General features: G+C 38.0%; 1 protein-coding gene across 1 annotated transcript; it reads left to right on the forward strand.

The window, feature by feature from the left end:
* Positions 1–17,436: 17,436 nt before the first annotated feature.
* On the forward strand, positions 17,437–121,062 carry ANO4 (anoctamin 4; the record flags this gene model as incomplete). Its single annotated transcript, XM_081330632.1, has 25 exons — positions 17,437–17,671; positions 54,395–54,531; positions 59,153–59,311; positions 61,838–61,938; positions 66,263–66,307; positions 71,010–71,141; positions 76,737–76,843; positions 78,316–78,371; positions 79,875–79,996; positions 84,579–84,713; positions 86,472–86,568; positions 87,822–87,882; positions 90,027–90,109; positions 91,632–91,772; positions 93,905–94,069; positions 94,501–94,537; positions 101,352–101,463; positions 104,201–104,258; positions 105,935–106,032; positions 108,519–108,661; positions 109,235–109,387; positions 111,141–111,288; positions 113,577–113,696; positions 119,756–119,861; positions 120,871–121,062. The coding sequence occupies 25 exons, from the start codon at positions 17,437–17,439 to the stop codon at positions 121,060–121,062; spliced, it is 2,943 nt and encodes a 980-aa protein (XP_081186758.1).
* Between the last annotated feature and the right edge of the window lie 5,437 nt (positions 121,063–126,499).

Here is a 126,499-nt window from a genome sequence, read left to right on the forward strand (position 1 = left end):
AAGCTATCCATCCTCTCCCTTTGCCTTTCTATGAAGAGGCTGGCACATGTCGGTATTATGTCCCACAGACCAACTTATCTGCTCCTTTGTCCTGCCCAGCTTCACTTTCTGTCACTCCATTGCCTTCTTGCAGTGACAGCAGCAGTCAGGATTCGCTTAATGAAAACCTCACAGGTAAAAGGATTTGGGGAAAGGAATCATAGCTTTTGTGTTGAAATTGGGGTTCATGGTTTAAAGTATATAGAATAAGTATATAATCTGATGCCTCATGTATGAACTTTAAAATTTTGAGCATAGTTTCCTAGGTCTCTCCAAAAAATAGAGAGAATTGTTATATTACAGAAGAAAATTATTAAATAACCAGATATAATTAGTGATATTTAATTGCACTCAGAAGGGACGTGGTGGCTCAGTGGGTTAGGACGCTGAGCTTGTCCATCAGAAGGTCGGCAGTTTGGCGGGTCGAATCCCGAGTGCTGCGTAACAGAGTGAGTGCCTGTTACACATCCCAGCTCCTGCCAACCTAGCAGTTCAAAAGCACGTAAAAATGCAAGTAGAAAAATAGGGACCACTATGATGGGAAGGTAACAGCGTTCCATGCGCCTTCGGCGTCTAGTCATGCCGGCCACATGACCACGGAGACGTTCTCGGACAAGCGCTGGCTCTTCGGCTTTGAAACGGAGATGAGCACCGGCCCCTAGAGTCGGAAACGACTAGCACGCATGTGCGGGGGAACCTTTACCTTTACTAATTGCACTCAATTTGAATTAAATCAAACTTACCTTTTCTCCTATCCCATCCTTTGTTTAGAGTACCATTGCTAACATGCTTCTAAAGGACAAGCAAGGTCCTTGACCCACAAAAGATTGCAGATCATTGATCAGAGCCACTTCCTAAATTGTATCCTGCATGAAAATTGGCCAGTAAATTGTAGGGTAATCATTATTGGAAAATGAGTTTTGCAAGGAATGGACAATGGTTAAGTTCATTTTGAGGCATTGTCAATATCAAAGGGAAAGGAAAAGCAAGGAGAATAATAGAGAATGAAAGTCATCAAGCAGGAAGCGCTTCATGATTTGGATACAAAAGCAAAGCAGGCCAGATTAATCTGTGATCAAGGCAGTGCATAATGGAGAAAAGGGATAAAAATATTTTTCTAGACGCTTTTCTCTCTTGGAATTCTATCAGCATTTAGTTGTTGGGATTTGCAACAAACTTTTTTTTAAGATAATGAAATGAAATTTGTAAGTATTGCAGAGTGCTCTTATACTGGTACATGTGTCTAAAGAAAAAGTATATTATAAAATGTGAAAATACAGCCCACTGAAGTAGAAGAATAACTGATTCTAAACAGACACTTGTTTATACCAAGCTTCTTTTATTCATGAATTTTCATTTAAAGAAACAATTATCCTAAACCAAAAGGAACCAGATGTTGGAAAACTCCCAGCCAGGCAAGCAGGGGAAATTAAGTGGGGAAGTAGCCTTGAGACCTTGTGTGGCCAAAAGAAGCATAAGCCTGACCCCCCTGGTATTTTCTGTCTTTAAGGGCAAAAAGGGATGCAAAACTATGGACAGATTTCATCTTACCAAATAAGTTTTCTGAAGGTGCTAAGATTTGTTGAGTCATGTTCTGAGTTTGATGATTATAGTATTCAATCTGTTAGCTTATTATTTCTTATTAGGACAACTAATGAAAACATGAAATGGCTAGATAACTATAGTAAATGTAAAAATTCCAAAATAAATGTTTTAATTTTGAATAAATGGCTGAACATTTTCTTGTTCCATGCACAAGAATCCAAATTAAAATTTCTAAGACAGAAGACTGTTCACCTACACTTGAATACTTGCTGGAAAGGGGAGGTCATCACCTCTGTGGTCAAACGCCGCTTACTATTAGGTATTCTTTCTGAAATTAAATTAGAATCTACCTTCCTGTAATATATATCCATTACTATATAAAGTCCACTTTGCAATGACAGAAAATCAGCCTTGACCTTCTGGGTGACATCTTTTCAGTTGAAGAGCATTATTGCCAGAGTTATAAGAACATTAAGGTTAATATTCTTTCCTTTTCATATCTCATAGTGTAGGAATGAGTGCATCTTGTCCCTTTCATGTAGCTAGTACTTTTACAAATACTTACAAGTATTTAGTAGAGTTTATTATTCTCAACTGTAAAGGAGCAAAAATAACAGGCTTTCTCCTATTAACTTCATTAGGGAGGAAAAAACAATATTGGAAGGAGGCCTATAATTCAAGGCTCTTTGCAACTTTTTCTCCCTCTTTGCCCAGTCCTAATGAGAAGCTTAACTGCAAAAAGTTTCTGGAATGTACCATCTTTGTTCTTACCAGCTAGTCCTCTTGTAAATCCCCTAGGTAGAAAAATCAATTGCTAGCACCGATCCAGTTTCCTTCAGTTTCAATTTCTTTCTTCTCCCAAACTCCCATTTTTAATTTTCCTCCAATTCTCCCTTTTAGGGATTGTTTTTCAGACCTACTCTTTCTTCCTCCTTTTCAGATCTAGCTGCTAAATCATCAAGGTAATGCTGTAAAAAAAGCAATCATAGATTGCCATTGCTGATTTTCTTTCCTGCATATTGTAGTTATCGTATTTCCCCCATCTCTTTTCAAACTAAATATTTTTCAAGCACTATACCTAGGATATAACTCCTAGACCATTGATCATCTTCATTGCCCTTCCCTGACATTCATTTTTCATGCCATTAATAATAAAGGAAAAGAATCCATTTATTAAAAAAGTACTAGAAATGCTAATTATCTATGCTCAGTCAGGACTTTTTCTATTTGTATTAGTTGCTGCACTGTACTAAAATAGCTTTCAAATGCAATTATTCAGTCTTCACCCAGCCAATATTTGGGCTCATTTTCTATATGTACTTATGGAACAAGCAGTTTTCACTTGATTTCAATAATATGAACAATATTAAGGAGAAAAACCATTAATGGATTCATTGATTTTCCTATTTTAACTTTCCTTTAATAACTTTTATACTGGTTTAGATCCTCAGATGCTTGTAGAATAGTTCTGTACCTGAATTGACCCCAGTAGGCCCGTCCAGTTCCTTATCCTATGATGAAGCTGAAGCAAATCTAGAAAAACTTCATGGATTAAAAGGGATGCCTGTTCTGTTTACAAGCCTTTTGTAGGTTCTGTATAATCCATATAAACCATAAAACTGAGCTATATTATTTTCTTTTCTAATTTACTTCATATACAAATTAATTGATGCAATTTATCACTAAAATAGTATGAAATGATGATGTAGTTTATGACAGAACTATCTGGCCATTACAATGTTAATGCAAGAGAATTTCTAGAAGTCTGGTGTTCTGATAGATCAATCATCAACAGATATATACTTGATTATAAATTATTCAAAAAAAAATCAAGCAAAGGCCAAGACAGAATAAAACATTCTGGGACACATCTTTCCTTTTTACATACCCAGAAAACAATACATATATAAGTGAAACCCAACACAACAGGCAGAAACAGTCTTAGATTAACCAATACAACTAATTGATTCTGGTAGATGAATCATGAACAAGTACCATATACTGCAATCCCTATCAAGATGGGTAGAACAATCTGTCACATAAAAGGCAACAAACCCCATTCTTGCCTATCAGAGCACTGACAATCTTAACTAGTTCTCAAGAAGAAAACCCAAGTTCAGCGAATACCAAGATCTCAATGTTTCAACCCTGAGCTTCTCTTTTCTGTTTTGAATATTTACAGTGTCAGCTACTACCTCCTAGCCCACCCCTACTCCAAACTGTTCCCTTTGCAATATCACAATACATAGCAATTAATGTCTAATCTCTCTCAGTCATCCAGGTCATAGTTATCCCAAAGATGCTTTTTCACAAGGCAACTGGACTTTCTTGTTTTTTCTATGAAGATGTTTCACTTCTCATCCAAAAAGCTTCTTCAGCTTTTTTTCAGCTCAGAGCTGAAGAAGCTTCTTGAATGAGAAGTGAAATGTCTTCAAAGAAAAAGCAAGAAAGTCCAGGTGCCTTGTAAAAAATCACCTTTGGCACAGCAATTGATGTTGTCAAGATTTTTCCCCAGTGCTCTGAAGCTGTTGAATCTGAATGGGTAAGAATATGCTATCACTCATTTCAAGCAAAACTGAATGGCTATGAGTTTTAGTTCCAGGACTGGGAGGGCCTGCCCCTGATCTCTCATTTTTGGTGCACCTCCTAAACAGACCATTGCAATTATTCTATATGAGGTTACCTTTGAAGACCATCTGGAATGGAATGCAGTGATACAAGTCGATAAGACATTTTAACATAGTTTTGGTTACTATCACTCTTACAGGTCTTTTCAAATGCAAAGAATCCCTTAGTGATTAACCTCAGGCACACCAACATTTCTGTGCTTGAGCACTGAACAAAATAATTTTATTTCCAATTTCTTAATTGCCAAATTATCACTAGTCTGAAAAAATCTGCCTCTTGCTTTAAAATGCATTTATGTAATTAAGACTGAGAAGGCAGCACATTTAAAGTAAGCATTGCATTAAACTTGATTATTAGTCTATATAGTCTACTACAAAGGGATGAGTTTATACCATAGAGATAATTACACATACACACACACACACACACACACACACACACACACACACATATATATATTGTATGGGATCTTTCTTAACTTGTTTCTGATCTATACTGCTCAAAAAATAAAGGGAACACTTAAACAACACAATGTACTGAATTTAATAGTAGGATGTCTTATCTTGTGTTCCCTTTATTTTTTTGAGCAGTATATATATGTGCAGATATAACAATCAATTATACATTTGCTCATGATTTGCGTGGCATAAAAATTATTCTAAGATAAGAAACTCCAACATTATTTACAAAATGATATAGTGGCATTGAATCATTTTTTTTCTATCACTGTTTCTATCAAGAGCCTGATAACACCATTTCCAACTAACAAATTTTCTTAAAAGGTACATGCTTTTGCGACATTTGCAATCATGTGCCAGGAATGCTCCTCTGCATTATATATAGAACAAACAGTGCAAACCTTCTATGATATAATTAAGGGAAATAAGTTTGATATCAGGACATAAAACAAGGATAAAGTAATATCACAGCATTTCAACCTCCCAGGACACTTAAAGCAGACCCCAAAGTGACTGTTTGGAAAAGTGGCACTTTAACAGTATCATTAAGTGAGAAACTGTTTATTAGTTTTATTCTTTTATAATATAAAATGTGAAAATACAAAAGCAAATTGTAGGAGGCAACAGTAAAAAAAAAGAGAAAACTAAAAAGGTGTAAAGAAAGGGAGTGAAAGAAACAAAAGGCATTGATTTCCGACTCTCTGTTGCAGTACAGAGATTACAATCAACTTTTTATATTTCTATAGTAGTATCCACTAGCCATTTCTGTATTGGCAAATCAGTCTAATCAGTAAAACTCAAAATCATAATATTTTTTTCCACCTCAAGCACAAAATCCAGAAGCGGTTTCTAAGTAGAAACAAAAGTACTTATATTGTTTTCTTTTATCAGCAGTCAATTTGATCATCTCTGCTAATTCCATCAGCTTTTGTAACAATTCATCCATGGTAGGAATCGAGGCATCCTTCCACTTTTGTGCATAGAGCAATCTTGCTGGCATCACCGTATATAAAATCAGAGTTCAAATTTTTTCTCAGTTCTCTTTCCGTTAGACCCAGAAGGAAAGTTTCTGGTTTAATCTTTATGTACACTTCAAGAATTTTTTGCATTACTATATGAATCCTACTCCAATATTTCTTTGCCAAGTGAGAAACTGTTAAACTCTTTTACTAGCAATCTCAGAAGGTCTCAACAAACACAATAGATTGGAAGAGGTGCATAAATTAGGTTTTATTAGATATTATGATGTTTGCATTCAGTATTTTTTCTAGGAGTGCTAATATGAAAACAAACACAAAACAAACATTGATTATAAATGTGGTTTAGAAAGGATTTATAGTACCAGTGGTGTCCATGCTGCCCATCCTGGTCTGCATTTTTTATTTTGTAAACTACTACTTATAAAAGTAAAAACATTGTCCTCATAGATTTGTATTTATGAAAGTTTCTGTAAGTTTTCAACGCTGAAATAGGACTTCTACATTATGGGCATCTAAGAGAGCTAGCACACTATTAATCTAAATCAATGTATTTCAAATTTTTACCCTGAAATCTTGCAGTAATGCATATAAGTGATTTTTAAAAGTAGGATTATTACTTAAAGGCCAACACAAACAGCTAAATTGATTCTAGCAAAGGCCAAGAATATGTTTTTATATTTGCAGAATACAAACAGAATGTGCATGCACATTCATGTGTATTATGAATATTGATCTATCTTAGCTTTTCCTGCATGCATTTATTTATAAATTCTGCATATTTTAATTACTTTTGTATGTGAATGTGATGGAATATACACCTGAAGGAGCAGAGAGGGAGACTTTTGGCAACACAAGAGCTTTTCCTAGAGAGAGGTCCAAATTTAGAGATTCTGCAATGCCAGTCTGGAGGTGGGACAGGGGAAGAAGTTCAGTATAGATAAATCTAGAATCTCTCAGGATATATCTAGTAGCTTAGAAAGTTATTGCTTTTATTTGGCAAGATTTTGTCCAGATGTAAGCAAACAATGGACTGAACTGAATTAGATTTTGCTGTGTCGTCTCTAGGCTTCAACCTGACAGTCAGAATAATTTCAGTTTTTTAACTGAAATATTACAAATATATTTTCTTGAGTGTCAGATCTCTGCAAAATTATTCCATTCGTCTTCAAAACTGATGAATCACTATTTTAGAAATTTGCACCTGCAGCAATATGGAAACTATTTTCCATGTGTCAAAACATTGCATTTTGGATTTAAATCCAGGTACTTTTGCTAATATTAAGTTTATTTTTAAGTGAGTGAAACATGCTACTATATTGTAAAAAATTATTTGGAATCTGAAATTTTAATCTTTTACCCAACATTTGAGAAGCAAGATTCTAGTTATAGTTACATATATTTTTGAAAGTATCAGGTAAGAGAACTTTTTTTTTTAAAAAAAAGTTTTTTAATGGTACCAATATATGGTACTTCCATCCCTGAGATTGACACAACACATATACACTTTTCTTATTTCCCCAGTTAAAAAAAATTGCATGCAGATATGTAAGCCGTATTCTCACTTTAGTTTCCATGGCATACAAAATAAGAATGAAACCTAATCGAGGCTTTCTGGAGGAATTCAGTTGGAAATACATGCATACATATCATATCAGTTTGTTATGACCCTGGATCTCTGGTTGTGACGCGATTGCAGAACTTTTATACAGTATTTGCACCGGATAAAAGAAAATTCCTAATGTCCGTACTGTAAGACGTGTATTTATTTTCTGTAAGATATATAAGCCTGGTCATTCTGCTTTTCTTCCTGTAACACTTTTGTCCTCTCCGTGGCTTTGGGATGACTGAGGCGTGGGGGAGAAATAGTGCGGTTGACTCCAATTCATTCGAACCTTGGGGACTTCGGATCCCCTCCTCAAATACCAGGGTCAGCGGGCAGCTCGTAGCGAAACGCTTCCGGGAGCCCGGGAAAGCGGCGCCTCAGCAGTCTTCCGATCCCAGCCTGGGGAAAGGGTGCGCGGGGCTTGCTCGCCTCAGTGCCCGGCTGCCAGGGCTCCAATTTAACTCTCCTGCTAGTTCTTGGCAACGGCTGACCGAGCAAGAAGCCTGAGGCTGGCGGGGTCGCTCCCGCCACTTTTTTCCCGCTCCTCTCCCCCTCCACAGAGGGGCGCGCCCCCCCCCCACCCCCACATAGAGAAACGCACGCGCGCGCAAATAGGAAGGCAGCGGGGCAAAGCGAAGAATCCCCGCTGCGGAGCTTCCGTGTGTGTGTGTGTGTGTGTGTTTTTCCCGGCGAGGGAGGACCCAATTGCCTGCATTTAGCTGCAGTGCTCCAGGGGCTGCCCTGCGCCCCACGTTTGGCTGCTGCGGCACAGCGAATCGCCGCTTACAGGTTTGGTAGATCGTGGAAAGACTTCCCTGTTGCCGTGCGGTGTTTGTGTGCGCGCGCGTGTGTGTGTGTGCTGAGTCTCGCGTCTTGCCTCCTTCCCTTTGCCTACGTCCTCCAGATGACTATTTGCCGGAGCTTTGCTTGAATCGCGTCCCGTTTAGGATCGCCTTTCTAAAGGACGCCTCCCTTTCCTAAGCTGCTTTTCCTCAGCGGTTCCGAATCGTGTGGTAAGTGGCGGGTGTGCATAGATGGTGGTGTATTTGCTGCAGTGCTGTCTCTGGCTCTGCCTCCCCTTCCTCCTCCTCGCTGCCACCCCTCCGGATCACTTAAGCCTCGCGCCCTGGCCCATTTAATTCGGGTGCTTGGTGAAGTCAATGCAGTTTCCTTCTGATTTTGTTCCTCGGAAACCCCGCCGAAGTCCCTCGCCCGAAATCCCTTTTTGCCCTTGACTGCGGAGACATGGAACAAGCTCCGGTTTGCTGTGCTAGAACAATACAGAGAAATCCCGTGGAAATAAAATGGTGTGTTTGGGGGTTACTGCTGGTTCCTCTATGCCAGATTAGAGTCTATTTCACAGAGCAAAATAGCCTCGAGCTGCAAAGAACAGGGAAGGAAAGCAACTCGCGTAATTCCAGGACATTAAGAAGCGGGGAGGGTGGGACAAATATGCACACACAGACAGACACACGCAAATACAAGTGTTCTCCTCGGCACTTGGTCTCTGCCATTAAAGATAGATCCTTAACGCGGTTGCAGTACTAAGTGCAAATATCTGAGAAAATTATCAGACGTTCTGTAATCGTGTGTGTGTGTGTGTGTGTGTGTGTGTGTGTGTGTCAAAGTCAGTGTTAGGAAGCAAAGGTATTTGATCCAATAGATTTTGTAGATTTTTAATCCCGTGGTTGTTTTGTTTTTAATCTGAAAAGTTGAAAATTGTTGCAGCTCTTCATGAAGAAAGAAAACGGTTACATAATGTAATTGTAATGGAGATTGTAATTGCTTTGACCCTACTTTGTCAGTTAGTACAACTTTAACTTGACTATGAGGGGTGCTTAGTAAAAAGCAGAACTGAATTATACAGGACAAAACAGCAGCTTTCTAGAATATTAAGTCCTTGCATTTTCCTTCTTACTTCCTGTTTAAAAAATAAAAACTTGTACAAATTTTAATGTGAAATAATATATCAAAATATTTTTTCACTATATTAAAACTTTCAGTGAGATCATTTTATCATAAACAATAATAAATCCTCAAAGTGCCACAAAATAAAAACCAGGACTTTTATTTCAGATATTATGAGTTTAATGTTCAGTACTTGGATCAAAGATATGTTGATAGGAATCCATGTGCTTCCTATCAAAAATGTTTGCTTTTTTCATATCAATCATTTTTCCACCAGCATAATTGGCTCCAGGGCAATTGAGGGTCACATTGTACTAGCTGCTCAACAGAAGACCACAGCTGCCAGCTTGGATAGCATGCATCACATCTTAGGAAATGAAATGCTTGCCCATATTTTATCTATATTTGATTCCCTTTCTTCTCTGGAGGCTTGAAGGCAGAGTTGCAAGGTTTGGGTTGCAGACATTCCAGACAATCACTAAATGGCATCAAAGGGACAGAAAACACCAACCTTTTGCTGCCATTTAGTGATCTCTTGGATCTGTGCTGTGGAGACTCAGTAACTACACTCTACTATATGGTAAAAGTAAATATTTCCCCTACTCAGCATCAGTTCGTGATTACCATACTCATACTCCAGGTCATGTTCTTGGCTAAACTATAAAATGGGTTTGCTTTTGCCTTCTTCCAGACTTTTTTGTTGTTCACACAGCCATGGGAAGTCTTCATGATCTCCTATCAAAATAATAAATAATAAATCTGATTCTGTTTTGTGGGTTCAAGCAAGATTAGCTAGGTGCTGCCGTCAGCTATAGACTGCAGTCCTTTGCATTTGTGATTTGGTATCTATTAGTGGATTATGATGCAACAGCAGTGAGATAATGCATTTTACAATCATATGTGCTCCTGCTTGAGAGTAAACCTCCTTCAGCTTAATGGTACTTTGAGTAAATGAACATGGAAAATCAAAGGAACAAAACAGACATCTCTGGAGACTTTTTAAGTACTGTGCAGAAATGTAATGCAGGTGATGTTGTTTGCGGAATAATGTTTGTTTTCCTGCATATAATAGAAGTCCCTAATTCTGATGACTGTCACATGTAGGCCATTTTATCTGCCTAGAGAAATTACTGTGGTAATTATTATAGCTGTTTACATTTCGCCTGATGCCAATGTCAGTGCGGCACTTTCCAAGCTATATGACGTCATCTCCAGGCAGCAACAAACTCATCCAAAGGGTGCTCTTGTCATGGCTGGGGACCTCAATCAAGCCTGTCTTAAGACAGTTCTCCCCAAGTTTGTGCAGTATGTGCAATTTTCCACCAGAGGGAAGAACACTAGACCGTTTGTACTCTAATCTGAAACAGGCATACAGAACACTCCCGCTCCCCCACCTGGGTACATCCGACCATCTCTCACTCCTGTTGTGCCCAAAGTATGTCCCTCTCAGGAAAAGAACTCAGTCACAAAAAGGGTTAAAATCTGGCCAGCGGGCGCTCTCAGTCAGTTGCAGGACTGCTTTGAAACCACTGACGAGTGAATTTGAAGATCAAGACCTGAATGTATATACGGATGCCATACTCTTATATCAAAGCATACACCGACAGCATGACAACAGAAAAGTGCATTAGAGTTTACGGGAATTGGAAACCCTGGATGACTGCAGAGGTACGAACACTCCTGAGAACCCAGGATTCTGCCTTTAAGGCAGGAGACAGGGACACATATAGAGGGGCCAGGGCAAATCTCAGAAGAGGCATTAGGATGGCGAAACAACAGTATAAACATAAGGTGGAAAAGCACCTAGCAGAAAACAACCTGAAGCAAGTGTGGCAGGGACTGCAGCACCTAACCAACCATAAGGGCAACACAAGGAACACGGTCAATACTGATTCCTCGTTGGCAGAGGAGTTAAATATCTTCTTTGCTCACTACGAGGTGAAAAAAACAGACCCCGTAGCCTCTGCTGGCCGGCCTTCTGATTCTCAGCCACTCACCTTGTATGAACATCAAGTGAAAGCTGTATTGAATGCTGTGAATCCCTGCAAAGCTGCAGGCCCAGATGGGGTGCTGAGGATAGTGGTTAAGAATTATCAGGGGTAATTATCAGGGGTCCTGGCAAGGATTTTTAACATCTCCTTGCAATCGGCCTGTGTACCATCATGCTTGAAAGCAGCTACCATTGTCCCAGTCCCGAAGAAAACAGCAATTGAGTGCCTGAATGACTACAGACCTGCTGCATTAATGTCTGTAGTGATGAAATGCTTCGAAAGACTGGTTCTCCAACATCTTAGGACATGCCTCCCACCGGACTTCGACAAACATCAGTTTGCCTACAGGGGGACAGGTCAACAGACAATGCCATAGCTACTGCTCTATATTTTGTAGCAAGCCACCTGGAGAAACCTGGAAGCTATGTCAGGATGCTTTTCATTGATTATAGCTCAGCTTTCAACACTATTCTGCCAAGCATCCTTATTGAAAAGCTGACTGACTTGAATTTTCCCCCCTCCATCTGCGATTGGATTAAAGACTTTCTAAGGGACCGGCTACAAAAAGTGAGGGTCGGGTCTGTTTCATCCCCCCCTGAAGCTTTGCACGGGCTCGCCACAGGGCTGCATGCTTACTCCCTATCTGTACTCACTGTACACATACAATTGTGTATCGTCTGACCCATCCACTGCGATCATTAAGTTCGCAGATGATACCACCATAGTGAGTCTTATTACAGGTGGAGATGAAACAGCGTACAGGGGGGAGGTACAAAAACTATTCCTATGGTGTTTAGAGCAGGACTTTTCAACCAGTGGTACGGGTACCACCTGTGGTACATTGGCACCTGGCAGGTGGTACGCAATCATCCAAGAAAGGTAGCGGGGGAGGGGAATGAGCTGAACCGGTGGCAGCACCAGACAAGCCTGAGTGAGAGACAGCTGGAGCTGCAGGGCTGTCAGGGCTCAGCGGAAGTGCCAGGATCAGCGCCTGGCTCCAGCTGGAGCTCGGCACTGATCCTGGTGCTTCTGAGTCCAAAAGAAGCGCCGATCAGCTAGAATGTTGCAGCATTTCCAGGGTCTTGTGATTTACATTCAGATGCTTGGCAACTGATTCATATTTATGACGGTCACAGTCTCCCAGGGTCATGTGAAGTGACCAAAACCTGCTGCAACCACCCAGCAGGGGGGGAATAAAACCCAAACACCCCCACCCCACCCCCGCTGCCAATCCTCAACAGAAATGCTCACAACAATGAAAACCTCGGACAGGAGGAAGAGCGCTTCATCACTTTTTTCCTTTTTTTTTTGATCATCAAGTTTTTGACACTTTGCTAGGCGAGTGGTGGTACTCGGATGTTGCCATATCCTAAAAGTGGTACAATGGGTGAAAAGTTTGAAAAGCCCTGGTTTAGAGAACAACTTGCACCTGAACATCGGCAAGACGAAGGAGATGGTGCTAGACTTCCGGAGGAAAAGAGAGGAACCTGCCCCACTTTACATCGGAGGGAGCTGTGTGGAGAGAGTTTCCTCCTTTAAATTCCTGGGAGTCTACCTCTGTGAAGATCTTACCTGGAAAGGCAATACAACCCAGGTGGCCAGAAAGGCCCAACAGAGACTCCACTTCCTCAGGGTCTTGCAGAAGAACAAGGTACAACAATGGCTAATGACCTTCTTTTACCGGTCTACTATAGAGAGCGTCCTCTCATACTGTATTGCGGTTTGGTATGCTGGCCTGACAGCCGCAGATAGGAAGATATTACAGAGGGTGGTGAGCACAGCACAAAACATCGTGGGCTGTCCCCTGACACCACTGGATGACATCGCTAGGGCTCGCTGCCTTGGAAGAGTGAGGAAAATTCTCAGGGACGACTCACACCTTGGTCGGTACCTCTTTACTCTCCTACCATTGGGTAGGAGATACAGGAGTATAGCCAGCCGTACCAACAGGCTGCAGCTTCTATCCATAGGCTGTCAGACTCTTGAACGGGAAATAACTTTATGTATGATTGACTTGTGAGGCCAGTGTGTTGTGTCCTGCAGTGGTATTGTAGCTTTATTTTTATGTTGGAAATGTAAAAAGCAAAAAGACAATATCCTTTACAGAGTTTAATGTTGTCTTTGACAATGGCAGCCAAACACTTAGTCCAGTCCCTAAACTCAGGAAGACGACCATTCATGCTGATAACAGATACCAGATCTGTAGCAGAGCTCACTGAGAGATAAGCCTTCATAAAATATGAAAGCAAAAGCAAAAAATGGGGGTTACTATAATAGTATTATTTAAATATTTATTGGTATCAGGGACTTTAATTGACAGATAGCTTCAGAGGAACCTACAGTAGGTTTTAGCTCTCGCAGCATGTAAGGTAGTACTTGGCTGCACAGCATGGTGTTAATTCTTTCTGCAAGTTGCCTAAAGACTGCACAGATTGCTGCTACAGAAATAATGAAAAGCAAATGTTTTACATTCAGTGAGCAAATTGAAGTCACTAAATAAATAGCATGATGTCAAGTTTTACTTTAAAAATCAATTTATATTGGTTCATAGTTTGGAATCAGAATTCTAAAGACTCTTATTCTGAGGAACAATCAATTGATCCTTGTGGGACTTGCTTTTAAGTGAACACGCTTAAAATGCCCTTGTAATAATTGTGGGATTTGTGTTGATGTTGTCTTCATAGATAGCTTTAGTTGTATTTTAGTATAAGCATTTTTGTGCACTTTAACAGCATTATGCATTTTCAAACTAAAATGTTTGCTTTTTTTAACTGACATGACATTATAAATAATCAGACTTCATGTCCTAAGGCTCTGTCAGATCAGTCCAATTCAGCTTGACTCAACCATACATCCAAAGTAAGATTTGGAAATGAAAGTTTTCATCTCCTGTTGACCATAATAATACATTCATTAAAGACTGGTGTTTATTTGAACCTAATGACATTTGATGCATGGGTATTTGGGTGACAGGCTTTTCCACATCTGGACTTATTTTTAAGAGAAAAAAATTCTAACTTGTGTCCAACTCTATAATTTTTGTATATTATATATTTCTTAATTGGGTCTTGTTTTCAGAGACTGCCCTGCAGTTTTCTTGGCAAGGTTTTTAAAAGTGGTTTGCCATTGGCTCCTTCCAAGGGCTAAGAAAAAGTGATTGGCCCAAGGTCATCCAGCTGGCTTTGTGCCTTGGGTGTGATTAGACCTTCTTAGCTGTTCTGAATTGTATCCTGAAGTCTTGACCACTACACCAAACTGGCTTCTTTTATATTATGTTATGTTACATTTGTTATTTTACATTACACTACGTGCACAATTCTTAGGCTAGTGAGTATTTTGACCATATCATCATTTTTAATGTATATTTTCCACCTCCAAGCTGTATAAACTTGAATGTTTAGTGGACGTAAGCATATCAGGTGATGTGTATTTGTGTAATGAGGGAGGGTGTGGCTTAAGGAGATCAACAACCTATATGAAGGTATGCAAAATTATTAGGCAGTTTCTTTTCCTCAGGCAAAATAGGCCAAAAAAGAGATTTAACTGACTCTGAAAAGTCAAACATTATAAAAAGTCTTTCAGAGGGATGCAGCACTCTTGAAATTGCTAAGGTATTATACTTATTAATCACAGAACTATCAAATACTTTGTTGCAAATAGTCAACAGGGTTGCAAGAAACGTGTTGAGAAATAAAGACGCACATTAACCGCCAAAGATTTGAGAAGAATCCAAAGTGAAGCTACAGGAACCCATTGTCACCCATTGCTGTCATATTCCAAAACTGCAACCTACCTGGAGTGCCCAGAAGTACAAGGTGTTTAGCGCTCAGAGACATGGCCAAGGTAAGGAAGGCTGAAATGCGACCAATAAGACACATAAGTTGAAACGGCAAGACTGGGCCAAGAAATATCTCAAGACAGATTTTTCAAAGGTTTTATGGACTGATGAGAGTGATTCTTGATGGACCAGAGGGATGGACCTGTGGCTGGATCAGTAATGGGCACAGAGCATCACTTCGACTCAGAGGCCAGCAAGGTGGAGGTGGGGTACTAGTATGGGCTGGTATTATTAAAGATGAGCTAGTTGGACCTTTTGGGGTTGAAGATGGATTAGAAAATCAACTTCTAGACCTACTGCCAGTTTTTAGAAGACACTTTCTTCAAGCAGTGGTACAGGAAGAAGTCTGCATCTTTCAGGAAGACTATGATTTTTATCCAGGACAATGCTCCATCACATGCATCAAAGTACTCCATTTAAAGATGGATTTAAAAATGAAAGAATAATGAAATGGCCCCCTTCTTCACCTGACCTAAACCCTACTGAGAACTTGTGGATCCTTCTTAAATGGGAGATTTACGTTGAAGGAAAACAGTACACCTCTCTGAACAATATCTGGGAGGCTGTGGTTACTGCTTCACAAAATGTTGATCATCAACAGATAAAGAAAATGAGAGACTCCATGAATGGAAGGCTTATGACTGTTATTGAAAAGAAGGGTGGCTATATTGGCCAAAACATCACTTTTACTTTCTTAAATATTCAGGTTTGAGGTTTATTTTGGATTCACTGAGAGCACTTTAGTTGTTCAATAAGAAAATTAATCCTCCAAAATACAACTTGATTAATAATTGTGCCCACAGTGTATATTATGATGTGATATGATATATTATCAATACTAATGCTATAGTATACTATGCTATACTATATTATTTTCCCTTTTTTGGAAGATACAGTAAAATTTAGCAAAGACTTTGCAGAAAATATTGCAATCCTGGTATTTCTTACATTAAAGAGCATATATTGTGAGCTGACAAATTATAGAAGGAAATGTGGATATTTTTATACTAGGTGATTCAAAGCTGATCTTGGATGTGGAAAATAGAATTAACTCTAAGAGCACTTAATACTGAGTGCTATTATTTATATTAGTAGTGAAGACCAGCATGCTTAAATTAGTTGCAACTGAACACAAATGTAAAGCCAACTTTTAGATTGTAGACAAATAATTTTTTAAAACAGGAAGACTGGAATCCGAAATCTAATTGAACTTGTGATAAGTTTATGAAATAATCTTTTTACAATTAAGTGGCATGACTGATACAGCTGTTGTTGTTCACAAAAGATATCAGCATGAAAAACTCCTTTTTGAATTCACAAAGAGTGCTGGATTTTTCAAAGCAATAAATTTATAAGGAAAAGTGCAGCAAAATACAATATTTATTTTCTTGGTTAGTATTGCAACAGTATTTAGGATGAAAAATAGACGAGAAACTTAAGCCCATGCCTATGAAATAAGAAAAAGATAGCAGTTATAAGAGGATTTTTTCACCCTAGGCCAGGGGTAGGCAACCTCGGCTTTTAATGACTCATGGACTTTAACTCTCAGAATTCCTGAGTCAGCTATGCTGACTCAAGAATTCTGGAAGTTGAAGTCTGTGAGTCATAAAAGAGCCGAGGTTGCCTACCCCTGCCCCAGGCTATGTATATTTTGAACCATTCTACAAAGATCTTTTTGAGGACAAGTTGAGTGCATGATCTCACTTAAGGAGTGGAAAATATAACCCAAAAAGATAGCTAATCAAAACAAGAAACCATCTTGCCAATTTTAGGCGTACATTTTTTTTGCATTATTAGGACACAGCATTGTGACTTGTGGAAAAATACTATAGACGTGGGAGTATCAGGATCCTTCTGTTCATCCTGAAAAGCTTGCTCCATTTTATCTCATTCACAGTACACGTGATTCCCTACATCAGAATTACAGCTCTGTCTCTGGAATTATCAAATGTTTTCGTCAGTTCTGATAGAGTCCAGTATGCCGAAAAGATATATCGATATACTAAATGAACAACAAAATACTAAAAATGTTATTTTCTAGCAGAAGAAATTCATCTGCAGAATTTGATGCTTTTGTCAAAGTATTGATATCAGTATTTGTATAACACAAACGCCATTCCTTTCATACATTTTTATGAAGCCGCATATACACAATATATGTGTAGACCATGTATTTTAACAGATCAATGCAGCTTCTGTGATATACTTCCCCCAAGTGCAAACACCTCTCCTTACTAACAAGGACCATATTCCTCAGTATTGGCCTAGAGCAGGGCTTTTCGACCGATGGTACGTGTACCACTGGTGGTATGTCAGCACTTGGCAGGTGGTATGAGTACGACGGGTTGAAAAGCACTGTAAAAAAAGTGTTAAAGTATAAAAGTGGATGAGGTGAAGCAGCAGCAGCGCTGCACAGGCTTGTGGGAAAGTCAGATGAAGCTGCACGATGGGTTGCCTGGGTCCTGCTGAGAGCCCAGGATCAGCACACGAAGCTCCAATTGATTGGGGGTGGCAGACAGCCCCATGGAGTCTTCAGACAGAGATTCAGCTGGAGCTGTGCGAAACATTGCCTGCTGAGAGCTCAGGATCAGCGGGCGCAGTTATAGCTGATCGGCACTTCCAGTGCACCCAGAAGATAAAAGGAGATGGGGAAGAAAGAGGAGAGGCTGTAAAAGGAGCAGGTTTTGGCGGGAGAGAGAGACAACAGGCAAGGGGGAAGAGAAGGGGATGGCGAAAGAGAGATGGAGAAGCATAGTCTTGAGGAGAGCAGTCAGCTGGAGATGCACCGAAGAGAAATGGGGGGGGGGGAGAGGAGAGGATATAAAAGAAGGGAGGAAAGAAGAGAGGATACAAAGAAGGAGGGGTAGAGAAGAGAGGATATAAAAGTGGGGAGACGAGGGGATATAAAGGGGAAGAGGAGGATATAAAGGAGAGAAGAGAGGATATAAAAGGGAGAGAAGAGGATATAAAAGAAGGGAGGAGAGAAGATAGAAGGGGAGAGAAGAGACGATATAGGGGGAGAGAAGAGGATGTTAGATGTTTTGTGCCAGCCATGGCAGTTACCCAAAAAGGTCATCAGATGGGAGCAAAGAGGCTTCTTTGCTTCCACTGATGAGTCAGGGGTCCCAGGCCCCTGCAGCCCCATTGGCGAGAGAGTTTTATGGTTAGGGAGGGGCTGAGACCCCCCCATAAATACCTCTGCTCAAGGGGCTGCTCTTTGTTCTTGTTCAGCTTCTGCTTCTGCTTCTTGTTCTCTTCCAGTTATGCTATGCTAGCTTTCTATCTAATCTATCGTTAAATAAAGCTTCATATGATTGCATCTCTGCGTGATGCGTTTTCACTTGGAAGCACCTTAACGATCCATCGACCTCGTGAGACCATCTCACAGAGGATATAAAGGGGAGAGGAGAGGATATAAAAGGGGGAGAGAAAAGATATAAAGGGGAGAGAAGAGGATATAAAGGGGAAGAGGATATAAAAGGAGGGGAGAGAAGAGGATATAAGGGGGACAGAAGGATATAAAAAGGGGAGGAGGATATAAAGAGGAGAGGAGAAGATGTAAAGGAGAGAGGACATAAAGGGAAAGAAGAGGATATAAAGGGGGGAGAGAAGAGATATAAAGGGGGAGAGAAGAGGATAGAAAAGAGAGAGTAGAGGATAGAAAAGGAGGGGGTGAGAAATTTGTTAAATGAGTTTTGCCTCATTTTATGACTTCTTGCCGCATTTGTTAAGTGAATTACTGCAGCTGTTAAATTAGTAACGTGGTTGTTCAGTGAATCTGGTTTTTCCGCTGACTTTGTCAGAAGGTTGCAAAAAGGGATCACATGACCCTGGGACAATGTGACCATCATAAATATGAATCGGTTGCCAGGCATCTGAATGTAAACCACATGACCCTAGGGCTGCTGCAACGGTCATAAGTGTGAAAAATGGTCATAAGTCACTTTTTCAGTGCCATTGCAACTTTGAACAGTCAATAAGCGAACTGTTGTAAGTCAAGGACTACCTGTTCTTTATCACTTTTTCCCATTTTTTTTCTTTGGGTATCAAGTTTTTGACACCTTGCTAGGCGACTGGTGGTAATCCAATATTGCCATATTCTAAAAGTGGTACAATCGGTGAAAAGGTTGAAAAGCCCTGGCCTGGAGGATATAGTTTTGTATTTTAAAGACAACAAATTTACAAAGTTATTATTTTGATACTGCAGTTAGCAGATTTTTGTTTATATTCTATAATATGTTGTCCTCTGAAATTGTCCACAAAAATGTACAAAACCTGGAAGATAGTTAAATTCTGACCTGCTGTTTTGTTTTGGAAATGTAGATTGGATAAAATTATAGCTGAAAATACTAGCATTGAATTTCTCAGTTCAATAGTTCCATAAGAAACTAGTAATAATTTAAAGGTTGGAAGTGCAAATTTCTAAACAAATCTCAAAATATAAGTTTGCCTTTGCAGAAAGAAATGTTTAGGCCTTTGAGGATATGGTCAGTCATTTTCTGCCCTAGAGTTTAAAAACAACAACTTACTCTTCATGTTCTCAGTTGTTCAGTAATTATATGTGGCGTGGCTGATGGCTCACATTTTTACCGTATATACTTGAGTATAAGCCGACTCGAGTATAAGCCGAGACCCCTAATTTTACCCCAAAAAACTGGAAAAAGTTATTGACTCGAGTATAAGCCGAGTATAAGTATAAGCTTGGCCCCTTCTTAGCAACATATCTATATTCTGTGCCACGACGAGCCGCTCGTTGACTCTGGCAGCATCCCGGAGCTGGCTCGGGCCGCGGTTCGCAGGGTCCGCTCATCAGGCTGCCAGGCTTCCTGGCAGCACATCCCGCAGGGAAGGTCTGCTAGGGAGGCGGCAGTCAAGCGTTGTTTCCCTCCTCGTGCGTGTGTGTGTGTGTGTGTGTGTGTGTGAGACCTGTGGGAACGGCTGGTAGAGGTGGCGGCAGTCCGGCGTTTCCCCCCCTCATGCATGCGTGCGTGTGTCAGACCCGCGGGAATGGCTGGTAAGGAAGCGGCGTCCCCCCTCCTCCTGTGTGTCGGGCCCACGGGGCTTGACACACAGAGAAACGCAAATGCCGGACTGCCGCCACCTTTACTAGCCATTCCTGCGGGTCTGACACACACACACACACACTCACACGCACGAGGGGGAGAAACAACGCTGGACTGCCGCCACCTCTGCCAGCTCTGCAAGCCTCTGCCGCCCCTTCTCTCCGCTGCCTGTTCCGAACGAAGGGGCGTCCCTTCGTTCGGGCCAGGCTGCTGAGAGAAGGGAGCGGCAGCGCCTTGCAGAGCTGCTCCCTTCGGCTCCTCTTTGTTCAGGCCAGGCAGCGGAGAGAAGGGGCAGCAAAGGCTTGCAGAGCTGGCAGAGGTGGCGGCAGTCCAGCGTTGTTTCTCCCCCTCGTGCGTGTGTGTGTGTGTCAGACCCGCAGGAATGGCTAGTAAAGGTGGCCCCGTGGGCCCGACACACAGGAAGGGGGGGAATGCCGGAATGCCGCTTCCCTACCAGCCATTCCCGTGGGTCTGACACACACACGCACGCACGAGGGGGAGAAACAACGCTGGACTGCCGCCACCTCTGCCAGCTCTGCAAGCCTTTGCTGCCCCTTCTCTCCGCTGCCTGGCCTGAACAAAGAGGAGCCGAAGGGAGCAGCTCTGCAAGGCTCTGCCGCTCCCTTCTCTCAGCAGCCTGGCCCGAACGAAGGGACGCCCCTTCGTTTGGAACAGGCAGCGGAGAGAAGGGGCGGCAGAGGCTTGCAGGGCTGGCAGAGGTGGCGGCAGTCCAGCGTTGTTTCTCCCCCTCGTGCGTGTGTGTGTGTGTGTGTGTCAGACCCGCAGGAATGGCTAGTAAAGGTGGCGGCAGTCTGGCATTTGCGTTTCTCTGTGTGTCAAGCCCTGTGGGCCCGACACACAGGAAGGGGGGGAATGTCGGAATGCCGCTTCCCTACCAGCCATTCCCGTGGGTCTGACACACACACGCACGCACGAGGGGGAGAAACAACGCTGGACTGCCGCCACCTCTGCCAGCTCTGCAAGCCTTTGCTGCCCCTTCTCTCCGCTGCCTGGCCTGAACAAAGAGGAGCCGAAGGGAGCAGCTCTGCAAGGCTCTGCCGCTCCCTTCTCTCAGCAGCCTGGCCCAAACGAAGGGACAGTTCTTTTTTTTGTTCACTGGAGTATAAGCCGAAGTGGATTTTTTCAGCCCAAAAAGTGGGCTGAAAAATTCGGCTTATACTCAAGTATATACGGTATTTTAAACGTTCATTTACACATACACATAGTAAAATGATAGAATGTCAGAAGAAAGTAATCCATCTGTAATAAAATCTTATTTGGTTGAGATCTCAAGTTAGCCGTAGCCTCAAATTAATTCCCTCCAGAGTTTGACTTGAGGTAATTTGAAAGCTTATATTCAAGTCCAATATAATTATTTAAATCTCTGTGTCAGACAGTTTAAAGCAGGGGTGTCAAACTGCCGGCCCGTGGGCTGGATGCATCATGCCAAAAGCGTGCCCATCCCATTGCCGCAGTGGGGGAAAAGTCGTGATACGTCACGACACGTTCCATGACGTTGTGAGTTTGACACCCCTGGTTTAAAGCATTCATTCTTCAGTGTAGAATTTTGGTTCCTATAATGCAGTTTAATTTCTAATATACCTCCAAGAAATTTATCTAAATATTTATGAAATAATTTTGAGTTTGGGATAGTTGGTAAATGGATTCTTTGGATTCACAATTCCCATTAAATCATAATCTGCCTTTCTGTTTATAAATTATGATAGTACATAGCACATTTTATGGCTAAACATGAGCCCATCTAAACATACCTTGACCCAAGCAAATGTTTGAACTCCATTTCACTAATCGAGCCCTGCCTGATCTGCTCGACACCCTCTCAGGGTTGGCGGTGGAGTTCCCCAGGCTTATAGTTCTGGGGGACTTCAATTTTCCTTCACTGGGAGGGTCGTCTGAGTTAGCTCGGGAGTTCATGGCTTCCATGACAGCCATGGGCCTGATTCAAGTGATTCAGGGCCCGACTCATGTGGGGTCACACTCTCAACCTGGTCTTCCTGTATGGACAGTGGTTGGATGATCTGGGAGGGGGTTCACCAACCATTGTTCCCCTGTCATGGTCCGATCACTATCTCCTGCGGCTGGTCTTCCGTTATGCCACCCCCCACCGCTGGGCTACGGAACCGACCAGGTGGTTCCGCCCCAGGCGCCTAATGGACCCTGAACGGTTCCAGATGGCGCTTGGGTCTATACCCATTGCCCTCACCCACAGCCCAGTCGATGCCTTGGTGGATGCCTGGGAAAGGGCGGCTGCCGGGGCACTTGACTGTGTTGTACCCTTGCGACCTCTGACCCGTCGCAGATCCCATTGGGCTCCATGGTTCTCTGCGGAGCTCCGGGAGATGAAGCGTCGGAGACGGGGTCTAGAGAGCGGTTGGAGGTCCAGCCGATCCGAATCTGACCAATTGCAGTTAAGAACCTTTATAAGGTCTTATCTTGCGGCGATGAGGACGGCAAAGTCTAATTACTTCGCTGCCCTCATCGCGTCTGCAGATAATCGCCCGGCCGCCCTGTTTAGGGTGACTCGCTCCCTCCTTAACCAGGAGGTGAGGGAGGATCCCTTGCAGGGACGAGCCGAGGAGTTTAGTCATCATCTGGTGGACAAAATCGCTCAGATCCGGGCCGGTCTGGACTCTGACTGGTCAGAGTCTGACGTGGAGGAATCGGACGGTGTTGAGCATGTTATCTGGACTGAGTTCAATCCTGTTTCCCCTGATGATGTGGACAGGATCATGGGGAGGCTGAGCACCACCACCTGTTTGTTGGATCCGTGTCTCTCCTGGCTGGTTTATGCGGCCCGGGAGGAGACACGAGACTGGTTCCAGGCAGTAATAACTGCTTCTTTGAAGGAGGGTGTCTTTCCTGCCGCCTTGAAGGAGGCGGTGGTGAGACCCCTCCTCAAAAAGCCTGCCCTGGACCCGGCTGTTTTAAATAACTATCGTCCAGTCTCCAACCTTCGCTTTTTGGCAAAGGTTGTTGAGAGTGTGGTGGCGCATCAGCTTCCTCTGTTCCTGGAGGAAACTGATTATCTGGACCCGTACCAATCGGGTTTCAGGCCCGGATACAGCACGGAGACGGCATTGGTCGCGCTGGTGAATGATCTCTGGCGGGCTCGGGACAGGGGTTGTTCCTCTGTCCTGGTCCTATTAGATCTCTCAGCGGCTTTTGATACCATCGACCATGGTATCCTACTGCGTCTCAGGGGGTTGGGAGTGGGAGGCACCGTTTTACGGTGGTTCTCCTCCTATCTCCTGGGCCGTTCGCAGTCGGTGTTGACGGGAGGGCAGAGATCTGCCCCGAGGCCTCTCGTTTGTGGAGTTCCTCAGGGGTCGGTTCTCTCGCCCCTCCTGTTCAACATCTATATGAAGCCGCTGGGTGAGATCATTCGTGGTTTTGGGGTGGGATATAATCAGTACGCTGATGATACCCAACTTTTTCTTTCCACCCCGAACCAACCCAGCGATGCCCTCGCCGTGATGTCCCGTTGCCTGGAGGCGGTCCAGGTCTGGATGGGGAGAAACAGGCTTCGTCTCAATCCTGCCAAGACTGAGTGGCTGTGCATATCGGCATCTCGGGCTAACCAGACTATTCCACCTCTAACGATGGGGGGTGAGGTGTTACCCCCCGTTGATAGGGCTCGCAACTTGGGCATCCTCCTGGATTCACGACTCAATTTTGCAGACCATATAGGAGCCGTGACCAGGGGGGCTTTTGCCCAGGTTCGCCTGGTGCGCCAGTTGCGACCCTATCTGGACCGAGATGCCCTACGCACAGTCACTCATGCGCTCGTGACCTCACGTTTAGACTACTGCAACGCTCTATACATGGGGCTGCCCTTGAGGACCACTCGGAGGCTTCAGCTGGTGCAGAATGCGGTCGCGCGAGTTGTGATGGGGGTTTCCCGATACTCCCATGTAACACCTCTACTCCGCGAGCTGCATTGGCTCCCGGTTGCCCTCTGGGTGAGATTCAAGGTGCTGGTGATGACCTATAAAGCCCTAAATGGCTTGGGTCCGGGTTATCTGAGGGAACACCTGCTGCCGGCATCAATCTCCCTTCGTCCAGTGCGCTCCCACAGGGAGGGTCTTCTCAGGGTACCGCCGGTAAGAGACTGCCGGTGGACAACACCCAGGGATAGGGCCTTCTCAGTGGGTGCGCCTGCCCTTTGGAACCAGCTGCCAGTGGAGCTTAGGACCGCCCCCGACCTCCGCTCGTTCCGCCGGGACCTGAAGACCTGGCTCTTCGAGCTCTCTGGCCCAGGCTGAGAATTTTAATTTTAATTTTAATGTTAACTGGGGTTTTATTTGTTCAGGGACGGATATTTTTTTTTAAAATCTGTTTTTAACTTTTGTATTTTTTGTTTTAACCACCCTGTAAACCGCCCTGAGTCCTTCGGGAAAGGGCGGTATATAAATATAATAAATAAATAAATAAAAATAAAAATAAAATTCAAAAATGTTTTCCAGTAGTGCGCCTTTGTCTACAAAGGAATGAACAGCGTGACTTTACATAAAATGAATATTCTTTATTCCAGGGCCAGTGTGCATTTTACCCATCAAGAATATTATAAAACCTTTATTTCAATGATGTTTCATTAAAATGATGGGCCATCTGGAAATTATGGACAACAAAGGAGAAAATGTTTTAAAAGTATTGTTATTATAGAGCAGCAATGATAACTCTTTTGGGGTCTTGGGAATCAAACTACAAATTCTGCCATGCCTGAAGGATGCAAAAATCAAGGCTTGTGATACTTTGACAACATTTGGGAAATATGGTGATAGATTTTCAGTCACTTTGGGGGTGTGCTTTCTATTGGTTCAGATTTTGGTTTTGCCTTCCCAGAAGAAAAAAAAATGGGCCCAAAGATTTTGGCCCAAGTCATTCTGGGATTCTCTGTGGAGAGTTTGTGACTGCAGAAATTGATTCTGGTGGCCACATGCATCCCATTAGCTGTGTGTTGTTCATTCCTGCAATAGAGTTTTGAGAAAATATGTAATTATGCCATTTCTTTTCATTTGCAGGGATTGAAATACTGCCGGTCCATAATTATCTGAAGCCAATCAGCTCAAGTAATAATATTGGGGCTTCATCTAAGAAAGATGAAAAACAAAGCTTTGTTAAGGTTTTAGTTTAGATCATAGATGTAAGTTTTTATAATGCTAATTGAGATATACAATGAGAGGGAAGGATGCTATTTATTATCCAAATAATGAAACATAACAACTACTAAAAGACTGAATGGGCTTTCTCAATATGCATCAACAAGAAGAGTAGTCATCAGCAGAAAGAGAAAGTGAAGCTTTGTTCCCAGCAAGTGTGTGGATTCCAGACAGTTGGCTTAAATTTCTTTGTGGAAGAAAAAAAATTGTTGGATGCCCAAGAGGAACTTAGTTTGGTATTGGGGATTGCAATTAAGATTTAGCATTCATTAAAGCATAGAGAATTAAGGTTTTGCAAATAGCCACTCTTCTTTGGCTGTATTCCCAAAGATTAAATCCATGCAAATGTATTCAGCCCGATGTGACACAGATGCAGTATGGAAATTAAGGGTGTAGCCAGCAATTCTAGCCTACCTCTTCAGTGAACATAGGTATTTTTCTGGGAAAAGAAATATTGTAGTATCAAAGTAATCAGGCCCTTACCATGTGCAGCAGCAGCAGCAATGTGGTTTTCTTTTGGTGGCCGGGGGGGGGGGGGTTGGAGACAGAAAGTCAGGAGATCAGCTCAAATATTTCTTATTATAGGCTTAGTGCTAAAAATTTTAAATAAGAGTACTTGTTTTGTAAAATATTGCTAGCAGCAAATATGTGCATTTTAATGTTTATTATTTGTGATCAGTATTGGCTCTTTTAATAGATTCTTTTGTCTCCCTGAATATTTTAAAGTATTTAAATTAAGGAAGATTGTAAATTTTATAGAAATGCAAATCTCTTTTAGTTTAAGGTGAAATTTTACCTCTGTATTGATAAAAAAGACACATGAAAATTTATTGCACTCAGAGTGAAAAAGTAGATTGTAGAGACCAGCAAGTTTAATGATATTTTTTTTTGTCAATCCACTAAATTGCTTTAAATTATGAATTCAGTGGAATCTATTACAGCTTCAAAGATGAACATGTATAAATCTAGGAAAACTGAAAGGTTTAAGTTTTGCAAAGTATTAATGTGATTATTTAATTGCCTCACTCTTTTTTATTATTGAAAGACCTGACAGACCAGGTAAGAGACTGTTCATCATGAAGAAAACCTCTATGGTCATTAAGAGCCAACATCAACTTGAATTATAGGCAGTTTTCATTATTTGCACATTTTTATTCACAGTTTCCTATATCTGTGTTTGTAAAGGATATCTTTGTAATGCCTGGCAAAAATGGCAGATAGGCTTTTGTAGACGTGTAAAATATATTTTTAATATATCTTTATTTACACTCTTATTATTTGTAATTTTTCAGCTGAAATAAAACCCTGCAATTAGTGAGGGCTACTTTCTCAGTTCATAGACTGATAAAAACAACTGATAAAAAAAGCTGAATTTTAGTTCTTTTTAACACAATATATTTTCTCCTGTTGATAAATTTGAACGTTTACTGCAACATGTTTTGACGTTAAAGAATTAACTTTTAATATTTATTATCAGATACTTTCTATTTGGACAGACTGTTATATCACTTACTAGATTTCACAAATCTGTCAGTGAAATGACACTGAAGTATTGTTAGACACAAAAATAGTCACAAATTGAAATTCACTCTGTTTGTGTTACAAATAGAAAAGAAGTTTATTAGACTTCACAACAAAGTCTAAAAAGTAACGGTTTGCAAAGCATGGTGGATTCAGGAAGGCAAACAATGTAGCCAAACACTGAACCACACCCCCAAATTCCAAAATCACATATTATTATACATCCTGTTGCGACGCCCCATTCCCTCCCCCATGGCCCCATTGGCTTAGGCTTTGGAGGTTACAATCTATCAGAAGCGCTTAAACAGAATACATTATCTCTGCCCCTGTTTGCTTACATTATACTAATAAGATCCCTCCCCTACTATCCTGTTTCTAGAGGAGAGATGTCTCCCAGGTTCTACACCTGCCAGGGGTACCAGGCACCAGAAGGTACTTAAAAACAATTCCTAGATAGTGACTCACATTTGGGCCCCATAGTAACTCCTGTTCTCCCCCTCCCTCCACTTGAGGCCTGTATTTTTCCCCATATTCTCAAAGCATCTACTCAAGCGATTATAAAATGATTATTATAAAATATAAAATATGATTACATGATAATACTAAAAGCATATATATATTTATTTTTAAACTTCCTCACTACTTCCAGTTATTTTCCACAGTATTAAGACTTTAGTACTGTGGAAATGACCTCTCAGTAGATACTACACCTTTTCCTTTTTAAGTATGTTTATATCATAGAATCTGACTTATATTATCTGAAAACTTAATTATCGTATACTGTTTTTGCATCCTGAGGGTAAGGCGGACAAAATTTGAATTCTTTTTAAGAAATCAAATCATAGAAGATCTATTGCATAGATTTAGTGTAGCCCATTAGCATCCTAAATACTTACTAATTTTAGTCCTTTGTACTGGTCTCTGTACAAAAAATTCCTTGAGGTTCTACTGTAATGTTAACTTATAATGTCACTTTTTCTTCTTTCTTCGTCTCTAGTGTAATTGGGGAAACAGTAAGCAATATTGCTTATGCAGTATCATTTCCAAATAATTACACAGCTGTTTTGATTAAGTGGATGATCATATAAGTTTGGCATAATACAAAATGACTTATTTTGCATTCTTGGGTATAATTTCAGCTAATTCTAACTTTTGCTTACAATGTTAAGTGATTTTGGGAAAAAAATATTTTACAATTGGAGTACAAAAATAATACGTGTAGCACTTCAATCCTGTTCAAGATTATTTGTAATTCCCACTAAACATATGAGACTTACTTGTGACCAAAAAGCACACAGAAGAGCTCTTTCAATAATAGTACGAGTTGACAGTTGCTTATATGCATGTTATGGAAACTAAACTGTTTACTTATTTCATAAATGCAGATTCCCCCCCTCCTCCCAAATATCTGATTGGAAATGCTTCAACTGAAATAAATCCTTAGAGGATGTATATTGCATATATTGCAATATAATAAAAATTAATGATACCAACTCTTGAATAAATTATGAAGAAAATCAACTGCTGATATAGAATGTTGGCATCATCCTGTACAATGACAATTTTGCAAATAGCATCTGTTTTTTACCTTTATGATTTATGGATCCAAGGTTCTTTTGCTTAATTGGCTGAATTTTAGCCAAAATCTAATTAGTTTCAAAGGTCTTAAGCTGAAATGCTATATACTGTATTGCTAATGAGATTACTGTTTTAATTTGTTGGCATTTACTATGAAGCAAATATAAAACCTTATTTCTGATATTCCAGTTTGCTTTTGATTTTGTTAAATTTTTAGTAGCTGAACATAAACAGTTCTATATTTAATACTGAAGGTTAATTCAGTAGCTTTTCATTCTAAGTACTGTAAAAATATTGGGGAAAGTGTATATGCGTTTATATGTCTACTTTCTTCTTGCTTAATCAGAGATGAAACATTTCTGGACAGTATCTAGATTCTAGAAACTAGGCTCCTTTACAGTGATTTCTGGAGGCATAGAGGCCAGATTTTCAATTATAGCCCCCACTCACACCCCAACATCTAACATTTAAACTGTTGTACACTCATTTCTTTCAGCAAAAGTTGACATGGGTCCCAAATACCTGTTCAGCTGGGAAAGTTTGACCATACCAAAAAATACATGCAACTTATTACTGCTAGTGAAGGTTTCTAGACGGGAGCTGAAAAAGCAACTTCGAAACAGCTGCCACTGAATATTTCAGACAAAGGCATTTCCTATAATTTCCCATCCTTTTCTTTTGTGTTTCTTTTTCCCAAAGCCTATTAATATTATTCAGAAGTCCTCAGTGCTAAATGCTGGATCTAGAGATAAAAGACTGACAAAATTATTTGTGTGGGAGGAGCTAAAAAACTTGATTTGGACACCAAATAAAAGGCAAAGTATTTCTTTTTAGGAAAGGTTACTTCTTAGCTTTGCTTTTATGTAGCAAAACTATTCTAGAGCTTACACTACAATTTCCATGAATTTTTCTCCTCAGAATAGCTATCATGATTATTATGATGATATGATTCTGTTGCACAACTGAAATTTGGTGGTGTGCTCAAACAGGACTCTACGGGCTACAAAACTAAACATAATTTAAGTAATATTTACATTTTAAGACATTTTTAGAAACTCTTACCTGAGTATAATTTTGACAAGATTTCAATATGTAAAAGAGGCAAAATCACAACATTTATGGACAACATTGCTGTGAGTGTAACATTTAGGCAGAATGGACAACTTCTATAAAATATAACAATATTCCCTGGGGATAGAAAAATAGAAAATCCTAGATTTATATACAAATTAGTTTATTAGTAGACTAAATAAGTGTACAGGAAAATAATAGTGCTTATAAGTTAACATAAATTAGAAAATATAAGTTGGAAATGCTGACAAATGCAAATTCAGATAATAAAACTTGGTTGTTGAAAATGGGGAAAAATGAGAAATTCTTTGAATGTATTTTGATTTAAAAATTCAGAGTATAACTGAGGTTGAATGCTCTCTACTCAGCCTCTAGAAACCTATGGTATATATTCATTTCCCTACTTTTTCAATCAATTTTATTTTTCAAGGCAGCTAACAATAAATGAATAGAGTCATGGGCTAATCCTGAGAGAGAATAAAGATCTCTGGAATGGTAATGGAGTTTCCTGAGAAAGAAATCAAGTTATGGGTTTAAAGGTGGCTTGGTTGATAGCATACAAAATCCTTTCTTGGAAGAGGCTGTTCTTAAACTTTGAATTCATCTTAGATTCTTACCCATATAGAATCCCTATTTAATGTAAAAAAGACAAACTGTAATTTCTGATTAATTATTTTACACAAATACAGAATTATTAATTAAATTTAAGTCAGGTAAATGGCAATATAGCAGTAATAAGAGAAACAATACGTACCCCTGAATATACTTTTAAGGACAATAAACTTGGTTACTATATAGCTCAGTTTTCCTAGTCAGTAACTGAACCTGTTTTTGTCTATACAAATTGCATGTAGTTAAACCATTTGTTTTTGTTTCAAAAAAGGAAAGCTCCTTGGGCTTACAAAGATTTTTTTTCATGTTTAGAAGATGATAAAATAGCATGGCATTTAAAAATCTACACAGATGTTAAAGTTAGTATAGAAAAGCAAGATTTTAAGAATGTAAAGGGTGTCCTGTTGGATCAGGCCATAGGCCCGTATCCCTATCTGGTCCAGCATTTTGTGTTACACAAAGGACATTTGGATGCATTGGGAAGCCTGGACTAAAGGACACTAAATTTCTTCCAATGTCAATCAGTATTTAAGACAGGTTATGTATAATGGCATGGGTCCGGATTACTTACCGGAGCACCTGCTGCCGGCGTCAACTTCCCTTCGTCCTGTGCGCTCCCACAGAGAGGGCCTCCTCAGGGTGCCGTCGGTCAGAGAGTGTCGGCTGGCGGCCCCCAGGGGGAGAGCATTCTCTGTGGGCGCGCTAGCCCTTTGGAATCAATTGCCGGTTGAGCTCCGGATGGCTCCCGACCTTCGCTCTTTCCGCCGTGATCTGAAAACTTACTTATTTGAACAAGCCGGCCTGGACTAATGGGTTTGGGGTATTTTTAATTTTTAATTTTAAATTTTTTATTGTTAGGGCTAGATTAATTTAATTTTATTTTTAATTTTTGTATGTTGTATTTTTATTGCCCTGTACACCACCCTGAGTCCTTCGGGAGAAGGGCGGTATAGAAATAAATAAATAAATTTAGAAGGTAGTAAACAGCTACGACCATTACTAGATATTTAATCTGGCCAGTATTCAGGTTTCTGCAGAGACCTGTCCAGGCAGTCTCCCAAGAATTCAACACAATTGAATGGGAAAAAAAAATATATTCATGTTTTATATATCTCTACCATATCTCCTATTACCCTTCTTTGTTTCAAACAAAAGAGCCTTGATTGCTATAATCTTTCTTCATAAGAGAACTGTTTCAGTTCTTTAAAAAAAGTTTGTTGGTAATTTTTGAATCTTTCTTTTTAGGTCTGTATATCTCTGTTGGTTACCATTCATCCCTAAAACAAGATCATCCGTGTAGAAATTTAAAAAACACTAACCCTTCCCCTGCATCTCCTTTATTCGTTGCCCATTTATTTCTCTTTTCTATCCTGTTTTCTTATTGATTGCCTGTTCACAGAAACACAAATCCTTTTATTCCATTACAGTTCAATTTGTTTAGGAGCCTTAAGAAGTCTTTGTTCAAGTTTTTTTTAAATGCCAAGGAGCATCTATCGGCTGGTCCTTATCTCAAAGACAAGCACTTGGATGCTACGTTTCTGATTCCTCTATGGACCAAATGAGCCCAGGCCAAATATATGAAGCCAGCTGTTCTTTATTTATTCCATAGTAGTAGACAGCAATGTGAAGCTGTTTCTTTTTAAAGAAGTGACATTTTGTCATTGGCAATTGAAATATTTTTTTTTAAATACATATGTGTGTATGAAGATAAATAGAATATATAAATAGAATAAATATAAATTTCTAATAGTATCAATAAATTAGAATTTAATTTTATTCAGGAAGACATTTTCAAATGATTGAGAGGAAGAAACACACACACACACACACACACACACACACACACAGTGGCGTAGCGTGGGTTGTCAGCACCCGGGGCAATTTGCGCCCCCTAACCCGGTGACGTCATGCAACCGCCGAAAAGACGCGCCCCGCAGCGGCGTAGACTTTCCAAGAAGAGTCGCGTGCATGCGGGATGCTTCCGGGTCCCTCTCGAGGGCGGCTGGGCGGGGCTCCGACCTGCAAGAGCCGCTGCATTCAAGCTCGCACGTGAGCCCCGCTAAATAAAGCCACGCATGCGCACGAAGCTAGGCCAGCCGGCCGGCGGGTCCATCTTCACTCGGCCAAGCCTGCCGGGGCGCCTGCGGGGCGCTTGCGGTTGGCCTGAGCCTGGGCGGAGAGTTGGGCGCTTCTATTTATTTTATTCAGTTTATGTGGCCGCCCATCTCACCTGCCGGACTCGTTTCGCTTTGCAAGAAAGAGCAGCTCGAGAGCGGAGCCAAGCCGACTCTGTGCAGCCCTTGGGGCTCCCTGAGCAGCTCAGTGCGAGTGCGCCCCCCCCAGATGTTGCGCCCGGTGCGGCCCGCCCCCCCTGCACCCCCCACGCTACGCCACTGCACACACAGAGTAAATTTGATTTGATAACTATGGTCATAAATAGGGAGAGTGAATACACTGACACTATGATTTAGCTTTGAAGGTAAAAAGTTACAGAAAGTTATTAATGAAGTCCTTCTGCTCCTTTTCAGGATCTTTCCTCCAATGTAGATAAATTATTCCTCTACCATCTTTTAAAAGCACTAAGAGTGTAATCATAAGATATAAAATGATTTGCCTGTTATGATTCCCACAAGCTCTACAAAAGTGCCAGGTTCTTGTATCTTTAATATTTGCATAGATGTGAGAATTTTATAAGCTGCAAATAAACTCTATTATTGTGCCAGTTTCCCATCCCCCTTTTTTTCATACTGAAGAGAGCACATTACTTGGTAGTATTAGGAACTATTCATCTGGAAGTACCTTAAGAGCCTTCAGAAAGAGATGATACTTTAGTACAGTATATCTACTTAATATATTGCAATAATAATTCTTAAAACTGGGAAACATTCAGATTTAAATTATGAATCCAAATTAATATAAAATTTACACATTTCTTTGAAACTTTTCATTTTAGATTCTACACCCAAATTTGTAATAGTTATTCAAAGTTTGCCTCCTATAAACTTTTATCTTTTCCTTTTTGGTAGGTAAAAGCTTATGTATTCATGGGGCTGAAAATTGTACGCAGGTCTACCACAGGAAAAGTACAGCAAGTAATTGGCTATTACAACATCCATCTGTGGTTAGGCATTCTTCATTTCCACAAGTCAGAAGGTCAATAAACATGGAAGCTTCCTCTTCTGGATTTATTACATCACCAATTTCTCATCACCCAGGTATTTAGTTCTGTTGTTTTTCCTAAGTGCTTTACAAAAATTATCCCTGCTATGAAATACTGTATTTAGAATATCTATCAACTTCCATAGAATTTATCTCTAGATCAGTTAATAGACTTATGTTCTTTTTTAAAAAATATCTACAGTTATTTCCAATTGTCATAGTGATTGATAATGAGGGCAGGAACAGAGATGGTTGGAAGATCTTGGAGAAACTGAGATATTTCATTTTGTTTCTATGATACTCTATTATCACCGTCCAGTATTGTTATGCCCACTTTTTGTATTTAAAAAACCCATGCTAAAATAGCTATATTTCTTCTCTGAGTACAAACAAATTAGATAATTGTTACTTTATCTGTATATTATATGTGTAATATATAGATAAATTCACATTAATTTATGGATATAATTCCTTATTTCTTAGGCAACACATACTTCAAACATGCATCAAAAGGATTTTCACACCAGTGAGGACAACAGTAGCTGCTGGGAATCTTTTAAAAAATATTTCTGGTCTTTCTGGCCAGTCTGAATTTTTGAGCAGCAGAATAATTTATTTTTATTTTTTCTTTCAAGATCGCTTTCAAATTACTGATACTCAAAATATTCATAGGCATCCATTGTGCAGTTGTTAGAGAGTCTCCTCAATCTAATATTTTAAATCTATGTAGGAATAACTTAAATTATGCCCTCATAATTGCTATTGCTAAGCACATTTAATTTGTGCTTAGATTGTAAGCCGCCCTGAGTCTTCGGAGAAGGGCGGGATATAAATGGGATTAAAATAAATAAATAAATAAATAAATAAATATAGGTTCAAATACCGTATATACTTGAGTATAAGCCGACTCGAGTATAAGCCGAGACCCCCAATTTCACCCCCAAAAACTGGGAAAAGTTGTTGACTCGAGTATAAGCCGATCCGCCGTTCTGCATGCCTCGGAGGCTGGATCCGCGCTCTGCAAGCCTCTGCCGCCAGGCAGGTCTCCGTTTTGTTCTGGGACTAGTTCCCTAGCCTTTTGGAGCTTTTGGTGTTCACCCATCAGCTGTCTACGGGGAGGCAACAAAGCTGCCTCTCTAGGCTTTGAGAAAAGGCCCCTTGCACAAAAGGCAGCTTCAGGACGAGCTTCCAAAAACCCTTTCCTTCCTTAACGCCCTCCCCACCTTCCCCCAGAAAGCCATATTTCTTTTTTTTTATTGAAAATTTTTATTGAAGTTACAATATTATCCCCTCCCCAACCCACCCCAGAACCCCTCCCCCTCCCCCATATTTCTTCAATAACAAAAACATAAAAAGCTGGTTGGGATGTACTCGCTGATTCCCCCCCCCCTTTTTTTAGATGCTAAAACTAAACTCTCCCTCTGCCTTCCAACCAATATCCCTTTTTAAAATCTTACCTTGGCTCCAGATGGAAGAGTAGAGGAACTAAGCTAGTAAGGAGAGAATTTTTTTCTGCAACTTTTTACTCCTGAAGTAGTAGTAGTAGTAATAGTAGTAGTAGGAATAATAATAATAAATCCCTAAAAGTTGTGCCAGAAAATGGAGGACGCTGGGTCTTTGCAAGTTTTAGCTGTCTGTCAGACTGCCTGAAAAGGGCGGCCTTCAGGCAGCCAGGCGGACAGCTAAAGCTTGCAAAGACCTAAAAGTTGTGCCAGAAAATGGAGGACGCTGGGTCTTTGCAAGTTTTAGCTGTCTGTCAGACTGCCTGAAAAGGGCGGCCTTCAGGCAGCCAGGCGGACAGCTAAAGCTTGCAAAGACCCAGCGTCCTCCATTTTCTGGCATAACCTTCGGAGATTACTTTAAAAAAAAAAAAAACTTCAGAGGAAAAACAGCTGCAGAAACATTTTGTCTCCTTGCTGGCTTGGTTCATCTACTCTTCAGCCAGGAGGGAGTCCAAGGCCTAGAGAAGGAGAGCTTTGCAGCATCCCTATGGACAGCTGATGGGCAGACAGCTGATTAGCGGAGAAGGCTCTGAAAGTAGCACCAAAGCCTCGGCCGCGCACAAGTCCTCGGTAAGTTTTTTTGTTGACTGGAGTATAAGCCGAAGTGGAATTTTTCAGCCCAAAAAGTGGGCTGAAAAATTCGGCTTATACTCAAGTATATACGGTAAGTAAAGAACATTGTCTTTCTTATATTACTTTGCTCTGTTATTATTGTCCAATTGACTGATGACTACCAAGTATGCAGAGCCAATCGAAGATGTAGCCAAGAGGCATAAAAACATTAACAGTATTTATAAGTTGCCATTTGGCCCAGAAAGGGCTCATATTGTGATTTCATCTAAAGTTCCAAAATGATTAAAGACATTTAAGGACATGAATCCATCACAGAGGGCAATGAATTAGAACTATAAACTAGAATTAGAACTATAAATTTTAAAACTAAGTTTTAAAAATGGTTTTTAAGGATTAAAAGTATAGTTCTGGTATTTCAAAATAATTTTTTGAAGAGGACAGTGGTTCTAGCTACCTTTGCTTATGAAGCATGCAGTATTTTCTAGAAGTATATTTTGCAATCATCCAACAAATATCTGAATCAAAATGATCTTTGTCCAAAATCAATTAAATCTAAATCTGAAACTTCCTGAAATCTCATTAGTAAACCTGTTTCCAATAACGGGTACATACTGTACATATATTTCTAAAAATTCCATTTATCAGCAGTTCCAAACCGGGAAGAGGAGGCTAGACATAAGAAAGTTTTGTTTCATAAAAAGTAGTTTCTAGTCATAATTATATGAAATGATAATCATTTCTTTCTTCCTGAAGTTTTTCCTGATATTTGTATGGAAATGCTGAATGTTTAGTTCTTTTACGACTGTTTACTCCCTATACATTACCTACTTAATCTTTGTATTATATTTTCTGTGATTTTGGCGCCAGTGGAGGAAATAAATGAACACCTCATAAATGCCATCACCCTTATCATTCTGACATGTTCTAAGTTATCTGTTAAATAGTGGCCTATGATTTGACCTTTTTCATGCATATAGTCTCACTCTCATCCCATCCTAAAATTTATAAGGGTTAGGGGGGAAATACTCCCTTTATGCCAAATTTGAATTTCCCATTACCCTTTTATACTGATTCTTTTGGCATTTTAACCAAATATATATTTGCCATGTTCAGTTTTTTTCTGACTCATAATAACTTGATAGACATAATTTCAGAAGGATTGTCTATCAGTAACTGCTTCTTTGAGCTCTTGTACATTCATGCTTGCGTCATCATTGATAATATTCTATCAATCTCTTTTTCAACTGCCTTGGATTTTTTCAAGAATCTTCTCCAATGACTCTCACTTCCCAGCACATTAGGCTCCCTAAATGTATAAGTTTTAGCTTTATAATTAGTATTTCCATTGATTGGCCTGGTTTTACTTCATGTAATATTCAGTTATTCATTCTTCTTGGCCAACGTATTCTCAACTGTTTTCTACAGTATCACAATCCAAAAGTATTTTTTTTTAAAAATCAGCCTTTGGACAGTCCAGCATTCAGAGCTATACGTTACAACTGGAAAAACTGGGCTTCCTTTATTTTGTATGACATTTTCATAGCAGTGCCTATAACATAAGGGATAAGGAGAGGAGGGAAGCTCTCAAGCTCAATAGGTTTATTGAAAAGATCTTGAACATACTTAAACCTGAAGACACTAAAAGAAGGATCAACTTTGCCTGCTGATTTCATCCAACATTGACATATTTATGACACATTATTATGAGGGAGGAGTTTTTGGTGCCTAGTTTGGATAATGCCTAGTTTTATTGCCTAGTTTGGATAATGAAACATCTACAAGAAAAAAACCAAACTCAGAAAGTACCAAGAATCCCTCATTTCAACACTGGGGTACAAATATTCTTGTCTATCCCAATTATGATTTGAAACATCAAATTTGAAAGATATTTAGCTTAAAAATGTAGGCAGCATTCCCATTGCCCGAATCTTGCATATAAGTATTGGGAACTAAAGCCCTGAGGGAAACCCACCTCTTCAATTGCTAGGGGATATGCTGCTAGTATGAAGTGAAAACGCAAGAAACAGAAATGTTGCCATATTTAGCAAATGTGGCAATATGTGCATTTTCAACTGTGTTGAAAGTTTGGCTGGGAATAAACATTGCTGTAAGAATGCTGGAAAGTCAAGTATGCCGTTATCAGAAAGCATATTTTAGTCGAACACCTAAATATGGAAAATATGTTAGTTTCAAAACATTTGGATTCAGCATTTGGACTGTTCTAAATCTTGCTATAGTTTATGTCACTGAAAAAAGTACATTTCTTTCTTTGTAGCAATTAACTATTCCTCATCCTATGTCTACACCATATGCAAAACAGTAATAATACTATAGTATAACATTTCTAGGGACACGGTGGCTCAGTGGGTTAGGACGCTGAGCTTGTAGATCAGATGGTCAGTAGTTTGGCAGGTCGAATCCTGAGTGCCGCTTAACAGAGTGAGCACCTGTTACTCGTCCCAGCTTCTGTCAACCTAGCAGTTTGAAAGCACGTAAAAATGCAAGTAGAAAAATAGGGACCACTACAGTGGGAAGGTAACAGCGTTCCGTGCGCCTTTGGCATCTAGTCATGCCGGCCACATGACCACGGAGACATCCTCGGACAAGCGCTGGCTCTTTGGCTTTGAAACGGTGGAGCAGTGGGCTAATGCCTCCTTAAGTAACACCAGCTGCCTGCAATTAGTGCAGGTTCGCATCCCACCAGGCTCAAGGTTGACTCGGCCTTCCATCCTTCCGAGGTAGGTAAAATGAGGACCCAGATTGTTGGGGGCAATTAAGCTGACTTTGTAATAATGCCGCTAGGGGTGTGTGTGAAAGCCCTAATAAGCAGGCATATACATAGAATGAAGGCTATTGCTAAGCTTGTAAGCCGCCCTGAGTCTTCGGAGAAAGGCGGGATATAAATGGAATTAAAATAAATAAATAAATAAATAAAAATGGAGATGAGCTGGAAACGAGTTGGAAACGACTAGCATGCATGTGCGGGGGAACCTTTACCTTTACCTTTATAACATTTCTAAGCAAATAAGAATTATTAAAGGACAGCATGTTTTGAACACTCCCAACAAATAGAACTGCTCATAACAACTGCTAATAGCTAATAATAAAATATGAATATGACTGAATTACATCATTTTCTAAATGAGTCATATCAAAAGTTCTTTATTCATTTAAATTTTTCAGTAGCAACTAAATTGTTATCAAAAACTGTTTATGAATAATGAACAATATTTATTCCTTGCAGTGGAAATTATGGAAATATAATTTTCTTTATTATTTTTCAATATAAATTAATAGAACATAATTTATTTAGCAACTGCATTACAATTTTCTATAGAATTTTCCTTATCCATTTCTTTAGAAAGCCCTAATGTCTTAGGAAGATAACAAGCGTAGTAACAATGAAAGTAATAGCTGTATCTCCACATATGTATCTGCTTGCACTTAATACTTAAAGATTAAATTTCAAGCAGCCAACATTGCCATAGCAGTTGATGTACATCTCTTTTATAATTTTACTGTAATCTGAGCTAATGGCTATTAGTGAATCTAGTATCAATAAGTTCAATATATCAGTTATGCAGTCTGTGAAATAATACTTCCTTTTGTTTCTTTTGAACCTCCTACCAATCAATTTAATTGAATAAAATGATTTCTAGCATGATGAAGAATAAATATACATACTTTCTCTGTGTTTTTAATTTATAGAGGTCCAATATTTCTTTTGGTAAAATGAGACAGTTTTTGTTTTCTTCATTGTTATAAATTATAATTTATTATACTTGAATGCTGGGGCCACATTTTGCTGCTATCCCTGGTAGCTGTGCATATTTTTGCAACCGTAATCTGATAGACCTTATGTTTTTGGCTTGGCATTGTACTTCTAAGTACTGCTAGTGGAAGGGGATGATGCTCCACTTTTGACTATATTAGTTTGTCTTAATTTCCCAGTGCACTTGTATATTTTATGCAAGTATTAGTACATTAGTATAAATTGTATTTGGGGTACAGTTTATAAACCTAAGGGACGCGGTGGCTCAGTGGGTTAGGACGCTGAGCTTGTCGATCAGAAGGTCGGCAGTTTGGCGGGTCGAATCCCGAGTGCCGCATAGCAGAGTGAGCGCCTGTTACTCGTCCCAGCTTCTGCCCACCTAGCAGTTCGAAAGCATGTAAAAATGCAAGTAGAAAAATAGGGACCACTACGGTGGGAGGGTAACAGCGTTCCGTGCGCCTTTGGCGTCTAGTCATGCCGGCCACATGTCCATGGAGACGTCCTCGGACAAGTGCTGGCTCTTCGGCTTTGAAACGGAGATGAGCACCGGCCCCTAGAGTCGGAGACAACTAGCACGCATGTGCAGGGGAACCTTTACCTTTACCTTATAAACCTAATTATACAGAATTTTACAATCGCAAAATGAATTCTCATAATACTTCATGGAACGTGGATCACTTAATGGGGAGAATATAAAATGCCAGTGCTAAAACGTTATTATGATTTATGTTTAAAATCGGGATTCTAAGCTTCTGAAAAGCTTCTCTGAATCTGGAGCCCTTAGACCTCCAGTTTCACTCCCCTAGTCTCAGTCTAAAGGCAGAAAGATAGAAGATCCAGGTGACTGCAAGTGAACTCTTGACTCTTAAATGAGTGGCCTATCAGAATATGAAGAGTCTTACATCATAATTCTAAGCTTCTGACCTCCTTCAATAAGAGAGAGAGTGGAACTGGGAGGGAGAAGTTTTTTGTCATCAGGACGTCTTGGTTTAAAGTTCTCATAGAAACAAGGAGAACAAAATTCAGATTTTGTCTGATTAAGCCTAAGATTCAGGCTCTGTGCCAAAAAAAAATCAGAAAACTAGAATCAGATAGATAGCATTGGCAAGGAAAGCAGAGAGCAGTTATGCCAGGGTAGTTTACATATTTGCAGCGTTGCCTTTACAACTATGTGTTCCCATTTTTTATCCTGTTATCTTTGTTTGATCAAACAAGTGCCAGTTTTGTATGTGGACCTCAGCCTCATGTAATATTGCAACTCACCTTTCTTTGTTGTCTTTCTTCTTTTGCTTGTTATTACTTCAATGTTAAATTGGGACTAGAGTTATACAACTTCTAGTAGTGTGTGGAGATCAAGGGATGAATTTGGCAAGCTTAATAGTATGGTGATGGCCAAGGCACCTCATTTTTTTGCCAGCAGTATCCATGAATCTAAAGAGGCCAAAATGATCAGAGGCATATAATGTTGTCATCACAACATTAATCATTATGACACACTTGCAAAGTATTCATAGCAGCATTTGTGTGATGACATCATTATGCTTGTGTCATCATATATCACCCTCCCACTCACGCCTTTGTCCAGCTCTTCTCTGCTACAAATATTTATGTCATGACTTAATTTCACATGTTGTTTTGATTCATATATGTGTGTTTTGAAACATAAATGTGTGATGTTTGAGGGGGAAAATACATCTAATGAGTCAGACCTTTACCAGAACCAATGCCTGAAAAATCAGAACTTTATTAGCTTCTGAAAGACAGGCGGGCTGTCTCAGAACCAGACAGATCTCAGAGGAATGCATGTCTCCTGGTTCACACAGATGGCATTGCGTAAGGAATGGAACATGCCAACCCTGTCCATTCTTATTGGATGGATAGAAATAATTGGAAGTAGATGGTCCTGTGAGTAGCTTGGCTCTGCTTCATGAAGCAGTTAACCAGCATCTAGAATTGGATGCAGAAAGTGGACTGGTAATCACTGCAACTCACAAAGTAGAAGTATCATATGGATCTATTGAATTATGCCCTTAATTATCCTGCTCATCAAGGGCAGCTCCATATATTGCAGTGATCCAATTGTGAGGTGACAAAGGCATGAATGATTGTCAGCAGGGTGTCACAATCTGGGAGTGGGCTCAGCTGGCACATCACATCCATCCAAGTCCCTTCACAGGTCATCAACAAATACAACCTATGTTGTGCCTAGGTCTAAAACCCGAAAGGAATCCATCTAACTTCATCCAGGCCTTTTGAAGCTATAGCACAATGATCTTCTCCATAGTAAGTAGAGGTTGGGAACAGGCTTCAAGAGATCCTATCCACTTCCATAGTGCCAGCAACTTAGTTTCAATTAGCCAACATCTTTATAACTGTTGATAGATAATCTTTTTCATGATGTTATTGCTATCCAAGCTAGTAGCCATTACTGATTCTGATATCAGTGGATTCAATTTATCAGTTATACATTCTTTTAAACGATAGTTCATTTTGTTTCTTCTGAACTTGCTGCCAATGAATCTGAGTAAACTGACTTCAAGCATAATGAAGGAAAATAGTATATACTTTGTTTCAATATATTTGAGACAATATATTAAACGGAGACATTTTTGCTTTCTTTCATAAGGTAAAGATTGTAGAAATTCTTTTATTGCTGTCTTTAAATCCTAATAGGGACGAGATTTTTATGCCATAGGCTGCTGTTATTAAAACTTTTTTTAGTAGACAAGAAACAAATAATGTTTATTTTGTTAATGCTTTTTTATTAGAGCTATAGAGCCCATTAGACATTGATGAAGGTGAAAAGACCTTTAGTCTTCAGTACACTCTTCAGTATACACTACTTCTGCTATTATAAAACAATATAGCTTTTTATTATACTTAATTGTTGGGAGACCTCAGCTTAATGAAAAACGCATTAAATATATATCTCTGCCTATTCTGCATTCCTCAAGATAAAGCCAGTATTGGCTTCCGGTTTGCGCACGGGGCGCTTTCGGACGTGCAGGAACAGTCTACTTCCTGCCGTCCGTTTCTTTCTTTTTTGGAGGACCCTGAAAAGGGTCAAAAATCGCCCTGGAGGGGCAATTACCGAGAGGAGGACTTCCCTGCGATTGTGGAAAGGGTGGCAGCCCTCTGCTGGAATCCAGGATCATCTCCTTTGGCCCGAAGAAGAAGAGACGGGCCATAAAGATAGCCGATCACTAAGCCGCTCCCTGCCGAAAGCCAAAAGCACTACCTAGCACTAAGAAGCAATCTGGAGGACCTGGATGAGCGTTTACCTTTCCTATTCCCTTAACCATCTTCCTGTGGGACTTTTCTGAAAATCTCCTTCCCCATTTTTGAGAAAACGGCTAATATCTACTTTGGGAACAAATCTTAAAGCCTCAAAGCTACAAAAGAAACTCAGTTAATTCAGCAAAGAAATTAAGCAATTTTATCTGTATTTACTAAGCTTCTATTTGTTGCTGGGGATCCACTATCCTATCTTCTCTCTAAGCTGTGAATTAAGGAAAAAAGTTGGACTAATCCTACAAAAGTTCTATATTAATTTGGAAAAGAAAAGAAAAGAAAATTCTTACATTGGATGTTATATGTTATTGATGACACCTTGTGGCGAAACCTGGTACAGCAAATAAATTTCCTTTTTCTGTTGTGAGAGCTGACTGAATAACAAAGCTGTCCTTGACACTATGCTTGGTACAGCAAATAAATTTCCTTTTTCTGTTGTGAGAGCTGACTGAATAACAAAGCTGTCCTTGACACTATGCTTAAAGATAAGTGTGGGAACACTTGGCACTGAATACAACTCTTCAGGAGGTGGAAAATCTTTGACTATTATTAAAATAGCCTCCATGGAAGAGTTAACTGCAAACAACAACGAAATGGATGAATACATCCCACCACTTGATTATAAACTGATACTGGACACAATTTTGGCAATGACAGAGCAAATTAAAGCCAAACTGCAAGAAAAATCTGACAACTTAAAGCCACCAAATCAAAATTTGACTTTAAATGAGGAAAAGATAATCCAAAACCAAATAGAAGAAGTAGAAACTAATACTAAAATAGGAGATTTCAAAGAACCTACAGAAACCTTTCAAAAGCAACGTACAGAAAATCTTAAAGTCCAAACTTTAATGGCAACTATAAAACTTACAAGCCAAAAAGCAACAGCACTTGAAGAAAGCAACACCAAGAGTGAAGACACTAAAGGCCTTCAAATATACTATATTGAGAATGCAGTTAATCAAATGACAACCATAATTTCAGCTACTACTTTCTACCTAACCCAGAGAGAATTGGAAGAACAAAAAGATTTGATTGATTTAATGACAACTATATTATCAAAAAACTATATATCAAAAAGGTATGCAGTGGCTCAGTGGGTTAGGACGCTGAGCTTGTCGATCAGAAGGTTGGTAGTTTGGCGGGTCGAATCCCGAGTGCCGCGTAACAGAGTGAGCACCTGTTACTCGTCCCAGGTTTTGCCAACCTAGCAGTTCGAAAGCAAGTAAAAATGCAAGTAGAAAAATAGGGACCACTACGGTGGGAAGGTAACAGCGTTCCGTGCACCTTTGGCATCTAGTCATGCCGGCCACATGACCACAGAGATGTCCTCGGACAAGCGCTGGCTCTTCGGCTTTGAAACGGAGATGAGCACCGGCCCCTAGAGTTGGAAACAACTAGCACGCATGTGCGGGGGAACCTTTACCTTTACCTTTTATATTATATCAACTATCAAAAACTGAATTATCAAAGCAAAAATACAATGGTTACAAAGGGGACATCTTTCTTGCAAAACTGACATTTGGATATGCTCCCTGGATACAAATAAGGGGTATAGGAAGAAACGAAGATACATTTGAGAATTTAAAGATGCATGATTGGCACAAAAGGAAGGCAAGAGTTAGATTTTAAAAACTGAACTTGTTTCTCTTTTGGGATTCCTGAAGATAGACTATAAAAATATCTTTCTATAGATTAAGGGGAATCTCTAAAAAATATAACTGATTTTACATTTAGCTTTTAGATCTGTAAAGGAAAACAAAAGTAAGCTTTTAGAATATAACTCCGAACTATATTATAGAACTTGGAATGACATATCAAAAGATAGTATTTTAATAATTGATGTATGGTCTAGATGACTTATAGAATATTCAGTGGTTACTTTTGAACTATAGTATAGAATCTAGAATTTTATATGTAAAAGATAGTATTTTAATAATTGTTAAGACAAAAAATATATTTCAAATATATTTGAATTTATTAAGATGAAAACGAGACTTTAATGGTAAAACATAAGAATGTTTTGTAATGAACAATGTAAGTTTTGTAGACAAAAGAATTATTCTTTATTGAAATAGGGAATTATGGGTTACCCAAAAATTAAGCTTTTTCCTATATACTACAGGCTATTCTAGAATATCCTATTGCAATTAGATAAAATTTAAAAACAGGATATTGATATGTATTAGTGAAAATATATTTTAAACTTTATTAATTGACTAGGTTACAACTAGAAGTATACTAACTTGCGTATTTTGACTATGTAATAACTAAGGGAATTAGAGAGGGCATCTCTGTTGATGTAACCTGAACTATTTACAACTGGTTATTTCTTATTTTAACTACCCAACCACCATATTGTTTCACAAATACATGTATATGTAAATATTAAAAAATCAATAAAACTTGTTTTAAAAAAAGATAAAGGCATTATTATCGGGTGTGTTTATGTATCATACTAAGTCATAATGTAGTTTGTTTGAATATGATTAAGTATTATATCTGAATTCAGCTTGTCTAATTTATCTAAAAAAACCTCATACCCTGGTTGTACCTCTTTACTCTCCTACCATCGGGTAGGAGATACAGGACTATAGCCAGCCGCACCAACAGGCTGAAGAACAGCTTCTATCCATGGGCTGTCAGGTTCCTGAATGGGAAATAACTCTATGTATGATTGACTTGCGAGGGCGGTGTGTTGTGCAATTAGCTCACATGGTTTAATAAGATGATGGATTTGTTGCCACTGTGACTTGTGGGGGGGGCACGAAGAGAGGCTCAGCCAATCTCACTGTATACATGTTGTACTTTCATAATAAAGGTTCATTCATTCATCATAGTTGAAACAAACCATTACCTATGGATCAAACTCTTCCCAGGTAGCCATGCTAGACCATACCTCAGGCAACTTCATAGAATCTGTACAACCAGAATCCAGCTCCAACTCAGCAGTTTTATATGACAGATGCTGTAAAAATATCCTCATAGCAGTCTTGAAGGAGATCTTCCAACCAGGCACTCCCTAGCAAGGACCAAGTCATCTTTAAAAGGGTTGCTAGATAAGAATCTGTGGACAGAATAAAAACAAGTAATTCTGTCTGGATGCTCTTTTTTACATAACATTTTATTGGATTGTAAAATAAAATACAAAAATACAAAACATATAATAGGACCCAGTGGGGAAGGAAAAAGGAAAAAGAAGTGAGGGGGAGAAGGGAAAAAAGAGAGCATTGAGTTCCTCTGTTGCAGTAGAATAAAGCATTAACATTGAACCTACACTGTTTACTTTTCCCAAGATCAAACTTTCATTTTTTTCCACCTCAAGCACAAAATCCAGAAGCCGTCTCCATGTGGGAAAAAAAAGTACTTGTGTAATTTCTTGTATGAGAAAAGTTTTATAACAAGCTGATCTGGCATTAAGAGCAGTAGCTTGGGTCCAGGACCATGAAGGATATAATTGGTTTTTAGGATTTCAAATGGAATCCTAGAAGGAGCCAGAAGCCAGAATGGTACAAAACACCAAGAATGCCTTCCCTGAGAATGGCCCATATATTTTTGCCTGTCACAAGTATTTATTTATTTATTTTAATCCCATTTATATCCCGCCCTTCTCCGAAGACTCAGGGCGGCTTACAAGCTTAGCAGTAGCCTTCATTCTATGTATATGCCTGCTTATTAGGGCTTTCACACACACCCCAAGCGGCATTATTACAAAGTCAGCTTAATTGCCCCCAACAATCTGGGTCCTCATTTTACCTACCTCGGAAGGATGGAAGGCTGAGTCAACCTTGAGCCTGGTGGGATGTGAACCTGCAATAATTGCAAGCAGCTGGTGTTACTTAAGGAGGCATTAGCCCACTGCTCCACCAAGGCTCTTGGTGGAATGTTAGTAGCCATACTCTTCCCCCACAGCAAACCACTCTCCCCAGAATCCTGCCAGCTCTCACCCATTTTTCACCCAGATATTGCCAACTATCTCAGCACAGACTGCCTAGCAAGATCCTGTCTCATTTCTACATAGATACTCAGTGGGACAGTAATACTAATTGAATCAGAACATTCCTACCATCACTACAACATCCAAGTGTCCCTAAATCCAGTATTCTCACCAGGCTGTATATGGTCTAAAAGAATCATTCAAAATCCCTAATCACTGGAGGGAAGTGACCAGGAGAGGCATATCTATTCTCCTCTGTCTCCCATGCGGTAAAGACACAAAATCCTCTCCTTAGCCCTCCCAAGAAAGTAGCTATTCACTTCCATCCATCCAACAACAACAATAAAAAAAATCTTGCATTCCCAATATCCAGTTTCCCGGTAAATGCATAAAGGACAAGAGTAGTAAAATACAAAAAAGTGCTGACAGTTCAGTCAGAGTATAGAACTTTCACTGCCCTGCAGTTGTAGTCCCTGAAGGAAAAGACAAGACTGTGGCCACCCAAGATGGCACTTCACAGCAGCCACAGGATTCAGAGCAGCATTCACATCAGCAACTGTGTTGATCCCACTCTCATCTCCTTCTATCACCCAAATGCTTCTACTATCATCTTTAAAAGTTGTAATTAAGTTTCTTCTTTACCACCTATCTATACTACCAATCTGTAGATATACTATTTAAACCAATATATTTCCTAAACCAAAAAGCGTCTTAGATCAGGGGTCCCGAACCCCAGGTCCATGGACTGCCACAGAGCTGCAGCATGCCAGAAACTGGGCTGCACAAACAAGCAAAGCCCCATCCGCAGGATGCAGGCAGCACACAAAACCATGTTCCCTCTGGTCCATGGGGAAACCTCTCCACTGAAGCGGTCCCTGGTGCCCAAAAGGTTAAGGGCTGCTGTCTTAGATGGCTTTAGTTTAGTGTGGTTTGTAAAATCCATTTCCAAACAATGTTTAAAGATGGACCAGAAGAAAAAACCTTTGATTTCTTTGAATTGGGATAGTGGAGAAAATTATTGAAAATATTTTTAGAAGAACTCATTTAAGACGAGATAATATAAAAGTAGATTGCTCACTAGAAGCTCTTATAATAAAGCTAAACCTTAAATATTTTGAGCACAAAATGTGAAAGGAAGGGTCCCAGATGCCTGAAAAACACACACAAATACTATTGGGGGGAAAGCTGACAGATAAGGTGATTATCATTGATGATGCAAATCGGGTTTATAACAATTTAGAAACAGTGAGAGATAATCCTTGTGAGATTATTTCTATTGGCTCATGAAAGATTGGAAGAGACTGAACAGCTAAACAATAGTAATTATGATTAACTGTAAGGCAGATTTATCTTTTAAAATACATGTCTTATTTATTCTCAATATTTAAACAATTTTATAAATTAATGAAAAATTTTCTTTAGTGAGATTACTACATAATGTTCAAGTGCCTTTTATAAAATACTAATCTGATTTTCTACAGCTCAGGCTTATCCAAATTTTAAAAATAGTCAAATTCTGACTAGGTGCAGGGTCATGATTCCCATTCTTCCTGAGGTCAAATAGAATAAGCTTGAATACCTTGTTTTTGCAAATATTGGTAAAGTTACAAGATGTTTTAAAAATGGTTAGCAAAATCAAAAAGATCCATACATTATCATAGAAAAATACAGAGTAAGTAATTAAAAATAAGTGAATAAATAAATAAAAATATAGAGCATAATAAGTCATTAGAATAATAAATAATTATAGTTCTCTATATAATTATCTCTTTGTTTTCCTTTTTCTGTTATTTTAAAAGAAATAAAAACTATATTAAAAATGGTGCAAATAGTCTTTTTTTGAAAAAAATTTTATTAGTTTTTATAGAGTTAAAAAGGGGAGTAATGGGATGGGAATTTGGGATAGGGTACAGGAAAGGTTGGGGGGTGGGGTTTGGGGTTTCCCCCAATAACATTCAGTATTTGGCAAACAGCATATTGTCTGGGTAAATATATATAAATAAAAGTAGTAAAGCTAATAATAACAATGGTAGGTATAATAGATTATCATAAACAATACTAAGTTTTCAATGTATAGTATTTTTCTTACTCAAATAAATTCAAAATTGCATATCACATTCCTTTCTCTCTAACTCGCTTATCTAGCCATTGATAAAAATTTGTTCCAAGTTCTATAGTAAACTGAAAGTTCTTTCTCTTTAATCTCTAAAGTTAATCTATCCATTTCTGCACAATCCAATATTTTCTTGATTAATACTTCTTCAGTCGGTAACTTTTCATTTTTCCAATATTGGGCATACATAATTCTCGCTACTGTCAACACATGTAACATTAAGTATCTGCTCTCCTTGTCATAGTTGAGGCCTATCGTTCCTAACAGAAACAATTCTGGTTTAAGTTCTATTTGTTTTTTAATCATCTTCTCCAACCATAGATGTATCTTAAGCCAAACCCTTTTTGCTTTAGGACATGACCACCATATATAATAATAAGTACCTGGTCTTTGATTACATTTCTAACAGACATTTGAAGTATTTTTAAACATTTTAGCTAGTGTCATTGGTGTCATGTGCCATCTATAAAACGTTTTATAGAAATTTTCTTTATATGGTACAACTTTGGTTAATCTAATATTTCTGTCCCATAACTTTTCCCATTCTTCAAGCTCTATAGTATGTCCAACATTTTTGCCCATATTATCATTGTTTCTTTAACTTGTTCCTCCTCCATCTTTAAGTTAAGCAGTAATCTATAAAGTTTTTTTAATCAGATTTTCATCTGTTTTTAGCAATGTAAGATCAAGTTCTATCTGTTCCTTATAGAGCCCCGTCGTTTTCACATCTTTTTCATATCTTGATTGGATTTGTAGGTATGGCCACCATGATAGGTCAATACCTTGCTGTTGTAAGTCTTGTCTAGATTTCAATCTTCCTTCATTGTCCAGTAAGTCTTTATATGTTACAAGTTTATCATAGTTAATTAAGTTTGGGTAAGCAAAGGCTTTCATTGTTGAAAGCCATTCAGGTATCTTAATATAATTTTTTCTTTTATTTTTTCCCATTCTAAGAGAAGTGAGTTTCTTATAGCATGGTTCTGGAAATATCTATGCGCTTTATTCTTACCATACCACAGAAAGGCACGCCAGCCAATCTGCAGGTCATGCCCCTCTAGGTATAGTAATCTTTTTTCTCTAAGTGTTATCCATTCTTTAATCCATGTTAAGATAGCTTCTTGGTAATATAACTTCCAGTCTGGGAGTACAAATCTTCCACTTTCTCTAATGTCCTGTAGCAATTTCACTTTAATTCGTGCTTTTTTCCCCATGCCAAATAAATTTCAATATTATGGTATTCAGTTCATCAAAGAAGGCTTTTTCTAATTTTACCAGAATAGTTTGAAATAAAAAAAGTATTTTCGTTAAGATATTCATTTTAATTGTAGCTATTCTCCCCATTATTGACAATTGGAAATTTTTCCACTTTTCTAAGTCCAGTTTTATTTGTTTTAATAATTTTGTATAGTTGTCCTCTTTTACTGTTATACATCTTGCTGTTAAGTAAATTCCCAAGTACTTAACTTTTTTAACTATTTGAAGATTTGTTTTTCTTGCAAGTTGCGTTTTCTGTTTTTCTGTTAAGTTCTTTGTCAAAACTTTAGTCTTTTCTCTATTTATTATCAGGCCTGCTACCTCACCATATTGTTCTATTGTGGCCAACAATTTTGTGCTTGTTTCCAGAGGTTCTTCCAATATAAAGACCAAGTCATCCGCGAATGCCTGCAATTTATATTTTTTACCCTTTATCTCCAGTCCTTTAATCTCGGAGTCTTGTCTAATATTTCTGTTCAATACTTCCAAGGTTAATATAAATAGCAATGGGGATAAAGGACATCCTTGTCTTGTGCCCTTTTTAATTTTAAAGTTTTCTGTGTAATCTCCATTTACAATTATTCTAGCAGTCTGTTTATCATAAATTGCATGAATTGCATTCATAAAATTTCCCCCAAAATCCATTTCCACAAGTTGCTGAAACATAAATTGCCAAATTAAGTTATCAAATGCCTTTTGTGCATGAAGAAATATCAAAGCCATCTGTTTGTCTGGATGAGCTTCATAGTACTCTAGAACATCCAAGATTGTTCTTAAATTATTTTTAATCTGTCTTTTAGGCAGAAAGCCATTTTGATCTGTGTGTATAAATTCAATCAAGAATTTCTTAATTCTTTCTGCCATTATCGAGGCAAAAATTTTATAGTCTACATTTAGTAATGAAATTGGTCTGTAATTTTTTATATGTGCCAAATCTGTATCTTCTTTAGGTATTAAAGTGATATCAGCTTCAGTCCATGTCTTTGGTATTTAGGTTTTCAGGAGAATTTCATTACAAAGTTCTTTTAGGATCGGAGTAAGCACGTCTTGTAACGCAGTATAGTATTCTGCAGGTAGTCCGTTTGGCCCCAGAGTTCATCTTAAAAAGTATGATGCACCCCTTCTATGATTGCCAAAGAATCTTCGAGTTCTCCATTTATTTGCATCAGTTTTTGGTTTTCATCTTTCAGGTCTTCCAGTTTCTGGTCAACCTCCGTTGACTTATGTTCCATTTTTTGGATTCTTTGTTGATTTTCTCCAATCATCTTTTTGAAGGTTTCCAATTGGGAGTCTAGATTATGAATTTTTTGGTTCATTTTATCTAAACCACTTTTCAACTCTTCATGATTTTTAGTTGCTGTAGCAGACAGGGCAGCGTTAGTGTCATAGATGGCTTGTAGAATTGCTTGGGTGTCCTTCTGTTGGGTATTGCTCTTCTCCTGTTGTAACATTGTAGTAATTGGTTTCTGATAGACTGGGCTTGCAGAGATTGAAGCAGGGGCAGAAGAGCCTTTTTTCCAAGTTTGGATAAGTTAGAGGTACTCGTCTTTGTCTTCCAGTTGTATGGTGTCTCTGCCAAATGGCCCAATTTTTTAATCCAATAGGCTCCTAGTGATTACGAGAGGAGAACCATCAAAGTAGTAAAAAATAGTAGGAAATATAGGAATCCACAAAAATAAAGATCCCCCCCCAAAAATGAAAGGGGAGCTAAAAGAAAAAAAAGAAAAAAAAGAGGAGAGACCAAAAGTAAAAGGAACAAAATAGGAGATATCTGGAAAAATAGTACGGCAAAAGAAAAAAGTTACCCCAAAAAGCATAAAAAATGAGAAAAGAAAAAGAAAAAAAATGAAGGCACACAAAAGAGTAAAAGGAAAAAATAAAAGACAAAAAATCGAGCTAAAAATGATAGAAGTAGGTAGTGGGAGTAAATAAAATGTAATAAAAATAAGTAAAATTGTCAAAATTGCAATCAAGGAAATTATATTCAAAAACCAAATAATAAGAATTCCAAGCTTTTCTATATTTATAATTCAAAGGAGTCAAATATCTTCAAAGACAAAATGTTTAGGCAATAGTCTATCTTAAGAAAAGTAGAAACACACCAGACAGGCCAAAAGGACAACAGGGAGTTTTTTTTTTTTTTTTGAAACAAAGTTTCCGAGGACCTTCAAAGAATGTCTGGGTAAACAGCCAAGTTTCAAGCATAGATAACTCCTTTCAGGGGGGGGGGTAGATGTAGTTTTCAGGTTTTCCCAGTAGATGGCATTAACTATCCATTCCCACCCTTTTTGTCGGGAGAGAAGACAAACAGAAAAAAATATATGTATATAACTTTCGATTTTAAAAGGTTTGGAAAATATAAGTAAAAATAGAAATTAAAAAAAGGTAAAAGAAAGGAAAAATAGAAGTTATAAATGGCTTTCAGCAAAACGCCCAGTTCTATAAAAACAAAAGCTTCCCAAACTTTTATGCCACAGACAGCCTTGTAATGAGGTGATGTTTTCACTTAGCCAGAAGCTTAAACCGCCGCTTGTAATTCAGGAAGGGGGGGATGAAAGGAAAAAATTCCACCACCCCCTCCCTGATAGTAAGGGCTTCGTTTTCAAGGGCTGGAAAAGTGCTCTCCACTAAAGATCTTAGCTTGTAGGGAGAGTAAAAGGAAATTTCTCACCCAGCTAAGCTGATTGCTCTTTCAATTGCCATTCTCTGTCTCCGCCAAACAGCTGTTAATGGCGGAATGCAAAATACGGACCGCCTTTCTTCCTGCCGGTTCCAGGGGCTCTGTTGGGACCAGCGACCTGGCTGCCGCCTAGCCGCAGTCCTCAGACATTCACCCGTTGGGGGCCACCTCTACAGGGCGGCATTCAGTCCATTCGGACCCACCAGCTGGTAAAATTCAGACCCAGAGGGGAGAGAAATAATTCCTTGAGTTATTTGTTCAATTATCTATAGTGTACATTTTCTATTTTCCCTTTTTCCTTTTAATTTTGTGTTTTGCTATATTTGTTTATTCCGCCAACCTAGCAGTTCGAAAGCACGTAAAAATGCAAGTAGAAAAATAGGGACCACTATGGTGGAAAGGTAACAGCGTTCCGTGCGCCTTTGGCGTCTAGTCATGCCGGCCACATGACCACGGAGACGTCCTTTGGCTTTGAAACGGAGATGAGCACCGGCTCCTAGAGTTGGAAACGACTAGCACACATGTGCGGGGGAACCTTTACCTTTACCTTTTTATATTTGTTTATGTTTATTGTTATTTGTTATTTTTATATAATTTCAAAAGAAGTATATGATATTTGATTTTTTCTGTTTATACCATTATTATGTACTTATTGCTACAACTATTGTTTAACAAAGCAAAAAAATCCTTTACATTATAAAACTAGTCATTTTTAAAAGCAGAATAGTCCTCGGGACTAAATATTTACTGAATACTGGCACATCAATTCCAGTAGGTATAACTGTGAATGGGAATAAAAGGAGTAGACTTGACATTTATTTATTAGAATTATATTCCGTGTGTGTGTGTGTGTGTGTGTGTATTTTCTGTATACTGTATGTACATAAGATATATATTTTTATATATCTATTGTATATGTGTGTGACTACAATATATATATCTGTCTCTATACAAGACTAATTTTTCACTTTTCTAAAGTAATGGTGTTTGTACATATACAGTACATATACCCCAAGATAGCATTTTTACTGCAATAATTGCATACATATGAATAAATGTGAAGCAGATTAACTGGAGATGGGAATGAAAAGGTTTACAAATGTAGCAAACTCAATACAAATAATACAAACAAGATATTTATCATTTATTTGCTTACTTTTTGTTACTTTCATGAATGAAAAATAAATTGAAATATATCATTTAAACTGAGTTAATAGAAGGTATTTCTTAGCCAAATATAAAAGTTTGACAATATTTTGGGGAACAGTTTTAAAGCTTTTTTAAGAAAATAGATGTAGGTCTCATAGTACTTGGAAAATAATTAGATTATGTAGAGTGGATATAAAAATGAACAACAGATATTGGAATTCCAGTCAAATGTTAAGAAGCTAAACTAAACAGCTGCTAATATTTATCATGAATTTAAAAGCTGTACCTGTAGGTCAAAACACAGAGCATGTATGTATGAATCACTGCCACTTAGAAGATGCTCTGCTTGTTCATATAACATGATCTGTTATACTCTGGGAAATGGCCGAACCTGCAGTGTGTTTATGGTGCATCAGAACAAAGATAATACATATAGTTTGAGAATGTCACCTTGGGAAATTTCAAGGTACCTCAATGATCTCGTTGCAGCCACACCAAAAGCAGTTTAGATGGTTAGCTTCCTTAGATATTGAATTATAACATCTATCCCACTACAATTATATGGCACCATATTATGGTGATTTTATCTCATATATAGTATTGTATACACAACACACACACACACACACACATACATATAAAGATATTTGGTATAAAAGGTATATTTTTGCTGATTTTTCATTTAAACTTATATCTGTATATCAGTGATTGCATGACCTTTGTAGATACCATACGCTAAATAAATAAAAACTGTTATAAAAGATACACATTACATAATTATTTTACATTATCCAATTATTGCAGAGGCCAGCCTAAACGTGTTCCTTCTAGATGTTCTGAGCTCATCCATGCCGCATCATTCTTTTGCAGTTTTAAAAAGATTTCTAAAAATTTTGACTTTTTATTATTTAAAGCACTAATATTTTAATTCTTTGTCATTGCTTTTTAGTAGCTAAGGATGTCAATATTATCTTTGATGAATTAGAAGAAATAACAAATTCTTCCAAAGATGATGAGTCTTTGCTTTACCATAGAAACTTGACTAGTACTTCAGATGATAATAGCAAATTGGAATTGATTGAAGAGGTAAGACATTTCATACAAATATTTTATGTAAGGGTTATTTCAGTGGCTCTGAGTTGATAATGCTGTACTTCTCAATTTACTTTCCAGATAGAGCTGTATACTCAATATATTATAAATTAACAGTGTTTTCATCATTCTTGTATCTTGCAGATTATGTGCTAAAATACACTTGCAGACTCTCCTAATAGCATATCTAATTCTTATGTTGAAAATAAACATTTGCAGAATGACAGAAAGTCAAACAAGCATATTAAAACAATATATGGGATGACAAATTATTTATTTAAAACTATTTATATGCAGCCTACTAAAAAAATAACAAATATGGAATAATCACCTCCAATCATGAAAACCATAACCTCCAGGAACAAAATAAAAACCAGCATTCATTTTATCTTCCAAAGACATGATTAAAAAATAAACTTTACTTATTTCTGAAACTTAAATATGGAGGGAGCCATTGTATTTTCATGGAAAAAGAATTCCAAGGATTACAGAGGAACTTGCCTCTGTGTTACCATCTCCTAATGTATCTATCCCCTTCATGGATTACTGCCTTGTCGTGGCGAAGGGGCTTGCGTAATTCAATGAAGCTATGAGCTATGCCGTGCAGGGCCACCCAAGACGGACAGGTCATAGCCGAGAGTTCTGACAAAACGTGATCCACTGGAGAAGGAAATGGCAACCCACTCCAGTATCTTTGCCATGAAAACCCTATGGACAGTACCAAAAGGCAAAACGATATGACGCTGGAAGATGAGCCCCTCAGGTCGGAAGGCGTCCAATATGCTACTGGGGAAGAGCAGAGGGCTAGTACTAGTAGCGCCAGAAAGAATGAAGCGACTGGGCCAAAGCCGAAAGGACGCTCAGCTGTGGATGTGTCTGGTGGTGAAAGGAAAGTCCGATGCTGTAAAGATTTTTTCTCCATAGGAACCTGGAATGTAAGATCCATGAATCAAGGAAAGCTGGACGTGGTCAAACAAGAGATGACAAGACTGAACATCGACATCTTAGGTATCAGCGAACTAAAATGGACAGGAATGGGTGAATTTAATTCAGATGACCATCAGGTATACTACTGCGGGCAAGAATCCCTCAGAAGAAATGGAGTAGCCTTCATAGTCAATAAAAGAGTAGGAAAAGCAATACTGGGATACAATCCTCAAAATGACAGAATGATCTCAGTTCGAATCCAAGGCAAACCATTCAATATCACAGTAGTCCAAGTCTATGCCCCAACCACCGGTGCTGAAGAGGATGAAATTGACCGGTTCTATGAAGCCCTACAGCACCTTATAGAACTAACACCCAAAAATGATGTCCTTATCATCATGGGGGATTGGAATGCTAAAGTAGGAAGCCAAAAGATAACTGGAATAACAGGCAAGTTTGGCCTTGGAGTACAAAATGAAGCAGGGCACAGGCTGATAGAATTTTGTCAAGAGAATACGATGGTCATAGCAAACACTCTTTTCCAACAACCCAAGAGACGGCTCTACACATGGACATCTCCAGACGGTCAACACAGAAATCAGATTGACTATATGCTCTGCAGCCAAAGATGGAGAAGCTCTATACAGTCAGTAAAAACAAGACCAGGAGCTGACTGTGGCTCAGACCATGAGCTTCTCCTTGCAAAGTTTAGGCTTAAACTGAAGAAAGTAGGGAAAAGCACTAGGCCACTCAGGTATGAATTAAATCATATCCCTGTCGAATATACAGTAGAGGTGACAAATAGATTTAAGGAATTAGATCTGATAGAGAGAGTGCCTGAAGAACTATGGACAGAGGTTCGCGACATTGTACAACAGGTAGCAACCAAAACCATCCCAAAGAAAAAGAAATGCAAGAAAGCAAAATGGCTGTCTGAGGAAGCTTTGCAAATAGCTGAGGAAAGGAGGGAAGCGAAAGGCAAGGGAGAAAAAGAAAGATATGCCCAACTGAATGCAGAATTCCAGAGAATAGCTAGAAGAGATAAGAATGCCTTCTTAAATGAACAGTGCAAAGAAATAGAAGAAAACAATAGAATAGGGAGGACCAGAGATCTTTTCAAGAAAATTGGAGAGATGAAGGGAACGTTTAATGCAAAAAATGGGCATGATAAAGGACCAAAATGGCAGGGACCTAACAGAGGCAGAAGAGATTAAGAAGAGGTGGCAAAATTACACAGAAGAACTATACAAGAATGAACTTAACGTCCCAGATAAACACAATGAGGTGGTCACTGACCTCGAGCCAGACATCCTAGAATGTGAAGTGAAGTGGGCCTTAGAAAAGCTGAGCAACAACAAAGCTAGTGGAGGTGACAGTATTCCAGCTGAGCTATTCAAAATCTTAAAAGACAATGCAGTAAAAGTGCTACACTCAATTTGCCAGCAAATTTGGAAAACTCAACAGTGGCCACAGGATTGGAAAAGATCAGTTTACATTCCAATTCCAAAGAAAGGCAGTGCCAAAGAATGTTCAAACTATCGCACCATTGCACTCATTTCTCATGCTAGCAAAGTCATGCTTAAAATCCTACAAGCTAGACTTCAGCAGTATGTGGATCGAGAACTACCAGAAGTACAGGCAGGATTTCGAAGAGGCAGAGGAAGTAGAGATCAAATTGCCAACATACGCTGGATCATGGAGAAAGCTAGAGAGTTCCAGAAAAACATCTACTTCTGCTTCATTGACTACGCTAAAGCCTTTGATTGTGTGGATCACAACAAACTGTGGCAAGTTCTTAAAGAGATGGGAGTACCAGACCATCTTATTTGTCTCTTGAGAAATCTATATGCGGGTCAAGAAGCAACAGTGAGAACTGGACATGGAACCACTGATTGGTTCAAAATTGGGAAAGGAGTCCGGCAAGGCTGTATACTGTCGCCCTGCCTATTTAACTTATATGCAGAGCACATCATGAGAAAGGCAGGGCTAGATGAATCAAAAGTTGGAATTAAGATTGCCGGAAGAAATATCAACAACCTAAGATACGCAGATGATACCACTCTAATGGCAGAAAGTGAAGAAGAACTAAAGAGCCTCTTGTTGCGGGTGAAGAAGGAGAGTGCAAAACTTGGGTTGAAACTTAACATTAAGAAAACCAAGATCATGGCATCTGGCCTTCTCAATTCCTGGCAAATAGATGGGGAAGAAATGGAGGTAGTGACAGATTTTATTTTCCTGGGCTCCAAGATCACTGCAGATGGGGACTGTAGCCAAGAAATTAAAAGACGCTTGCTCCTGGGGAGGAAAGCCATGGCAAATCTAGACAGCACACTAAAAAGCAGAGACATCACCCTGTCAACAAAAGTGCGTATAGTCAAGGCTATGGTCTTCCCAGTTGCAATGTATGGCAGTGAAAGTTGGACCATAAGAAAGGCTGAGCGCCAAAGAATTGAGGCCTTTGAACTATGGTGCTGGAGAAGACTCCTGCGAGTCCCTTGGACTGCAAGGCGATCAAACCGGTCAGTCCTAGAGGAGATCAATCCTGACTGCTCTTTAGAAGGCCAGATCCTGAAGCTAAAACTCAAATACTTTGGCCACCTAATGAGAAGGAAGGACTCACTGGAGAAAAGCCTAATGCTGGGAAAGATCGAGGGCAATAGAAGAAGGGGACGACAGAGAATGAGGTGGCTGGATGGAGTCACTGAAGCAGTAGGCGTGAGCTTAAATGGACTCCAGAAGATGGTAGAGGACAGGAAGGCCTGGAGGAATGTTGTCCATAGGGTCGTGATGGGTCGGACACGACTTTGCAGCTAACAACAACAACAAATGTATCTATGAACAATTAATAAATGTTCCTAAATAGAATATACCACTTGGAAGATTCTACTCAGAGGAAGGAATCCCATGCAGATCAATGGCCAAAAACATAAAAAAAGCTTCGTAGGTAATGACTAGCACTTCAAAACGTATCTGGAAGCCTACTTCCAAAGCTAGGCCGTAGTATTTTGGACCAGTTGCAGTTCCCAAATAAGGCAGTCTTTCCTTTCAAAAGCAGCCCCCAGTAAAGCACATTACAAATGTGTGATGATGAGGGTATGAGTGACAGTTACAAGGCCACCTTGTTTCAGATACAGTTGTTTCAAGCATTCCAAGTATTTCCATATAGATCATAGTTTCTGCCTTCGATTGCAGCAAGAGTCATAATTCCAAAAGAATCTATAGATCCTGGATCACCTTCTTTTGGAAGAGTGCAACTCATCAGTAGTTAAATATTGAATTATAATGGATCCAAATTATTTTTTTTAAAAAAGATCTGTCAGAGAAACCACTAGGACAGATAATATGAAATTTTGAAAACATATAAAATGCAGAGTCAGAAAACAGTTGTAATAGAAGAGCAACTATCTGGTGATCATCACTACATATGAATTATAGGGAAAATTCTTATGTGGTTTAATAAATCTTATTTCAGTGTTATGTTTTGTTATGCTATGCTATACTAAGCTAAGCTAAGCTACTTTACATTATGTTACATTACGTTACATTATATTATGTTATGAATATTTATATGTTCTGTAGTAGTTTTCAGATATTTTGTTCTGAAATCCTTTTCTTACCAAAACTGTTAAAGTCGCTAGTTGTGTTGTTGGTTTTTTTTATTTGACAACTGTACTGACTGCCTTTACAGGCTATTCCAGAAAAAAATAAATCCAGTGGACTATACTTCAGAGATGGAAAATGTCACATTGACTATATCTTGGTGTACAGAAAATCTAACTTACAAGCAGAGAAAAGAGAAGTATTTGAAAGAAATATTAGAGCAGAAGGACTTCAGATGGAGAAAGAGGTAGGGGAGCTGGAAGCAAGAGTATTTCATTGCAATTTATAATTTATAGCCGATTTCAAGAGGGTTACTAAAATGTCCATTGACCTACATAGTTGATTAAACACAATCTAGTGATTTAGGCAATGACCTGATTCATCTCAGTCTAATTCAGTGGCTTCCTGATTTGATTTAAAATTTGATCCAAAATGAGGTCAGAAAAGCTACATCTTTGAAACTGAATATAATAACATGACATAAAATCTGATGTGCAACAGAAACAAAGCAAAATAGTTATATTGTATATTATATTGATCAGCCTTTGTAAATTTTCTCAAAATCATACTTTATGTTTTAAGATGAAAGCTGTTGTGAGCTTGGATTAGAGGACCTCTGAGGTCTCTTCCAGCCTTATGATTCTATATTTGTACCACATCTTTTTCTACATCACTTTTATAATCCAGGTTTTTTTAAAATTCCAGATCCACATTGAAATCAGTCTCAATTTCTGCTTATCCAATAAAATCTTTTGTTCTTATATATTCTCTGCTATAATATTAAACAATCTTGAAAGTAACTTCTGAGTGCATTGTTCCCAAAGAGCCTTACTTTTTTTAATAATCTAATAGTGTTTCTCCATTGTAATAAAGGGTCCATCCTCATTCAAGAGTAATCCTTTGCTCTTTGGGTTCCCTATAGCCCGCCTACCATTCTCTTGTTTATTTTCCAGTCAACAAAATTTTCCCATAGAAGGGTTTCTTACAATTAATTTCAAAGACTTATTGTCTTATATATTTTACACACACACCCAGACAAAGTCCATCTAGCCCCTTAATTTTCCAAAATCAATATTTTTGTCCCCCTTTTCCTGTTTTCCAGAAATTAAAACTTCTAATTTTTAAAAAGTCTGAATCTCTCTTTAAAGATTGCTCTGAAACTACAAACCATGCTGTACACCAGACATGTCAAACACAAGGCCCGGGGGCCGGATGCGGCCCGTGAAGTGGTTTCATGTGGCCCGCGAAGCCATCCTGAAAACAGTGAGGGAACGGCCCCCACTGCCTTGGCCCTGGCCCAGAGACCCTCCTTCTGCCAGAGACCCTCAGATCTGTCCCACTCCTGCCCAGGCCCCCATAGGCACCCTTGATGCGAACGATGTAGAGCTGGCCACGCCCACCCAGTAGGCCATACGCACTGTAGCCATGCCCACCCATTAGGCCACGCCCACCCTGGCCACACCCACCCAGCCCCCTGAGGGCAACCGCAATGCTGATGCGGCCCTCAATGAAATTGAGTTTGACACCCCTGCTGTACACAAACAACCTGCCTTAGATTATTGCCTTCTTGGAAAGGGACTAATTCCTCATCTGTATTCCATCAAAACCTCTAAAATATGCTGACCACACTATGTGTGGTCTTCATAAATAGAATATGAATTAAAACACATTAGAAAGAAGTGTAGTTAGTGCTTGATTCTTTTTCTGGCCAGAGCTTGCATGAATTTAATGTATGGTACTATAAAAAGCACATTAACACAAAACTAATACATATGTTGATCAGGTAGGTAATATGCACTTTGTATTGAGTCAATGAACACTAACTTTATGGTTTCATGTTTTGCTTTGTAACAAATTTGTGTAAGGCTTATGGCTATGCACTTAATAAGCCTAAATATTCCTATAACTGCATGATAAATAGATAATTCAATAGTAAATCTGATCAGTTGAAAAGCAACATAATATATGTGATTTAAAGCCAACACATTAGGTTTTACTGTAGTTTCAATCAGTTCTTCTTCTTCCAGTTAAGAGACTTGGAGCAAATGCAAAGGAGGCCAGTGTGCCTAAGAGTTAGTGGACCCGATGCTTTATGAAGCACCTTTGAAAGATGTTTCATACAAACTTCCATCATAGACATTTTAATATGTAATTTCAATAGTGTTCTGCAATCAAGTTAATGAAAGTATTGTGAATTCACAAGTGGGAAATCATAATATTTTTACTATGCTAAAACTGATTTACTAGCATCACAAGCTCTCCAGTATTTTATAACTTGCAACTCTAACCTAGCAGAAAGGCAGTTCTGAATGGGATTTTCATACATTTCATTAATGAGTCTGTGAATGAAACACTTTAAGTAGATTCGTCTTGGGTCTTAAATGATGATTCATATTTTGTGGCCTTCTACACTCTTAACTATTTAACCATTTATGTTAAGAAAATATTTGAGAGTAATTTTTCAAATATTCTGTGATTTTTAAACAATATATAAAAAAATCATTCAGTTTATTTTGAGGGATACTTTCAAAATATCCTGCTTAATTTTTCTAGGGTCATCATATCCCTACTTTCTAAATGGTTTCTGCACGAAAACAGACCTTTTCCTTGTTCACAAGTGCTTCAGAATAATTTATTCTATTAGTAACAGCTAAAATGGTATTACGAGAAAAAAGCACCAGCAGAATTAGGAGATTTCCAAGGTTTGCAGAGATTTTAAAATAAGAAATTACATTTTTTTAAATTTAGGAATTTAACTTATTATCTGTTGCAGTCATCTTTATCAAACAGTGATATCATCTTTGTGAAGTTGCATGCCCCTTGGGAAGTCCTGGGAAAATTTGCAGAACATATGAATGTAAGAATGCCTTTCAGGTAGGTTTAATTACAATTGTGGAGAATTTAACATGAACATGAAGTTGAAGTGATTATGATTCAGTTGAAATAATTATGGTTCAGCTGCAATTTTGATTCAGTTTTGACTTTGACTTAATATGATATATTCTGCAGTGCCGCTAGTTTCATAGGGCATTCTGTCCTTTAGCCCCTTCATTGCTAGAGTCCAAATCACGCCCTGCTGTTTTTTAAAGGGACTTCTTTGCAATCAGTGAAAGGAAACAAACATCCAAGTGCCAGTCTGTCAGAACCATCTGGCATATTTAGTGGCTGTGATCAGCTATGATGTATGTTTATTTTATTTATTTATTTTAATCCCATTACCATTTATATCCTGCCCTTCTCCGAAGACTCAGGGCGGCTTACAATCTAAGCACAAATTAAATGTGCTTAGCAATAGCCTTCATTCTATGTATATGCCTGCTTATTAGGGCTTTCGCCCCCCCCCAGCGGCATTATTACAAAGTCAGCTTATTGCCCCCAACAATCTGGGTCCTCATTTTACCTACCTCGGAAGGATGGAAGGCTGAGTCAACCTTGAGCCTGGTGGGATGCGAACCTGCAATAATTGCAGGCAGCTGGTGTTACTTAAGGAGGCATTAGCCCACTGCTCCACCAAGGCTCTATGTTGCACTATTAGAAACGAAGTTCACCTAAACATTCAAGAATTCAGGTGGAAAAAATTAAATATTCATTGTTATTTTGGAAAATAATTGTTAAAATGTGATAATAATACTCAATTAACTCAATATATCATTATGACCATTTTGGTATATTTAATTATATTTTTTCTAAAATTGAATATGTTACAAGAATTGTAATTGACCAAAATTGATTCCTACATCATATTGTTAAAAGATACATTTGGCATATATTACATTAACATAAAGTGGCTAATAGTAACATAACACATAACTTAATTCATCTGTCACCTCTATAGATTTATATGAGTGTTCTAAAAGAAATTTGATTAATCTAAATTTTATAAAGGATACTCTACATAAATAAAAAATAAATTCTTACAATGTAAAGATTTCGGATCTAATTAGATTCTAAATAGGTATTAATATGCAGAGCTAATTGCAAAGACATGATTTTTAAAATTTAACTCTGTTCTGTAAGCGTATGATGTTGGAATGAAAACTGTAATGATTTCAGCATTGACTGAATTTTCATTGTAAGTTGTAAACTTAATTCTAAAAATGTTTGGGTAATAAAAGTGTGGATGTCTATAAGTTTAATGCTGACCAAAATGCTTTTTGGCTAGCATTCTGTTTGCAGCATTCTTTAACAAAAATGGAAATGATCTGAAAAGAATCCAGAATATGCTTTGGAAAATTTATGAAAAGAATATGAAGGTGATGTCCATTTGTTATTGCTTTTTCTCCTCTGGATACCTAGCAGTACACTTGATACTCACTTGATAATTCAGTTGCTGAATGATGGTGCATATATTCATGAATATGGGCCTATAGGGTCCCTATGGGTCACTTAAGTTCCCTTAGTTCTACCAAGTTCCCCAAATGATAAGATCTTTATCATACAACACTAGATTAAAAAAGCCAATGTGTTGAAACTGAACTGGCCCAACAAATATGAGACCACTCTGCTCAATCTTGTCCTTCATTTGATTTGCTTTTGCATAATGGTTTTTGTGCATAGGATCTACTGAAGTAGCTATCATCTCTGGAATTTTTAAATATATTTTATATTTTATTTTTTCCCATGTTGTTAACAATGCATTTCTTATATAATGATTCTGCAAATATTTATGATCTCTATTTTCCCCATACCATAAGAAAATGTGCCACCATAATTGTAAATCATGGCCCTCCAGATATAACAACCTTTCGTTTTTAAGAATTATCCATTCCTTTACCCATGTTAATACAGATGCTTGATAATATAGAACCCACTCTAGTAGGCCAAATCCTCCATTTTCCTTGGCATCTTGTAGCAATTTCCACCCTTATTATAGCTTTGTTCCCTTTCCAAATAAATTAAATTAATGAGTTCAAATCTTCAAAAACAATTCTCCAATTTTATAGGTATTGTTTCAAATAGAAATAAAATTTTCGGTAGTAAATTCATTTTCACTCTGGCAATTCTTCCTAATATTGACAATTGCAAATTTTTCCATTTTTCCAAATCCAGTTTTATTTGAATCAATAATTTTGTGTAGTTATCTTCTTTTATTGTTGAACTTCTTGTCGTTAACTGTATCCCCAGATATTTAACCTTTTTAACTATCTGCAATTCTGTCTTTTCCGATATTTGGTTTTTTTGCTTATCTGTAAGGTTTTTAACTATTGCTTTAGCTTTTTCTCTATTTATTTTCAGTCCTGCCATCTCTCCATACTCTCTTTCCCAATAGTTTAGGAATCATTTCCAAGGGTTCTTCTAAAATAAACATCAAATCATCTGCAAATGCTTGTAGTTTGTATGTTTCACCTTTTATTTCTAGTCCTTTAATTTCTATATCTTTTCTAATATTTCTATTTAAAACTTTCAAAATGAAAATAAATAACAGTGGAGATAGTAGGCAACCTTGCCCTGTGCCTTTCCTTATCTCAAAATTCTCCATATAGTCTCCATTCACAATCACTTTCGCTGTTTGTTTATTGTATATCATTTTTTATCATAAATATATAAAATTCTGTCCAAAGTCCATTATTTGTAATTGTTGAATCATAAATTGCCAGGAAACATTATCAAATGCCTTTTGGGCATCTAGAAATACTAAAGCCATTTGTTTTCCTGGATGATACCTCCACTCATTTTTTAGTGACTGCATTTTGTTCCAACTACCATGTCCTTAATCAAAATGGAAGCTAAGTGAACATGTGACAGAGAGGGAGAGAGAGACTCCAGCATGTATTGTTCAGATACACAAAATTTAGTTGCAAATGCACACATTGTTGAAAAATGAATTTTGTTATTCTGTTTGTTATCATCATATTTGTGATCACAGTCACATGAATGAGATACTTGTTTAATGAGAAGTGGCTGCGTATATACGGTGTGCATATGTATACATGCATGCATGCTCACACATATGTACAGATAGAATAATCAGCACTGAAATAAAAAAACTATATTGCCACATTGTACATCTCTAACTCCTGTAGTTTCAGAACTATTACTAGTAATAATGCAAGAGACACAACTTGTATGAGATATAGATGGTTGCTGGTTCGTAACAGAAATGTTTTTAAAGACTTTTTTTTCCTGAGTGATTTTTCCAGTGGACTTTATGTTTGTTTTTAATAAATGTACCAGTGCACGGTTTCATCATCTTTCAGCTATAACTCCAGCATGCATCCAAGGCAACAAACATTTACCCACTTGATAGGATGATCCTGTCTCTGCAAGGCAGTTAATCGAAATTAAGTGTTGGCCTAGAATAAATTAAAGCACAATGAGCAAACCAGACAGCAATGTTTGAGTTGAAAGAAGCAGGCAATAAGGCTTTGAAAGGGGAGCAAGAAGACATACCCAGAGGTTGCACTTGGAGGTGGGGGTGGGGAGGGAATATAAAACAATGTCCTTGATTTTTGCCCTCAACATGGTTGCTGGCCATATGGTCACTGGGCAAGGTGACAATATAATAAGCCCCTACTATGTTGCTTTTTGCCCTTGGGTTAACTTCAGCCCATAACATCAGTTGTGTTACTTCGTCTTCAGCACACAAAAAATTACACCTAATGCTAATCTGAATTAGTAGCATGGTCCCATGAATCTCTTACATCACATTCGTAATGGAAGATGCACAAGCCATTCTAATCAACATAATCTCATACTCAGATCACAGATACAGAAAATATAAAAACTGGTAGGGAAAACACGTACTAAATTCCTCAGTATCATACTATTGTGCATGAATATAATCTTTTCAAAACTGCATCCCTAGCATCAATGTCACCTGATCATGTACTGCATGTATAACTGTAACAGTTTTCTTTTGTATTCTCATATTTAAAGCATTTTAATATCAATATAAAAGCTTAGCATTTTATTTCATTTCAGGTTCCCTGATTCATTGAACAAAAAATGCTTCAAGATGCATGACTTAATTGGAAAAAAGAAAATAATGAACATACATGCATGTATACACACATACAGAAAAAGTGTGAGAAAGAGATTAAGGATGCTTTTAATGGTTCTGATTGTTAATCTCTTTTTAGTTTCTTCTTCCACCTCTTACAGGATTCTGTCTTCAATCTCCTTTCCTTCCTTGCTAGTTCATACTGTAACTGACGATGGGTTTTCTTCTCGACTGGCTTCATTTTTGCTGTTCTTCCAGGAGAAAATTCTATTACCTGCATCGGCGCTACAAGATCCTGAACAAGTTAGTGGGTTTTGTTTTATTTATTGGGAGTTCAGTTTAATCAAAAAGTTAAATCACAGAAGAAAAATCTAAACTGTTATGGTTTCTATAAAAGCAGTAATTACAAAGATGCTTTTTTAATTGAGCTCTTCCAGGCATTATCACTTATTCCTCAAATATGATGATAATATATGTATACCACTTGATTAACTTAAAGGTCTATAACAAGGCTATGAAGGCTTCCCAGCTGCTGTATAATCTCAGGTAAGGGATGGATTCTCTATGAAGTGATAGGAAGGAGTTACATATGTTCATGTTCCTGCATGCATTAAAGTGACTTTTTGGTGTCAAATCCAAAGTAACTGCACCAATCAAATGGCAATTCTCCTGGGTATATTCCTTCGAAGAGAAATGGTATATGACCGTGGTGGCGAACCTATGGCACACATGCTACAGGTGGCACGTGGAGCCGTCCCTGTGGGCACACGTGCCATCGCCCCAGAGGGAGGTGGGGCCAGACTGCTCCCCTCTGCCTCTCCACGTGCGCCTGCGCTCTTGCTCTCTCTCTGCACTGGGAGTCAGCTGCAAGAGCTTAGCGGATCCTGGCTGGATGGTGGAAGCAGCTGCCAGCAAGAGTCCAGGAAAGCCTCTGGAGCGATTTTGCCCCCCCCAGAGCTGATCCAGGCAGCAGAAGCATTTTCCAAGCCTCCGAAGCTGAGATCCATGGTTGCGGGGCAATTTTGCGGTGTGCCAGCAGCCCGATCCAGGCTCCAGAGGCCTGGAAAAGGCCTCTTCTGCGTGGATCTAGGGCTGCAGGGTGATTTCGCACTCCCCCCCATGGTTGATATGGGCGGCAGAAGCATTTTTCAGGCCTCTGGAGCCAGGATCAGGCCACTGGCTTGCCGCAAAATTGCCCCGCAACCATGGATCCCGACTCCGGGAGCTTCCCGGCTCCTCTGCCTGAGGACGCGTGCAGGGAGAGGCGCCACCCGGCTTGGTAAGCTGTAGTCTCCCACAGAAGGAGCAGAAGGATGGAGGAGGAGGGCTGGCCGGGGATGGGTGTAGGGCTGCCCATGGGGGGAATCTGACCAGCCCCAGTCTGGAGAGGGGGGAGGCTGAGGGAGCCCAAAGGGAGGCATCCCGGCTGGCCAGTAACAGGCTGGAGAGTGCAGGACAGCAGTAGCTGTCCCAGGACGAGCGGTAGGTGGGATAGGTGCTTCTGATGTCCACGGGGGAAGCTGTGGAGGCTCCATGCCCAGTCCTGAGGCAGCAGCCCTATGTGCGTCCCCGTGTGTGAGCGCGCCCCTGCCCTGCCAGGCAAGTGGAGCCATGACATTTGCAGCAGAAGAGCGCAGGCGGGCAGCAGAAGGCGGAAGGAGTCCCGATCCCAGCACAACCCCTCCACACTCTTGTCTTCCCCCCCTTGGAAGAGCTGTGGTGCTCAGGAGCCTCCCCCATGCCCCCCACCTGCTGAGCAAGACGCCCTCCTTCCCCACCCTCCAGAGCAACATCGAGCTGGCCACGCCCACCCTGGTGATACATAAGTGGGTTTTGGGTTGCAGTTTGGGCGCTCAGTCTCTAAAAGGTTTGCCACCACTGGTATATGACATTCATGAAATTAGCATTTTAATTATTCTTTAGAATAAATAGGGTCTCCAATAGTAATTAAAGCCTGGAAGGGTAAGGGATGGATGGATTGATTGATTGATTGATTGATTGATTGATTGATTGATTGATTGATTGATTGATTATATGCCAGAGGTCAGTGTCAACTCTTAGCAACTTAGATTTTCTCCATGATTAGCTGCCCCTTACATGGTCTTTCAGGTCTTCCAATTGTGCACTCAACACTACTGTAATTGAGTTTATCCACCTTGCCACTCATTAGTCTCTTCTCTTTCCTTCCTCCTCTCCCAAGAGCCTTAGAACCTTCTCCTGGAAGCTAGGTCTCGGCATAATGTATTCAAAGTAGGATAATTTGAACTTGGTCATTTCTGCCTAAAATGAGAACTCTGGGTTCATCTGTTTCATAATCCATTTATTTGTTTTCTTGGCTGTGCATGGTATTCTGAAGTCTTCTCCAATACTAAAGTTCGAAAGAGTCAACACAGGTATTTCTTGACTCACAACCATATCTGGGACAGGAATTTCCATCACAAAGTGATGTGGTCTTTAAGTGAACGTTCATATGACTGCACCTATTTTATGACCTTTTTGCCATGGACATTAAGCAAATCACATGGTTGTTAAGGAATCATGTGGTTGTTAGGCAAATCTATCTTCCCTCATTGCTTGTTGGAACCCAGTTGGGAAAATTGAAAATAGTGAGCACATGACCCCAGGACACTGCAGGTGTTACAAACACATGCTGTTGCCATGCAGCGAAACTGTAATCATGTGACTGCAGGACTGGTCATTAGTCACTTTTCAATGCCATCATAACTCCGAACAGTTGCTAAGTAAATGGTCATAAGGCAAGGAGTATCTGTACTTTTTGTATCCTACTTTTTCAAAGTCCAACTTTCACTTTGATGGCATATCGCTAGGAATACAATTGCTTGCTCTGCTCAGATCTTTGTAGGTAGAGAGTGATTTTAGGAGTACCGGTAATTAACTTTTTCTTCCACTTGGTTCCTAAGATAAAATGCAGCTGTTGTATCTGCTTTTCACTTTTAGCAAAAAAAACCAAAAACCTCCCATTGTGCATCTTAAATTTGTTGTTTTGTTCCTTCCCCTGAGAAGCCAAACTTTTATGATTAAAAGCATAATAGATAAAAGCAGTATAAAATTTTGAAAGAAACAAATAATCCGTTAAAGAATTGTACCTCGGAGAGTCACTGAATATATGATCAGCCCAAACGAGATATAGATTTGTTTGTAAAGTAAATTATGATGGATGTAAATATATTTCAGAGTATTTTCCAAATAATAATATGAAATATCCTACAAAACAATGATAAGTAAGAATATAGATAGGACATTTCAGCTAGGAATAGATTTTCAGACAATCACACAAGTATTTTTTTTGGTTTTGTTTTGCTTTGACCTTTCACTAGACCAGGGGTCGGCAACCTCGGCTCTTTTATGACTCGTGGACTTCAACTCCCAGAATTCCTGAGCCAGCTATGCTGGCTCAGGAATTCTGGGAGTTGAAGTCCACGAGTCATAAAAGAGCCGAGGTTGCCGACCCCTGCACTAGACCATAATGCCACTGATATTAGTGCCATTATTTTTCAGTACAGTGTAACAAGAAAACAAATACTAACAGCAGCTATTTATTTATTTATTTTCTATGGTCATCCTTCTCAACTGAGTAACACTCTGTGTGTGTGTGTGTGTGTGTGTGTGTGTGTGTGTGTGTGTGTGTGTGTGTGTGTATGCTGAGATAATTAATCAGTTAACGGTAAAGCCAAGAAATGAGGCCCTTAACACATTCAGAGCCCGGGTACACAGTCAGGTTTTTAAAACCTTACAGAAGGTCAACAGGGCTGGAGAATATTTGAGTGAGCAAGATCTACCAAAGAAAAGGCCCATCTTCTGATCCCTGACAGCCAACACTCTGGTGGAATCCTCTGGACCAAATTGAATAGGTAGATACTCTTGGAGAAAGATGGTCTTTCGGGTAACCTGATCCCAGGCCACGTAGCTCATGTTGCCTATGGATGCTATTTGTACAGTTGCAAACATTATATAGTAACTGACTAGTCTCCTGATAACTGTTTTGCTTTTATTAAAAAACAAAGTCAGAGTTTTGGGATTGGGAATGGAAGACCAGTGCAGATGCCACATTCTGACAGTTAATACGTTTTGCAGCATACTCAAATAAGCATTAAAGTCTCTTTGAAGTGAATAAAACTCAGCACTTGGTTCCTATATTGATACATCCAGGAAGTTTTCTTGGTAGTGATTTGGGATTGTTTTCTTCCGCATTTTTTTCCTTCCTAGACTAGCCTATTATTCTCAATTACTTATCCAAATATTTACCAGACATTGCCCTGATTAGCTTTTCATAATCTCCTAGCTTGACCAAAACAAGTACTATTGAAACAAACTAAGATAGCAATGTTTTTTAAAAGCTCTCTTTGTGACAAATGAGTAGGTAGAAAATGGTAGCAAAACCATTTCCCTAAAGTTCTCTTGCCAGAATCTTTCATAATGAGTCTAGGAAGTTTTTGTATTTTATGTAGTTTTTTTTAGATAAGATTAAATTTTTAATCAAAGAGTTAAAGCTTTTGAAAATTAAATTGTTAATAAATGGTCTATATTGAAATTTTGTGCTAAAAATTAGTGGAAAAAGTATCCTGAGATTATTGCCAAAGCATCTTTTCCTGTTTGCTACAAACTTTAAAGCTCTTAGCTTTTTGAACTGAGAAACTTAAAAGGAAGAGAAATCTAAATGCTTCATTCCTTTGCTTTTCCGTCTCAAAATCTTTATCAAAGCAAAGATGTGATTATAAGAGATGTATCTTAAGAATCCTCCATGTTATCTATTGTGAAGCAAGCTAGATTGACCGTTATTTTATATATATATTGTGTACACACATAGTTATAGGCTGTTTAGTCATGGCAGAGTTATTTGCCCATAGTTAATTGTGATTAATGTCTGGAAAATTATTGCATTTAATATCCTCTGTATCCATAAAATGTTTATGTATAGAAAATGCTTATTTCCACTGAAATATATTGGTATCGTTAAGTTTGCCTTCCCTTTCATCTCTTGCAGAATTGAGAAAGAATTAAGCAGGTTTCGAGGATGGTTACCTAGAAAGCCAATGAGTTTGGACAAGAAAAGGATGCCAGATTTGGAAGAAAATAACTGCTACACAGCTCCATTTAGTCAACAAAGGATTCATCAGTGAGTTTTATAAAAAGGCAAATGTGAAAAGGGAAATATTTACATTTAAGTGAAAATGGGACCTTGTACTGCTTGATAATTTTTCAAATGCTGAATTCTGAATAATCCTTAACATACTAAAAAAAGTCCACATCCTGTAATATTTGCTGGGTGCATACTAGCTAAATAACAACACCAGGTTAGCAATGTATTTGGTTCTGTTTCTTTCATTACTTGTTGATCCAACTTCTCCATATGAAATATACCCTATGACCTTTGAATAGGTCTGGCTGGGAAGGACTTTTGAGCTGTGTTCAGGGAGGCAGAACATTTTGAACACTTTGAACATTGTGGATTACAACCTTGCCTGATTGACAATTTTTGGATGCCTGAGACAAAGGATCACTATATAATATTGTTTTTGGGACTGGACCTGTACTCTGGAACCTATTGGATTATAAAGGCTACATATAAAGACCAGAAAACTAGAGGAAACTTTGTTCTACTTTTACTGAGACTGGTGATACTAGAGGATCTCCAGGAATGATGCCTCAAGAAAAAACAAACACCTTTCAGAACGAAATATACTCTATGCTACAACTAATTCACCAAACAATTGTTGCATACAAAGAGGACATAAAAAGAAACCATAATGAGACTAAAAATAATTTAGATAATATAAATGAGCAAATCTCCAAATTAAATCTACAACTGTTGTAGAAAGTTCCCAGACAACGACTACAAAGAAATCAGAAATCAGAAATCAGAAGATGAAGCAGAGGAAATGGACCTAGAGATGGAAGAGATAAAAGAAGGGAAATATAAATATCATATACAAATAAAATACTGCAAGACCTACAGATAACAATGAAAATGCAAAAGACCCTTTCCCCTTAAGTCTGCAAATTACACCTTATGACAAGGAAGAAGATTTTTTTAAAAATGGAACATAGAGCTGTCGGGAAATGTTACAACTTGGGAGACAAAAATGAAAAGAGAAATTGAGGGAGAAGAAAAGTGGGAGTTGCTTAAGGAATATAAATGGGTGGAATTCCCCCTCAAAAATACCCTAAATTATCTTCCTCATGCCAAGCAACTTTCACAAAAATAGAAAATTCCTGGGCGATTTAATTTGCCTTGGAAAGCTACTTGGCAAAGAAAGAAAGAAAGAAAGAAAGAAAGAAAGAAAGAAAGAAAGAAAGAAAGAGATTTTAAAAATTGATGATTTGACTTATTAGATGGGGCATTACATGTTTAAATACTTGTTTGAATATGATTAGAAGAACAGATTAGTAAACATGATGAAGATGTTTATATCTAACTTGTACACATCAATAGTACCAAGAATTGTACTGTAATGGAAAAAATATGGGGAAGAAAGGAGGATCAGGGAAAATATATTGGATTGTGCAGTACTGAATAGATTTATACTGAAGAAGTTAATGTTAAATATGTGAACCCAGACATGTTTTTTACTTAGCACTATAGATTGTAATTCTTAAAAATTAATAAAACAATTTTTTTAAAAAAAATAAATAGAATATATCCTATGCAGCATAAAATATAACATTAATACATCAATTATGCAATAAAGACCAAAATATCAAAATAAAAGGCTGAGATAGCTGATCTACTTAAATGCTTACAATCATCTGCATATAGTTCATAATTCTAATCTGTATTTTACAAAGCATCTTATATAAAAAATTAAGCGATAACAAATGCATTTATGGATTTCCATTACAAGTATGAAAGGAACAAATAGCTTTCTGACATAAAGAGGGCCTTAACTAATATATATATATATATGTATGTATGTATGTATGTGTATATATAGATAGATAGATAGATAGATATAGATATAGATATAGATATAGATATAGAGATATAGATATAGATATAGATATAGATATAGATATAGATATATAGATATATAGATATATAGATATATAGATATATGGATCTTTGGTCATTCGGGTTTTTTCCCGTGTAGAACTAAAGGTGTAGGAGCAACGTTTCGACGGAATCCCATCCGTCATCATCAGGCTGGTGGCTTCAGCTTCCTTCTTCTGGGAGAAGCATGTGGCTGTTTGTTCCTCTTTTTTAAACTGCCAGAGGGGGTGTGTACTGTGGGTGGAGGTGTGCTCTGATTGGGTGGGGGATTAAGTGTGTTTTGATTGGGTGGGAGTGTGTTTTGAATGGTGGGTGTGTTCTGATTGGGTGGGGGTGTGTTTTGAGTGGATGGGCTGGTCTCAGCTGCCAGCCTTAGACCTGAGCTGGTGAGTTGTGCTGCTTTTGTTCGGCTTCGTGTTTGTGGTGGTGCCATGTTTTTATAGTGGGTGTCAGTTTGCTTATTGTGTGGTTTGGAGGGGTTTAAAGTGGCTGATGTTGCAGCTGTAGTTAGGTTTCTGTTTTGTGGTTGTGCCTCATTATCATTGTGGGTTCGGATTTGCTTTTTGAATGGTTGTGTGGTGGTGATGTCATGTGGTGTTATCATGAGTTTGGGTCTGGTATCATTCTTGGTGGTTGGGACTCGTCTGTCAATCAAGGTGGGTTTCCAAATGGCTGGTAGGCGAGAGGTATCATCTCGTTTGTTCATGCTGTGGGGGCGTTTTTCTATCTCAATGGCTTCTCTGATTATTCTGTTGTTAAAATGTTCAATTTTGGCGATAGTTTTGGTTTTTTAAAATCAATTTCATGTTCCGTGGCTTCAAAGTGTTGGACCAGGGATGAAGTTTGTTCTCCCTTTCTGAGTGAGTTTTTGTGCTCTTCAATGCGTGCACTTATTCTTCTGTTGGTCTGTCCGATGTATGTGGTGGGGCAGGTGGTGCATGGGATTTCATATACTCCTTGGTTTTCTAAGCCAATTATGTCCTTGGGGTTTCTTAGGATGGTGGATATTTTTCTGTCTGTGTAGAATGCTGTTTTGATGTTGTGTTTTTGGAGGACCTTGCTGATTCTGTCTGTGGTCCCTTTTAAGTATGGGAGGAGGGCTTTGCCATTTTCTTGTTCTCTGTCTTGGGTTTTTGTGGGTGTCTCTCTTTGGATTAAGTTGGTAATCATGTTTCTTTGGAATCCATTGGCTGTTAGTACATTAGTGAGAGTGTGTAGTTCGGTTTTTTGGTGTTGTTCGTCAGCTAGGTGTTTTGTTCTGGAGATGAGTGTCTTGGCTACGGAGTTGATCTGTGCTGGGTGGTGGTGTGAGAGTGCGTTCATATAGCGGTTTGTGTGTGTTTTTTTATGGTAGATAGTGTGTCCTAGGGAGCCGTTGGATTTCTTGTAGACTAAGACATCAAGGAAGGGAAGTTGATTGTTAGCTTCTGTTTCCATGGTGAATTGTATTTTGGGGTGTAGGCTATTGAGGTGTGTGAGGAAGTCATCCAGTTTTTCTTTGCCGTGTGGCCAGATTACGAAGGTGTCATCTTTGTATCTGAGCCAGAGTTTGGGTTTGTGGTTGGATTTTTCTAGAGCGAGGGTTTCAAAGTGTTCCATGTAGAGGTTTGCGATGACAGGTGAAAGGGGTGATCCCATGGGTGCTCCTTCCATTTGTTTGTATCTTTGTCCATTGTAGATGAAGTATGTGTTAGATAGGCAGTGGTTGGTCAGATCTAGGATGTGTTTTGGGGGGTTGTATTTATTTAGGATAGCTGTCAAGGCTTCTTTGATTGGCACTTGGGTGAAGAGGAATATGACATCGAAGCTCACAAGTAGGTCACAGGGCTGTAAGTTTAGTTTACTTATGATCTCTATGAATTGGAATGAATTTTGTACGTGTGAGGTGATGGAATTTGCGTAAGGCTGTAGTTGTTTGGCAAGAAATTTGGCTAGATTTTGTAGAGGTGAGCCTATGGAGCTGACTATGGGTCTGAGTGGGGTTCCTTCTTTGTGTATCTTGGGCAGACCATAGAGCTTAGGACATCTGGATGATTTTTCTCTGGGAATGATTGTTTTCTGGATCTCTTCACTGATGGGGGTGGCTTTTATTTTGGATTTTGTGGTTTTTTCCAGGTAGGTGGTGGGATCTGTCTTGAGGAGTTTGTATGTGGAGTCTCGGAGTAGGTTGGATAATTTGGTATGGTAGTCAGATGAGTTCATTACCACTGTGGCGTTGCCTTTGTCTGCTGGCAGAATGATTATGCTGGTGTCATTTTTTAGGTTAAGTAGTGCTGTCTGTTCCTCTTTGGGTAAGTTGCTTTTGGGTGGTTTGCTGGTGCAGAGGATGTTGGTAACTTCGAATCTGATTTTGTTGGCGTCATCAGGGTTAATTTTGGTCAGGCTAATTTATATATATATATATAAATTAGCGCTTGAATTAATTGTAGCAAATAAATATTATCTGAAAGAAAAAAGATATTTTAATATGAAAATAAATTTTGAAGTCTTATCTTTGGAAATGTCATGTTGAATTCTACAATGACTGTTACCACCACAATAGGAAAAGAAAATGAAAACTTAGTTAAGCATTTTTGGTCCATATAGTTAGTACATGGGTAATATTTTTTAAAGTGGCTATTTTTATTTGATATAATGCCACACATCTTAGTGTTCTGAAAGAATTACTGCAAAGTAAAGCAGGCTCAACCTATTTTTGCATGTCTTCCAATAGATAAAAATTTGTTGCCTAAATTTTATTACAGGCGATCATTACATTTGATCCAAATCTGTGATTTTTAATCTACAATATTTCCGAGCTAGATAAATCAAAATTAATCTGCTGACTTAATTGCCAGCTGCAATCAAAGTTATTCTTTATCTGATAGTGTGCTGCACATCCTATATTCTGCTCTATGTCACATCAAGAGCACTTTCAGATATCTAAACCACTTCTATTGATTTCTTAGTCTACCATATAACAAATGAAAATATAGTATTTCTAGTATTCAATATTTTTAAAAAGGAATGTGTCCAAAAAAGTGAATAAAATGAAATTCTGTAATCCCTAGTTACATTATCCAGTTTGCCTCCCATAATTCTCTGTAGGTTTCACTTATCTTCTGCTAGGCATTTCAGTTGTTTCCACGTCTTGCAGGTGCATTTGGTTATATACTAACTAGCTTGAGGGTTTATTGACTCTGAATGTTTCTAATCAGAGCATTTGGATTTGAAGGCAAAAAGGTATTTGGGTGTGTATAGGATATAATTCCTTAAAGCAACCGCAGCTTTTCCTATATTTTGGAACACCTTTTTGCCTTAGTATTCTAAGCGTTGCATAATCTTAATGTTGACTTGTCATATCTGGTGAGGAATGACATACTTTTTCACTCAAGTTTGGTATTGATTTAAGATTCAGTGGCCAATTTGGTTAACAGAATTGTCAAGGGGACTCATCGTTTGCTTCATCCAGAAATAAATTGGTATGATCCTTTCATTTTATAAAAAATATCACTGAAGCTGATTTACCTCTTTGTAACTATATATCCTACAAACTCTAATAAGCAACAGCTTTTATTTACAATATTTTTTAAAAAAATGCGGTTGATTAGAACTTTTATACAGGACACGTTTATTTACTGTATATTTTTTATATTTTACTGTTGGTATGTCAGAAATATTAGTGAAACCTTTTCAGTTGTCAGAAACAATAATTGCATTTCCTTGCTTGTATTTTCAAAACAGCTTTATCGTTCACAATAAGGACACATTTTTTAACAATGCTACAAGAAGTAGGATTGTTCATCATATTTTACAAAGGATGAAATATGAAGAAGGAAAAAATAAAGTCGGTAAGTGTGGGATTTCTGCAACTCTTACTCCATTTCAACCTTTGCTGTTACACAGAATAGAGCAGGGCTTTTCAACCAGTGGTACGGGTACCACCTGTGGTACACTGGCACCTGGCAGGTGGTACACGACCAGTGGTAGCGGGAGGGGAATGAGCTGAACCGGTGGTAGCACCGCACAAGCCTGAGCGAAAGATGGCTGGAGCTGCAGGGCTGTCAAGGCTCAGCGGAATTGCCAGGATCAATGCCAGGCTCCAGATGGAGCTTGGCACTGATCCTGGCGCTTCTGAGCCCAGAAGAAGCACCAGTCAACTGGAATGTTGCAGCATCTCCAGGGTCTTGTGATTTACATTCAGATGCTTGGCAACTGATTCATATTTATGACAGTCACAGTGTCCCAGGGTCATGTGAAGTGACCAAAACCTGTTGCAACCACCTAGCAGATGGGGGGAATAAAAACCAAACACCCCCACCTCACCCCCACTGCCAATCCTCAACAGAAATGCTCACAACAATGAAAACCTCGGACAGGAGGAAGAGCGCCGCCAGGCAGGCGGGCAGGTGTCTTGCTTGGCTGTGGCTTGGAGGGCACTTTTTTCAGTGCCATTGTAACTTTGAACAGTCACTAAGCAAACTGTTGTAAGTCAAGGGTTACCTGTACTTCATCACTTTTTTCCTCTCTTTTTTTTTTGGTCATCAAGTTTTTGACACCTTGCTAAGCGACTGGTGGTACTTGGATGTTGCCATATCCTAAAAATGGTACAATGGGTGAAAAGGTTGAAAAGCCCTGGAATAGAGTTAAGAGAAGCTGCAGTACAGGTAGTCCTCGACTTACAACAGTTCATTTAGTGACTGTTCAAAGTTAAAACAATACTGAAAAACTTTTGACTTATGACCGTTTTTCACAGTTACAACCTTTTAGCCTCCCCATGATCATGTGATCAAAATCCAGTTCATATTTATGACCATTGCTGTGTCTCAAGGTCATGTGATCTTCTTTTGCAACAATCTGACATACAAAGTCAATGGGGAAGCCAGATTCCTTTAACAACAATTTTACTAATTTATCAACTGCAGTGATTCTCTTAACAACTGTGGCCAGAATGGTCATAAAATTGGGCAAAACTCACTTAACCAATGTCTTAACAACAGAAATTTGGGGTGGGGTCAGTTGTGGTCATGGGTAGAAGACAACCAATACTAATATATTTTTTGATGAAATTATTAGCTACCAAAATTGTTCCTTCTTGTATCTTTTAATTCAATAGTAACTTTCAGAAAAATACTAAAGTGTGTGTAGTATTTGTAACTTGTATCTTCTCATATTTACACCTACTACCCACTCTTTGAATACAATCATATTAGATTGATTGACTGATTCAATTTAAGCACATCTAGATTAACGCTGAATATAATATATTATACTGTATTCATTCCAGCCTTTTCTGTTATATATTAAATATTTCTATTTCTAGGTCTCAATCGGTTGCTTACTAATGGTTCCTATGAAGCTGCATTTCCTCTTCATGAGGTATTCCTTCTATTTTATTTTTCTTAATCCAATTACTTCCCACCATTATTGTTGGTCCATTAATTCTGATTTTCACTATATTAAGGGGAGAATCCATCTAGGTTCTCTCATTTGGACAAATGAAACAAAATGGAATTTCAGATTTTTTTTAGAAAGATAAGCCTTTGAATTCACAACAAATAATGATCAAAAAAGTCAGACTAATTTAAAGGTTTTGATGTATAAATTCATATTTAAGAAAATATGTCTGAAGATGAGGTTCATAAAAGGTGGCTTACAGCTTTTTAAGTCAAAAACAATGAATGATAGAATGAAAGACTATAAATTCAGGACCATCAGTGGAAATTTCAGGGGAGCGTTCCCACAGGAACGCAAACCTTTGTAATCAAATCGTGAATTTACAAATATATATTCTTCAAGTGCTTTTTCTCCTGATGAAATTAAAGACTTCTCAATAAGTTATTCTAATACTTGCCTAACTGACATTACGGAAGAAATAACTCCAGCAAGTACAAGATTTATAATCAATGATAACAACAATCAATAACTCAATATACAACCATTCCCAATCATCGGGCCTTCTACATTTTTGTCTAGAATAAGTGTAACTTTGCATATGCAAGACAGCTGTTCTGTGTGAACCTTGCTTAATTTTGTATACAGGTAGTCCTCGACATACAATAGTTCATTTTGTGACCATGCAAAGTTACAGCAGCACTGAAAAAGTGACTTATGACCATTTTTCACACTTATGACCATTGCAACATCCCCATAGTCATCATCAAAATTCAGAAGCTTGTCAACTGACTCATTTGTGACAGTTGCAGTGTCCCAGGTGATGTGATCACCCTTTGTGATTTTCTGACAAGCAAAGTCAGTGAAATTCAGATTCATTTAACAACCATGTTAATAACAACTGCAGTGATTCACTTAACATCTGTGGCAAGAAATGTCAAAATGGGGCAAAATTCACTTAACAAATGACTCGCTTAGAAACATAATTTTTGGGCTCAATTATGATCATAAGTCAAAGACTACCTGTAATTGTTGGACAAAATTACATATTTTAAGACAAATGAAAGTTTGGAAGAAGGTTTCTACACATAGGTAATAACTAGTATTTTTTCTTTTTGATTAACTTTATATGTATAGCTTTACTACAAAATATCAAATTCAGTCTTTCATTTTTAACACTGCACTTATTTTTACACTGAATTAAGACCTCTATTCTTACAAAGTAATCTTCAAAAATTGTGGTTGCTTCTTTGAAATATGGGGTCTACTCAGATATATGAGCCATTGTGTTCAGTAAGACTTATTCTCAGAAAATTTTATATAGATTTATAGCTTCCTTCTTAATTTTCTAAGATAGAATAGAGCACCAGCTAATCATAATTTGAATGATAACAGAATTTTGGTGATAAATAATGCTAAATCTATATTTATGAATCATTGATATTTATGAATATCTATTAACTAATTATTTATTTACTTGTATTTTAGGGTAGTTACAAAAGTAAAAATTCCATAAAAAGTCATGGGGCAGAAAACCACAGGCATCTACTTTATGAATGCTGGGCCTCATGGAGAGCTTGGTATAAATACCAACCTTTGGATCTTATACGGTAAATTTTCTTTAAAAAGTCATTTGTATTGGAAATGTATAGGTAACCTAAAATACTGAAATATATTTTGTGGTTTCATTTGAGGCAATTGATTTGTTGCCTCATTTGAGTTTTTGATATTCACACATGTATTTGAAATTTTCAAGAACTCTTGTGAGTTCCAGGAGACTAATCTGCCCTGTTACCTTTTCATTGATGAGGTTTACCAGATCATACTTAAGTTGCATTGTTGGTGAACTGAAAAATATGTCTATTGCTGCTTTCTCTGGGAAAGAAACAAGTGTTATATCTGCATATTGACATCATATCAAAGATGATGTAACATATCATTACACATTTTTCTGATTTTTTTTATTATTTTAATCCCGTTTATATCCCGCCCTTCTCCGAAGACTCAGGGCGGCTTACAATTTAAAGCACAAATCAATGTGCTTAGCAATTTATCAAAGTTAACATGGTAAACTCCCTTTTGAAAGGCCTCCTCTGACAGATGTTGTTCTTGTGAGAACCGTGGCATTCAGAGAGGAATATGAGAACTGATTACTGAAAGCCTTTAGCACATACTATATTAGTGGAATGAAGAATTTCAAACAGTTTAAAGTGGGTGTACAGCAGAAGCACAGGAACCGATGCATGTTCAATTAAATATACAGAATGTATATTTATATGGAATGGATATCTTTTTCCAGCCATTTAGAGGAAGTTTTACTTCCTTCCCTTTGTACACTTATTTGCTAAATGGTTAAAGTGATCTTTGTACTGCTAGATAATTCTACCAGGGCTAACCAGGTAAAAAAACAACCTAAGATGACTTTGCCCATGTCCACTGCATCCAGCTCTGCAGAGGCTTATTTTGAGATTCTCAAGGTTCCTACCTCTGGGATCTAGTTAAGTTTCTTTCTGAAATCACAGTCATAAAACTGGCAAATTCTGACAATGGCAAGTAGTAGGGTGCAATAACACTATAAAATCAATCTGGAGCAATACTGAGATTCAAAGGGGCCTCTGTACCCATAGAAACCTTGTGTTATAATCATAATAGTAAAGTTGGAAGGGACCTTGGAGGTCATCCAGTCCAACCCCCTGCTCAGGCAGGAAACCCTATACAATTTCAGACAAATGGCTGTCCAGTCTCTTCTTAAAAACTTCCAGTGTTGGAGCATTCACAGCTTCTGGAGGCAGGTTGTTCCACTGGTTAATTGTTCTAACTGTCAGGAAGTTCTGTGTTGCTTCTCTCCTTGATTAGTTTCCATTTGTTGCTTCTAGCGCTGCCTTCGGGCGCTTTGGAAAATAGCTTGACTCCCTCTTCTTTGTGGCAGCCCCTGAGATATTGGAACACTGCTATCATGTCACCCCTAATCTTTCTCTTCATTAAACTAGACATACCCAATTTCAGCAGCCGTTCCTTATATGTTTTAGCCTCCAGTCCCCTAATCATCTTTGTTGCTCTTCTCTGTACTCTTTCCAGAGTCTCAACATCTTTTTTACATCGTGGTGACCAAAACTGGATGCAGTATTCCAAGTGTGCCCTTACCAAGGCATGGTAAAGTGGTATTAATACTTCACGTGATCTTGATTCTATCCCTTTGTTAATGCAGCCTAGCACTGTGTTGGCTTTTTTGGCAGCTGCAGCACACTGCTGGCTCATATTTAAGTGATTGTCCACTAGGACTCTGAGATCCCACTCACAGGTACTACTACTGAGCAAGGTACCCCCTATATATTTTTTCCCTTTGTGTAAAGAAAGATGCAAAAAACGAATTAAATAGTTCTGTTTTCTCCCTGTTGCTTGTCACCTTCTTGCCACTTTCACTCACTAATGGACCAATGATTTCCTTTACTTTTTTTGTTTTTTACATGTTGAAAGAAGCTTTTTTGTTATTTTTGACTTTGGTCACAAGCCTTAGTTCATTTTGAGCCTTAGCTTTCCTCACTTCGTCTTTGCAGGCTCGGGCTATTTGCTGATATCCTGACTTAGTTATGTGCCCCTCTTTCCATTTTCTATACTTGTCCTTTCTATACTTGTCCTTTTTATCTTTCAATTTATCAGAGAGTTCTTTATGCAGCCATGCTGGTTTCTTTTGAGAGCTGTTATTTTTCCTCTTTGTTGGCATTGTGGTAGGCTGGGCTTTTATTATCTCACTTTTCAAAATTTCCCAAGCTTTTTGAGTTCTTTTCCACTTGAGGATTCTCATCCATGGAATCCGTCCCAAGCTCTCTCTTAAGTTTATTGAAATTAGCTCTCTTAAAGTCCAAGACTCTAGTTGGGCTGTATTCTATTGCTTGTGCTTCCATAATGTTGAATTCCAATATTGCATGATCGCTTCCTCCCATGGTTCCTGTGGCTTCAACACCTTCTATCATTTCATCTCTGTTAGTGAGAATTAGATCCAAAATGGTTAATCCCCCAGTTCCCTTCTCTACTTTTTGGGTGACAAAGTTGTCTGCTAGGTTTGTCAGGAATCTGTTTGATCTTCCACTTGTGCAGAGTTTGTCTCCCAGTTGATGTCAGGGTAGTTAAAGTCCCCCATTACTATTGTGATATGCTTCCTACATACCTTGGTTAGCTGACTAGCAAAAAGTTCATCTATTTCCTCTGTTTGGTTGGGTGGCCTATAATATATACCTATGGCAATGTCATTTTTTCTCCCTTTTATATTGACCCAAATGCATTCAAGTTTAGTTTTCATCATTGTTGTGCTCTATTTCTGTAGAGATGTAGTTATTTCTTACATAGAGAGCAACTCCACCTCTTTTATTTGGTCCGTTTCTTTTGAATAATTTAAATCCCTCTAGCTGTGTGTTCCATTTGTGGGTTTCATCCCACCATGTATTCGTGATGGCGACAATATCATATCCGCCCTCATTAACCTGAATTTCTAGTTCACCTTGTTTAGTGCTCATACTCTGTGCATTGGTGTATAGACATTTGAGTCCTTTATGACTGACCCTGTGCTTACTTTCTACATGATCTGTGTGGTGCCTGAGTTCCCCTATTGTCTTACCACCTATTTGGTTAGTGCACTTTGTGTGGCACTCACTATTAGAAGCTTGATTTTGCTTGACAGCAAAGTTGATATTCTTGTCCACACACACATCTATGTTACATGCACTGATGGCCCTATAGTTTTTAGATTGCCGGGGACAGGAATGTTCTGTATCAATTAACTCAATGTCCCCGCTGTTTAGTTTAAATATTTCTCCAGAAAGTCTGTGAATTTATAGCCGAGCAACTCCGTCCCTTTCTTTGATGGATGTAAACCATCTCTTTTGTACATTTTTCATTGGACCAGCTACAGACATTGTGACTAATATATCCAAAGCCTTCCCATTTACACCACTCCTTTAGCCACATACTGAATTGTGCTATACGCTGGCCTTTTCCATTTTGCTCCTTATACACTGGTAAAACCTCTGAAAAAGTAAGCCTACAGCCTATTCTGCTAAGTTCCTGCCCCAAGCTCTGGAAATCATTCTGCACAGAGAGTACATCTTTTTGAGACAGATCGTTAGTGCCCATATGTACAATAGCCTCCACATCACAGTCCTTGTTAGCATTCTTGATTATTTTAGAACTATGCTTCTTGTCCCTACCGGCAGTAGCATGTGGAAGACACCTGAGCTCTTTCAAAACCTCTGTGTCATTTCCTAAACTTACATCCCTTATAATTGAATCACCAACCAGAAGGTGGCTACTCTTTTTGGATGCCTTTCTTTTCTTGCATGACTGATGTGTAATACCTGATTCGCACTTCTCCCTGTCGAAAACAAGTTCTTCATCTTGGACCACAATCCCCTGCTTATTTGAGTTATCATCACAAATACTTTTACCTGTCTCCTTAATATCCCTATTAAGGTCAGCAATGGCACTGTATCTGTTGTGGAGGGACACAGCCAAAGCTTTGTGTTTATGGTTCACAGCTCTCACCCTGCCAGATGCCACACTGCCCTTCTCCTGCAGGATTTTTGTGGTAGAGGGGGCAGATAGCGCAGAGGCTCAGTAGAATAGAAGGGCTGAACTGGATACCTAATTTCTGCCTGAAGAGCATGGATTACAGACCCTAGATAAATTATGATCAATTTTGCTATGTAAATTAGTTATAAAGTTCCTGAATGAAAAACTGAGAAGCAGTGTTGCAAAAATTCTCACGGAAATTGAAATTATCTCATGAAACTAATTTGTTCTTTGTTTTTCATACTTTTGGGCATAGACTGGCAAAATTCAGTCTCTCAAAATTAATAGCAGACATCTCTAACAAAGTTAAATGAACAAAGAGGCAGGACTACTGATCTAATTGTGTATAAGGAATGATCTGAATATTCTTTCACTAGTGATAATTAGTTTTTGAAACAAGTGTTAATATGATATTCAATAATGCTTACTTATTTGCATGAATATATGCATCCACATCAATAAAACAACAATATTTTTTAAAAACTACAGGTGAAAGAATGTCATATATGTGATCTTACTCATATACGGGAAGTCCATACATTTCTTGATCATTTTATATTAAGAAACACTAATAAATTTTACTTCAGAAATGTTAATAAAATTGCTTGCTTTTGTGTTTTTGAATAGACGCTATTTTGGTGAGAAAATTGGTTTATATTTTGCCTGGCTAGGCTGGTATACAGGAATGCTTTTTCCAGCAGCCTTCATTGGACTGTTTGTCTTTTTATATGGAGTAGCCACACTGAACTACTGCCAAGTCAGGTGAAGTCAACATTATATATATTCCTGTGCTTATTTCCAAAATAATTATATTGGTGTTTTTTTTAAATTAAATTACTACATCATAGCTACTTTTTATTTTGGCACAAAAGGTGGTAGACAATGTGCTTATGAATAGTCTGGAGGGTGGCAGCATTGCTAAAGGTCTTGCCATTCTAAGAGATATGTTTATTTTTCTCTTTATATGATTTATTTTAATAAACTGTACTTACCTCACTTCCTCTTTCAAACCTATCATATATTGCTGTTCTGTTCCTGCAATATGGACATTTCTACATTTTTTTCTTGATATACAAATGAATCTTAAATTATTTTCAATTAGCAACCATGCAGTATTTTGCATCTGCTGACAGACCTTGCTATCCTTATATCATAAAAATCCTATTATTTGTTTAACAGGCCATAATCTAATCCAATACTGTACGTGTACAGTAATCACTGAATCATTTGGCCATTCCAACACTGATTTAATGCAAATGAAGGTTAATATACTTGTCCCAGGATAACATTGCAGGATCCAATCTGGGTTGGTCACCAGGACCAGAGATTTTCTCTTCCAAGCTTTCCGACTCATGCTGGAGCCCATCCTCAGAGAACCTCTTTCTAGAAGTTTCCTGAAGATGGGCTCCAGCATGAGTCCAAAAGCTCAGAAGACAAAACCTCTGGTCCTGGTGACCGACAGATGTTGGATATTGATTTATTGATTTAACTTCATGAGTTTGATCATAGATTCCATATGTTCTATTAAAAAATAGCTATTTTGGTTCCAACTTTTAAATCTTAATATGATTAAGAAAATTAATCAGATTTTTTTCCTCTCCCTTCTCTGCTCATATCTTACTCTGCCTATGTCTCTTTATCCTACTTCTATCTTCCCATATTCTCTACCAGATGCTTTAATTGATTTAGTTTGTTCCTTTATCAGCCAAAATGATTATCAGTCAAAATGAGGCAAATATTTCTAGAATATTCTGTAAATATTCTGTAAATGGTTAATTCCTTGTCAGTCAACAATCATAATGCATTACACAGTATAGTTTGATTCATTTGTTTCATTGTCTTGATTTATTTATTCTGTATGCAAGTTTCTTTGGTAAAATAAGGGTTTTGTCCTGCTCTGACTTGTAATGATGTATACCTTTGTAACTAACTATGACCTTCCAAAGTGCCACTTGTACTGGGATGGAACACTAAAGGTTATTATATAGGCTAATGTAGTCTAAACGTTCTAAATAAGGAAACAGTTAACTATCCCAGGAGAATTCATTACAATAATTTCAATGAGACAAACAAAAAAATCTAAAGAATGATTGGAAAGCAAATTTAACATCAGTGCTTCTTGTCACAGCAAAGAAGGCAGGAAATTTAAAGATACAGCAAGCACACATACCCAGAAAATGTTTCTCCCTTTATTCCTGTCTGCAGCATAAGGAAGCATCTCAGGTTTCTACAAAATAAATATATATTTAAGGAAACTAGTCAGTGAGAGAACATATGCACAGATGGAAATTGGTACATAAATGTGGAAAAAAATCGTACACATGTTGAATGTAATGACCTGAACTATTGACTGATGTGTCTTTAAACTAATTTAAGCCCAAAAGAAAACATTCTATTATTATAGAAAAAAACCCACCTTTTCTTTCTAACTCCACTTGTCTAAATAATGGGAGGGGTTTTTTAAGTAAAACAAATTAATTAGAACTTGGGATAGTAATCATTAGCTCTTCTCTTTTGCAGTAAAGAAGTCTGCCAGGCTACAGAGATTATTATGTGTCCAATTTGTGATAAATACTGTCCCTTCATGAGGTTGTCAGATAGCTGTGTTTATGCCAAGGTACAAATAAATGCTGCTTTTCTTTTTCTACTAATAGTTTTATCTATGTGTATGTATGTATGTATGTATGTATGTATGTATGTATGTATGTATGTAGGGTTTGTGTGTGTGTATCTGTATTTTAAATAATCTAAAGATATTGCATTAAAAAAAGATATTTAACTCTGTGGAGTTGAATGCAACACCTTTAAAGAGCTTGCTTCTTAAGATATTAAAGTATTAAGCATACCTAGTTTTTTTAAAAGGATTTGCTGATAAATACAGTGAGTGAGGAGTAAGGAGATTAAAGGAAGCTTTTAATGTTTATAGCTCACTATATTATATTAAAGGTTATATAAAATTATTACTGTTTTATATTGCCTTTATTGAAAATGATGAGCCTCTTGACGGGGATAGGGATTCTGTTTATATTTTTACTTGTGAGGTTTTGAAGGCAATTGGTTGAACAGGGACTAGGAGTTGTGCTGCACTTAAATAATTTGGAAAATATGTTTCACAGTTTGTGACAGTTTAAATGCAACACTTTGCATTTGCCCCATGATCCTGGGAACGAAACAGTTACTTTAAAGAGTTTCAAACAAATGCTACATTTGAGTCCTCATGTGTTTTTAACTACATTGTCCTAGAAAATAGCCCTTGATTTAATCTTATTAGCAAAGCTCCTCTTCTGTTCCCATGAGAACCTCACAAGTAGAATCTAGTGAAAATATTTTAGAACTATTAAAAATTATATAAAAATTCCTTCCAATAAAAGTAACGTTTAGCTTTAAACTTCAGTAAGGTATTTACTTACCATTCTTTGGAGAAGTTCACTTACCAGTACGTAGAAAATGTAGAAGATGATCAGGCTGAGCCCGAGAGAGGGGTCAAACGCATCATCAATCATGAGTCCCTTTGTGCCCACAAGAGATCTAAGTCCAGCCCACCTTGAATTTCTTCTACTTTTATCTCCTGCTAATTTCCCTTGGCCATTAGTAGTTCAGATTCTTATAGAGAGCTCAAGCTTACAATAAATCTTTATACCCATTTGAACTGTCTGGATTTCCTGATTTTCCTGGCGCTAGACAGAAAACCCTCTAAGACATGCTTACGGCTTTACCATTAATGATAAATTTGCACTTTAAAGGATTTCCTAAGTAGAATAGATAGAAATAAAAATTGATATAGATAAGACTTTGCCTAGTTTACAAATCATAAAACAATGTGAATTAAGAAAAATTAAATGAATTTAAGTTCAAATTATTTTTCTCCAGGTAACACATCTTTTTGACAATGGGGCAACTGTTTTTTTTGCTGTTTTCATGGCAGTATGGGGTAAGTGATGATTAGGAAACAATATCAATGTAATTGTGTTTAAAATAACTAAATGGAGGATATGCTTAACTTCAGCAGACTTTGTTCAATGACATGAAATTCTTAGGGTATTTCTACGCCTCTGCTCTGTCCTTTAAAAATGAATGTTTCTATTTTCATCTGCCCTCATCTTTGCAAGCTCAATAGGAACAATATAGGACAGCAAGACATTTATCTTATTGTTTAAAAGAAATTAAAATAAAAGTGTTTCCCACAGGAAGGCTTCTTTATAATTAATTCCAAAATCTTATTTCAAAAATTTCCATACCTTTAGTTTGTCTGTAGCTTTCTAAAACCAAAGATTTAATTACCCTTTTGCTTTTTATTCCATGAAAAAATAAAGTCCTTAAATTTGTATTTAAAACTTCATTTGCTATTTGGATTGAAGGAAACTTACCTGGGTTCCTCAAACTCAAACATCCAAACACCCCTAATAGCTGAAAAACAGTTAATAAGAAATTTCTAAAAGTGATTAGAAAAGGAAGTCTGCAAATCCAGTAAACATTCAAAGGCAGTGACCTCAGTTTAAGCAAGTTGGCTTTTGCTCATCTCCCAGAGCACTAAATCTATCGGAAACCACTGTCTTTAACTCTTCTCCAAAAAGAAACTGTCAGGAGCACTTGCGGATAATCTCAAGTTCTCTTCTTGTGCGGAGCACACCTCCACTGTGATATTCCCCCATTGAAGCTCCAAGCTAACTGGCAGAGTCAGGTCTTTAGGCTCTTTCAGAATATCAGGAGGATCACGGCTGACCACATAGATCTGTGAAGAATTGATCTACTCACTGGTTCTTCATTCCACCACCATCATCAGCTTTTCATGAAGCTTTTCACCATATAGATTAGAAAGTCAGATTAGAAAGATATGATCTTTTCTGATTCTATCCTAATGCAGATTGGCAGCAATGAACAGAATGCATTATCAACTGTCGTTCTCCACCAAAATTGTTGCATTAAGACATGTTAGAAATATGTATCCAAGAATAGATTTAAATAAAGCACCATATATTAAGAGGAAACATGAATTACAATCTATAGGATTTTTCTCCCATACTTTTTAGGCGCAGAACAAAATTGACAGAACACAAAATAATATGCGGAAATGTGTTACACCAACACTGACCAAATTTCGATTTGTATATTCCTATTTATGTATTCCTTATATTGTATCAAATACAATAGAATTTCATGCTTTATTTTCAGGACCCTTTCAACTTGAATCTCTGCCAAAGAATTTCTAGGTAACACAATAGGATTAAATTATATACAGTATTCCACGAATCCTTTTTTCCCCATTCTTTTCAATCAAACAAAATGTTGAGAAGAAATTAGAGCCCTGGTGGCGCAGTGGTTAGAATGCTGTATTGCAGGCTAATTCTGCTGACTGCCAGCAGTTAGATTTTCACCCGGCTCAAGGTTGACTCAGCCTCCCATCCTTCCGAGGTCAGTAAAATGAGGACCCAGATTGTTGGAGGCAATATGCTGACTATAAACGGTTTAGAGAGGGCTGTAAAGCACTCTGAACAGGTATATAAATGTAAGTGTTATTGCTATTATGTGAAGGGGTTTAGAACTGTATCTGTCTATATATAGGTCTGTGCTGTTGGCAGAATAACTCTCTGAACAGCACCACATTTGGTGTGAGAATAGTAGCTAGCAAAAAAAGATTGACTTTGACCTAGATCTGGTCAGGCCTGCAGAGAAAAAATAATCAGAAAAAAGGCAGACATTTTCTTCAGTGAAGATATTTCCTTCCTGAAATATGAAGGATTATCACCACTAGCCATACCTACAGAGTAAATTGGATGAAATAGCTTCCTATGTTGTTCATTTCCTACATTTCCTAAGAATAGGGGACATTAAAATTCTAGTGCTGAGAAACTAATAAAGCGTTCCTCTTTCTGTGATTTTTCCATTACACACTACACCAGAGACTTGCCATTTTGTATTTAGTTAAGGATTAAACATTTCCACAATGTAGTAACCATATTTATCGGAGGAATTGATATACTGTATATACATTTTCTGGTTGCAGAGGGGGAATGTTGTAAATTCTCATTCAGTAATATTACTGGATATATTTTTCCTTCTGTTTTTCTGCTGTAGCCACTGTTTTTTTGGAATTTTGGAAAAGAAGACGAGCAGTAATTGCTTATGACTGGGACTTAATTGACTGGGAAGAAGAGGAGGTTCGTATGGATAATATGTCACAATTTTACTTAATATTAATGTACTATTAACGGCTTCAGTTATAATATAAACAGAAAATATGGAAGCTGATTGCCTGCCACATAGAAATTAGAGTTTGTTTCCCAGTATCTCTTTTGGTTCTAGTCTATGTAATTTTAGCTGAGTCACTGTCATTGCAGAAGACACAAATCAGTCAACAGTCTGACCAATATGAAACAGTGAACAGAAAATGATGGATGGCTGTAAAAAAAAGGCCAAGCAATGTTAAGGAATCTTATATCCATTTCTTGTAGAGAAGAAACTCATTTAACAGTTTAGTCATCAACTATTCTATAGCAAATTTGGAATAAACATTGTGGCTATGCATAGGCCTTTCTCTTAGCTCCTTTCATGATAGCTTTAGCACTTCGCTCCATTAATTACTAATATTATTCTCAATTCTCAAAAATGAATTGATTCAATAATATATTTGTAGCAAAACATAATTTTAGTTGCAAATATTAATATAACAGTGTAAATTCTCTCACTGTCAGCAGTTCATATATTTTTCCCAAGAAAATAAGGACCTAACTACATAATACGTCAGTTGTTTGGTTTTTAGATAAATGAAGGGATGTGCAAAATTACATTATGTGTTCATTTCAAATTCTTTTAGTATAATAAGCATGCATAAATGAAATTCTGAACCCTTTAGTCCCCACGTAAGAACCGGGTCAGCACTCTGCTTGTAGCAGTAATTGCCAATATGTTAATTTGCTCAGAGGCAATACCAAACCTTAGTGTTATTCTTAGGCCATCTAAGACAGAGGTGTCAAACTTGCAACGTCATGTGACATGTCGTGACGTATCACCACTTTTTTGCCATTGCTGGCATTGGGGTGGGTGCAGTTTTGCTATGATGTATCCTGCCCATGGGCTGGCAGGTTGACACCCCTGATCTAAGGTAATCGCCATTATCGAATCAAGCAAAGCAGCACCTCTGAATCAGCTCCCATTATAAACGCAGCTTTGAGTAAAATAGGTCTCAGATGCCACTGAAAGAAGTAAGTGCAATTAATGAGATCAAGCAGGTCAGACAGCTGAGGACAGCTCATAATGGGTCCTTCTGTGATTTAAGGTTCTCTGTTGCTGCCCAACTACATTAGTGCTTTGGCATTGCTGCAAGATACTTAGTTAAAATATCATAATTAACCTTCTGTTGTTAAGTTTTGATAGTGAAAGGCAACAAGAAGGAGGACATAGTAATTTTCCTGAAGTTTGAAGAATTTTACTGTACTGTAATGTCAAAAACTAAAGGAATCATTTAACTTTGTAAAGATATCTGCTACCTCTCTCTGAAGGATTACAATAGTACTTTACTCATTTCTTAGCAATTCTTTTAAATATTTTTAACATCTCACTCTACTGGCTTGACTAGATGTAATGTATTAATAAAAGCTTCATAAAATTACTAAAAACTTGAGCTCTCTACACAATTATATCTAATTCTTTTTTTAAAAAAAATTGTATTATATTCTTTAGGAAGAAATACGCCCCCAGTTTGAAGCCAAGTACTCCAAGAAAGAGAGAATGAATCCTATATCTGGAAAATCAGAGCCTTATCAAGCGTTTGCAGATAAATGCAGTAGAATGATTGTTTCTGCATCTGGAATATTTTTTATGGTTTGAAAAATTTAATTCATTTTGTTTTTCCTGAAAACTAGATTTTTAAAATATCAGCAAAATGGAGTGTATATATTTTAAAGTAACAGTAAGCCATCTTGACTTTTCTAGTTTTTTTCCTGTTTTAAAATCATTTGTATTAAAGAGTTGTCTTATGTTCTAGAAATATAAAAGAATTTAATATTCAGTAATATTATTGAAACATTTACTTGCTATCAGGTTTAATAAAAATGAAATATAGGAGTGGTCAATTTAATGAATGAAAATAAAACATAATTCTAGCATGTTTTTTTAAAAAGCTCTGCCTAGGGAAATCTAGCAAAGGAAAGTGTTGTTATCTAATATTAGTGCAGATTAATTCATGTTATTGTGTGATATGTTTACCCTCCAAGCATACACAATATAGATTCTATATTTTTTTAAAAATTAAAGACTACTCCACAATTCAAGCTAATATTGAATGCAAAATCAGATCTACTTTTTCTTAGAGTAGAATTATGTATTCTGTGAACTGACCATCAGCTTAACACTTATATCAGACATGTCAAACTTGCAACGTCACGTGACATCACGCAACGTATTGGGACAGTTTTGCCATTGCCGGCAATGGGGTGGGCGCAACTTCCGTGTGACGTGTCCGGTCAGCGGGCCAGCAGTTTGACACCCCTGACTTATATAAATGAGTGTTGGCTGGGATGAGGGGCAGGGTGGGACAAATGAAAACACATGGGTAATGACATAATCACATAATGATTATGGTTTTGTGTCAAGGTGTCTAATACAAATAATAACAGCATTCACGCCATGGCATTATCACACTTCATGTCATCTTAGTTTCCTGCAGATACCACTGCAGGACAATTGCTTGCATAAGGTGATTATAGTGGTTGTGGTACAGAGGTCTCCTCACTCTTGAATGTGCTTATGTGAAGTGGAAGAAAACCTTATGCCTATAATAACTTTAGATTTCCAAACAATAAACTATTGTTTTATAGTTTTTATTTTGACTATTATTTATATGAGCTTAACTTTAATTATGTTATAAAAATAATTGATAGCCTGAAAATGATTCTTTAGCATTTGACTCAAGGTTAATTAAATGTTTAATTAGTTTAAAACTTATTATTTGTTGAAAAGTATTTTTCAGATATTGAAAATGTGTTTCAAACAGCTGAACTTCATTTTATAGGGGTCATTAAGTATTAAAATAAATGCAACCAGCATTTATTTTATAGTACAGGGAATTGAATGTTACTGTGTGGTTGCTGTTGTATAAGAACAAAGTGCATTTCAAAATTCAAGGGATTATTAAAGCAGTTATTAGGTGCTTTCATTTGGCTTTCATTTGCTTCTTATCAATTTAGAAGTGAAGCTCAGCAAATTTTTATCTCCTTTATTTTCAATAATATCTAACAAATAAGTGCTTCAATATCTATGGATCCCAAAGCATTCCATAATTATTCTATGCTGAGACTACTCCAGAAATTGGATATACATATTTATGGTAATAGCCATTGCTTCCTTCTCTCAATTCTCATCTGAGACTGGCTTTTTTTTTTACTGTTACAGATCAGTGTTAATTGACTTTTCTGAGAGGAACAGTTCATCATAATAGGTTCTGTTCTTGTAATAAAATCTCACTTCAGTAGAGCAATTAAGTAAATTTCTTTATCTGTTTTAATCAGAGCAGCAATTAAGAAACTATTAGTTTAATTGCTTTTCTGAACCTCAGCCTAACTGAATCCTTTAGAGAAAAACTAGAGAAAACTGCCAGCCCTTGGATATGATGCCAGGTTGAATAACTTCACTGAGAAGTGAAAACTTACAGAATATAAAGTCCTCCAAGCATGAAATTTTACCTTCTGAAAATTAAATTGCATAATTGACCCTGTTAGTCTGACACTTGCGTCCTTGAATATTATTTCTTGTCAATACACTAATAATAGGAAGAGACCACATTAAAATGAGGGAGGAAATCAGGGACAAATGTCCCATGCCTCATTTTTTTTAAGAAAATCAAAGTACATTTATAAATGACTTAATTGGATTTAGTGTTTAATTGTTAAGAGCTAATGTCCTGGTTGTAAGCTATACTGTATATTTTTTCTATCACTCCTTTCTCAATCCTTTAGATCTGTGTGGTGATCGCTGCTGTTTTTGGCATTGTTATTTATCGTGTTGTGACTGTCAGCACTTTTGCTGCCTTTAAATGGGCTTTAATCAAGAATAACTCTCAGGTTGCAACAACTGGGACTGCAGTGTGCATCAACTTTTGCATCATCATGCTGCTGAATGTTGTAAGGAAGCTTTCACACCTTGATTAATTTCAATCTGTGTTTAGGTTGTTTCTTAGTTGTAATCAGAATTCTGTAATAAGAAATAGCCTCCTCAAAATTATAGCACAACTTGTAGTATATGTTAATAAGTACAAAACATAAATAATTCAAGTCTCAAATATACCTTTCTCAAAGCACTGTCTCAGTTGATTTTAAATATAGATTTGTACAACTGCAAACCAATATTGAATATCCAAGCTCAGTGGGATTCAAAATGCTCTAAGTAGCCCTCTAGGCATTTTTAAAAGAAAAGTCAGTAAGATTTTGCCTCTAAAGCTGTCATTATCACTGCTAGAATAGAGAAACAAGGAATGAAGGTAGTAAGCACATAATGTTCATCAAATCTGATTTATATATTAGTTTAAAATTATGTGCTTTTTCATTTTTTGCAGTTGCATGAAAAGGTTGCTCTTTTTCTGACAAATTTAGGTAAGTAATGAAAATGAAGTAATATGTTTCAGGATCATCATGCACCTTCATTTATTGCATAAATGGAGCTAATAGTATTATGTATTATTTGTTTCCCTGTATGTATGCATGTGTATTTGTATGTGTGCATGTTTCCATCAAATTGACTTACTTTTCTCTATGCCAGTTTTCCCGTTCACCTAGTCGTCCATCCTACAGAGCAAGAATGCAAAGAAATAAGATACTTGTATAGTATATAATTTCTTGTTAGCAAAAGAGGTAACTGTATAATACAGTTTCATATGTATTAATTTTTTTGCACAAAACCTCTACTCACATTTTTAGAATGGATTGTAACTGACCTTTCTTGTCCTACACAGCATAAAATGGACTGTGGAAGCTAATTCTAAACTTGTGCAATCTATTTAAGAGCCATCGGAATGAGACAGACTTTGTAAAAAGTTGGAGTTGTTTTTGCTATGTCAAAAAGAGGTCTTTGATTCCAGATTGAAATTTCCCCTTTACTACATTAAACAATACACATGCTGCTTTATTTCTCAGAGTTAGTTTACAACCAAGTATGTATATGGCATGCCTTGCCTACTGTAACTAGGTGCTTGAATTTTTCAATTAGTATCTTTAAGATGTTTTAATGTTGTTTTTTCAGGCACTATTAATATGCAATAGGAAGGGAAGTTTCTCCAAACTAACTCCCTTTGAAACTTATTGTCCAGCATTTTATAATGTGTTCTGTCAGACTTTGGTACAAGAGGACCAAGTGCAAAAGATACCATATGGGACCAGACATTCTTTCTGTAAAACAGTGTTATTTTTTAGAACTCTGTTATAAGTAATCTGAGTAGAATGTTTATAATCTTAGTAGTCTTGCAAATGAAGGTAAATCTACATGTCCCAGGACAGTGTTGCCGGATGCAATCAGATTTACCACCAACTTATCAGATACTTAGGAGCCAAAGAAGCAAAAATCAATGACTTCCTACCCAGCCATCAACACCCTAATTAAAAGCTATACACAATCGAGCACCTTATAAATAAAACATGTAGAATAGCCTAGTGCACATATTCTGGAGAGAGAGAGGTTATTGTTAGAATATGTTGTTGAAAAAATGGTTTGTTTAACAGAGTATTATTAATACACAGTGGAAGTTGTACTGGGACTTTTAGGCAAACAGTAATGCACTAACACGAGTTTTATAACTTATTTTTACTCAGACAACAAAAAGAAACACAGTAAGAAATAGTCCAAATATCAATCCAGTATCATGCACATAAAAGTCAGTCCATAAAAAACATAGTATCAAAATACAAAAACTGCTTACCAATATCAAAAACAATATACACTGTAGCAAGCAGTTGATTCTTGAGAGAATAAATATCAAGTTAGCAAACAAGAGAACAAGAGGTATCCAAACACTAACATCAAACACATATACAAGAGCAACTACGTGTAACATCTAACTCTCTTTTATGTGGAATAATTACAGCCACACCCTAAGGCCGTTTAACTCCTTAAAGGTGCTTTTACTCCATTATATAATATTGTCACCCAAATCAAGTTTAATCTCTAACAATCTCCCCTTTTGGGTGGCATATTATACACATATTTTTACAATCTCAAATTACACATATCACAAACAGATTTATGCTTTATAGCACCCTGAGCTTTAGTAAACTGGTCAGCAATATTATCTTCAGTTGCACAATATTCCAGTTTAATCAAATTATCTTTAACACATTGTCTGACATTTAGATACCGTAGATCCGTATGTTTTGATCTAGTTTTCACTGCAGCATTAGTTGCTAATTTTATAGCTGCTTGATTGTCTTCATACACTTTTATTGGTTCATTACAATTTAAACCCATATCAAACAATAATTGTTTCCATACCAATAGCTCAGTACATAATAAAGATAAACAAGAAAATTCGGATTCAGTTGTTGATAAGCTTATATGCTTCTGTCTGTTAGACCTCCATCCTACTAAAGCGTTTCCCAATAATACAACCAATCCTGAAGTGGATTTCCTGGTTACAGTATCAGATGCAAAACTAGCATCTGCAAATGCTTTTAGTTCCAATTCCTTTGTTGGCTCTAGATATAGAGAATAATGTATGGTGTGCTTCAAATATCTTAAAACTCTTTTCGCACCTTGCCAACATCTGGTTATAGGATTCTCACAATATCTAGCTAAATGATTAACTGTAAATGCTATGTCAGGTCTTGACCAGTTACATAAATACATCAAGCTGCCTATTAATGATTGATATATCTTTTTATCAAAGACATTGCTGTTATCTGCTGAACTCTCAAAACCTTGAACCATAGGTGTTTTTACTGGTTTACAGTTTTCCATATTATAACGTTTCAGCAAACCATTAATTTTCTTAGCTTGAGACAGTTTAAATCCTTTACTAGTCCTCACAATATCCAGCCCTAGATAATGACTAATAGCTCCTAGATCTTTTACTCTAAATTTTCTTTTTAACCCTGAAATTATTCTTTCAGTTTCTGTTTCATCTTTTGCTATAATAGCAATATCATCAGTGAATAATAATAACAATGATAATTCACTATTTTGCTGTTTTATAAATAAACAAGGATCTGCAATACTAGCTTTAAATCCCAAACTATTTAACTCTTTTACTAAACATCTATTCCATTCATAACCTGACTGTTTTAAACCATACAAACTCTTATTCAGTTTCCAACAGTACCCTACCTTACTTTCTATTCCTGATGGAACTTTCATATATATATCATGGTTTAATGTTGCATGCAAATAAGCAGTTTCAATATCTACATGTTTTATACTATAATTCTTATTTGCTGCCCAAACTAAAGCAGCCCTAAGAGTGGAAGCTCTTAACGTTGGGGAAAATACTTCATCATAATCACTATTATTCTGTGCAAATCCTTGAGCAACTAATCTTGCCTTATGTATTACCTCTCCTGTAACACTTTCTTTCAGTTTAAAAACCCATTTACATCCAATTAACTTTTCTGTTTTAGGTATTTTAACCTCTTGATAAACATTAAGATCCTGCAAAGACTTTATTTCTTTATCCATAGCTACTTTCCAATTCTTTCTTTCATTCTCAGGATACATTTTTATTTCTTCAACATTAGAAGGTTCAATGTCTATTTGACAAATTAAACCTGCCTCGAAACGATCAGGCTGCCGTCTTTCCCTGTTAGACCTTCTGAGAATTATTGGACTTATAGGTACATTTACATTATTATCTTCTTCCTCTCCTGTCTCCACTATCAGTGGTTCTTGTTTGATCTCTCTAGCAGGTTCCTCCTCTTCTTTATCACTTTCATTTGAGGAGTTAGTTAAATCTTGTTGAGGAATATATACAATATCTTCTACCCTTTCCCAGCCTGACTGTTCTTGAAAAACAGCGCTAGAACTACAATAAATGTTTTTAGTACCTTTCTCCCAGAACCGATAAGACTTATGGTTTAACTCATAGCCAACAAAAAATAATTGTTTAGCTCTATGTTCTCCTTTATTTCTTATTGAACTTGGAATATGTACCCAAGCAGGTGTCCCAAATGTGTGAATATAACTAAGATTTGGTTTTCTCTTATACCATAAGGTATAAGGAATTTTACCTGTAGCTGAACTAACCACATTGTTTAAAATATGATTAGCACATTTTGCTGCTTCTCCCCATAAGCTATCAGGTAAACCAGAATCTTCAATCATAGATCTAATCATAGCTTGCAATGTTTGGCCCCTCCGTTCAACAAATGCATTATGCTGAGGTCTATAAGGAGCTGTACGTCTATGCTCTATTCCCTCTGAAACTAATAGCTCATTGAACTGTTTATTAACAAACTCAGTTCCATTGTCTGTTATTATGGTTTTTACATTTAATTGAGTTTTCCTTTGTACAAACTTGAGCCAATTAGATATTGTTTGTATAGTTTCAGTTTTTGACGTAAGGAGATAACAGAACCCATATCTGCTATAATGGTCTAGAATATTTAATATGTAGCAAGCACCCCCTAAACTGGGTTTCATAGGACCTATCAAATCCATAAATACCAGTTCTAATGGAGTTGTGGTTTTAAATCCATCTAACCTATTAGCTGGTGATGCCCTGCTCTTTTCTCTACCACATACGTTACACTGCAGATATTTCTTACAAGCCTTTAACTTAAACCCATTAGACAAAGCTACAGTTCTTTTTAGTGTATTAAAATTCACATGACCCAATCTTCTATGTAATAAATGAATACATTCATCATGTGGTTTTTGATTTGTACAAGTAGTAGCCATTATAATAGGATCATTGCTAATTACAAACAAACCGTCTTTCATATTAGCTATTAAGTTCACTTCATTCTTTTGAATAAGACATTCCTCCCCTTGGAAAGTAACTTTAAAACCTGCTTCCAATAATGCCTTAACTGATAATAGATTATAATCACATCTGGGAACATATAGCATTTCCAAATTTTGTTTTAAAAATGAACAGTAAACCTTACCCTCTCCAGAGACCTTGACTCTCCAGCCATTAGCCATAGAAATATATTTTTTACTAGACCTTATATTCTCAAAATCCCTTTTTATTTTTGAAATACAGTGTGTAGCTCCACTATCTACCACCCACCAATTGTGGTTATTAGTAGTTCTATTAGCTACAGCTACATTAATCAGCTTTTTATTCTTTCTACGGTTTTCCTTTCTCTGACAATTACTATTCTGACAAAACTTAGCAATATGTCCCTTTAACCCACAATTAAAGCATTTCCTTAAAATATAAGCAGATTCAGTCTTCTTTATTTCTTGTTGCAATGGCTCTCTCAACTGTTTTCTCTCCATACGACATCTTGATTCTTCCAACAACCTTCCAGTTATTGAAGAAACAGTTAGGTCTTCTTTGGACAAAACCTCCAAGGACGATACAAAGGCATCGTAGCTCTCATCCAATGATGATAAAATGATGTAAACCTGGTGAAGCTCTGAGAAAATAAGTTCTTTTTCTTGCAGTTCCAACAAAGTTGCTTTTATAAAGTTAAGGTGAGCTAACATATCGCCATTCTTTTCCAGTCTAGCTCTAAATAGCTTTCTGGTAAGATTTATATGAGCACCAACACTGTCCCGAACAAAAATCTTTTTCAACTTAGCCCAACATTTAGCAGCAGATTCTTCTCCACGCACATGGACTAGCTGTTGGTCTCCTAATGTTAGCCCAATGATAGATAAAGCCTTATCATTGTCTTTATTGAAGTCTACAATCTTCTTGTTATCTTCTTCATTAGTTGGATCCCAGGCAGTTACATCAGGAGGATCATGGACTATTTTCCAAAGACCTTGATTTTGTAATAACAAACTACATTGTGTAGACCAGGATACGTAGTTTGACCCATTAAGCCGGGTAATGCAGAATGGATTGAATAGTCCTTGTGCCATTGTCTGAATTTGAAAAACTCAGTTAGGAAATATAAATACAATACTGTGCCTGTCCTCAGCACCACACTGGATCTGGGCCCATAACCATTGTTAGAATATGTTGTTGAAAAAATGGTTTGTTTAACAGAGTATTATTAATACACAGTGGAAGTTGTACTGGGACTTTTAGGCAAACAGTAATGCACTAACACGAGTTTTATAACTTATTTTTACTCAGACAACAAAAAGAAACACAGTAAGAAATAGTCCAAATATCAATCCAGTATCATGCACATAAAAGTCAGTCCATAAAAAACATAGTATCAAAATACAAAAACTGCTTACCAATATCAAAAACAATATACACTGTAGCAAGCAGTTGATTCTTGAGAGAATAAATATCAAGTTAGCAAACAAGAGAACAAGAGGTATCCAAACACTAACATCAAACACATATACAAGAGCAACTACGTGTAACATCTAACTCTCTTTTATGTGGAATAATTACAGCCACACCCTAAGGCCGTTTAACTCCTTAAAGGTGCTTTTACTCCATTATATAATATTGTCACCCAAATCAAGTTTAATCTCTAACAGTTATCTAATGATGGGCTGCAGCACAAGCCCAGAAGCTTAGAAGAATAAGCCTTTGGTCCCAATGACTGTCTCACGTAGGATCCTTAGTAGTTTTTCTTACTGTATATAGTTGCAGCTAATATTTGTACTAGCTCCTATTCTAAAATTAGATCACATGGCCAAGTATGTGAAAGTCCTACTAGACATCAGTTCCTCCCACATCATCATATTTTTCTCTCCTTAAAATAACAGAAATTTTAAAATTGGCCTCTTTGGGTCCTAAATACAAATGAGCTGCTGAGAATACTACATTAATCCATTGACTCACATCCCATTTCATGTCCATTGAGTAATGAGTTCATGTATGTTTGGCACTTTTAAAGGCCTGGAATGGTTTGAAGTCCAGATCTCTCTGTTCGGTTATAAGCATCTCCAACTGGAAAACTGAAAGCAAGAAGCTTTCTCTACAGAGAGCAGGCAGAACCTGTGAGTTCCTGCTGGTGGATACTGTCTGCCTGCACTACCTATACTACTTATCCTGCAGGGTTTCTCAACCATGGCAATGTTAAGTTGTGTGAGTTCAATATTAAGAATTCCCTAGTCAGCCTTGCTGGCTGGAGAATTCTGGAAGTCCACACATCTTAACATTGCTAAAGTTCAGAAGTAATTTCTCAGAAACTAGGACTTTCCCTGAATATGGGCTGTATTATAAGCAAGATCTGTAACTATGTTTACCGGGACATTTCTAGCCTTGTAGGGTGCATGCAATTTCTCCAACTCCAGCATTCAAATTTCAGTAAATATCTTGATTACAATTTCCATTTTTTTTAATTACAGAGCAGCCTCGTACTGAATCTGAGTGGGAAAACAGCTTCACTTTAAAAATGTTTCTTTTCCAGTTTGTTAATCTGAACAGCTCTACCTTTTATATAGCATTTTTCCTTGGAAGGTAAGATTAATTAATAGGCTATTTGCCTCTTTGTAAAATTGTTGTTTGTTTCAAATTAATGCTAAGTAAAAGGGACGCGGTGGCTCAGTGGGTTAGGACGCTGAGCTTGTCGATCAGAAGATCGGCAGTTTGGCGGGTCGAATCCCGAGTGCCGCGTAGCAGAGTGAGCGCCTGTTACTCGTCCCAGCTTCTGCCAACCTAGCAGTTCGAAAGCACGTAAAAATGCAAGTAAAAAATAGAGACCGCTCCGGTGGGAAGGTAACAGCGTTCCGTGCGCCTTTGGCATCTAGTCATGCCAGCCACATGACCACGGAGACGTCCTCGGACAAGCGCTGGCTCTTCGGCTTTGAAATGGAGATGAGCACCAGCCCCTAGAGTCGGAAACGACTAGCACGCACATGCAGGGGAACCTTTAGCTTTACCTTTTTATGCCTTAAGTAGTAGAATACAGGATGTCCCTCAAAGTTCCCACATATAGGTTAACTGTGATTACTAAAGGAACTTTTAGTGAGTCACATAGTTTAATACGTTCTGTATCTTTATGTATAATATCACATACATACAAACCTGCTATTCCCTTGTGGGTAAGCACTGTTACTGCAGCTGTAGAAAACCAGTAAGAAAGAGTAATGAAAGGTAGAACATAGGGGAAATATTACCACCCCCATTCACTATATCTCTCCACAAATTCTATCTTTCTTTCACTATGTCCATATATTCTCATATATTGCCTTCTATTATTTAAATTGCACAGCTTAGTTCCTTCCAAAACCACTTTGTCTATCTTCCTCTTACTGTCAACCCATTCGGTCTTCTTTGTGTGATTTAATAATTCATTCTGTATATAGAACCAAGCCATTTCAACATGTTTCTTTTGTACTGTATCCATAAAAATGTTAAACAAGTAAAAAAATATTACCTTAATCTCTGTTCAATATTCAGTCATTAAGCATTTCAATTATTCCCATGCATGTTTTACTTCCATCACATCTGCCTAGAGTTGTTCAACACCGAGATGAGCAGCATATAAATTTAATAAATAAATTACATACCATTTTTGTATTCTACAATATCACCCATTTTTCAGTATTCAGTCCACATTCATAAAGCATCTATTTGTTCTTGATACTATCTGTTCTAAATTTACCATATATATCTTGATTAAATTTTTCCCACTGCGTTGATCTTCCTTTCAAATTTCTCCTCATACATTCAACTCACCAACTTTCTTACAATGAAATAGATGAAAGTATATTATAAGCAGCCATTTTCACTTCTTTTAATAAATGTACATTCCCTGCATACATGTCATGTATTGCCAGCATTTATAAAACTTAAATCTCTCCATCCATTTTTCCATCTTTAATAAATACTAGCAACCTATAACCCCTTGGGCCATCATTTCAGAGATATTTCTTTACCAGATTCCTCAGTGCCTTCAACAATGGCAGAGCTTCTAATGCACTGCCTTCAATGGAAAAGTTGGGATACATTCATTTCATACTGATAATAGCCCATGTTGAGCTGTATAGCATAGTCAAGCATCAGCACAAGGATTTTTAAATGACATTTTCTAATGTTGTAACTGTTTTAAGGTAATTTTATGTAATAATGCATTTTATAAAATTTGCCAGATTTTAATTCCACATGAATCGTGGGTCCCAGATTTTGGACTCATTCTGTAAGTTAGTCCATCTGAGGTTTATATTCATCTACACTCTATACCACATTCCCACAGCACCCACCTCCCTATAGTCTGTACCACACCTACCTGCCTCCCCATTCATGTACGCTCTGTAGTGGCTGCCTCTGATAACCTCTCACACAGTGTAGTGCTCTCCCAAAGTGGTCTCCCACTTGACCTTAGCTCTCACCTGCTATCCTGCTTGCCTGAATTCCAATTTTACCACATGATGGTCACATGAAGTCTATTCTTAATGAGCCATGTTGTTCTTGAGTTATGGCAGCAACTGGGATTGCAGGGATTGTGATTGCTAAGCAATGTGGTCATGTGATATTGCACTTTTCAATTGCATCATTTAATGATGGAAGTTCCAGTCCCAATTGCCATCATAACCCAAGAACTACCTGTATTTGGAACAATATGTCACAAGCATAACTAGCCCAGTTTTATTCCAAGTGTGCTGAGGCTATTTTATGCAAGTTTAAATGCTATATTGCAATGCAGTGTATTGACAGTCCATCAGAATATTACACAATGTGGATAAAAAGAGGTATATAGATGTGCTAGTGGACCACTGCTTAAGTATGAGTTGGCAGTGTACTGCAACTATGAAAAGGCTTTTGTCTTTTAATACACTAACACACTAATCATTTGGAAGGTTCCACTTTTTAAATAAAATGTTTTGAGGATGTTTACAAACACCTGAAAACTATTAAATTTATCATTTGTTTGCAATATTAGCATGTGCTTTATCATGAATATTTTGATATGGCTAAGCTGAAATGGTTATCTATGAATCAAAACCAAGAACAAAATTATTGTTAGCCCACATCTTATTTTTATAGATAGAAAAAATAACCTTTATGTTACATCTAGATTCTTACGTAAACCTCAAAAATATTTTTAGAAAACAATTGGTACATTGTACATTGATGCAAATTTAATGCCTTTTTCCATGGAAAAATACAATTGTGCCTCTTTGATATTTTCCTCTTACATTCCTATTGTTTTGATCAAAAACATACCTGCATGATGACCTCTCCCATATTGAAGGTTTACAGGTCACCCTGGTGCCTACCTCAGACTGATAAACAGATGGAGACTAGAAGAAGTAAGTGCTTTATGTTAATATTGAAGCATATTGAAGAAAGTTTCAACATATACATTCTTAAGTTTGAACTACGTTATGCAGAAGGATCTGGAAGGATCTCATAATGTATAGTATCTAAAATATATCTAATGTACTAAAAATAATGTATGAAGAAATTAACAGTGCAATTTATTGGAAGTAATTGCTATTGAGTTAATGTGGCCTACTACAATATAAATGCATATAGAATTGTAAAAGGATGCATTGCATTTTAAATCCAATTACACAGTTGTTCAGAAAATAGTCCAATTTAACTTATAGGTATTATGCAGTTAGAGGAAGATCTGCACCATTATAATTTGCTATAATTTGTTTTTTATTATGTTCTTCATTTTTTATTTTGTGCATCATCTAGAGCCTCTGGAATGAGATGGTTTTATCAGGCAGGCAGGCAGGCAAACAGATCAGTAGGTAGGTGAATACTAAGCAGGATGTCCAAATATGCTTGCATTTTAAATCTAAAGTTAAATTCAGAAAACTACAAGTTTTGCTATTAACTAACATGGGAAAATCACAAACAACTATAATGCTTTTAATTGTCCTCTTGGAGTTAAGTTTCTTTAGCTCTTTTGATATGTGTGTCTGTGTGCATGTGCACGCATGCATGCGTGCATTGGGATACATGTTTCAGAATAATTGTTGCATTATTGCATAGTAAAGTTGCAATTCAATATAGAGACGGCTGCCTTAAGATAATTGCTATGTAATTTCTACTAAAACTATGATAATTGTACATACTATATGGTATAGAAACATATACTAGATGTTCTTGCAAGAGGAACACTGAGAATATGCACAGAGTTTTTGTTCAAATATTTAATTTGTGACCCTATGTTCTTTTATCTTGAACTGTTTTTGCATAGACATCTCCATCTCCTTCCAAGTTTTTTTCTATAGCAGCTGACAAGGCAAAAAGTTTACTGTACCCATTTGACTGATTACTACTGTTCATGCTTTGTCTGGCTTTGTGTTGTCCATGCTAGTAGGCAGATGTCAGTAAAGTTTAGGTTTTGAACACTCCCAGACTGACCGGTCTGTAGACCTCATTGCCCATTCTTCAGAAATCATTTTCCTAGCAGGTGAAAATGTGTGCCTGCACAGCTAATCATTAATAAGTCTGGGAAGGTTTTCAAACTTTACAGCCAATCAGTCATACAGATTAAAAACTGATTTCCTTGATTCCCCACTTCAATCCTCATAGCTTCTATTTATTAATGCCAATGTAAGACATCATCTAAAACTGGTATTCCCAGGGTCCAAAGCTCATATACTAGCCTCTCTGGCTCAAAAAAACCACACAAAACCCTCTATGAGTTATGAATCTCCCAACCTAGCACATGCACTTATTCACAAATTTAAATAGCAATATGTAAATTTTTCCTCCATAAATACCTTGGTCCAGTTTTGAACAGCAAGGTACAAGCAAAGAACATATTTAAGTACCCTTTTCTTAGTTTACTGAAAGTATTTGAAAGATGTATTTAATAAGGATGTAGTAAGGATACATACAAGGCTGAGTCCTGTGAAATGTGTATTGCCGGCTTCCTCAATATGAATTCTGGGATTTCCTTCCAATAATTCCCAGTCAGCATGGCTTAAACTTCCCTTTGTTCACTTGCTGCTTGCTTCTTCTGCAGTGCCACCCTAGTGGATGCCTTATTGATCTCTGTATGCAGATGGGTATTATAATGGTGCTAAAGCAGACTTGGAACAACTTCATGGAATTAGGCTACCCGTACGTATGTGCTTTTTAAAAATATACATATTAATGCTTGCTTATTGTAACATGTATAGAATACAGAAGCCGTGCTGACAGATACCTCCTGGGCAATGTAACCTATTCATTTGGAGATAATATTCTATTTATTCTGAAGAGATGTCAGATCCTTTATATCAGTGGTCCCCAACCTTTGCGGCTTGGTGGCCTGGCTGAGGTGGGGGAAAGGGGAACCGGGCCACGTAAGTGGTGGGCCAGTGCATGCCGCTCAACTCACACGAGTGGCGCGCCAATGTGCATGCACATGCAGCTTGACTCACGTATGTGCACCAGCCCGCCACTCTTATGAGTCAAGCAACACATGCGCCAGCCCACTACTCACACAGCCCGGTTGCAAATAGGCCACAGCCTGGTAATTGACCATAGCCGAGATTTGGGGACCCCTGCTTTATATAAATTGGAATAGTAATAATGAAAGGTTTCTGTATTACTAAATTAATTGTTATAACTGTATCATCACCCTGGAGTTTGAAAATCATCTTCTCTTTTTCATTCCTTAATACCGGTATATAGGCCAAACACCTTCTTGGTTTATTTGCATGTTCAAAGTTCTTTTGTTTAAGGGTGTTCAATTTATTCTGTAATTATCTAAACACATAGATAATAAGTTTGATTTAGAATGTTTATCTTTGAGGGTGATTTCTTTAATTCTTCTTTACTTTTAATTTCCTGTAAGATCTCCCAGATTTTTCCTGGACTTTCTTTTTCAGTTTGCTTGCATTCCATACTCTTTTTATGTCTGTACCTTTGTTTAGGTTTTTGTCAAACAATTCTGTTAACTTCTCTTTGACATCTTTACTGTCCAATCTTTCTGTAATAAAGTTTCATTAAGTGTCCATCTAAAGTTTGCTGATTTCTTTGATAAAGTCAATTCAACTGGATTGTGATCAAGCAAAGTCTTTGAGGCCAGAGTAACTAATCTTTTTGAAATTTTTATGTCTATTTTGAAAATGATTGGTGAAAAATAAGTATATTCTCTAGAATTACAATTTTTTATCTCTAGATATTGACTAATGTTAAATTGTCTGCAAGAAGGACTTTGGCAATTTTCCTTGGGTAGTTTTGATTATTTTTTCAGATGCTCTATCGAATTGTGGAAACACCATAGCATTCCAGTTGCCTATCAGACACCAACTTTGGTACGGTAGAGTTAACATTAAGTCCATCACATGTTTGTAGAAAGTATTTCGATTGATTAGTGCATAAATTCCCAGCACACAGGTTTTTTGGCCATCTAGTTCCGTTTCTACCCTTTACATATCTATCATCCTGATCAGTTGTTATTAATTGTGGTTTTAATCGGGTTGATACATAGAGCTAAATTCATCTAATTTTTTGTAAAATAAATATTTTACATTTTTTTTTCTAATATGTGTTTCCTAAAGACAAATTATATCCTTTTTTTAGATAGTGATTTTTTTTTCCTGTGTGGGGGGAGTTGGCTCCATTTATATTCCAGATTAAGCATCTTATTACATAGTTGATGAACTGTTTTTGAAAGGTCCATGTCCATAGCCCTCAACTCATCATTTCTTCTTATTTCTTGCTAGTTATATACTTGTCTCTCAATTTGTTTGGGTCTTTTCTTCTTAATGCCTTTCTGGGTCTCTTGTAATTCATTTTTGTATTTTTCTATAAATTCTCTGGCCTTTTGCACAGTATTTAGTCTAAATCTCTTTTATTAAAGGGTAAAATCTATATCTTCTAATTTTTCCCAACAATATGAGTAGTTTTAATATTTCAGTCAGGAAAGAGTAGTCTTTTCACTTACATAGATTCTGATAGGAATGTCTTTCAAAATAATTACCTCTACATTGTTGAGCTTCAATTTGGATTTGAAATGACATTGGAGGATTTGTTCTCTTGTTACTTTCTTTAAAAAAAAGTGCACCAACTCATCTCTTGGAGACTTTCTTATTGTCATGTAACAAGAGTTAATTCTATATATTTTGTCACATATGGAAAAATTTTGGAAATCTACTTGCCAAGCAAAGAAATCAGCCAGGGCTTGGGTCATCTTTTCCTGGATGTTTTCATCTGGGTCCTCCGGGTGTTAGCTCTAAGTCTTAAATTTTGATGAAGTTCTAACAGTGACAAGTTATAAAGCGCTCTCAAATTCTGTGCCCACAACGTGGATATGTTCTTATTCCATCCAGAGGAATTTTCAGCATCTGACTTGCTGAGAAGAGATTCAGCTTCAGACATTCATTGCTAGGTCCACCACATTGGAACATTTTTGGCAATCAGATTAGTATAGTGATTATTCCAATTTTTATTTTATACTTTAAGATGCGTATTTTAATTATGTTTCTGTTATGTGGCTATTTTTATTGGTATTGTGTGAAAATGAGTACCTCTATAAAAAACAAGTATATGGCAAAACTGTAAATGTTGAAATTTAAGTCATCTGTAAAGTATGTAAAAAATAATATTCACTTCTGCAGGATAATTCAGAACTGGTGGAGCAGACGAAAACTGCGGCAGGAGTATGGTTCACAGCAAAAAACAACTTTACCACAATGGGAAAAAGACTATAACTTGCTGCCTTTAAATGCCTATGGACTCTTTGATGAATACCTCGAAATGAGTATGAACAATTCTTTCTTTGTTGCCTGATTCTGGTGGTCCGATATAATAATATTGTGCTTTTTTAAAAATAACATCTTCCAAGATAGTGTTGCATCCATTCTTGTAAGGTTATAAAATTATTTTCAGAGAGATAACCATTTTGCAGCAAAAACATATCTCGTGCCACTGTGATTTAAATTTTGAGGCATCATAGATCTATAAGCGTAAATGAAATTAGATTAACCAGGCATGTTGACTCTAATAGCAGATACTATGCTTTCTAACATTTCAAACTATAGCAGAGACAAAGAGGAGGTACTGAAAGGAGAAACTGGTTTGATCTAGAAGCTTAAATAGATGATTCCAATCTTTATAGGAAGAAATTTACTCTTATGACTCTGCCATTGTTAGTATTTAATGTTGTGGGTTGCTAAAGAAATGTTTATTTCTGTATAGAAATCATAAGCTTTGTATTCATGCCTTATTCTGCCTTTAGTTTTTAATTACTGTACACTTGGTCATGTATAGTATATATAAAATATACGTACATATTGGTTAAATATGATGTTCCTTCTCACATTTTCCTTCTTAGTCCTTCAGTTTGGATTCACAACCATATTTGTAGCAGCTTTTCCACTTGCTCCATTTCTGGCTTTACTGAACAATATCATTGAAATACGCCTGGATGCATATAAATTTGTCACCCAGTGGAGACGGCCATTAGCTTCCAGAGCAAAAGACATTGGTAAACAGAATTTTTAATGGGTGTAAAGTATTGGTGTGATAGCAAATTGAAGTTGAAATTTGTAATCTTAACATCTGGTCACTGAGAAAAGTTTAATATAGGACTAGGGCAGTGATGGCGAACCTTTTAGAGACCGAGTGCCCAAACTGCAACTCAAAACCCACTTATGTATCTTCGGGTGCTGGGTGGGCGTGGCCCATTGGGTGAGTGTGGCCTATTGGGTGGGTGTAGATGCGTTGGTAACGGCAGATTGGGTGGGACTAAAAAGTTCAATCAATCAATTCCAACTTTGCAAGATCTTTTTTTTCCTGCGAGAAGTTGAAATTGATTGATTGAACTTTTTTTTTTTGCACACAGCAGCGGAAGCCTAAAGCGAAAAGGTTTTATAAAACCCAGCTGAAGGCCTAGGACTGGGGCAATGGTGTGCGTGCCCACAGAGCGGGCTCTGCATGCCAGCTGTGGCACACATGCCATAGGTTCGCCATCATGGGACTAGGGTAATATTTTCAGACAATTAAAATGTGAATCTTCTTCATAACAATTCTGTGGCATTAAAAAAGCCACAGGATACAGCCTATCATGCAGCTATCAAGTATCAGGTAGCTAATACCACAAGGTATTTCATACTTGGGAGAGACCATTTTTAATAAGCCTGCTATCTTGGGCCTTGCCTTTTCCAATTCTCCCATACTTGTAGCACTGAATTGTAGCTATGTGGAAAACGTTTGAGGCAAAAAAAACCAAGGGTAATTTCCAGTTATTTCTATTTAAACCAAAACAGGTATTTAGTCCATGTCTGGAATAGATAGTGTGTACCAGGCCACAACTTAGGGGGGGGAGCCAGATGAGGATATAGTAGTGTCAAAATGAAGGTGGCCAAAGAAAGGTGTTGGAAACATAAGGAGATTGGTTGAACCGATTGTTAATTCCCTTCATGCCACATTCAACTAATTTGCCTATATCTGAACTTTTTGAAGACTCTTCTCTCCCTGCTTCCCTTTAGTTTCTATCAATGTCCTTTACTTCAAACCTTGTTATAAAGGAAGATAGTGTGAAGATCAGCAGGTGGGCTAATGCACAGCCCATGAGGACAAAGAAAAAAGCTTGGTTCAGATTTTATTTTGGCTGAAACTCAAAACAATGTTGAATTTCAGTTCTGTTGAGCCATATCACTTCCAGAATATCCAACAGAACTTCCAAGACAATGTGTACATGTCCATTTTACAAAACACATTTTTGTTTACAAGCTTCTCCTTAAATAGTAGAGTTGTGCTACTATATTTATAGATCATAAGTACAGTCCAATGATGGAATATCATGATACACCAAGGTGGATCCTGTAAATCAGATTTCCTTTGGTGCTTTCCAGATTTGTTGAATTGTAAATGTCAGACTCGGGGTGGCAGGCTTTTTATTTTAATACATTTGTAGGCACCATAGGAGAATAGCCAACATAGTCTATGGTAGCAAAACATCAAGAGGAATTTGAGGACACCTTTTCCAAACTTAATAAAATTTATCAATTGGAAAAAGTACTACCACACTCTGATTTTTTAATTCATTTGGAAAAATATCTAATGGGGAAATCTTTGATATTGACTTATCTCGGAGCAAGTGGTATTTTGTGGGAATAGGTCTGGTAGACCTATCTAGAACTGGACCATAAGCAATGTTGATTAAAGTAGTGTGTAAATGCTACAATTTAATAATTTCAGAAGTTGAAACTGACATGGCTATTCTTTTTTTTTGTTAGGAATCTGGTATGGAATTCTTGAAGGCATTGGAATTCTTTCTGTCATCACAAATGCATTTGTTATTGCTGTGACTTCCGATTTTATCCCACGGCTTGTTTATGCTTACAAATATGGACCATGTGCAGGTCAAGGAGAGGCTGGACAAAAGTAATTTTTTTAGAAATATCCCACAAAATAATCCAAATGTCTATTGCAGTTTCAATTTTAGAACCTCATAGCAACTTATCTAAGACTTCACTGTTTTTCATAGGTAGGACTATGAACTTTTTAATGAGATATTTACAGAGAAATATCATTGGTTAGGCTTTTTTCTTTGTATCCAAATTATTCTGCTTTGACTCTACTGCAAAAATATAAAATAATTTTGAAGGAGATTAAATCTCCAATACAGCCAGCTTTTATTAGCTATTTATGAGAAAGTAATGAAGGCAGGCCACAAAACAACCTTTTAGAAAGAACAAGTATTCTAATGCTAATAATTGAACAAATAACTTTGGTTTAAGATTATTGAACATGTGATTGTCATATTAAAGTTAACTGTACTTTTCAAAATCACAAATAACACCACTACATAAAATAATATATTACTCTGTGATACCAATAAGATCTATTATTTCTATTTTGATATTTCTTTGCTATGAAATAAACCTTATAGGCTTTTTGAAAGACCATAGATGGCATAATCTATGTGTCTGAATTCAAATAAGCTAGGCAGTATTTGTTTCATTAACCATTTAGTTGTGTTATATTTTGCATTCCTGCTATACAGAATGCTATTTTGGAAATTGGAATTTTCTTATGAGTGGATATATTTGGATGTTATTGCAGCTTTGTCACAGAAGGCTAAAAGACAAAGTTACAATTTTGGATATGCATTTCTGCTCATTCATTAATGAGTCAAGGATTTGGTACTTAATTACAGACAGGAGGGAAAGCCAATATTCTCTTGCTATAATTTCTATAAAATTATTTCCTGTAAAGCTGAGTGTGAAGAACTGAGTTATTGATTATCCTTTCTAGCAATGTATAGCTGCATTGCTTTTTCTGAGGAAAAACATTTTGAAACTGCATTATATGAATTTTTTTCACCTTAAGCTGCTGGTAGTGAGAACAGCAGTGAGAACTGAAAGAAGCATAGCAGATTAAACAACACATTTTATAAGAAAGTCAATAAAGTTATTTGTTTATTTAATCCATCACAGTGACCAGTAGAAAGTGCTTCAACTCCATTCCAGTCGTAGCTGTCAGCCGATCCCTGGCAGAAGATTGCCATGTCCAGGGGCTTTTTCAAAGATGCTCCTCTTTTTATGATGGGCTCTTCAGAGTTTGAGTTGTTTGTATCATCCCATTTCAGTGCAAAAAAGGGCTTTACTGGGGTGGAATGGCAATATTTTTAAAAAATATCTTGGAACCAATGAATTCTCATGTAGCTAATGATGTGATCATATGCTATATCTGAGGGCAAATGAATGTAATTCTAAGACAAGGCAAATCTACAATATTGTCATTTGCCTTTAATGACATTTCATTGTTATATGTTATTTTTTTCCCTAGGATTAGTAAACTGATTTGAAGTTTAAAAAATTCATACCTGTGTCGAGCCAATTGAAGTTGAAAATACAAAAAAAAATCAGCATGAGTGAAGTACATATTTAGCATATTCACAAATAAATATTTAACTCAGATCTATTACAATATTTTAAAAATAAAAAGTATTATTTAGGAAGAATATAGTTACATAAAAATGGTTGGATCCATACTGCATTCGGTGTATCCTATTCACGTCATCCCATTCATTTCAACTGAAATCAATATCATCTAAATTAGCCTTGATTAAGATTCCATTGAGTCCAGTGTATATTCTGTAATTTTGATTTTGTTAAGTTTGTTCTTCATTCCAATCTTCCTTATAGCCCTTTAGCTCACTTAGTATTAAAAATAACTTAAAACTGGTCAGTGACATTACTCCATTACTAACTAGTACTCCATGTCCAGTTCTCCATTGACTGGGATTTCTTTTTAAATAATTTTATATAACATGTGATTGCAGAAAAAATATTTAAATTGAGAATCAGTATTTTATTCTTGAAGTTATGAAACAGAAAAAAACCCAAGCTCTTAGAAAACCGAACAATTTTGTGTTTTTTACTGGATAATAAAAATCTCAATGTATATTTATCTCAACTTACAAATAACCTGACTATTGCTTTAGAAGAGATGTTTACTCATATTTTCCCAAATGTAAATGATGAGAAGGTTGGCAGATAGTTTCTGTATTATTTTCATGAATCCAGAATTAGGACCAACAGCTCTTCCTAGGATGTTCATTGTTAGCAAATGATCTGAGTAATATGGACCTGAGTTTTCATGACTACTTATTAGAGAATCTGGTGTAAGAAGGCTGTGTTCTGAGTAAAATCATTCTTCCTTTCTAGATGTATGGTTGGCTATGTTAATGCAAGTTTATCACTATTTCTGGTGTCCGATTTTGAACATCGTTCAGAACTATTATCAAATGGAAGTGAGCTTTCTGATGTATCTTTAAAATATTGCAGGTAAAGAAACATGTGAAAATGCTGTCATGTTTATTAGAAATTTTTACTGCTTTACCATTATTATTTTTATACAAAAAGTATACATTTTCAAAAAAAAATAACACTGACCTACAGCAACAGTAGCAACAAAAAGCCATTTTCAGAAATAGAAAACTTTAAATGCTTGTCTTAAAAAAAAGTTCTTTATGCCGTGTGAAATCAAATCAGGATTTTCCTGAGTTATTCTTAGGTCTGTGTCACAACTTCTATCAGTAATATGGGGTGGTAAAATACTAATTTATCCAATGCAGTACATATGAATCAAATTACTAAAATGCTGAATGGATACCATTTTATTATAGAAAAAGCTAGAACATTATCCACTGACATCCACAGGGAGGGACAAACAAGCAAGATGGTGATTATGGTATGATTGAAGCCCTACCACTTTGTATATGATTCAGTATCATGCATATTGGTCTTTATCATGCTATAACCACCATCTAGCCTGTTCTGACATCCTCCCATAGACACTAGAGGTATTAGTAGCTATGTAGACCATTACTATCTGCATTTAAGATGTGAATTGTCCTCAGATTATGACCATTCATTGACTGTTCAAAATTCAGACAGGTCCTCAGAATTCCGGCTGTTGCAATGTCCTGCTGATCACATAACCACAATTTCCAACCTTCCCTGCTGGCTTCCCACAAGCAAAGATAATAGGGAAGTCAGTAGGAAGTCAGAATGTCCACCTTACCAGGTAGATTAGACAAGAAACATAAGCTATTTCTAGCTTATGTTTTATTGTAAAGGTACATTAACAGAATCCTACAAGTGTGAAAGTACAATTCTCCCTCCATCACCTTAAGGAAGGTCCTTCCTGAGCCTCTTTCTCTATCCACTATGCAGCTGTGGGCTATGCTGTCTCTTCTCTAGGTAGGATCATTTCGCCCATTCTCTCAAAGACATTCTACCATACTATTACACTCAATCTGAGAAATCCCCCACTTAGCAATCCATGGGTTCTTCATTTAATAATGACAACTGGGACTGTCAGAATTGCTATCACTAAATGGCATGATCATGTGATATTGCACTTTACAACCACATTGCTTAGTAATGGAGTTCTCACTTCCAATTGTCATTATAACCTAGGAATATCAATAGACGTTAAATTTGTTATGAAAATATAACAGTATTAAGATTTAAGATTTAAGATTTATTGAGATTTTTATACCGCCCTTCTCCCAAAGGGACTCAGGGCGGTTCACAGGGCATAAATATAAACAACAGTACAAACATTAAAAGATAATTAAATTAATGCCCAAGTTAAAACCAGAATAATAAAACAAACCTATAAAAAACCCAAGTACCCCCATCAGGCCAGACCCGCTAGTTCAAATAAATGGGTCTTCAACCCGCGACGGAAGGATCGGAGGTCTGATGCCATCCGGAGCTCAACCGGCAGTTGGTTCCATAACGCCGGAGCACCCACAGAGAAGGCCCTCCCCCTGGGGGCCACCAGTCGACATTCCCTGACAGGAGGCACCCTGAGGAGGCCCTCTCTGTGGGCGCGCACAGGGCGGAGGGGAGTCGACGCCGGCAGCAGGTGGTCCTCGAGGTATCGCGGACCCATGCCATGTAGGGACTTAAAGATCATAACCAAAACCTTGAACCTTACCCGGAAGACAACTGGTAACCAATGCAGCTCACGGAGCAAAGGTGTAACATGGGAGTACCGGGAAACTCCCAAGACAACTCTCGCGGCCGCATTCTGTACCAGTTGGAGCCTCCGAGTAGTCTTCAAGGGAAGTCCCATGTAGAGAGCGTTACAGTAGTCTAGGCGAGAGGTCACGAGCGCATGAGTGACCGTACACAAGGCCTCCCGGTCCAGATAGGGCCGCAACTGGCGCACCAGGCGAACCTGGGCAAAAGCCCCCCTAGTCACGGCCACTATGTGATCCTCCAAAGTGAGTCGTGAATCTAGGAGGACTCCCAAGTTGCGAGCCCTATCCACAGGGGGTAAAAGCTCACCCCCCATAGAAAGAGGTGGAACATCCCAGGTGTCTCGGGAAGCCGGAATGTACAGCCACTCAGTCTTGTCAGGGTAGAGTTGAAGTCTGTTCCTCCCCATCCAGACCCGAACCGCCTCCAGGCAACGGGACATCACAGCGAGGGCATCACTGGGGTGGTTTGGGGTCGAAATAAAAAGTTGGGTATCATCAGCATATTGATGATACCCAACTCCAAAACCACGAATGATCTCACCCAGCGGTTTCATATAGATGTTGAACAGGAGAGGCGAGAGGACCGACCCCTGAGGAACTCCACAAGCGAGAGTCCTAGGGGTCGACCTCTGCCCCCCTGCCAACACCGACTGCGAGCGTCCCAGGAGATAGGAGGAGAACCACTGAAAAACCGTGCCTCCCACTCCCAATCCCCTGAGACGCCGCAGCAGGATACCATGGTCGATGGTATCGAAAGCCGCCGAGAGGTCTAATAGGACTAGGACAGAGGAATACCCCCTATCCCGAGCCCTCCAGAGATCATTCACCAGAGCGACCAATGCCGTCTCCGTGCTGTGCCCGGGCCTGAAACCCAATTGGTAAGGGTCCAGATAATCCGCTTCATCCAGGACCAGAGGGAGCTGATGCGCCACCACACTCTCAACAACCTTCGCAAGAAAGCGAAGGTTGGAGACTGGACGAAAGTTGTTCAATACAGCTGGGTCCAAGGCAGGCTTCTTGAGGAGAGGTCTCACCACCGCCTCCTTCAAGATGGTGGGGAAACAACCCTCACTCAAAGAAGCAGATATAACCGCCTGGAGCCAGCCTCGTGTCCTCTCCCTAGCTGCATAAACCAGCCAAGAAGGGCACGGGTCCAATAAACATGTGGTGGAACTCAGCTTCCCCATAATCCTGTCCACTTCATCAGGGGTCACAGAATCAAACTCCTCCCAGATAACATTGACAAGACCGCCCGTGTCCTGATCGTCAGACTCTGCCCAGCTGGAGTCCAAACCGGTCCGAATCCGAGCGATTTTATCCGACAGATGTTGACCAAACTCCTCGGCACGACCCTGCAAGGGATCCTCCCTCACCTCCTGATTAAGAAGGGAGCGAGTCACCCTAAACAAGGCGGCCGGGCGATTATCTGCGGACGCGATGAGGGTGGAGAAGTAATTACACCTCGCCTCCCTCATCGCAGCGAGATAAGACCTAATGTAGGTTCTTAACCGCAATCGGTCGGGTTCAGATCGGCTGGACCTCCAGCAGCTCTCTAGGCCCCGTTTCCGACGCTTCATCTCCCGGAGCTCCGCGGAGAACCATGGAGCTCGCTGGGATCTGCGCCGGGTCAGGGGCCGCAAGGGTACAACCCGGTCAAGTGCCTCAGTGGCTGCCCTTTCCCAGGCTTCCACTAAGGCATCCGCCGAGCTGTGAGCAATGGAGGCAGGTGGAGACCCCAGCGCCGCTTGGAATCTCTCAGGATCCATTAGGCGTCTGGGGCGGTACCATCTAGTTGGCTCCGTACCTCCACGGCGGGGGGTGGCAAAATGGAAGACCAGCCGCAGGAGGTGATGATCGGTCCATGACAGGGGCATAATAAATGGAAAGCCCCCACCAAGATCATCCAACCACCGTCCAGATAAGAAAATCAGGTCAAGGGTGTGGCCTCCCTCATGAGTTGGCTCAGAAATTACCTGCGTCAGGTCCATGGCCGTCATGGAAGCCATGAACTCCCGAGCAAGCTCAGATGAACCTCCCAGGGATGGTAGGTTGACGTCTCCCAAAACTATAAGTTTGGGGAACTCAACCACCAACCCTGAGAGGACATCGAGCAGCTCGGGCAGGGCTGCCGCTACGCGACTAGGCGAAATGTACACGAGCAGCAAGCCCAACTGCGCCCCAGAGCCAAATCTCATGAAGAGAGACTCACACCCGACTATCTGAGGAACGGTGGTCTCCCGCGGACATAAGGTCTCCCTAACAATCACTGCCACACCCCCACCCCTACCCTGAGTTCGAGGCTGGTGTAGCACCCGGAAGCCTGGTGGGCAAAGATCAACCAAAGGGACCCCACCCTCTGGGCCCAACCAAGTCTCCGTGATGCAAGCCAGGTCCGCATGCTCACCCTCAACTAAATCCCTAATAAGGGGAGCCTTGTTGACCACGGACCTGGCATTCAGGTACACCAGCCGGAGCTCAGGAGGCTGCACATCATCGCTCCCTGAACCTCGGGAAAGAAGCAGAGGGTCGGAGCGCCCCACCGCTTGCAAATAGCGGAGACGGCGCTCCCGGTAACGATATGGCCCCCTGTCTATCCGCCTGCTGCCATTCCCCGTCGTGGGAATTGGTAATCCCACGACCCGCTCATGAGCCCCGGAGACAACATGTGTTTGAATTTTAACACCAAAAGACAAGAAGAGCGAGATATAGATAGATAGAAGGGGTAGAAACACAAGAAATAGGTAGGATCCCAAACAGTTGGTTAAAAACCAGCCATTTATGTAGATAAATGTGGTGGTAATCTGTGACATAAACCATTGATAACCATGACTGATCTGACTATTCTCACTAGTTTGGTAGGTGTCCCCTTTCTCGCTCATCATTCCATGTGTCCCTCACAAACATATGTACTAAATGGAATAGGGTGACAATAACAGATAGGATTGGCATGCCATTCTTCTTGAAATTATTACCTATACAATTATCTACAGCTGCCATACTGTTCTTTTTAATGGCAAGCAACATTATGCAACATAAATGGTTTAAATCATCTTGTTAAGGTCATCTAGAAGCTCAGTATATTGGGAATTTCCATAATTCTTTCACAGCCTTTATTTTCAGTTATTAATGGGATCAATGGTGAACAAAGGCTTCAAAGAATATCATAGTACCGTATTTTCCGGCGTATAAGACGACTTGGCGTATAAGACGACCCCCGACTTTTGAGAAGATTTTCAAGATTTTTCGTCTTATACGCCGGAAAATACTTACATGCCAGTTGCCAAGTGTCCGACACAAGCCCGATTCAGCCCCGTCTGATGCAGATGGTGCAAAGCCTCCCTTTTGAAGCCCAAAGGGGCTTTTCCTTCCACCCACCCATTTGAGAGCACATTTGCAGATGGAGCAGCCGCGCGTCTGGATCCAAGCCCCGCCCAGGAGGCAGTCAGCCAGGTGGGCTCGGAAGACGCGCTGGAGAGCTGGGCTTGGGGCGGCCATGCCGAGGCTGGCTGGCGAGGGCCACTGCGGTGGTCTGCGGGCAAGAGGGGCGCCAGGCCTGCCGGAAGTCCCCGGAAGTTGCTGGAATGGGCTGGCAGGCACACTCTTCCCCGGCCCGCCGGAAGTTCCTGGAACGGCCTGGCGGCGGGCGGGCGCTCCCTCCCCAACCCGCCGGCGAGCGTCTCCCAAAGCGCAGCGTCTGGCGGCCGGGAGTCCGTCGGCCTGGTCGCTGGCGAGCTGGCCCGCGGCTGGGGCCGGGGCCCAGGAACCGGTAGCCAGGTGCGGGTGGGGGGAAGAAAAGCCGGGCGCGGGCTTCTGCGGCTGGTTGCGAGGCCGGATGCAGGCGTCTGCCGGATCGCCAGTGAGTGGTCTCGAGGCCCCGCTGAATGTCGGGCCTGCCGGGCCCAACATGCCGCCCCCTCTATCCAGGGTCCTCCTGCAGGAGTAGAAGACAACTGCCGGGAGAGATAGCGGGTAGCAGGGCACGCTCTGCTTATGCTCAGATGCCACTTGGGTGAGGGGGAGGGGCTTCCTGCCGCTCCTGGGGTCTGGCGTTTGCAAGGGGGAGGGGAAGGGGCTTAGAGGCTCTTGGGGGTGGGAAGGGAGAGTCACGTTGGAGGGGGGACTGGACTAAGGAGGCTTGAAGTTGCTTTGCACGAACGGGGACGCTCGATTGATTTATGTACTATTTTCCGGCGTATAAGACTGGGCGTATAAGACGACCCCCCAACTTTTGAGAAGATTTTCATGGGTTAAAAAGTCATCTTATACGCCGGAAAATACGGTAATATACATTCAGTAGATGTCTTGCATTTTAATAGATAAAATTTATCCTTTTTTTGCTTCTCCTTTCAGGTACAGAGACTATCGTGATCCCCCTCATTCTCCAGTGCCCTATGGCTACACACTACAATTCTGGCATGTCTTAGCTGCACGGTTGGCATTTATTATAGTTTTTGAGGTAAATTTCAGTTTTGCAGCCTTCCAAATGTAAAACTTAAAAATGATTGAACTGCCACTGTAATGGTTGAGTGTCAAGGTATAAAATGCTGATCCTATTAACACTGGGTAGGCTGACCCTGTATAATAAATTCTGGTCTCCTATTAGTGGCTTGTGCTCAATTTCTTTCTCTTTGAATATCTATTGAAAGGTTGCCAAAATAGTGTTTTCAGAACACTATTCATATAAATTCACAGTATAAGATCTTCCTGTGTGAATCTATTAATTCAAAATAACCGTTGTTTGTATGTAGGATGGCTCACAGAAGCTTTTTGTCTAATTCTGTGACATTTTAGGTTAGCATTTTTGTAACAACATAGTTGAAATATTTAAACCAATTTCACTGCCCAAAAGTTTCAAAGTAACTAAAAGAAATTCAGCTAAACCCCCTGCATTACTCTATAGAGCAGGGGGCTCCAATCTTCGGTCTGTGGACTAGCACAAACAAAGTCCCATCCACGGGATGCAGGCCACACGTGAAACCCTGCCCCCTCTGGTCCATGACGAAACCTCTCTCCATGGAACTGGTACCTAGTGTCCAAAAGGTTGGGGGCCGGTATAGAGTTATATTATTATATGATATAATGGATGCACAGATAATTCACTAAATTTAAATATATTAAAATTTAAATAACACTAAAATATTTTTTAAAATTCTTAAATGTATCTTGATTGTTTCCTCCTCCTATCTATTTCTTTATTGTAGTGAACTGAATAAATTGACCACTAGTAAGTACAGTTAGCAATTAACATTGCCATTTGAGTACTATAAGGAATAGATAGTTCTTGGTTCTTTGGGATGTGAGGATGTTAAGTGATTCTTTTAAAAAGTAAATACAGAAATATCAGAAATGTGCATGGAGACATAATTGTATTTTTCCCATTATGTTTATTAATAATAAAGATTACTGTATAAGTGTTCAGGTTTGTATGGAAGTGAATTCACTTGCTTTTAAAACTTTCTTTACAGCATCTTGTGTTTTGCATAAAACACTTGATTTCCTATTTAATCCCAGATCTTCCCAAAGATCTAAGGGATCGTATGAGAAGAGAAAAATATCTGATTCAGGAAATGATGTATGAAGCTGAACTTGAGCGCCTTCAGAAGGAACAAAAGGAGAAGAAGAAAAATGGAAAATCTTACCACAAGGAATGGCCATAACTGATGGAATGGGCATTTCTAAACATACATGTAAAGTAATTTCCCCAGTAGACTATGTAATTTTTCAAATAAATCAAAAGTTCAGATGAGTATTTTGAGGACATTGAACAGGGGTACTGAACACAGATCAGTAACATTTTCCATGGTTAGTGTATTTTTATTAAAGGATACAGTATAGCATAGTTATATCCTGCTATGGATAGGATTTAGCAATATATTTTTCAGAGCTGTGCAAAGCATTTGTACAAGACAGTTGAAGTACTGTTCCTTGAAGCATTAAAATGGCTCTATTCTGCAAAAAGACAGGCACACTAAAGTAATCCTTTAAGAAAATGCCTCATTTAGCAACTATCCATAATTACAATGGAAAGAATAACTTTACGACCAATCCTTGCATTTATGACGTTTGCAGGTCTGTAAAGCAAAGGAATGCTGAAATAAGATAAGCAACATTCCTGTTTCACTTAACTGCTTTGCTTAATGACCGATTGGCTGGTGTCAATTGTGACTGATAAACAAGGACTATCTGTACTTGGAAAGCTTTTTATTGGCTGCCTGTCCACCATGTGTGCATGCCCTGACCACACTTCATTGGATATACAGGCACATACACGGTTAGCCATTTAAAATCTTTGAAACAGTAGTTGTGCTTCTTCCAGAGGAAGTGGGTTCTTTAATATTTCAAGAATGGATATTCACCACCATCCTTCATGTGGCTCCAGTATACTTTATAGATATTAGCATCTCTCTTCTCTTTCTTTGACATATATGTCATCTTTCTACCAATATATTTTGGGTTTGGAAATATGACCAAACCGCCCTGTTTGCTGTCTATGCATGGAAACTCCTCTTCCAAAGATAGAAAGGAAGAGGGTTCTGGCATGCCATGCTCAATAGTATCTGATACCTACCTGCAAGATGCTTACTTGCAATCTGACTATGTCCCCTAGGCTGCCAAAAAAAAAAAGCTAGAAGAAGAAGCTAGAGAAATACACTGCATTTTGTCCTTTTTGTATTTCCTTAAGAACCCTGTCTTCAGGAAAGGGGAAGTGATGCAACGTCAATTCATGGACAATTTTAAAAGAACAAATGGGGCAAAACATTTCAAGAAGTTTATTATTTGAAATAATGAGGCAGCCTGCATATGATTACTTTTGAATCTTAAAAAAAAGTCTAAGACACAAACCAACAAATAAACCTAACGTATACACCCTGGATCATTTTTCAGCCTGATTGCTCTTTTCTGTGTTATGTTTCATCTGACATTTTTGAGTTTGGAAATAGAAATAAATATATAACATTATCACTGATTAATGTAATATATATATATATATTAGCAAAGCATATTATAGTAGCATTTTTACTGTTATGTACATTAGACATACTGTTTACATATGCAATTTTTTTAAAAATATGCTATATATAATTCATGGATATGTATATATTGTTTATTTGTAAATAGAAAAAAATAAAAACGATCAATTTTACACACTTATAGAATATCATAATAAAACTATATTTAGCATTCCTGCAGTTATAATAAACTTTAAAACATATTATGAACTAAATTCTCGCTTTTGTGTTTATTTTTCAAAGAATAAAAAACATTTTATGAAAGTCTGTTATGATTTTGTCTTTTAAAACATATTATTCAATTAAATCCCCATTGTATTAAGAAATTGCTTGCTCCCAAAATTAGAATAATTACCAGGTTTATATTCTCTGGCACCTTAAAAAATTCCCCGAGTGAGCACAAAACCACAGAGTTCTCCTATCATCTAGTGGTCATTCCAGCATGTCTTTCCAGTCTGAATCTGCCAGGCTATTATTCTTAGAGTTGTTTCTCTTTTGGTGATTTTTTAAAAAATTAATTGCAATAGTCATTTTCAGATTTATGCTACTTTATATTTTTCCTATTAATTTCCTTGTTTATGTTCTATTTATAAGAATGGTATGTGTTGTTTACTATTCCTTTTCTAAATCATATTTTATTGATTATATAGTTTTATGATTTTGCTATGCAGGATGACTGAAAAGAGATCCAGTCTTCAGTCTGACTTTAGGCTTTATTTACTTGGAAACATCTCTACTGGGATTCACCCCTTTCTAGTCCCAAGCAGTAAACCAGCTTGAAGAAGCCTTCTCCCGGGTGATTAGTCCATCTCAAAGTAAGATAGTTAATTATGAGTTGCTACTTGGAAGGGCTCCAGTGACATTTCCTGTATTGTTCTATGGCTTTTCCCTGCTTAAAAAGAATTAGTACTAAATATCATTCTTTTGAAATTATCACTTCAAGTTGTTGGTAGTTCGTGCATCAATACCTTATTTAGAATTTGCAAGATGGCTGCCAAAGAATGAGAATATCAAGGGATATTCCAGGCTAGCAAAAGACACTTAATAAAGTTTATTCAGAAATTGTACTGAAATACACCCACAGCACCAGGGGATCCTTCCTCAATCTGCCTTGCTGAGTCCAAGTGGCAAGGACAGCCTCCAGAAGTAGGAAGTTGGGATTGCCAGGCAGATCTTACAGATTTTCCTCATTCCCCTGTCCTTTGGAATGCTCACCCCCAGTGCTGACACAATTAACAAGAAGGAAATCATTTGTGTTTACATTTATTGGAAAGAAACAAATTACAACAAGTAAGGTGTGTAATATGGAATTCACATGAAAAGAAAGTGGTAAGGCTGGTTGTTTGCCTAGTATACACTCAGGAGGCAAAACCCGTCAGCTATTAACTTATTAAGGTCAAGGCAGGGATCTTGCTAATTTCAGGCAGCAGTGCCAGCTGTAGGAAATAACTAATTAAAAGCTAGTTAACTTGCCATTAGCACTTATTAGGGAAGTGTTGCACTGAAGAAAAAAGCCGCTCAGGAAGGGGGGTGGAATAGCTCAGACACAGGATACAAGTTCTCTGAAACAGAGAGAAACTATACAAATCTAATGGAGAAGGGTGAGTGTGATCTCTGATGCCTACACACTGAAGACACTAATCCAATGTAACCAGTCCTGCAAAAGGCCCATTTGTCCTCCAACTACATCTTTATTACTTCTGTTTTCCACTGGTCTAATTGTTTTCAGTACAATAGTGGAAAGTTACAAAGTGCCTCTTGTTATTATTAATACTCCAAAATATTGAGGGCTTTCTCAAAAAGTGCAAAAGAGTCCTAAGTAAGTATTAACTTGTTAGAAATGAAAAACATCAAAACGTTACTCAGTTTTCATTTTTGGTATTTCAAGAGAAATGGGCATCAGAAACTGCAGATACTGCAAAATCAGAATTAGATGGACCAGGGAGAGAATGTTTTCAAACTTTTTTCCAGGCTGAGGAACCTGTTAGTTAAATATATAAACAAATCCCAAAACCTTTAATCAAGAGGAAGAGCTTCATCTGATGTCCCATATTTTCTGCTGTACCTTGGGGAAATCGTTATGGCCACTCCTGATAAACTTTATTTCTTCTTAATTTCTCACTAAATAGTGGAAAACTGTTCCAGGAACAGTTTTAAAAACCTTAAGCTAGACATGCCAAGTATCAGATTTACACTGAATTTTTGATTATTAATAAGGATGGTTGAAGGGCATGCATAACTGATCAATTTTCAACCAAGGAGGCACTAATCTAAAAAAATCTTTCGTGCATGTGGGCAGAATGGTAAAGATTGTAATTTCAACATACTAGTTGAAATTGCAACATCCTTTAATAGCCTTTCATTAAAAATAAAACCTCCATCGTATAATTCTGCTATATAATAGTCAGTGGGATGCCTTTTATGCATTGTAAATTACAAAGCTTTTTGGAAAAGAAATGAAAAACAGAAAAATGATACAAAATACCCATATGGACAAGGACAATTTCTTTTTGTGATTTATATTGTGTGAATATTTTGTTACTTAACAATATTTACTCTAAAAATTTAGGTTCAAAATTTAGAATTTATTATTTGTAAAGCATTAAAAAGCAAATAAAACAAATTTAAGGTTCTTCAATAAATAATGGAGTGTTATATATTAAACTTTTATAATGTTTTGCAGTTCTATAAAATTTAACCATAAAAACATGCTTAAAACTTTGATATCAGGTAATAACATAACCAAAATAATTTCAATAATTATTGAAAAATAAAGATTTTCCAATTCAAATAAAAACCAAAGAGTGCTATATGCTCTACTATATTCCATGGGTTTCATTTACAGAACTTATTTTATAGAAATGCTCTTCTTTTCTGTTTTGTCTTCTGAATCAGCCTTCTTCAGGAGCAACCTGTTTTGCTGACTGCAAATGTAATACAAATTAAAAACAACATAAACGTTACTAAATAGACATTGTACCAAGGCCACATTCTTATTTATTTACCAATTTGATTTATGTGGCCACCCATCTTACAAACTAAGACTGAGTAGCTAATACAGTACTAAAAACAAAAACAAAACTAACAGGGGAAAAAATAGCAGGAAACAGATATAAAGTAAAGAGCCTTAGTGGAGCAGTGGGCTAATGCCTCCTTAAGTAACACCAGCTGCCTGCAATTAGTGCAGGTTCGAGTCCCACCAGGCTCAAGGTTGACTCAGCCTTCCATCCTTCCGAGGTAGGTAAAATGAGGACCCAGATTGTTGGGGGCAATAAGCTGACTTTGTAATAATGCCGCTTGGGGGGGGGGTGTGTGAAAGCCCTAACAAGCAGGCATATACATAGAATGAAGGCTACTGCTAAGCTTGTAAGCCGCCCTGAGTCTTCGGAGAAGGGCAGGATATAAATGGAATTAAAATAAAAAAAACAAAAAAAAACTGAGAGCAACCCATTTGTTCAACTTCCATCACTGCAATGAAGCTCAATACTCAGAGGAAAAGTCCATTCTTCAAGGACTTACAGAAGTCCAATAAGGTTCTAGCCTTTAAAGTATCAGGATAGCATTAAAAAGGGAATATGTAGCATTTCAAATTTGATTCCACATGCCTCAAGGTATGTAAAAACAGAAATGTAGTACTTTTCTGAAACTTTTTAAAGCAAGTACTATGCTTTTCTTGAGCAAACGCTGAACCCTGCAGGCACCCTGTGATCCCAGGGGGGAAAAACTTGTGGCATCTAAGCCAAAGAATTGCTGTTAATTGCTACATTTTCATTCCTTTGTTTTTCAAAGAATCTTAACTGAAATCAAATCTGCACAGATCTATTAATATATATTTTTAAATTCCACTGAGACAAGTGAGATTGGAGAATACCCAAAATCCTCTTGCTCTAATTCAGGGGTCAAACTGCTGGCCCGTGGGCCAGATGTGTCATGCCAAAACCATGCCCACCCCATTACTGCAATGGAAAAAAAGTTGCGATATGTCACGACACGTCACATGACGTCGTGAGTTTGACACCCCTGCTCTAATGCATTGTGATCTAATTGTAAAAAGGTTATTTCTATTGCCTTGTAACCTGATCCT

Source organism: Vipera berus (genome assembly GCF_964194415.1).
Source record: "Vipera berus genome assembly, chromosome: 6".
Lineage (NCBI taxonomy): Eukaryota > Metazoa > Chordata > Lepidosauria > Squamata > Viperidae > Vipera > Vipera berus.